General features: G+C 35.1%; 8 protein-coding genes, 1 long non-coding RNA gene and 1 other non-coding gene across 42 annotated transcripts in view; 3 read left to right on the top strand and 7 right to left on the bottom strand.

Annotated features, from left to right (window-relative positions):
• The window catches only part of LOC18429199 (uncharacterized), a 6263-nt gene extending 1721 nt beyond the window's left edge, over window positions 1-4542 (bottom strand). Inside the window, exons 1-3 of the mRNA XM_011623212.3 lie at window positions 4287-4542; window positions 1425-1596; window positions 3-540 (exon numbers count right to left, since the gene is read on the bottom strand). Coding sequence (XP_011621514.1) covers window positions 3-540; window positions 1425-1596; window positions 4287-4370 — 794 coding nt within the window. The 5' untranslated portion in view covers window positions 4371-4542. The remainder of the gene's footprint in view (window positions 1-2; window positions 541-1424; window positions 1597-4286) is intronic.
• A 4324-nt stretch (window positions 4543-8866) lies between these two features.
• Window positions 8867-10508, top strand: LOC18429198 (RING/U-box superfamily protein). The gene has a single exon (XM_020664462.2). The coding sequence runs from the start codon at window positions 9231-9233 to the stop codon at window positions 10122-10124; it is 894 nt and encodes a 297-aa protein (XP_020520121.1). The 5' UTR covers window positions 8867-9230; the 3' UTR covers window positions 10125-10508.
• A 2137-nt stretch (window positions 10509-12645) lies between these two features.
• LOC18429197 (replication factor C subunit 3) lies at window positions 12646-30787 on the bottom strand. Of its 4 annotated transcripts, none has more exons than XR_016051536.1 (12): window positions 30400-30630; window positions 21462-22202; window positions 15895-16005; window positions 15764-15809; window positions 15447-15618; window positions 15119-15297; window positions 14891-15027; window positions 14630-14731; window positions 14231-14300; window positions 14049-14126; window positions 13038-13164; window positions 12646-12922 (listed from the first exon to the last, which is right to left on the bottom strand). XR_016051536.1 is itself a non-coding variant. In XM_020664503.2 (12 exons), exons 1-12 carry the CDS (start codon window positions 30529-30531, stop codon window positions 12831-12833), a joined length of 1974 nt encoding a protein of 657 aa, XP_020520162.2. In that variant the 5' UTR covers window positions 30532-30617; the 3' UTR covers window positions 12646-12830. The 4 variants fall into 4 exon arrangements, 3 of the variants coding, with proteins under 3 accessions (XP_020520162.2, XP_088717318.1, XP_088717319.1); XM_020664503.2 differs by having other exon boundaries at window positions 15777-15809; window positions 30400-30617; XM_088861192.1 differs by lacking the exon at window positions 21462-22202 and having other exon boundaries at window positions 15777-15809; window positions 30400-30787.
• A 1153-nt stretch (window positions 30788-31940) lies between these two features.
• Window positions 31941-33862, bottom strand: LOC18429195 (stellacyanin). Its single transcript, XM_006838486.3, has 2 exons — window positions 33615-33862; window positions 31941-32459 (listed from the first exon to the last, which is right to left on the bottom strand). Exons 1-2 carry the CDS (start codon window positions 33772-33774, stop codon window positions 32059-32061), a joined length of 561 nt encoding a protein of 186 aa, XP_006838549.1. The 5' UTR covers window positions 33775-33862; the 3' UTR covers window positions 31941-32058.
• A 16481-nt stretch (window positions 33863-50343) lies between these two features.
• Window positions 50344-59529, bottom strand: LOC18429193 (WD repeat and SOF domain-containing protein 1). 12 transcript variants are annotated; one of them, XM_088861185.1, is made up of 4 exons: window positions 59083-59211; window positions 57798-57891; window positions 51366-52746; window positions 50344-50730 (listed from the first exon to the last, which is right to left on the bottom strand). In XM_088861185.1, the coding sequence occupies exons 2-3, from the start codon at window positions 57836-57838 to the stop codon at window positions 51387-51389; spliced, it is 1401 nt and encodes a 466-aa protein (XP_088717311.1). In that variant the 5' UTR covers window positions 57839-57891; window positions 59083-59211; the 3' UTR covers window positions 50344-50730; window positions 51366-51386. The 12 variants fall into 12 exon arrangements, with proteins under 12 accessions (XP_088717311.1, XP_020520084.1, XP_088717313.1 ...); XM_020664425.2 differs by having other exon boundaries at window positions 50344-50727; XM_088861187.1 differs by lacking the exon at window positions 57798-57891 and adding an exon at window positions 53922-53966 and having other exon boundaries at window positions 50344-50727; window positions 59083-59204.
• A 7477-nt stretch (window positions 59530-67006) lies between these two features.
• Window positions 67007-69636, bottom strand: LOC18429192 (stellacyanin). Its single transcript, XR_016050998.1, has 2 exons — window positions 69480-69636; window positions 67007-67350 (listed from the first exon to the last, which is right to left on the bottom strand). It is a non-coding gene; the product is annotated as a stellacyanin (transcript).
• A 4020-nt stretch (window positions 69637-73656) lies between these two features.
• LOC18429191 (dynamin) lies at window positions 73657-82489 on the bottom strand. 4 transcript variants are annotated; one of them, XR_016051533.1, is made up of 8 exons: window positions 81968-82488; window positions 81031-81119; window positions 80816-80891; window positions 78930-78979; window positions 78507-78833; window positions 78299-78421; window positions 74591-74629; window positions 73657-74250 (listed from the first exon to the last, which is right to left on the bottom strand). XR_016051533.1 is itself a non-coding variant. In XM_006838482.4 (7 exons), the coding sequence occupies exons 1-7, from the start codon at window positions 82062-82064 to the stop codon at window positions 74042-74044; spliced, it is 864 nt and encodes a 287-aa protein (XP_006838545.1). In that variant the 5' UTR covers window positions 82065-82489; the 3' UTR covers window positions 73657-74041. The 4 variants fall into 4 exon arrangements, 2 of the variants coding, with proteins under 2 accessions (XP_006838545.1, XP_088717309.1); XR_002280171.2 differs by having other exon boundaries at window positions 73657-74227; XM_006838482.4 differs by lacking the exon at window positions 78299-78421 and having other exon boundaries at window positions 73657-74227; window positions 81968-82489.
• Window positions 82490-95934: 13445 nt separating this feature from the next.
• LOC148782948 (uncharacterized) lies at window positions 95935-97981 on the top strand. The gene is made up of 2 exons (XR_016051531.1): window positions 95935-96014; window positions 97462-97981. It is a non-coding gene; the product is annotated as an uncharacterized LOC148782948 (long non-coding RNA).
• Window positions 97982-126713: 28732 nt separating this feature from the next.
• LOC18429189 (transcription initiation factor TFIID subunit 4b) lies at window positions 126714-137011 on the top strand. Of its 16 annotated transcripts, none has more exons than XR_016051523.1 (17): window positions 126714-126980; window positions 127156-127282; window positions 127627-128059; window positions 128178-128271; window positions 128996-129558; window positions 129675-129770; window positions 130947-131930; window positions 132504-132536; window positions 132621-132745; window positions 132883-132970; window positions 133139-133274; window positions 133399-133454; window positions 133533-133589; window positions 133673-133816; window positions 135087-135162; window positions 135278-135545; window positions 136540-137011. XR_016051523.1 is itself a non-coding variant. In XM_020664147.2 (17 exons), exons 3-17 carry the CDS (start codon window positions 128021-128023, stop codon window positions 136728-136730), a joined length of 2934 nt encoding a protein of 977 aa, XP_020519806.1. In that variant the 5' UTR covers window positions 126714-126980; window positions 127156-127282; window positions 127643-128020; the 3' UTR covers window positions 136731-137011. The 16 variants fall into 16 exon arrangements, 9 of the variants coding, with proteins under 9 accessions (XP_020519806.1, XP_006838543.1, XP_088717305.1 ...); XR_016051527.1 differs by having other exon boundaries at window positions 132482-132536; window positions 135103-135162; XR_016051528.1 differs by having other exon boundaries at window positions 132482-132536.
• Window positions 137012-141184: 4173 nt separating this feature from the next.
• G3PP4 (Major facilitator superfamily protein) overlaps window positions 141185-144179 on the bottom strand; it is a 6548-nt gene continuing 3553 nt past the window's right edge. Inside the window, exons 2-3 of the mRNA XM_020664400.2 lie at window positions 142495-143049; window positions 141185-141639 (exon numbers count right to left, since the gene is read on the bottom strand). Of these exons, the coding sequence (XP_020520059.2) occupies window positions 141608-141639; window positions 142495-143049 (587 nt within the window). The 3' untranslated portion in view covers window positions 141185-141607. The remainder of the gene's footprint in view (window positions 141640-142494; window positions 143050-144179) is intronic.

Genomic DNA, 144179 nt, shown 5'->3' with positions numbered 1-144179 from the left:
ACCTTATGAAGTGTGGAACCAAAGCAACTTGCTTGCTCCAATAGGTCGAGTTCTTAGTGAGATATAATTCGGAAATAATTGAGCATAACTCTTTCAGCTCAGCTTCTCTTGGAGTTAGCAGAGCCTGTCCTACTGGATTGTGGTGAAAATCGTGGTAAAAACCACTGTGCACCTTCTCCTGGCTTTCCAATGCTCTTCTTGGGTCTGTGAGTCCTACTGGATTGTTGTGAAAATCTTGGTAAAAACCAGAGTGCAACTTCTCCTGGTTTTCCGATGCTCTTCTTGGGTCTATCACAGAAGGTGATATATTGCCGTCTCCAATATAGTAGTGACTAAAGCCATAATCTGAGGTAAAGGGTGGGTTTTGGTTCATGTTCAAAGCCAAATTGTAAAGGCCACTCAAATCAGTTAGCAAGGAAGAATCAAGGTCTTCTCTTAGCCCATTATCGCCAAGGAACTGCATGCTCCTTTCGTATCTCATGCATTGCTGAACGATCCTGGAGCTGAGGAGCAATGACTCTGGGTGGCAGATTTCTGCACCTGACAATGTGGGACAATAAAATATAAGCCCTCTCACAACCACAAATATGTGAATAAATAACTTGAAAACAAGTATGAGTTTCATGGAAGTAAAGTTTCATGGAAGAAAACTGTAACATACAGAAAGATACACAGTATATCAAGAGATGCTAAGCAGTTCATGAACATCAAACAAAAAGTACCCTCTTAAGTTCCTTGATTCTCGAAGTCAATGAGAAATATCACTACATTTCTTTTGAGTAGATAATTTAGGTTGGAACCCACAACCTCAACGGTGCAAATCCAGGCTGCCTTGCTGTTGAGTCATGGGCTGAACCCCTGAGATCTCTCTACTTAGTTATAAAGTGGACAAAACAATTTGGATTCTCCAACAAATACTCGAACATGTTTACAGAAACACTGTAAATCCCCCTAAGAATTCCAAGGTTTCTGAAATCAGTTAGTGTTTTGATAAAAATGAGGCCAATATTATTGAGAGGATGCCGGCCACCATGTGACCAATGAGGAAGATTTCGAATAAATAGAAACTTAAAACAGCTCACTCCCTTGCTCCATCAGCTGATGTTTCCCACATTTCAAGTCGACAAAAGGTCAATTTTTTCATTGAGGGTCCCATAGAATCTTATTACGTACAGAACTCTTTTTTAATCTAACATAAGAACACAGGCACATAGTTCATGATAGCACTGATTCAGAGCAAAATCATATTCAACAAACCTACTGAGTGAATGCAATTCCCAATTTTAAACATGAAGGATCACATGCATCATAGAATCTGTAGCCATCACGAAGGGCTTCTTATAAAAGATATGTTCTTTATTGATTTCTATTTTACTTAAGAACGAGATATGAAGGAAATATACATCGAGGAAATACGAACAAACCTTGGGAATCCACAAGTACAGGGCTGCTTCTCATTGAGGAAAGATCCAACTGGACATTTGGGAACAATTGTGAAGACTTCCATGGTACCTCAAACTCAAGCGATTTGAGCAGCAAATGCGATGCCAGAAAATCTGGTTTTGAGACAGGAAAAGGCAACAGTGGTTGAAATCCCTGGCAAAGACAAGGTGCAGACAAGGTCAAGTGCTGGAGAATAAAGATATGAAATAAATGCATGCAAGGCAAAGTAATTTCCTACTCTTTTCCATGCTTGCAAAACCATTTATCCATTATATATTTCATAAAAATCAAAAGAGCAGAATGGAAATAAAAACAGTGGTTAAAAACACGGAACCAAGCAGGAGGCAGGTCCGAGCTGGCTCGCCAATCCCCAATTTTAATCAGCCAAGACTCAGACAGGAATCACTAGTTCTTGTAAAGACCCTTACAGGATTTGGACCTCAAGACTGGGTTGAGACTTGCATCACCCGAAACCAAGAGGGTGCTGGTTCCGAGTGATTTGGACAAGTCGAGTCAGATTTGCTTAGTTTTTAAACACTGATAAAAAACGTAAGAATAAATATTCCAGCATTAACAGAAATTATATCAATGTCCAGTTCTGGAAATTCACAAAGAAACAACCAAGACGATATGGTCGTCACAACAACCAAAAGTACTTGTTACATCTCACCGAAAAATACATCTGAATTGAAAAATTTAGAAAACCCAATAATGGTAGGAGGTACACTTGAATGCCTAAAGAAACAAAGGGAATAAGACCACATTCTCAAGCACCGTCTCATTTTTTAACTTCTCGAGCATCGTCAGATGATTTTTTATTTTTTATTTTGGTGGGGGGGAGGGGATTTCCAGAGTAAGAACATGTTTGTTCATATAATAGATGGAAAAAGGTAATATGTTATCCACATATAAGTATATATTTTTCCATAATATCCATATAAATGTCCCCATAAAAATGTCAAGACATTATAAACCAAAGCATTCAATTTACAACACTGAAACATAAAGGACTCTCAAAAGCAAAGCAAGCCAAGTTTCCAAAGTCCAAAAATATATAATCTTTACCCAATTTTGACAACATACCCAGTATTGAGTTGGAGCTCTAAGAACATCTAATACAAAAGTTTTGAGTAAATCTTCCATTCCATAAAGAATCACGTCTAAGAATATCTAATACAAAAGTTTTGAGTAAATCTTCCATTTAAAAAAGAATCTCTCACAGGACGTGAGACTCCCTTGAACTTATATGATAACATTTAATGAATCATCCTCTTAAACTCTCAATCCGAGGAAATAACTTGTTGAAACACCTGTTCTAATAAAGAACATATTCCTCTTGGACCCAATACGTGCATTCACATTGACCAGTAGACCAATACTGGAAATCATAATGTTAGGAAATAGATAAACCACATCCAATTATAAACTATTGACTAATGAGAAGATGAACATAAATAGTTGCGTAACCATCAGTAATTTAAAAAGGCCACTACAATATCTTGGATAGCATTGACTCGCATCATCATCATTTGAGCCTCATCCCAACTATTAGGGTTAGCTACTGCTCCACCATTTTTTATTTAGGATTCATGAAATAGATGTGGCAAAGTTTTACGCTGGCTGCCCACCTAACACAAGCCTCTCCTATCTCAGGGCTTGCGACCGTCATGACCAGCTTGGGCTTAAAAACCAAACATGAAAAGTTGAAATAATATAGAGCTAGAGTTCCATTGTGTAGCAATGAAAATATTTATAATTAGAAGATGGGAAAGGAATGTGAATGATTTAGGCGATTGTCCCAACTAAAGGACCAGAAGAACATATATATACAGAAAAGAAATTTTTTTAATAAACGAGAAGCTGGCAACTATTTCAAAAACATTACAGTTTCCGGATAACAAACCATGATATTGTCATGATAATAAAATGACTTTCCATAAATATACATTATGTTTCACCGTCAAATAACCATCTAAGTTTGGAAATATTTTCAGGATATCTTAGTGGTTTTCCTCATTTAATTGAAACAGAGATTACATGATACTTTACATATGTTCCCAAAAAACTTGTTTTTCAAAGACAAAATAAAAATAAAATTATTAAAAAATTTGCAGACGAAAATATGTCATATATATCCTCAATAAAATTCCACAAACTACCAATAGCTGTTGTTATGATGCAAAAAATATATAATTAAGTCCACGAATACCAAAAAATAATAATCAAATAATTGGGAATTCATGTCGTTAAAGAGATGAAGAATTCAAACGAACAATTCAATCCCGAAAATCCTACACAACCACCGAAACATAAAAATCAAGAAAAACATTGGCATGACAGAAAAACATAACACAACCCAGCCACAAATGCCCATAAGAAAAGAGTGTAAGGGACGACATTAAGTTCAAACCAGAACCTTTGAAATTGAATGAAACGTTACAACAGAGATAGTTAACTGAGAGAAACGTCAGAGAAAACTCAATTGTCAGAATTCATACTAAACATGAAGGAACAGGCCATATCAACAATTCAACCCAGCAAAATTCTATCAAAATTCAAACAGAACTTAATGTAATATAAAAAAAAAACAATCAATTTACAATTAAATATATATATATATATAGAGAGAGAGAGACATAGAGAGCAAAATGCATCAAAATTTAAATAAACCTTAATCCGATATAAAAACGAAGAAATACCCAATTGAGAGAGAGAGAGAGAGAGAGAGAGAGAGAGAGAGAGCAAAATGCATCAAAATTTAAATAAACCTTAATCCGATATAAAAAAGAAGAAATACCCAATTGAGAGTGAGAGAGAGAGAGAGAGAGAGAGAGAGATTGAACCTTGGGAGACCTGGAGAGGCCCTGTTCTCGAAGGGGACACCCACAAGGGAAACTGGGAGCAGAAGTCAAGCAAAGCTCTGCCATCGCCTCCACTAATTAGAGAGAGAACGACACGATTTCTAGGGTTTCGAGTACCTAACCCAAGGCAAGAACAAAGTCATGTGTCTCTTCATCACCAACCCAGCCAGACGAATCGCAAGGATTGGGATCTGTGGCCCTTGCTTCTTCCTTAGTCATGTTTACGAATTAGAACCATATGTAAATTGGAAAAACTTTATATATAAATTTACGGTTGAGAGAGAAAAGGAAGGGGACTACATTTTTGGGGGGCCCATACCATATCGCGACATCTGGGAGGAAAGATTCCCTCCACCTTAGCAGTTCAATAAATGACCCAAATAAACGGTACAAAAAATTAAAAATATACCACTCAAATTCTAAATTTTTATTATTTCTCGAGTTTAATATCCACAATTGGATTCAAAGCCCATCTCTAATATCGACGTTGAAGGCGATGCATGTAAATAGGACCGGGGGGCAATGCGATACAGGGAAAAAATAATAGACTAGAAATATAAAAAATAAAATAAACTCTCTGCTTCTCTGAAAAGACTCCGGAAAGATCAATAATATCCGGAAATATCTTCACTTTCAATACAAACTAAAAATAATAATAAATTAAAATAAATTAAAAATAAAAAAAATTATCTCTCACTTATCTCTTAAAAACAATTCTAACCTATTCTAACTAGCTCAACCATGTCATAAAAATTAAACTTTCAAATCTACCCCCATAAATATCTATAAACCCTAAAAAAACTAAAAAAAATTAAATAACATATTTTTTAAGTACTAGAAAAATATAAAATTAAAAAATTAGTCCGTTAACCACAAATTGTGGTGAGGGCCGGGCCTCGGCAAATTAAGATAGGCCCAGCTTGGCCCTTTTTCTCTTTTTTTGCATTGTTTTCCTTTAATTTTACCCAGCACCATGCAACCCAGCCCAGGTCTCAAGAGAATAGAGCCAGGTTGTTGCCAGCCCTGAGATGAGAGACTTGAGTGAATTCATGTTTTTTATTTATGCTTTTCTCCCATAATCGCTTGGGTACAACAATTCCCACTCGAGCAAGTACTAAGATGGAAAGATGATTTATTTATTTTTTATACGAGTTTACTGGGTTGAAACCTCTTACAAAATCATTAAAATGATTCTAATTAACATTTAATATATCACTGTTTTATTTCAATCTCACTTAATACTTCCTCAAAAAGTTTTTGAAAAAACCCAAATAGTCGTTGTTCACAAAAATTGTCCAGATGAAAATACCCATGCTTATTTAGAATTACAAATTAACAACAATAGGGTTCTTGATGGAATAATTAGGGGGATTTATGTTATAAGAGATTTGTGCAAGTAATAGAGTGACATCTTTATTACTTAGGTTGAGGCCAATTGGGGATCAAATTGTTAAAACAATCATAATTTCCAATCTTGAACCATGGCAATTTGAAAAAATTTAAATATTTTTGAGGAGTTACTAAGGTGAAATGAAATAATAAATATCTTCTTAATTTTTAATTGAGATTTCAATGATTTTGTAGGGTTTCAACCCCTTCGATCTAACTTATTAAATACTGGCTACTTCTTCTCCGGTCCAATGTACGTGTATGCTGTACTAGCGTTTAAAAAGTTGGACTTGGATTGACCAAAGTTTTAGGGTGCACCAGAATTCGGGTCGAAAAAACTGGGACTCAACCAAGACAAGATCAGCGGTCCGTTCAACGTAGAAAACCTCGAAAACCTCGTAATTCCGTGTCTCACATTCATTATTATTTGGGGATTGTATTCTTTTAGCGTGTGGTTTCTACGAGGTTGCCACCTTAAAAATTCCAATTTAAGCGCACCTCCAAATTTTATCGTAAATTTGGTGTAAAAAAATTCTTAGGATTGTTTGAAAATTTATTTTAATATCTATTTATAAAATTTAAACTTCAAAAATGGTTAAAATCAGACAGATCTATAAATATATGAAAATCTTGAAAGTGAACGGTTTAGATAATGTGTTGCACTATTTTTAGGATTCAAAAATAGAAAAAGCTCGGATTAGTCCACTAGCTCATATGAACATATGAGCCTAACGGCCCAGATTGAATCTGGGCCGATCTGACGGTCATGACCTCATTTCATGTTTGAATTTTAATTTTTTTTTTGTACAAATCCAAATCACTTGAAATTTTAGGTGTGTATTCTTCTCATAAATACGCACCTAATAAAAATATATAAAAAGATTATTCATGAAAATAAATGACCAAAATACCCCCAAAACTTTTCAGAGGTATTTTAGCCAATTTGTTTCATGTAAAATATTTTTTTGATATTTTTTGAAGATTCAACTATTTTTTATGAACACACTTTTAAAATTTCAAATAATTTGGATTTATAGAAAATAAAATTAAAATTCAAACACTATCAGACATTTCTGATCGTCAGATCAGCCCAGCTTCAATCTGAGCCGTTGGGCTCATATGTTCATATGATCTAGTGGGCTAATCCCAACTTTTTCCATATATATATATATACGAGCCTCTACCTATTTTTTGACATCATATGTGGTTTTTGAATTAGAGAAATGGAAGCCTAGACTTTAGTAGGGGCACAAGTGGTGCTACCACCAAGACCAAACCCCATTTTCCACATGATTTAACACAGGATAGCTATTAGTCAATAGTCACTAGATGATTGTTTGCAAAAAAAAAAAAAATAATAATTGGATTTTGTATTCTTGAAGATCAAGATCTTTCCCTGAAAAAATTGGATGGTTCTTGTTCACTCTTGGGATGTCATTTTTTAGTAATGCGACTTGATTTTTTTTATTCTTTGAGATTGTTCGTTGGGTTCTAGGGATTACATCTCTAAAATTTAGATCCGAAAAGTATTCCATTGAATTTTGCTTGAGGGAGCAAACGAATTATAGGAGCATAAAATCTTCTCACTTCTTTTAAGAACTACAAATAGGTGATATCCGGGTGATCATTTTTCCAGAGCTTTGAGCCACAGCCCGTGGCCGAATAGAAACTTTTAGCCTTGGAAAAAGTTTCATGAGAAGTGTACAAAAGCGATCACTTGCTCTTTAGGTTGTCCCGGATGCTGTTGTCCTTTAAATATCCAATCGGGCAGTTGTGAACTTGTCATTGACTAGACGAGGACCATAATCCGGTGCTGGTTCTGCTTGACTAGGACCATAATTCGGTGTTGGTTTTGTTTTGGAAGAGGTGGGTTAGAAACGGTCATAACTTTTAACTTATGCACAAAGTGGCCGCTCTCAATACTCGAACCAGCACTCTTGCGCTGGCTACCTGAGCCTTTTACTATCACACCAAGCGACAACTCCTATGTCATTGACTACACTCAAAGTTAAAAAAAAAAAAAATCTAATTATTAAGAGTAATTGTGACCTTCTTGTAAAAAAGATAACTAGTTGCTTAGTATACAATCACAAAAGTTTATATAAAGTCTCAACCTTACATTGTTGAAGTAAGGTACACAAAAACAAAATCCATAAAAAAAGGTTGTTTGAATGATAAAAAGACCTTCAAATTGATTATATGAACCTCAAGATGTATTGATACAAATGAAAAATAAATAAAATCCTAAAAGTTTATACAAGGTATCAAGCTTACACTATTGAAGTAGGGCACAAAAAAAAAAAACATTAAAAAAGGTTATTCGATTGCTAGAAAATCTTCAATTTGATTATCTGAACCTCAAGATGTATTGCTACAAACAAAAAATAAAATAAAATAAAAGATTTTAAGCTATTGCTATAAACGAAAAAAATAAATTAAAAGATTTAAAGCGAAAAAATAAATTAAAAGATTTAAAGCCATGTAATAGTGTATCTTTTAAGGCATTAACTAGGCCATTCTTTTTCAAAATTTTAAGTGTTTATAGATGTGTTCGATATGCAATTTTTTTTAAACTTTGTACCTGGGAGTAACAATAATATAAGGTTGACACCTCATGCACAACTCATCCTTTCCCTTTCATTACGGGAAGTTTTATGTGACTCTATATCCCATTTTTTAGCTACTTCCTCTTTCAATTCTGGGCGAGGATTGCGACAAAGGACCATTAATAGATGGAAAAAGTTTATATAAGTGTGAGGCTCTAAACCATCAAATTAAGATGCACCTCAGAAATTTCATTAAAAGAGGTCGTTTCGATGCCCAAAAAACATTTATAGACATGAGAAAAAATGGATTTCAAGTTTTGAAAATAGTGCTTCTTGTAATGCATTTACGAACAGTCAATTTTCAAAATTTTCAAATGGTAATAGATATGCTAGATCTACACTAGTTTTGAAACTTTAAATTTTATGCTTAGAGATGAAAATAAAATTCCACGCCATCGTAAAAATTTTCAGTAATGAAACAAAACATCTTCCGACACTATTCAAAGGTACGCCTTAATTTGATTGGTTAGAGCCTGGCATTATACAAACCACACCCTTGATAGATTTGGCATTGGGAAAAAGGAACCTAACTAAACCCAAATTTAAGCAGAGAAATCATGCAAACAAACAAAAAGAACCCTAAATTATCCATCCCAAACTGAACAATGAGATGATGAGAGACGGAAAAAGGTTAGCACAAGAAAACAAAGGCGATGCCTAAATTTAAGGAAGAGGGAGAGAGACAGAGAATCACTTTGACGTTGTCTTCCAACCTAAAATCACGCAACTTCCACTCCCCACGAATGCCATGCCCCTCATTTTCTCACGGCCCCCATTCCTCCTCCTTTTCTCTCCCCCGTTTCCCACTCCTTTGTTTGTTTTGCCTCAACTCTCAAACTCACAGGGCGGTGGAGCTGCTGGTGGTGGTGGTGGTGAAGTGGTGGCTCCTCTTAGCCCCTAAGCGAACGAACGAACAAACAAACGCACAACAATGCTTTCTCTCTCAGCCCCTTTCTCTCTCCTCATTTTTTCTCTCCTCTTCGCCGCCCTCGTTTTGGTGGAGGAAGTGGATTCGAACCAGTCTCGCCGCCCCTTCCTCTCTCTTACCCATTCCCCTCCTCCTCCCCCCCCTCGCCAATACTATTTCCAACAGCCGCCGAAATTCGAACGGTCTCTCCCGTTCGTTTTGACGCTGGTTTTGGCTGCTTTTTTCTTCATTGGCTTCTTCACCATCTACGTCTGTCGCTGCATCTTGGATTGCCTCGGAGACCGCTCTTTGCGCCGACGCCGTGCGGAGGGCAACACTGCCCTGCAGCGCCCCCCTGGCGGGCCCCGCGGCCTGGACCCTGACACCATCGCCAGCTTCCAGACCTTCCCTTACTCTGAAGTCGAGTCCCTGAAACGCGGGCTGGAGTGCGCCGTTTGCCTCAGCGAGTTCGCTGGAGAGGAGTTGTTGCGATTGCTCCCCATCTGTAACCATGCATTTCATCCGGTTTGTATTGATCAGTGGCTGAGTTCTCACACGACGTGTCCTGTTTGCCGGGGTAATCTTGTGCCGGAGGCAATTGACATTGATACCGAAGATGCCTTGGAGCCGGAGTCGGTTTCATCACAGGGGTCACCTACACCCGTGGCGGCAGAGAATATGATGTTGGTGAAGGATTCTGATGACAACGTTCATAGGCGGTCGCATTCAACGGGGCATTCGATGAGGAGGCCTGCGGTGGAAGAAGGGGTATCCAGTGGGTTTTCCGGGGAGAGAGGGGACGACAGGTTCACCCTAAGGTTGCCACAGGGGGTAAGGGAGAGGATAGCAAGGGTGCATGAGAGGGGCGGGAGCTGTGTCACATTTCGGGAGCTCCGCGTCTGCGAAATCCGGCATTGAGCCCAGTTTTTAGGCAAAATGTGTGGCATGTTTTACGTGAATTCCGGTTTTCCGGCTCGATTCATCATAAACTCCAGTTTCCGGCCAGTTTTTTTGGCTGGTTTCTGGCGAAGAGTTAAGGTAAAGAAGAGGGTGAGACGAGTGTAAGTTGCTTGTCCCCCATGCATGGTACGCTGTTGATGCATTTGGTTGGGCTCATAGCTTCTCTAATATTGACATTGCAAAAACAGTGTTCGTGTAGGAGATGTTTAAATTTGTACATGAATGGGCCAATCTAATAGTGAAAAGTCCCTATAATTGATTGATGCTATATACCTTTCACATTTTTGGCCCAAAATTTGTTATGTCATAAACATTTATCTATAGTTATTCAAGAATTCAAAACCACAATGTAACACCTTTGGTATAAGCCACAATTCAAAAGCATGATGTATGATCTTTGGTATAGGCAACGACCATCCCTTATATGTAGGGGTGGCAATGGTCGATTTTTGGCTCTGCCTTGTCAGACTGGCCCTAAAACATTAGGGCCCTTAGGGCCACGAAATGTGGCCCCAGGGCATGGAAACCATGGCAGCCTAGCCAGCCCTCCCCTCTTTTTTACTTTACTTGGGCCGGCCTTGCCCGACCTGGTTTTGATAGGGCCTGCCCGGCCTGGCTCTGATGGGGCTTGGGCCAAGGCCTTCTTGGCCCGGTCTCTATGGGAACTAAGGCAAGGCTAGGGCCAAGGGTTAGGGGTGACAATAGACTCGAACCCAAGGAATAGACCCGATCCGTGTCTAGGTATGGGTCTAAAAAATGGACTTGGCGGGTCAGGTCCCGGTCCAAATTTTGGACACGAACACCATTCGGGTCCATGTACAAGTTCGATCGGATCAAGATGGGTATGAGTTTGGGCCCCATAATATTTTTTGGGTCCCAATATATGAAATATATTTTACTATAATTAAATACATAAATATTTTATAATTTGGGTCGGGTTCGATCGGGTCTGGTCAGGTCCGGGTCTAAGTCCCATATCATTTTTTTGAGTCTGGGTCCAATCGGACCAGGACCCAACCCGTTACTACCCCTCAAAGGGAGGTCCAGTCTAGGCGAGGCGCCCAGCAGCCCAAGCCCCGGCCCGATGCCACCCCACTTATATGGGTCGCCCTGAGTGTGCTACTGACTACACTCAAAAGTTCATGAAAAGTCATGTAGAATTTTTTTTGAAAAAAAAATGACTGCGGGAGATGTTCGTGACCTTATATCAAAACATAAATAGGTTGCACAACATTCTTTCTCTTCGTAGTTGTACTGTGAAGATAATGTCATCTCTTATTCTCTATGTACAAAATATTCATGCAACATAATTTGGGTTTTAAGCGTCATTTTAGGTGTCATAGTTCAATGTTGTCTTGTTATAGCCAGAGCGAGCAATTTTATAAGAAATTGCATATCGATCTATATGATCGTAGGAATAGAAGAGTCATAAGGGTCATCACTTTCACAAATCATCGGTTGGACAGTGATGTAGAGTTAGGGCTGTTAAGGTCGAGGGGTGGCCGGCTAGCTTTGCGCTAGGCCCAGTTTTGGGCTGGTTTGGGGCCAAATCTTAATACTCAGTGACTGTGCCGGGGTTGAGCCTGTTAGGCCCATCCCGTCCCAGCCCATTTCCTCGGGTTCGGGGCCTCGTCATTACAAATTCGGGCCTGGAACGTGGCAGGCCAGGTCTAGGCCTACCTTACATAGTTTTGGGCAGGGTTTGGGCCTAGACGGGCCCCACCCCAATCTGCAACCTAGTACCTACAATTTATATAATTATATGTTTTGGTGCGGCCTACTCCCTCTCGAATTATACTCAACCTACTGATGCAAGGATGATGACCAATATGACCGTACAGCAATGAGTTCACAGTATACCTTCCCATATTTACTGGACCTAGGCACTTTTAAATTCTATAATTTATTTTAGAAGATTGGGGAAGTGCTTCTAGCTCACCACAGAGAATCACTACAGTAGATGATCAGGTTGGACAAGGAAGAAAAACATAGAGATATTTCTAGAGTAAAAATAGAAATTTTCTGAAGAACTATTAAACTCAACAAAGACACCCTAATTCATCAAATAATTGATTTTAGAGAAGGAGAAAGTATAAAATGAGGCCATTTTAGCACAAACTTAAAGGATCTAGAGTTGTTTGAGTGATTTGTGAAGATGATGCTTATGGTAGGTAGCTCAAACTTAAAGGAGGCTTCTCTCTTTACAGATAAAAAGAACATTTAGCTAATGAATTTTATCTTTCACCTACCCCAAAAAAAAAATTCATCCTTTCACTATTCTTGTGAAACCGATTTTTGGGTCTTTCTCGAGCACCAAACCTCGAGTGAAACCATGAGCTCTTCTGATAACAATGGAGAAACAGGTGAGTTACAAGGCGTACAATTTCAAAAGTTCCCCTGAAACCAGACGTTTCTCGGATAAAATCGGAATGCTAAGTATTTGAAGGATCAATTCAGTCCAACGATATCCTCTAGCTTGTAAATGAAAGCATGGAGCAACTCTTTCATGTGTCAAAATCACATAACACAGGAAATACATTACAATCCTTCATTATTCACTCAAGACCTTCATGGCCTCAGTATATATATAAATATGTAGGGAATATATATGGAGTCATAATCCATATTAACTACCTCTCTGCACTGAAGGAGTCATAATCCATATTAAGTACCTCTCTGCACTGAAGTTTGAATGCCTTCTAGATTTTGTGTGGTGTATGCCTTATTCAACAAGCTCATAAGCCTTGCCACGAATTCTGTCGGGGGCGGGGGGAGGAATACAATATGTAATTGCTCTTCAGCTTGCTACTCATGAATAACCAATAAAAACAAATATCAGAATTACCAAATATTATTTCTATGATAACTCACCTTCGATTTTGACGAAATTCCTTGTAGTTTTTCTTGTGGGGTCATCATTCCTTTTGCTTAGTTCTTCAACAAGGTTGCACTGTTGGACTAGGCTTCTTCCTCCCTCCAGTTGATAGATGTTATCCCGCTATGTAACAACAAAAGCTTTCCAAGAGTCACTCCTTAGTTTGCAATTAATTGGTAATTAATTGGTTTTCATGATAAGCAATTAGTGCTCAACCGTTAATCTTGCTCCTAGTCCCAGTTGGCACATATATGTTTTAGTAACAAAAAGACAACGAAATTTATAGGCATTTTAAAATACTTGCTTCAAATTGCGAGTAATGGCCATCTATTCTTAGAGCTGAGGTTCTAAACAATCAAATTAAAGCCTACCTCAAAAATTTCACTAGAAGAGGTTGTTTTGATGCCCATATATACTCAAATTGATCATCAACATCAAAATGCATGGACATAAGAAGAAAAATGCGTTTCAAATTTTGAAAATAGTGTATTTTGTAACGCATTTTTGGATCGTCAATTTTCAAGATTTTCAAGTTTTCATAGATCTCTCGATCTACACTATTTTTGAAGCTTTAAGCTTTATAAATAAAGATGAAAATATATTTTAAAGCTGTTAAAAAGATTTCCAGGACTGAGACCACATTTCTTGACACTATTTGAAAGTAGGCTCTAATTTGATTGTTTAGAGCCTAGGCTCTATACAAACCGCACCCTTCTTAAAATAGTGATTATCAGATCGACTGTTCTTGCAATGGATCCAATTCTCAAAAAAAGAGGAAAAACTAAAGTTTATATGGAATTTCGATGCGACTTAGAAACATGACCACCATTTCAACTTTGGTTGGCCCTGCGACCTAATAAGGCTTGCGCATTAGTCATAATACTGTAATATCTAACCTGATTTAAAACTCTTTAAGCAATAGATCTTGCAGTTAATTGAAAGTATTTCTTAAGATTTCCTTCCCACACTCCAATGAGGTAGTGAGCAAAACACAATTACAAGCTTACATTGTATTCGTGGTATAAGCTATCCACCTTGGGGTGGAACTTCTTGCCCAAATTTTGCTTCAGCTCCCCCACTAAGATCTGGTCAATATAAAAGCCAATGTAACTTGTAGCAGAAGTTGTATTTGAGCAACAATGAAAGGAAACAAACGACAAAGATGAAGCACATGGAGAGAAAAGCTTACACTGAATATATACTCCAATGAGACATTATGGTGTATGAGGGTTTGGAGCTTTCCGCGTATTAAATATAGTCTGGTCAGAAATTAGGGAAAAAAAGAAGAAGGCCAGATTAGTGTTAATTACCAACAAAAGATGAATCTCGACTACAATGATTGGTTTTATCCATCCTAACTGGGGCATCTAGAAGAGAAAGAAAGCATTTAGAAGAAAGGCAATTCATTGCAATGCACATTTCCATGTCCATATTGAATATTGAAGGGGACAATGGAAGGCTATTATGGATGTTTACCGTTAATGATGTGAGTAAAACCGAGAGGAGGCAATGCAGTGACTGGAAAACTTAAACATTAATTAACATAATGAAATGCAAAAAAGGTCCCTAGCAGAAACTATATGCTTACTGTTTTGGACTTTGCTCCTCAATTATATGTCTTGCTATGCTCATTATATCATCTTCCCACCCAGTAAGAATAACATGGTCTTCTTTGAAAGGAGTTGGGGATCTGCATTGTATACCACTAATTGAGAAAGTTTCTTGAATCACAAAATCGCCAGCACACGAGACGAGATTATTATAACAAGAAAGTTCTAACATGAACATGGAATCCTTTTTCTTGGGCACTTAACAGAGATACCAAAGAATGCAAAGGTGTAATGCTTACTGAGCTCTCCAACTGGCTTCAAAGGACCTTATTGCTTGGCGTAGATTCTGCTTTGAACACTCAGCAATCCTTTTTGCCAATTGGTGAGGTAACTCTATTCCCTCTTGCTTGGCAATATACTCCAAAACTTGGACTATCTGAGAGAAATGAATTGGCCACATTAAAAAAGAAAATTGAGAAATAGATAGAACTAGCAAACGTAGTACTAGAAAAAGCATATAAGAGCACCTCATCATTTGTTGGTGGTTCAAGCTTAATAGTTGTGCCGACAGAACTTATAGGATGAAGGTTCGTGGAATCATTGCAACAAAAGAAAATTTTATTGCCTCCTTTATAGTGGTCCATAAGCCAACGAATATAATGTTGTGCATCAGTAGAGAGCATGTCTGCCTCATGAAGGACAATTACTGCAAACATGAGTTCACAAAGACCATTAATCTAGTTTTTCTTCTTTAAAATGATCCAAACCTTATGACTAGGATACAAATCAAAAGATAATGGTAAATCACGAACAAAGCATAGGATTTCCGAATGGGTATTGCAGATGGTAAAGTACCTTTACATTGTGTTTGGTCCCAATTCATGGATTGATTCTGTGTCATGTTACGTGTTTCCTTTATAAGAGCAACGATAACATGCTTTTCATAACCGTGCATGTCTGAGAGCTTCAACTCAACATGTTGAGGCGATGCAAGTACCTTTACCTTGATGTTGTTTAAGGACGCTCCCTGAAAGTTATCTCAGTTATGAGGCTTCAAATTTCAGTTAAATTCCATTAAATTGCAATAAAAAACAATGCTGGGCAAAAGGAATAGAAAATAAAATGTAAATTTTTGTAGGTAAAATCAATGAAAAACCAGTTGGTGATCAAACCTCTAACGAGTACCTTCAATTCGAATTCTCTTTGCTCGACCCTTGTCTGTAACAATATGGAATATGTAATAGTTCATATAAAGATACTAAAAAAAATAAAGAAAAGAAAAGAAAAGAGAAATCAAGTGTACCTTTATCTTTTCAGGTCCCAAGGCATCGCGTAGTAAAGCCCTGATCATGGTTTTCTTGCCGACCCCTGGAGGACCCTCAAATATAAAGTGGGAGCAGAGTTGTTGATTTGTCTGAAAATGCAAAAAGAAATGTAAACCAATTTATAAACTTTAGTCATGAATCAGTTTCTTAGTTTGCTAACACTAAAGAGTTCCAAATAAGTGGAGGCAAGAAGTACAAATATCAGTTTGTGGAAGAAGATAAACAAACTTAACAGCCGCCCTAACATGCACACACATATCTCTCTCGTTCGAAATGTATAAAATCTGTACTATACAGAAGTTCACCATCCGAAGCTCATATCTGACATCCATCATTGACGATGGATAGCAGGTAAACCTTTTTATATGGAACTCTGGAAATAGCATAGTCCATTGGATCCTCACTGTTGGATGGTGTAGTGCATGTTGATAAGTGTGAGTGGGACCCAACCTTTGGAGCTGGGTCTTCTTGTATTATGGACCCAGTGAATTCAATCTTTTGTATGTTATTGTATACAATGAGGCCATTTACCCATTGTACAAGGAGCTCACAATAACTGATAACCATCTGATGTGAATTTGATAGCTTGGGGGGTGTCACAAAGTTCGAGAAAAATTCTTTTGAACATTGAATTTGATCAATGAAATAAATTCAGCCACCCAATTTCATATCCAATGGTCAAGATTAATTGTGACCACTTTGTACAAAAAGTAAATGGTCTCATTGTATACTTTTTCAAATTGAATACATTTGTGTTATGGTGTATAAAAGGTTTAGACCATCCATTCTAGAAACCATTTCGACATCTAAAAATCCTCGAGCGACCCATATTATTTTAAGAAATGCCTTTTTAGCCTTCTCATTCAACAGAGTCAATTTTGGAGCCCTTCCTCTCTTCTGTTTGTTGTGATCATTTCCCTGGAACTCGCTCTGCCATGGTCATCTCTGTATGCCCACCTAGGTTCTGAGTCTTTCCCCAATACCATCTTTGCAAGGAAGACCACTCTCCTTGTAGCTTCCACTTGTTTGAAGAGAACACATAGAAGTCATTAGCAATGGCTTCTTTGAATGCTCTGAAACTACTCTCTCAATTAAAGTACTTAAAGAACAAACCTGCTATAAATCACTCCCCTATAAACCTCAAAGCTTAATTACTGGCCATGTTTATGGTGACTTAATCCCAATCCCTCTGTAATTTTGTTTCTTCTGAATATCACATGCATCATCTTTTCCAACTATTCCCTCATGTTCCACTGTAACTACAATATATTGACTGTAAATTTGATCACTACAAAGAACTCATTTTCGAATTTCAAAACTTGATGAAAATTTTCTCATTGAGGTGAAATGCTGCTCCCAAGAGTATTCACTTCACTTAATTCAGAAACTATCAATGTTCTTTCAATCATTTCTGGTATGGCTAGTTTCCTTGTAATTCTCACTCAACCATAAACTAGTTCTAGCATCAGTGTAGAGCTTTGTAGTCCCCACAAGGCTCTCTAGAGAGTGCGACTTGGCAAGTACTTTAATGAGTGTTTCATTGGGCCGAGTTCTATGGTATGGAAATATTCAGTTCAGACTCGATTGCATCACAGAGAGATTCTATGTCAAGGGAATCTAGTACTTCACATGCAATGGGAGCATCTTATGGGTTTGGGTCTGATATTACACGACAAAACCGATATCAAAGCCAAGCTTACTCTCACATGAGTTTTCTGTTTTGTAGAGTGACTCCAACTCAGTGTTTCAAGGAGTAAAGAAAGAAGTAGTGTTCCCCTCTTGAGTGTCTTTAACTTGATTGTAACATCATCTCTGCAGTTCTGGGTAGAGTGTTAAAGAGGAATAGAAGCTTTGTTTTGAGCTTGATTAAGACTCGATCTTCAAAGTTCTTATTCTGCTGGAGCCTAGAAGTTCACTGAGTATTATTCCCTAGGTTGAGTTCTTTGTTTGCAGCAATTAAGAGAGATCTTTTGCCGTGGTTAACTAAGTTCACTAAACCCTGGTACGGCAACGTTCACACCTTTTCGAGCACTTGTATAACAGAGATCACACTCCTCTCAAAGGTAAAATCATGATGAATGAAGTCTCTCCCAGTGTTCAATTGACGGACTCGGGCCGAGTACTCAGCCGAGGTCAATGTCTGAGTAACTCCACCCGAGTTGCCCGAGCATTGTTCATGCTAAATAGTGTTGAAATTTAAAAAATATAAAAAAAATCCACAAAAATAAAAAATATATATTTAAAGTAAAATTAAACAAAATACATTTAAAAGAGGCTAAAAAAATAATAAAAAAATAAATTTTGAAAAATCAATGTGCGATTGGGGCTATTTTCAAAATAATCCAAAAATATAGAAAATATATATATATAAAAATAAGCCAAAGTACTTCCCAATCTTCGATCCAAAATGTTGCGGGCAGAATATAAGGTGGTTTAGGTTGAAGATATATCTACAGTGATAATTGTGGCCTGGCACATGAGCGCCATACCGGCTTTTGTTTTACAATTTAAGTTACTGCCTTTTGTCTCAGGACCTGGGTTCTATGCGGCCAAGCCCGCACATGTAGAAATACGCGCATCTTAATAAATCTATTTTTGAGATGAGTTTTAAGAGTTACTTTTTAAGGACTTGTGATCTCTAACATGGACATCATAAATACGAGAAAACAAACAAATTTTAAAAATTAAAAATAATAATTCTAGTAAGAAAATATTTGGACTGTTAGTTTCCATTGTTTTCAGATGGAACACCTACTTCTATCCATCTTTAAGATGGATACTTCACACTTTATGGACTGCATATGTAGAAATACGGTCCAGCCTGTATCAAAAAAATTTCCTTAATCTTATGGGCACGGTTTCTATGAGTCCATGTAGAAATGAGTCACCGCTTAAAAATCTATTTTTGAGAATTTTTAGACTTAATTTTTAAGGACATGTAATCTCTAACATGGAAATCGTGAATATGAATAAATAAATAAATTTTTAAAATTAAAAATAACAATTCTATTGAGAAAACATTTAGACCGTTAGTTTCAATTACTTTTAGATGAACAACCTATTTGTATCCGTTTAATATAGATGCTTTATACCTCGGGGACCACAAATGTAGAAATGCGATGCCTGCCATATGATACAATTTTCCTGATCTTATTATTGAAACCGGAATGGCCTTTCGAAAACTCTTGTTTAAAAATAAGGCCACAAGACATTCTTGACTTTAAGGGTAATTTCATCAATAAATAAAAAAAAACTAATGTGATTAAAAAGATATAAGGGAGGGCATACGCGCAGAGTGCAATCCAGGGGGTTTACATAACTTTCCCCTGTAATAAGGGGACATCATTCTTAAAGCCTAGGTTTAAAAAAAAAAACAAAATAAAGCATCACCTCAAATCTTCCCCCAGAAAGTATTTTTGGCAACATAAATATTTATGAAGGCTGTAAAATAAATTTCCAACACCGACAATAAATTTGAAACTCAAAAAATGGTATATATCCTATGCATACGTGAACACTTATTCTTAAAGTAAAATGGACGGTCTAAGATAATTTATTATAATATATGTTATTTTTAGAGCTTGAAATCCTAATTTTTTTCACTAGTTCAAATCGCGATGATCAATGTAAAAATTTTCCAATAATTTTGGATGAGTTATGAAGAGGATTTACTTAAACCATTTCCCTTCTTCTTAATGTATACGACTCATTCTTAATTTTATCATTCTATGTCCCAATCCTATCTCTTGATGCCTATGGTGCATCCCATATATGCAGTCATATGCAGCATTGTATAATTATATTTTTTTTAAGGTGTGGTTTGTATGAACCAGAAGCTCTAACCAATCAAATTAAGGCATACATTCAAATAGTACTAAGACATGTTGTTTTAGTGTCATAAATCTTTGAGAGAGCGTGAAAATTTAATTTTATCTCTATTATAAAATTTGAAAAGTAAAATGTAGTGTAGATCAAGCAGATTCTTGAACGCTTAAAAATCTTGAAATTGACTGTCTAGATAATACATTAGAATGCAGAGCAGTGATTTTATGCAACGGTTATATCATAATATAATGCAACAACTTTCAAAAACCATGTTATGGCCATTTGTTTGATCCAAAATTTAAAATATACACTCTTTTCATTGTAATGAACAATCAAAAGAAAGAAAAATTCGAAAACGCAACCTAGAAAGTATTTTTTTAGCACAGTTAACGTAGGCCGTTCATTTCGATAAGATATTTAGATCTAGGCCTTAAAAGGAATTTTTTCTTTTTATTTTATAATTTTTTTAGATGGCTTTATTATCATTAGATGAACAATGGTAAAAAGAAAAAAAAATGATTTTGAGCTTGTAAAGGCTAAGATCTTGAAATTCACCAAATGAGCGGTCTAGATTCGTTGTTGGAGGGGACTCATTTTGACCATATCTAGGGATTCAAATTGAATATTTTTCTTTTTGGGATTAATTATTGAGATGAAGAGAGTGTGTGTGCAGAATTTTTGGTCATACAAATACCACAAACATGACTTGTTAGAAGTGTTATTGTATTATGCTATAATATAACCGTTGTATTAGATCACTGCCCCACAATGTATACTCTTTCCAAAACTTGAAATTTATTTTTTCTCATGTTTATACAACTTGAGTTCGTGATAATCGACTTGAAGGTTTTTAGCATTGAAATAACCTCTTCTAGTGAATTTTTAAGGTGCACCTTAATTTGATTGTTTAGGATCTCACCTTTATTAAACTTTTTCCTTATATTTATATTTCGCTCCGTCTCTTAGTATTCTCACGGTCAGTTAATGGAATCATCAAGATAATGTGTAGAAAGGGAGATTTATCAAAATAACAGAATTTACTCTCTTAAAAAAGAAGTAGGTATATGATGTTGAACTCTTAATCAAAATAATTTGGTAAATTTCACTGGTGGAAATCCAAAAGATTAAAACACCCCTACATTTACCATATAATATCGAATTTGGCACTATGTATAGCTTATGAGAAACAGTGTTATCAAATGGGCCGGTTCATCTCGGAACTGGCCTGGGAATTGACGGGTTCTAATTTTGGTGATTTGGCTGGGTATATTAAAAAAAGTTCAAAAATATTTATAAAAAACCCAAAAAATAAGGGATTGGTTTGTAATATATTTTTTAATGTTATTTTTTTTATCATTTTGATAAAAAATTAAAAGTGTTTGGGCCATAAATATTTATTTGTACAATTTTTTTTATCATTTTAAAATTTTCAAAAATATCCATAGACACCAATGATTTTTTTTCAATCTATTTTTTAATTTATTTAGAATATTTTTTTGAATTTGTTTTAACATTATTTGACCGATCAGGACATGATCAGTTAGGCCTACTGGCTGATATACCGATTATGTAATAAGGCCTGGGCCGGTTTCGTCTAAGGGGCGGCTCGCTTTTTGGAACAATACGAGAAAGAGGTCGAATCGGAGACCATTGCCGATCCCAAAGTTTAGAGAGGGAAAGAGAGAGAGAGAGAGAGGGAGAGAGAGAGAGAGAGACTGACCACTTGTTGCAGAAACTGAGCCTGCATCTTGTTGCATATGAAGTCCTTCAAGGCCTTTGGGCGATAGATATCAGCCCAAACAAACCTCTTCTCCTTTTGCCTCTCCTCTGCCTCCTCTCCCAAAACCTTACCTTTCTCCACTATTTTCTCTATTATCTGCGCCTTCTCCACCATAACACTTTCTCTCTCCTTCACATCATGAACCTCCGTCAAATCACTCTCCCTCAATGGCTCCTCCTCTCCCAAAACCCCACCTTTCACCACTATTTTCCCTATCATCTGCACCTTCTCCACTGTAACACTTTCTCTCTCCTTCACATTATGAACCGCCTTAAAATCTTTCTCCCTCAATGGCTTCTCTTCGTTAGCCCCCAACTTTCTCCCCTTTCTCCCCTTAGCCTTTGCCGTAAAGCAAGAAGAACCCAGTTCCTGTAACTTAAGGAAAACAGTCGAGAACGAGCTAGATGTGGAGGAACTTCCATGGCTGGCTCGACTCGGGCTCGAGCCCGCCTGTCTGAGGCGACTGATATCGAGACCTGAGTCAGTTAGACCATGGTAGTAAGGGCTTGGGTCGTTCTTTCGGTTGAGCTCTTTCAGGCCTGCTTCGGTGAGTTTTGGTGGTCGGTTCGAAACCCTGACCCTCCTGAGCCTGGTGGGGGTGTTTTTTGAGATGGTGGGTTCGGAGTGTGCTCGAGGAATAGGTGGCTGGGTTCGAACAGCCTTGGTTCCATTAGGGTTCATCTGGTGTGAGAACGCAGAGAGAGATGAAAGGGATGAGATGATGTTTGTGAAACTGGTTTTGAGAAGGTTTGAGCGATGAAATCTAGAGTTTTAGCGGAGAGAACAAGAGAGAGACAGAGATGGGTGTGCCTGAGAAGGTGAAGCAAAGGGAACTTTGTTCTCCGCGTCTGTATGCATCCATGAGTTGTCGGAGATTTCAAGGCGTGGAGATAGAGATTAAGTCGATGCTTCCTTGCATGAACAGGTTTTGCATATAAAGAGATGAGGTGTCCCAACTCTAAGCATTGCTCGAAGATATTTTCCAAAACCTTAAAATAACTTAGAAATCCTATGTCCAAAACCTAATTAAAATAGCTTGAAATCCTATGTCCAAAATCGAATTATGAAAGTTAAAATTTTAAAAACAAGGTAGAACGAGCAAATATGTAAACATTTGAAAATCTTCAAAATAATTAGTTTAGATAACTTGTTATAAGATGAACTATTTTTAAGACTTGTGATTCTTTTTTTTTTTCTTTATATCCATATATCTCGAAGTTGAGATGATCAATTAGAAAGCTTTCCAACTTTTGAGATCATTTATAGTATAAGGTTGCAACCTTGAATACAATTTTTCGTAAAATTTAATGGATTGAAAATTTTAATTAATTGGATCATGGATTTTGAAATAATTTTTAGTTTTTTAATATTTTATATCAATTTATTTCTAACGTTTCATCATCATCACCATAAGAGTCTTTTATCAAATAATTGGGGTTAGCTACAAGAATCTTCATCCGCCATTCTACTCTCTCAAGGGCCATACTCTTAGAGAGGTCATAAAGTTCCTATATTTTTTTTCACTATTTCCAAACATGTCATTTTGGACTTAGCCCTTGTTCTTTTTTAGCCTTCCACTACATCTTAAAAATGTTGGTCTTGCGCTGCACATAACAGTCCACCTAAATCTACTTTCTCTCATCTTATCGCCTATTAGTACCACACCTAAATTCAAAGTTTTTTAAAGTCTACAAGAAATATTAAAAATATATTGTATAAAATAAAATGACCAAAATAGTCATGCATTTTACATTACTATTTGGTCAATTTATTTTATGTAAGATATTTTTATTAGGTATGAGGCGCACTTATCCACCAAATTTCAAATCAAACAGATTTCTCAATAAAAGAAAATTCATAGAATTTTTCGTATGCTCCCAACCATCTGATAAAGCTCGGACGTTGGGGTATATATATATATATGGTGTGGTTTGTATAGAGCCTAGGATCTAAACAATCAAATTAGAGCCTACCTTCAAATAGTATCCAAAAATGTGGTTTCAATATTTGAAATCTTTGTGATAGCCTTAAAATATAATTTATTATTTATTTATAAAGTTTAAAGCTTTAAAAATAGTGTAGATCCATAGATCTATGAAAACTTGAAAATCTTGAAAGTTGGCGGTCCAAAAAGGCATTACAAAATACACTATTTTCAAAACTTGAATCCATTTTTTTTCTTGTGTCTATGCTTCTTGATGTCGAGATGATCAATTTGAAGATATTTGAACATCAAAACAACCTATTCTAGCGAAAATTTTGAGATAGGCTCAAATTTGATTGTTTAAAGCCTTGGCTGTATATAAACATTTCCCCATATATATATATATATATATATATATATATATATATGGGTTTTGTTAGGCTACACCACTTGGTGGTGTAGACCCTTAAGGTGCTCAACATTTTTGGATACTAAAATACTTTTGAATTGTAATACAAGATTTTTCAAGTAGGGGTATTTTTGATCATTTAGAAGGGTAGAATGTATATTTTTATAAAAAATAGTGGCATTCTATTAGTTGTTAAAAAAAATTAATGCATCTTGTGGGTAATGTCACACACCATATCGGTGATGTCATTGTCCACTATTATTAATAAATACTTTCGTTTCTATTGGGAATTTTTAGTTTATCCTTGACTAATTACTTAAAATACCCCTAAACAAAAAATTACTATACTATAGGATAAGGGTATCTAGATGTGTAAAAATATTGCGCACTTTACATGGCCAAACAACAGCTTGGTTAATCTGTCTATGTCTAAATTAGACAGATTTCTTATTTATATGAATTGGTTGGAATCCTTTCCCTTTTCTACAGTTAGGGCCTTGACCATGTTGTCATATGACCATTGTCCTATTATGCTTAATACAGGATTGGCTAAAGGGGGACCTTTTAGGTTTGAAGTAGGATTGTTGGAGGAGAAGGATGTTTTGGAAATTATTAGAACCACTTAGGTTAATACTGCTGTGGAAGGTTCCCTAGATTTCCAATTGCATAGAAAGCTGGTTAATATTAAGCATAAAATGATTGCATGGAAGCGGGAGAATCAATTTGACATTAAGGCCAAAATTGATAGGGTGTTGTTAGACATTGAAGTGATAAATCTTAGTATTCACGAACATGGAGCTATCTCTGAACATGTGATTTCTAAGCGTACACTGAAATTTAATGAACTAGAGGAGTTACGAAGATTAGAAGAGATTTATTGGAGGCAAAGGTCTAATTCTAAATGGCTGAAAGAAGGTGACTTGAACACCAAATTTTTTCATGCAATGGCCAGTGCTTGTACAATACAGAATGACCTTTCTGCTCATTCTATACCTGGGGTGGATTCTGAGAATGCAATTGCATTGGAAGATGAATTGATAAGTCACTTTAGAAAGGCCTTTACTAAAGAGGTTACAGTTTTGCCTTCCTTGAGTAGAGTACCCTTCAAAGTTTCGAAGTTGGAGATGAAAGTGCAATTGGAAAGGGAGATTACTATGGAGGAACTGCACACGACAGTTTTTGTATTACCTGGAGATAAGGCTCCGGGACCTCATGGCTTTCCTCTTGTTTTCTTCCATCGTTTCTAGAATGTGCTTAAAGGGGAGTGATTGGAGTTCGTGAAAAGCTTCATGCTCAGGGGCCAAATTTTTAAAGGAATTAACTCCACTTTTTTTGCCTTAATTCCAAAAAAGGACATCATTTCTGCCCTATTTGATATCAGACCAATAAGCTTGTTAACTATTCTTTATAAAATCATTGCCAAAGTATTGGCGGAAAGACTAAAAGTTGTACTCCCATTCCTTACTTCTAGTACTCTGTCCGCATTTATTCTGGATTGCCAAATCATGGATAGTGTGCTGGTTGTGCAAGAATGTATTCATTCCAAAGTTTTGAGTAAGAAGCCAGGGATTTTGCTAAAATTGGATATGGAGAAAGCCTATGATCGTGTTGAATGGGGTATTTTACTAGAAATTTTGAGAGCTATGAGCTTTAGCGATAAATGGAAGAATTGGATTAGGGGATGTTTATCTTTGGTGCATTTCTCAGTTTTATTCAATAGTAGTCCTATTGGTTTTTTCAGTGCATCGAGAGGCTTGCGACAGGGAGACCCTTTGTCCCCTTTCCTGTTTACAATCTATGTTAAGTGCTTCAGTCTTATGCATAGCAGGGTGGAAAGTCTAGGTTTTTTTCAGGTTTCATGATTCCCGACTCTAATATCGTTATTTCCCATATTCAGTATGCTGATGATACTTTGATTTTTTTCGATGCGGAGTCTGCTCAGGTGTCTAATATTGCTAGATTTTTAGAGATTTGTGATGTTACTTTGGGTCTTAAGGTTAATTTCCACAAATCGTCTTTAGTTGGAATAAATGTTGAAGCGGATATGATATCAGAGCTGGCTATTCTGTTGGGTTGTAAGGTTGGATCTTTTCCTATTACGTATTTGGGTCTTCTTATTTCTTATTCGAGGCTCACCATTACTATTTGGGATATTGTGCTTAAAAGAGTACAACGTAAACTTGCACTATGGAAACACAAATACTTGTCTATAAAAGGAAGGGTTACTTTACTGAGAACTTCCTTAGCTAACCTCCTAGTTTACCAAATGTCTCTGATTCATATACCTGCCTCAGTTGCTAAGAGATTGGAGAAAATGATGCGTGATTTGCTTTGGGGCGCTACTATTGAGAGAAGGAAGTTTCATTTATTAAGATGGGATAAAGTTTGTTCTCCGAAGAAAGAAGGTGGTTTGGATATTAGAAAGATTTTTTTGGTAAATCAGACCTTAATGTGTAAGTGGTGGTAGCGTAGTCTTCTTCTCAAAGAACATCTGTGATATAGAGTTCTAGTGTCCAAATCGCATATGTGGAAGGTGATTTATAACTGCAAATCAATGGTGTCAGGCTACTTTAGGTGGATTTTAGGTGATGGGAGGAAAATATCTTTTTAGTACCATAAATGGCTGGGAAACTACCCTATAAAGTTGGCCTATCTAGAGTTATTTCGAAGGGTTACCCAACTTGATTGGACAATTTGTGAAGTAGTAGATCGTAGGGGTAATCTGATTTTTTGGAATGTATCACTTATGTACAATCGATTGAGAGATGTAGTCCTCTCCTAATGATGTGCGTTGATGGAGAGATTGAATGGGGTATATATTTCTTCTAATGTAGTGGATGAGATGATCTGGGAGATTGAGCATGATGGGGTCTTCTCGGTCAAATCATGCTACAATCTTTTATTTCATGATCATTGGAGAAGATCTTGCCCATAGATTGCTAAGATATGGAAGTGGCATGTTCCCCATAACGTTCAGGTTTTATTTGGTTGGCAGCTTTGAATAATATTCTCACTGTCGATAATCTGATCAAAAGAGGGAAAATTTTACCAAGTGTATGTCTTCTTTGTAAAACGGATGAAGAAACGAGTGCACATTTGTTTATTCATTATCCCTTCACGGTAAGAATTTGGTTCTGGCTTTTTGAAATGGTTGGTATTGCTTCCTTCTTCCATGGTGGGTATAGTCTCACAATTATCTCTTCCTCATTTGCCAAAGACATGGAAAATGATTTGGGATATGGCAAAAGGCATTATTCTTTGGGAAGTTTGGAAAAAAAGGAACATAGGGACATATGAGGGGAAATCGCTGCCTTTGGAGGTACTATTAAACAATATCAAACTATCAATTTGGGCTTGGATCTCTGATAATAAAGAGGGTAGGAAAATTAGTAAGGTTGATGTGATGGCTAACCTTAGTAGTCTTTTTCTGCTCGTGAGGCCTAGCACTAGATCGAGAAGTATTTGGATGGTGCCTCTAGGTGATTGTTTTAAATTAAACTTTGATAGAAGCTCTGGGGAACTCGAGTGTTGCTGGAATTGGTGGGGTGTTGCGTGACTCCTTGTCCAACATTATTTTTTTATTTGTTGGTCCGATTGGAGTTTAAACAGCCAATTTTACAGAGTTAAGTGCGTTATTGTGTGGGGTGAAAATCTTGGCTGATAGATATTCTGATAGATCCTGCCTTATTGAAGGGGATTCTTTAAATGTGGTCAAATGGTGCAGCAAGGAGCAAAAAATCCCTTGGGAGCTTCGTGGCCTATGGATTTGGTTGAAACCCTGCCAGTTTCATTTGTCCATGTGTATAGGGAAGCTAATTTCTTTGGCGGATTTCTTGGCTAATGGTGGTGCTTCATTACCTTCTCTTGTTGTTTTAAATGATGTAATCTCTTTCCATAGTTAGCAATAAAAATTTTGAATCTTTATCAAAAAAAATATGGCACATTGTCTAGATCAGCCAATTTCAAGTGTCTGCAAATCTGAAAAATGTGTACCATTATTTGAGCTACAAATTTCATAGTAGATGGTAGAAATTGATTTTAAAGCCATCATAAATATTGTTATGTCCAAAGTATTTTGCTAACAAAGTTTGAAGGTGGGGCTTTAGTTTGTTTTCATAAGGCTTAGGCCTAATAGAAATTACATCCCAAAGTAAATAGATCAGTCTAAAAAAGGTGACGACCTTACACTTTTTTTTAACCCCTCCTATGTGTAGGTATAGGGGCAGCATTGTGTTAGGTAGGCAGCCAACGTAAAATTTTGCCAAAACTTATCGTGAATCCTGAACAAATAAAATGGTGTATCAGAATTCGTGTAGTTAACTCCAATTAATTGAAAAAAAGCTATAATGACTAATGAAAATTAAATGTGTGCTACAATTAGTACGAAGAGAACGAGCATGATTTTGGAAAATTTTGGTCAAAAGAGAGGATAAATAAAACCTAAACCAGGTCAGGTCCGAGTCCAAGTTTTGAAGCTGATAGGTCAGGTTCTGGTCCAAAACCTTGGACCGTAGTTGGGTCTAATTCAGGTCCAAGTCCAGATCGACCCGGCCCTGATATGAACCATTGCCACCCCATTATCATAGAGTGGATTTCTTAACCACACTTTATGTTCATAAATCCTCCTAATTTTTGCCGCGGCTACGTTGAAATTCCACGTTAGAATGCCTTACAATAACGAGATCAGAAATGGAATTAATAAAGCTAAATAAGGGCATCTTGGAAACAAATTTCGCACATACTGCTCCAAACGCGCTCTTGATAATATAATAGTATAATAGTGATATATCATTTTTTAAAAAATTTATAAGTATAGGTGAAGTTTGTATAAGGTTTAACTTTGAACGATTAAATTAAGGTGCATCTCCAAAAATTCGTAATAACTCATAAGATGCAATTTGATGTCGAAAAATTTTAGGATAGCCTGAGAATCTATTTCATACCCCTAATTGTAAAATTTTAAAGTAAAACAATAGCTCAAATTAAACAGATCTACAAATGTATGAAAATATTGAAAATGGACGATTAGGTAATGTATTATTTTTAGGACTTGAATTTATTTATTTATTTTGCTTATATCTATACTTGATGCAGAGATGAACAATTAGATGGTCTTTAACATCAAAATATCTTTCTTTCTTCTTCTTCTTTCTTTCTTTATATATTATTATTATTATTATTATTATTATTATTATTATTTTTGAGGTGCACTTTGATTCTAAATTTAAGGTGGAAACCTTATATAACCCTTTTCCTTTAATTATTCAATAAAAATTGGTCTAGCTTTCGCATCATGTGAAAGCTGAAGTGGTGCACAATCACCATCTTATAAAAAAAAAAGACGATAATTATAGATTTCGAATGAAAAAAAAGACGTCCATGATTATGTGTAATATTTTAATAGGTTTGGTTTGTATAAGGCTGAGGACCAAATAATCAAAATAAGGCACATATTCAAATAGTACTGAAAGATATAGTTTCAATACCGAAAATCTTAATAATTGCCTAAATTTTTTTTTCATCTCCTGTTATGAAATTGAAAGTTTAAAAAATAGTGTAAATCAAGTAGATCTATGAATACTTGAAAACCTTAAAAATCAACGGTCTAGATAATACATTACAAGATGCACTATTTCCAAGACTTGAAGTCTATTTTTTCTTACATCTATATATCTCAAGGTCAAAATGACCGGGTTTGTAGGTTTTTTTTGGCATCAAAACAACTTCTTCTAATGAATTTATAAGTTGCGCCTTAGTTTGATTGTTTGGGGCCTCAACTTTACATAAACTTTTTTCTATCTTAATTTTGAAAAATTTTGTCTAGGGGTGAGTCCCCAAACGATGAATTCAAGGCGTACCTCAAAATTTTATAAAATAAGTTATTTTGATGCCATAAATTTCTCAAATCCGTCATCTAGACCTCAAGATGTATGAATATGAGAAAAAAATACTTCAAGTCTTGAAAATAGTGCATCTTGTAGTGTATTTTCTAGACCATCAATTTTCAAGATTTTCAAGTATTCATAGATCCATTCGATCTACACTACTTTCACCTTTAAATTTTATGGTTGTATATAAAAATAAAATTTCAAGCCATCAAAAGGATTTTCAATATTTAAACGTCTTTTGATACTATTTAAAAGTGTGTCTTACTTTGATTGTTTAGGGCCTCAAGCTTATACGATTTTAATTTTAATTGTCGTTTATATATTTGAAACATTAAAATTTGAAGGTGTGCGCCCATTACTCAAATGCACACAAAAGAAGATAAAAGAGAGACCAACATACGCATAAATGTGTCAAGGATATTCTAGTTAATTTATTTTCTAAATTTTTATTTTTATTTTTATTTTTAAGTGTGCTTGTGCTACATATAAACTTTGAAGTTAATTAAAATTTAAAAAATAATATTAAAATACTGTATACTCCTTCTCTTGTATTCAAAATTAGTGGCGCTTGTGAGTCACCACTGATCCACTTTTCTTTTCATGAATTTACCATATTTTTTATAAATTTAAGAGAAGTTTAGAATTATGACAAATTACCCTTCCCGAGTCATACGTCGGAGTGAGAGTTGTCAGACGCTGTGCCCGCACATTGTCGAGTCCTTGATGGAAACGATTTGACGAGTGAAGTCGCTCGAGCAATAAATCCTTTATTTTCATTTGCATTTGCATTTGCAGGGGACCTGTCGACCCTCATTTCCTTGAAAGATGGATTCCGGTTTTGCAAGCTTATTCATCTCTCGTCACCTCCTGGCTTTAGAGAGGAGAGAGAGAGAGAGCTGACTGATTCAGTTGATAGAGAGAGAGAGAGAGAGAGAGCTGACTGATTCAGTTGATAGAGAGAGAGAGAGAGAGAGAGAGAGCTGATTGATTCAGTTGATCGAATCAGTGTTACTTCTGTACCGTGCCCAGCGCAGCGCAGCGACTCGACTCTGGTTAGAGAGAGAAACAAGCTTTCAACACGGCATTGGGCTGAAACACGTGTCGGAATCCCCTGTTTGGCGATTGTTACAAAGTGATGAATGGCGTTAAATAAATAAAAAAAAGCGTCGTTTTAACGCGACAAGGCCAAAGCAGCAAGGCTGGAATGTCGCCACACAGAGCTTAATGCCACTACTTTGCCAGATGTGGAAGTGGGACAAACATTGGGCCTGTCCACCTTTTGGCAGGCAAAATATTAGGGCTTAAAAAATCTTTTTTGAGTTGTTAGTTTTTTTAAAATAACTTTTTATTTGTAAATTAACTTTTTAATGTTGTGTGGAGACACTTTTATTTACAAAAGTTTGAAACCAATTGTTCTAATTTTTGCATTATTCATTGGTTATAAAATATCTTTTATTGGGAAAATAAAATATTGTACAATTTGCAAGGGTAAACTTCCTGTGTGATGCCACCGGGGTCTTTCCCACCCACTCATGTTTGATTGGATGGTAGAGAGTGTGTGATGGTAGAGAGTGTGTGATGCTATTTAAATTTCATTATTTTAGAAATGAGATCAATTTTTAGGGTGTGTATGACTAATTTGAGGCACCACTGTAAAAAATACAAAAAATAATGTTATAAACCCCAAATAACCAAAACCCCCATGAATGTTTCTTAGGCATTTTTGGCATTTTCTATATTTTAATGATAGTAAGAGGTATATACGACCAGGACTTCAACTCAATTCAATGAATAAAAAACAAATAAAGTTGAAATACTTAGATGCCCTTTTACCGTTGGATCTTGATCGGACGGTTGATAGTTAAACACTTCTTCTCTCTCTTTTTTTAACATTTATTGATGCTGACTTCAGGATGGCTCGGCGTGCCACATAAAAAGTTTACCCAATAAACAAAGAGACACAAAGAGCACATACAAGAAACCATATAAAATAAGAGCATTTATTTTTGGTACAATTAATCTCAACTATTGGATGTAAAATTCGAAATTAATCTCAACTATTGGATGTAAAATTCGATGGTTGCATTTATTCCATGACTAAGATCAAATTTTTTTAAAAAAAAGTTTTAAATTTTGTGACACTCCCAAACAAATAGATTTCAAATCAGATGGTTGTAAATAATTGCGACCCCTTTGTATGAAAGGTAAATGATCTCATTGTATACAAGCCCTAAAATTATAATAGGAGGACATACGAAGTAAATGACTATGTGGTACATCAAACTACCTTACATCTGTCCCATTGCTCCTACATATTCATGAAGCAAGCCCTAAAAAAATCCTCAACACAATCGTACATGCTAGTAAGACTAGACCACTCCTAGAATTGTAAGAGGGATTTGGATTATAACTTGAAGTGGGGGAAACATCTCTTCTTGGTGGTGAAGAAGTTGGTGATGGATGGAACAGCTGTGATCCTTGCGGTGCCGAACTCCCAGGTGCCATTGCAGTGTTTTGGTCCTCGACTGCAATTGTGAGTCTCATTCCACCCAAGCAGTGACTGATTTCTCCACATACAAAGTACTTCTCCCCGGCAGACGACAACACGAAGGACGTGTTCCCGTTCGTTGCGCTGAACAGAGGGTTAGTCGTGTTGCATGATTGATATCCATCTTTACTCACCTCATACAGGCTATGGTAGGATGAGTATTGGAATACTGCATAGTGGAGACACCATTAGAGGGTTTCAAGATGATACTCAAGGGGAACTAGTGTTACTGGAATTCAAAGAGAAATTTGATAGTAATCCAATTTAGTTTTGATTAATTAGTCTTATCATTGTATTGATCATGCTAATTCAAGCACTAATAAGCTAATTAGGTCAGGTTCAATGGTCCAAGATATCTCAAAAAATAATGCACATTTGGGTCTAGATTATGCCTTTTTTATACGATTGTTCCTTTTGGGAAGATATGCATTAACTTTTTAATTGGGGTGGGTAGGCTGTTGGTCTTAGTGCTGCTGATCCTAACTACTAGGGCCCAAATCACGTTAGGTTTGACACATAAAACTTCCTCCATTTAGTTCATAAGGGGAAATACAGTAGGTGACTCTAAAGAAACTAGTAAATTCCCAATTTGTCCTATTGCCCATTCTCTCCTATATGGTCTCAAATTGCTCCTTATTCCAAAGGATTTTGGAAATGAATAATCAAAACACAGAAAAGGAGAAAAGGGTTTAAGCATGGAGAGGCAAACGCCCATGTAAACATACACAGAAAAAAGGTTCACGTTAAAATTATGGGTAAAGTTTATTTATGGCATCAATCTTAAAACATTAAATTGAACTGCACCTCACCGAACCCCAACGGAGGATGAAGTTTTAGTGCCGAAAACCTTATGATTGCCTGAAGATCTACTTCCACCTTTAATTATGAAATTTAATTATAAAAAAGTAGTGTAGGATTGAGCAAATTTATAAACATCTGAATATTTTGAAAGTGGATGGTCTAGATAAAGCTCTAAAAGATCTATTATTTTTAAGACTTGAAATCCTTTTTCCTAATGCACATACATCTAACAAGATGATCAATTTGAAGACTTTTCACCTCTAGAACAACTTTTTCCAATGGATTTTTCAAGTGCACCTTACCTTTACAGGTTGCTGATTTGTATAAACTTTTGCAAAATCAAACAACTTCATCCGCATACACATTCATAGAAGCCGTTATTCTGTAAGGAGTAACAGACTACATGTATATATATAGAGGCGGAGCTATACTTCTACATATGTTTGTATTCACTTCTTTCCAAGGGATTTAGCTTGAAACCACAAGGAGAAAAGGTCGCAAGGAAAATTGAAAATTTACTCACATAAAATATCGCCAACAATAAACGTTTTTCCGACCGCCCATGAATCGAGATTGGTGCTTACATCCCACCCGGAGCTGTCTCCGACCGTGTAGGTCGTCGCCGCACACGATCCGAGTAGGCTCAGGCCAAAGAGTGACAATAGAACATTGGGACAAGCCATTCTCTCTCTCTCTCTCTAGATTTTGGGTTAGAATAAAGGAATATGTGAGGGCAAGGAGGCTGAGATGCTCTAAGAGTTAAGGTTTGGGTTTAAGTGTTTATGCGTACAAGCAATATGGCAAACATTAATACATATCACCTCCAGTTAGTTGATAACCTAACTCCTTAAGAAACTTCAAAGTATAGAGAGAGAAAGGGATGCTTGGACTTTATAAATTACAAAATGGCACGACTATTTAACTTTGTTGGATTTTGATATTTCAGGCTTTGATTTTTTCCGCTTTGTCTTGTGAGTGGTTAGAACTACTGTAATCACTTTGGTTACACCTAAAAAAAAACTTCATGAATAATGGTGTCCTAAAGTTACATCAGTAATTTGATTATTCTTAAGTGAGATTTTGGTAACCACTTAAAAGGAAAGGATTCAAATGGTTATAACGGAACGGATTAGAATTTGTCCGTTCTCGTTTCATAGTGATAATTGCCGTTATATCTAGAAAATTAGTCTTCTGTGAGTAAAGAAGCGATGGGATTCGATCCTTGAAATTGTATTCTGGCCCTTGGTGCAATTTTGCCCGAATCTCAATGTGAACTTTTGTCGAGCAACAATATTTAGGCATTTAAATAAGGGAAAAAGTTTATATAAGGTTGCAACCTTATATTGGTGAAGTAAGGTGCACCTCAGAAATCCTATAGTAGAGAGTGTTCTGGCATAGGGGAACACTCCACCTAATTATCTCGACTTTGAGATGAATGGACACGAAGAAAAAAATGAATTTCAAGTCTAAAAAAATAGTACATCCTGTAACAAGTCATCTAGACCTTTTATTTTCAAGATTTTCAAGTGTTTCTTGATATGTTCGATTTGTATCATTTTTTAAATTTTATAACTCAGGATAAAAAAGAGTTTTTGAAGCCATCACAAGGTTTTTGACACCGAAACGACATCTCTAAGTAAATTTTATAGGTGTGTCTTACTTTTGTAGTATAAGGAGGCAACTTTATACAAACGTCACCCTTAAACTAGAGCCGAAAAATAATTTGAAAGATAGATCCTTGGTCCGTTGCACTTATTTTTATTTCATCTTAGAATTCTTTGCTTGACCTTTGATAGAATGGATGGCAGACTAGGATTCGTATAGCCAAACTCCAAATAATTTGGGAAAAGGCTCTAGGATGATGAGGATGAATTGTTTGGTTGACCAAAACTTTTACGGGTCAATAAGCTTGACCACCATAATCATGAATTTAAAAAAAGCATTTTGTACCTGAAAAATAGGTTATTTTAAATTTTAATTTTGCATTGTTCATTTTAATTCTTTATAAATTGTAAATCATCATATCTGTCCCATTAGAAAAGCATCAAATCCCATCTCTAAGTCCATTAGGATGTGTTAAATCCTACACCCATCTCTAAGATAGTTTTTCTTGGAAAGATACCACACTAGAATGAGGCATCATTTACACTTTACGCTTTTTGGAAGTTTTTATAACTTCGGGAAAAGGGAGATGATTGGTAGAAACATAAATGAGAACAAATCCGTAGAGATTTTTTTATATCAAATAAAGATGGTAATTTTCATTAATACGTCTTGTTAATAATTTTTTTAAAAAAATTACTACATTCTCCCCTTCCTAATTTTTCTCAAGATTCTAATTGGTTGAGAAGTATTTAAATTTCTCTTGACATCTCTAGGTTCTAAAAGGAAGTGGGACATTTTGGCTACTAATGAGTGTAGCTTTCACTTGAGGTTGGTTTGCAGGTCACAACTCCCATAATATGCACACTTGTACAAGAATGCCCAAGTTAAGCATGTCCAAATGCATCTAGAAAGAAAGAAACACATCGGGAGTATCACTAGGTTTGGGAATGGGCGGAGTGGCCAAGCCCATTGGGCCTGGCCCTGAAAGACATAGACCCCAAGCCACAACAGTTGGCGCGAGCACCAGCCAGGATCGGACCACGTCAGCACAAAGGCCATGCCTAGGTCATGGGCCATCGCTGGCTTGCCTCAGACGGTTTTTTCTTTTTAGGGTTCTTTTTCATTCAATTCTAACCTGAACCAGACCAGGGCTCGGCTGATCCACCAAGTCAAGGCCTAGGGCTGGGCCTTGGCTAGGTCCCCTCAACCTATCTAGGGTTGGGCCGGGCCTCTGATAAGCCATATGGGGCTTTAGGCTGGCACTTGCTTGGCCCAGGCTACACCCATTGCCAGCCCGTCATGCATGGCGCTTTAAGTAGAATGTCGATAATATCTAATCTCATAAAAAGGAGTGGGAAGCTCCATGACATTTCAGGATGTTACTTGAAGTATTAGATTTCTGTGACATTGAAAGAATTCTAGTTTTGTGCATGCATACAGGGAGAAGAATACGTTGGCATATCAGGAGTGGATGCAACTGAGTTAATTGTTTGTTGAGGGAAGATAAATGTGGTTCTGTTAAATCTACAGAAGATGAATTTTTTTTTGTATTTGAATGTAGTAGGGGTTTTGAATTGTGTTGTAATTTTGCATTGTTTAATTGATTTTTTATTTTTTTTCATGGTGATATGTTGTGTTACCAGTGTACTGTAATTGATTTCATCTATAAAAGTTTTCATTCTTGTCCAACAAAAAAAAAAAGAGGTAATATTTGATCTCCAAATATTTTAGTGCTCTAAGAACAATCTTTAACAACATGGGTTTCAACCAGTGGTTTAAAAGTCGTTGAGTGAGCAGGGAATTGGTCGATTTGATTTGGAAATCGGTCATCCCGTGCCAAATCTCACTTATAACCGTAAATTGGGTGTGTCTAGAGGCGAACCAGTGATTCGTAGCGATAAATCAACTATTCGTTATAGTGATTCGATGAGTTGCAACAGTGACACGAGCGGTTTCAACCAGTAGGGGTAAGCTCTGAATTTTTTTTTTTAAATTGGGGAACATATTTGTGCATGCGTTGTCAACCATCGTCATAACAAGACACGTCTACGAAACGTAGGTTCGCAACAGTGACATGGGCGATTTGAATTGGTAGGGGTAAGCTCTTAAATTATTTCAACCGGTAAGGGTACGCTCTAAAATTTTTTAAAAATATTGGGGGGGGGGGGGGGGGGGGGGGCATATTTGTTGTATGCGTTGTCAACCATCGTCATAACAGGACACATCACTCGTAGGGCGATAATATAAATCGCTAGTTCACAACAGTGACACAGGTGATTTCAACTGTCGTCATAACAGGACACGTCATTCGTAAGGCGATAACATAAATCATCGGTTTACAGTGACACGGGCGATTTCAACCGATAGGGATAAGCTCTGAATTTTTTATTTTTTAAAAAAATTGGGAGGCATATTTGTTGCGTGCATTGTAAACCGTTGTCATAACAGGATATGTCACTCGTAAGGCATATCATAACAGTGGATATGCAACTTGGCAAATTGTAGGGTAATAACATCGCGGATATGCCACTTCGAGGGCGATAATATATCGACAACACTCGCATCACGATATCATGAGGGACACATCACAAACCTGTACAGGTGCTCATCGTGACATGCACCTGTCGCAAACACTTTATACCGGGCAGTTTTTCCTTAATGCTTCGATGTGGGATAATTCCCATCGGCGTGCATGCAAAATCATTACAGTACAAACCACGCCCTCTTACAAATTTGTTGTTATCTTACATGCAATGAGTCGCCATAGTTAATAAGGTTGTTCTACGTGATTGTGACCTCAATCTAATAAAGTTCATGGTATGTGAGGGTGGTCTTTAGTCAACTAAAGTGATCCTTCGTCAATTATGTTTACTTTTACGCATAGTCAATGTCCACAAGAATAATAATTTACAAAAATTAACATAGTTATATGAAATTGTTGTTTGTTTATGTTAATAACTTAAATATAATTATGTTAAATTTATGTCAATATAATTATTTTTATATACATTAAAAAAATTTAAATTATATGGAAGTCTTTTCTAATATTTTTAAACTATTTTGATGTAATATTATAATATTATATTATAATTAATAGTTATAAGACAATATTATAATGCTATATTATAATTAAAAAAAGGATCGGTGCCTCGGATCGGGAATCCCAAAAACCCATCATTTTCTTATTTTTCTTGTCAAAAAAATAAACGGTAATACAACAAGCAAAAAAAAAGGTAAGACAATATCTTCTTATTTTTCTTGTCAAAAAATAACTAAAATGTAATACAACAAGTATTTCTTGTCAAAAAAAATAAAAGGTATTTCTTAATACAATAAATATTTCTTGTTATTTTCTTATTTTCTCGTTTAAAAATAAAATAAAAAGTACTACAACAAGTGTTTCTTGTCAAATAAATAAATAAAAGGTATTTCTTAATACAACAAGTATTTTTTGTTATTTTCTTATTTTTTTCGTCAAAAAATTAATAAGTAATACAACAAGTATATCTTGTCAAAAAAATAAAATAAAAGGGTAATACAACAAGTACCATATTTTTCTTGCCTATGTATAATTATATACTTCATCCATGATAATTCTATGATTTTTCTTTTGTGTGATATAAATTTAATGGTTAAAATAAGTTCATACAGGAAAACAACATCTCAATATTTGTAAATTGATGAAAAAAATGAAAGTTAATAATATAGTACCCCTATTTCTTATTGGATTTCTAAAAAACAACATTTATAATAAGTTTTAATAATTTTTTTGGATTTTTTTTAAGGATTAATCCTACTGATTCAGCCGATTCCCGATCTGAATCGCCGATTTACCGATCCAAATAGGATTTTGAGATGTCTAATCCAAGGCACCGATCCGTTTTTTAAACCACTGATTTCAACAATGCAACACGGTTTAACATGTGTATTGACCTAGTACTCCCTACTAGCAACAAACAAATTCATACACATGGTTTAACATTGCCATTGAAATGTTAGAAACTTTATCATCTTACCCACGTATTCACCACCAGTAAATAATAATAATTGACATGTTGGGGAACATGATGCCTTGAAAATCCTTCTTGGTGGATTCATGAGCAACATGCTTGAATGGGAGACGTAATGTTAAATCGTTCTCTATCTTTTTGATTAATTAATGGAAAGAAGTTTGTTAGTCGAGTTCACTAAATTGTTCATCTAGACCTGCGGTTGAAAGACCAAATATGTAATTAAGTAGGAATACAAGCCCTATACGTTTTTAAATAGTTAGGTTTCCAAAGCAGTAAGTGGGATTGGAGAGCATGATGTGGACTAAAGTATAGAAGTACTACCAACTCCATCCCCTTTCCCATATCCAAAAAGGCATGTTAAGCTGAGAGACCAGGGTGACTTGTTTGATCTGGAACCTTTAGAACATCGTTATTCAATCCAAAGATCAATTTAAAAGAAAAATGATTTGGAGCTCAAAAGAAAAGCACAATTATTGACTTTTGACTGTCCATTCAATGGACGATAAGATCTAAAAGTTTTTAATCTAAAGGCATTTTATTTTATTTTTATAATTGATTAAGTTGAAAAGTTTCGAGCTGTAAAAATCCCTCGCCCATTTGCTTTGCCCATGGGACTGGATGTACAATTTGGTCCCTTTGTGACCAGCATAGATGCCCCAATCTAATTTGAGTGGTTGGCATTGGGTATCGTAAATAGTCTCGAAATGGGAAGTTCTAGAATCCTGGAATCTGGGTTTTTGTTCAATGGAATTAGCAAATGCTGCATCTGATAACTTGCTTGGAAGTTCTAAGAAATCAAGGAATTTATTATATTTGAATCAATGGTTTAAAAAGCGGATCGGTGATCCGGATCGGGCATCTCAAAAACAAATCCGGATAGGTGAATCGGTGATCCGGATCGGAAATCGGCTGAATCGATCGGATTAAAGCTTCAAAAAAATCCGAAAAAATGATTAAAATTCATTATAAATGTTGTTTTTTAGGAATCCAATAAGAAATGAGGATACTATATAATTAACTTTCATTTTTCTCATCAATTTGTATATATTGAGATGCTCTTTCCCTGTATAAACTTAATTAAATATTAAATTTGCATCACATAAAAAAAAATCATAGAATTATCATGGATAAAATATATAATTATACATGGACTACTATAAAGTGTAGACTAATCAATGAAAGAATGGCTATTAAAATCTTGTTTTGGCGAAAAACCCTAATCCGCTAAAAAAACCTAAATTATTACAACCTAACTAACTATAATCCAAAATTATTACAACTTAACTAATTATAATATTATATACTGAAATTATAATTGTTAGTTTACATTTTATAATTATTTTATTAGACAAATAATAACAAATTAAAAATATTTTAGAATATTATCTAATTGAAAAGTGATTAAAAAATTATTAGAAGGCTTCCATATCATATGACTAAAATTAAAAATAAAACCACCAATAAATTCTTATGTAATTATATTAAAAGATTCAAAATAACTTTACCCAAAAAAATGAAAAATAAAGATGCCAAAATTCAAAAAAAAATCCTATCGGCAATATGCACAATAGCTACAAAAAAATAAAAATAAAAATAAAATATTGTAATAAAACCCATCGAAAAAACTATTTTACTAATAAACATGAAAAAAATTTATATGGCTATTTTTTAATTTGGCACACTAAATTAATGAGTGCTATTAATTTATTTTTTAATTTTATATAGCCGTTTATTAGTGCTATTAATTTGACACGCTAAATTAAAACGCTACACATATGGATAATGGCTTGCAATAATTAATAGCTTGTGTGACGATGGCTTGCACGCTGTTGAAGGCAAACGGGAATTGTCCCACATCGGAAATATCAAGCGACTTCCAAGTTTATAAAAGATGTGAGGTTGAGCTCTTCAACAGCGTGCGAGCGAACGGTACATGGGGTAACACGTGGTTATATATGATTGTGGTACTGCCGTCCAACAATATCGAAAATTACCTGTCTTTTTAAGACAAATATCCCAATTACCCTTGAAAACATCATACATGCCGAGACATGATGTCACCATCCGATTCTTTACAGTGAATCGGCAACCTTGCACGTGTGAGCGCACACGGACGAACGAGAGCACGTGCGTGAACCGGCTGAACCGGATGGGAACCGGGCGGTTCTCTCTAGAACCGAGCGGTTCCCGATTTTATGATGGAACGGGCACGGGCTGGTCGGATCTCGAGTCGAACCGGGCGAGTCCGGTTCGACTCGCCGATTTTTAAAACACTGATTTGAATGAACTTGGAATTCTAGACATAGAAATTAGCCAGTTTTAATCGTTCATTAAAATCATAGCTCATCCCTATAGGTCCAATAAATTGGATAGTCAGAATCAAATAAAAAGGAAAGGACAAGAAAATGTGGTGATATATTAACACAAATAGATGATTGAGAGCATCTATCAGTATTTTAATTTTGTTTTTTTTTTATTCTTTTATTTTTCTACATCAGATTGAGCAAAAAATTTGGTCATCTATACACCTCACTCTGATACACCTGTGTAACATGTACAAAAAAATTTGTTAAAATTTTAAACTCGTAAAATTACTCGGAGGAGTATTTTGATATTTTATTGTAAGTGTGGTTTGTATATTTTGATATTTTATTGTAAGTGTGATTTGTATAAGTTGCTCACTTTAAACAATCAAAGTAATCACACCTTCAAAACTTATTGGAAAATTCAATTTAGGTGCTGAAAACTTTTACAATGGCTTCGGAATTCGTTTCCACCCCCTAATTATGACATTTAAACTTTCAAAATGCTGTTGATCGAGTCTCAAATGCACTAATTTTAAAACTTGAAAATATTTTATCTTTCTTCATGTCCATCATGTCCAGCATCTGTAGGTTTGATGATCACTTGGAGGAATTTTCAGCATCGAAACAACCTTCTCCGATAAGTTTGTGAGGTGCACATTTATAGTATAAGGTAGACAACCTATACAAACTTTTTCTTGTTATTTTATTTGAATTACGTCTTATAATCAACTCAAATGCGCCAAAATGACGTGCCCAACACATCAAATTTTATCTGAGTTGGGAAAAAAAAAGGGAACGGATGAAAATAAGGGTAGTATTTTTTAAAGATACTAAATATTCCATGTAATTGTCTCGTTAAAAGGGCTATTTATGATACTCGGACAATTGAGAGCATATCAAAGTAATTAAATTTTCCTTTTTTTATATATATTCATGGGAATGAGCTTAAATTTGAGACATCTATTATTCTTGCCATCACACACCTCAAAAAATATAAAATAATACCTCCATAAATAAAATGGAAAAAAGTACACTTAAAAAATTAAGGGATATTTTATTATTTTTTGCTCACATTATTTTTATATTTTTTTCACCGATGTGACACAAACCCTCCAAATTTCTTTTGGACATGTGTTAAAAAATAAAAAAAAATACATAAATCAAACTTCAAAATGACATGCCAGTTCTAAAATGTGGGGGACAAGCTCCCCCTCCTCTCCTCTCCATGGAGGATGAAAGCTTGCCCTTCTCGTTTTTTTAAGTGTTCGAGGTTCCGTTTCACTGCTATTCGTATTCCTAAGAATTGATGTTTGTTTTTAAGCATGCTAGAAGCAGTGAGTTCCGAATGGCGGCTTCCAGTGGGGCATAACAATTTCAGAATTAAATTTGGTGGAACTTGAGTCTCCCGCTCTCGAAAAGTTCCACCAAACAAACACATCCTAAAGAAAATAAATATGTGCGAAAGTACCATTTTGAATTGGAAGAAAAACAAGCTCATGTCTAAGAAGGGTGGTGTCCCTTAACCCATCCCATGCCCGATCCCGATCTAAGGAAGGGGATGATCTTAAATTTTCCCTTCACGCAAAAAGATATAGGGTAGACATCGCAAAATTTTGTTAAAATCCATCATGATAAAAAAATAAAAAAAAAAAGCCCAAAGTCACCCCCTTCATCTCGCTTGAGAAAGCTAGACCAACCAAACAAACTCAAGACAATGAAACGAAACAGCCTCTGGATAAATTGAGGCAGGCCTCATCCCCCTAAATGGTTCCATATTGCAAGAATGACTATAAGATTGAGCCATAGCGAGGGAGGAAAAACTTCAGAGAGAGATCATGGCTGCTGATGCAACTAGAAGCACTGCTCCGACTCCAAGACGAAGGTTTTTGAAACGATGCGAGTGAGTAGTGGTGCCACTGCTAGGGGACAGTGCTGAATACTGCTCCGACTCCAAGACGACGGTTTTTCAAACGATGCGAGTGGGTAGTGGTGCCACTGCTAGGGGGCGGTACTGAATACTCTTTGGGTCGACCAGACGGTGCCGGGGTCAGTACCAAATACTCGTCGTTGGGTGTGCTAGTGGGTGGAGTAGATGGAGCCATTGCTGGAGAACTAACATTGACCTCGAGCTTCAACCCAGTTTGGCAATGGCAATAAGCTGAGCAAATGAAGTAGCGTGGCCCTGTTTCGTTGAGCATAATGAGGGTGTTACCATCAGTGAAGGTCTTGATAGCATTTCTAGCCGTGCACTCGTCATAATCTTCTCTATCGACCACAGCTACAGTATGGAACACGGTATCATAAAGGAAACATGGATTCCATGCAGGATACAGGATTAGCGTTTGGAGAAATATCAAGATAGAGATACCATTATTAAATGAAAAATTACAAATACATCCATTGTTTTAACCATTATTACCATTTTACCTAAAATTGTTAGGTATTACATTCAAAATTACACATACATTCAAAAAAAATATTCCAAAATAGCCCTAATTTTTAATCTTCAGGATCCAAAATAAAAAAGAAAAAACAATTTGGAACTTCAAGGTCAGAAATTTTCCTACTTTTAGATCTTTAGAATCTGAAATAAAAAGTTTGAACCTTCAAAGTCCAAAATTTCCCTATTTTTGGATCTTAATTTGCCTTATTTTTTACTTTGTAATTTTTGGATTTTACAAATCCGAAAATTAAAATTTTTTGGATTTTGAAAATCTGAAAAATTCAATCATACTCATTTCATGCAAAAATAATTTTCTGATCTTATAAATCTGAGAAGGCAATTTGGTCATTTTTTTTAAATATTAACGAAATGTTGTAATAACGGATATAAAATGGGTAGAGTATTACTAACAAAAAGAAATTAAGTGAGATTGTAATAACGCTTAAAAAAATAGCTATATTTGTAATTTTTCCAAAAGGTCATTATAGAACATGTGAAAAGATCAGAAACAAAAGCTAAATAATTACAAAACAAGTGAAAAATAATGTTGTAATAACTTGGTTTCCACTGATTGTTTTCAAATAAACGGTATATGACAATAACGGTTGTTATGTTATATAACGATGGGTTACAACAAATTATGTACCTTTTCTTTTGGACGTGGTTTGTGTAGAGCCTAGGCTCGAAACAATCAAATTAGAACCTACCTTCAAATAGTGTCCGAAAATGTGGTTTTGATATTGAAAATATTTGTAATAGCCTTAAAATATATTTATATTTATTTATAAAGTTTAAAGCTTCAAAAATAGTGTAGATGGGCATATCTAGGAAAGCTTGAAAATTTTGAAAATTGACGGTCCACAAATACATTACAAAATACACTATTTCCCAAACTTGACAATCCATTTTTTTCTCATGTCCATACATCTTGACTTCGAGATAATCAATTTGAAGATATAGGAGCATCAAAACAACCTCTTCTAGTGAAATTTTTGAAGCCCCAGCTCTCTATAAACTCTTCCCTGTTCTTTTTAACCTTTTCAAAACCATTCTAGTGGCCATGACCCATTCCATGGTTGTTATAAATCGTTTAAACTCGGAATTTAACATGGAAATAATGTAATATGCAAATCTATGTATTTTATAACCATTGTTATAACACTTCATACATTCAAATTTGGTGGTTGAGGCCAAATCTGAGTCGAATAATCAACTTGGAAATCTCAATAAAGTTTTTCGAACTGTGGTTTTAAATATTAAAAATGGGAACGGCTAAGTTAGACCTCAACTTGGAAAAAGTCAATCACTCTTAATTTTTATACTAAGAATTTTAAAAAGGAAAAAGTTTATATAAGGTTGCAACCTTAAAATGTAGAATTAAAGATGTACCTCAAAAAATATCGGAAAAGATTGTTTTAATGTTGAAAAAGCCTTTAATTGATATTCTTGATGTAGAGAAGTATGAATATGGAAAAAAAAAAAAGATTTGGAGTCCCAGAAATAGTGTATCTTGCAACACATTTTCTAAATAGTCTATTCTCAAGATTTTCATATGTTTATAGATCTACTTGATTTTAACCATTTTATAAAATTTAAAATTTTATAATTAGATTAAAAAATATCGATTTTCAAATAATCCTGAGAATTTTTTGCACCAAACCCTTAAAACTTTGAATCCAAAATCTATCTATTAGAAAACATAAGGGATTCAAACTCAACTTGTCAGAAAGTTATAACATGATATCAATATATAAGAGATCACTTTCTGGTTGTAATTATAATTTTCATTATTATTGAGTACGACTTCAACTGAAATTCAGAAAATAAAGGCAATATTCCAACTGTCATGGTATTGTTGCTTATCTAATTTTTTTTCTATTAATGTAGTTGAAATTAAGAAATTTATGTTTAAACCAAGACATAAGTTACCAAGGAAAAATAAGTTTTAATTGAAGTACAAAAGTAATTATAAACAAAGAAGTTTGCAAGAAGTCAAAATTTGAAAATAAGAAGAACCCACTAATCTTCTTTTCTTTCTAATTTGATTTATGCAATATTTTCTACTTTTCTGATCTTTCCTATAAATGAGGTTTCTGTTTTCTAAAATTCTTATTCATAGTTTCTAAATAGAGAAAAGGAGTGAAAAAGGTTTCTATGAAGAAGTTATAAAGAACTTACGGAGCTCATCACCCACGAAAAATATCTAATCAGAAGCCCATGCTGTGTAGTTGACATTAAGTTCCCAACGACAAGAACCACCAACCGCATACTCGGTGGTAAAACCAGTCACAAGCAACGACGACATTAACAAAAGAAACATAGCTTTGCCCATGTTATGATCTCCTTTCTTTTGCGCCTGTTCAAAGAACAAAAGCAGCAAATTTGTTAAGATTTAAGAACCCTCTTAGATTTTGAGACATAGAGTTACCTCATAGATTTTTCGAAAACCTAAAATTTTTATCAACAAAATATTCCTTCTTTTTTTTTCGCTTACGAGAGTAAGTGCATAGTATGTTCTAGTGGTTGGACGTTAATATGTGCTGTAAATAATAAAGAAACTCTAAAAAGTTAATTAAAAAAAAAATTTAAGTTTAAAAAAAGTTAATTTAAAAAGAAAATAAGAAAAATTATGGGTTAGCCCGTATCTATGTTTGGCATGCTATTTTCATAAGGGAAAAGTTTCTATGCTTCCCCTACGGCATAGAAGTTTTATCCTCCCCCTACCATCCAACCGTCCAATTTTGATCAAGAGAGTCACTCACCGTTTGATCTTAGATCCGACTTCTCAAAGTATTTTATTTTTAGTTTTTTTTATACAAATTGTATGAATATGAAATTTGGTACGTGTCATCTTCTCATTGGCGAGCACCTATAAAAATATTAAAAATAATTTTTCGATAAAATATAATAACCAAAATACCCCTTCAAATTTTCAAGGGTATTTTGGTCTTTTTATTTTATTGAAAATATTTTTTTTCATATTTGGTGTCAAAATAATTTATAAAAAAAAAACTAAAAAATAAAATAGTGTAAAGACGTGACATTGTGATTGGGACAATCTTAACCCTCCATTCAAACTGAGCGGTTGGATAAGGGGAATATAACTTCTATTGTGTAGGGGAAGCACATAAAGCTCGCCCTAATGTAAAAAGGCACAAAATCAGCGCAATGATTATTTTAATTTAAATTCCTAATAAAAAATTCACTAAGTTTTTGTAATAGTAATATATATCTGAGTTAAAATATATCCTCAAATAAATCATGGCAATTTTTATGTAAGGGAAAAGTTTATATAGAGCCGAGGTTCAAAACAATCAAACTAGAGTCCACTTCAAAAATTTCACTAAAATAGGTTGTTTTGATGCCCAAATATCCTCAAATTGATCATCTCGACATCAAGATGTATGGACATGATTAAAAATTGGATTTCAAGTTTTGAAAATAGTGTATTTTGTAACTCATTTTTGGACTGTCAATTTTCAAGATTTTCAAGTTTTAAGTTTTCATAGATCTCTCAATCTACACTATTTTTAAAGCTTTAAAATTTGTAAATAAAGATGAAAATATATTTTAAGGCTATAAAAAATATTTTCATATTTCTCGAGGCTATTTGAAGACAGGTTCTAATTTGATTGTTTAGAGCCTTCGTTCTATACAAACTATACTTTTTTTCTCTTTTTTTTTTATAAATATTTAAAAAACATAGTTAACCCACAAATTATTTTCATAAATAAATTTATTGAAAGAGAAAATCCATCCCTGTCTCTAACCACATGACCCTCTCTCTTCATGATGGGGAAGTCTATATCTCTGTCTCTTGAGATAGGATGTGAATGCTTTATCCTTTCTCTTCGTAAAGATACATATTTCAATATTATATTTCTCTTTTTAAGAGACATCTCCTTAATATTCTCTCCCAATATTTTAGGAGATTCTAAGAAAATGAATTCCCCCCATCTCTCTCTCCCCGCGTGACTCTCTCTTTATCTCTCTCACTATGTTTAGGAGACACGCTGGCATCTCTCTCTTCTCTATAGTCTAAACATTAAAATTTAGGAACATTGTTTTTTTAGGGATTTATTATGTCTATTTGAATAAGCATGTGCCCCCCATAATCTTTATATATAAAGGTTTAGCTTTATTTTATTAACACATGTCCATCACTTAATTTTGTCTTAATAATCTAATTTATAGATAGAAAAAGTTTATATAGAGCGAGGCTCTAAACAAATCTAATTGGAGCTTACCAAAAAACTTTCACTAGAACATATTATTTTGATGCCCAAATATCTTCAAATAGGTCATCTCGACATCAAGATGTATAGACATGAGAAACAAAATGAATTTCAAGTTTTGAAAATAGTGCATTTTGTAACGTATTTTTGGACCATCAATTTTAAAGATTTTCAAGTTTTCATAGATCTGTCGATATACACTATTTTTTAAGCTTCAAAATTTATAAATAAAGATAAAAATATATTTTAAGGCTATAATAAAGATTTCTAGCATTGAAACCACATTTGTCTACATTATTTGAATGTAGGCTCTAATTTGATTCTTTAAAACCTAGGCTCTATACAAACCGCACGATATACATATAGATATAAATACTATCTATATAGAAAGGGTACGGTTTCTATAAAGTTGCAACTTTAAATAATCCAATTAAGACACACCTCCAAATTTTATCACAACAGGTAATTTTGTTGTAAAAAATTCTTAAGATTATCTTAAAATCTATTTTCATATCTAATTAGAATATTTTAAACACCAAAAATAGATAAAATCAAGGAGATCTATAAACATATGAAAATCTTGAAAATGGACTGCCTAGATAATGTGTTGCAAGGTGCACTATTTCTAAGACTCGAAAACTTTTTTTATATATATATTCATACATCTCGATGTCGAGATGATCAAATTTAAAACAACTTTTTCGATGGAACATTAAAACAACCTTTCCAACGAATTTTTGAGGTGCATCTGGAATTATGCATTTTAAGGTTGCAACCATATATAAACTTTTCCCAAAGAAAAGAGAATACCTAAAATTCTTAGAGATAGAAACTATATCAAATTTTAAGATTTATAGAAAGGAAGTACCTGAAAATTTTTAGAGAGAGAAGCTATCTCAAAATTTTAGAGAGAGAAACTATATCCAATTATAAGTTTTAGAGAGATCAAATACTTCAAATTTTTTAGAGAGAAACTATCTCAAAATGTTTAGGTAACAACTATATCATAGTTAAAGTTCTAGAGAGAAAAAGTATCTCAAGATTTTTAAAGGATAAATTATCTCAAATTTTAAGTTTTAAAGATAAAAGTAACTGTACATTTTTAGAGAAAGAAACTATCTCAAAAATTTAGAGAGGGAAATTATCTCATAATTTTTAAAGATAAACTCAAAAATTTTATAGATACAAACTCTCAAAATAACTCAAAAATTTTATAGATACAAACTCTCAAAATTTTAAGGGAGAGAAATAGTCTCAAATTTTAAGTTTTGGAGAGAGAAAGTACCCGAAAAATTTTAGAAACTATCTCAAAGTTTTTAGACAGAACTATCTCAAATTTTAAGTTACGGGGAGATAAAGTATCTTAAAATTTTAAAGAGAGAAACTATATCAAATTTTAGAGAGAGAACTATCTTATATCTTAAATATTCGGGAGATCAGGTACATAAACTTTTTTTAGGGAGAAAAACAATCTCAAAACTTTTAGAGAGAAAAATAATCCCTAAATTCTCAAACAATCCCTTTAAATAGTGTTGAGGAATGTGGTTTCAATACTGAAAATCTTTTTGATAGCCTTAAAATATATTTTCATATTTATTTCTAAAGTTTAAAACTTCAAAAATAGTGTAGATCGAGATGTATGAAAACTTGAAAATCTTTTAAATTGACATTCCAAAAATGCGTTACAAAATACAATATTTCCAAAACTTCAAATCCATCTTTTTGTCATGTCCATGCATCTTGATGTCGAATAATCAATTTAAGGATATTTAGGCATCAAAACAATGAAAGTTTAGAGGTAGGTTTGAATTTGATTGTTTAGAACCTCCGCTCTATATAAACTTTTACCTTGGAATATTGCTAGAGCTTAAACATTGAGTTCATTTCTAGCTCTTAGCAATACAGTGGTTTGGGTTGGAGTGATGGTGAATCTGAATATCTAATCGTAGTTTCCGTTTCAGAATGCAACCGATCGATGTCAAGCTCAAGAGTAGCTAGAGGCTCTACGATGACCAATTGAGGAAGCTTGAATTAAGTAATGCACTCAAAGGGAGTTGAAAACCACAGATCATTATCATTCCCCAAGAACAAGGAAACGATTTGCTCTGCTGCTAGTCCAGTGGCTGATTTGTTCATGGATGGAATGTACCTTCTAACCTGAGGTAGGCTATTGAGATATCTGTTGGAAATAATTTTCATGCTTCTCCAATGAAGTCCTCGCAATCAGGTTTTTGCAGTTGTGTTTTTGTCTTCGTGATTTCTCTTTTCCATTTGAATATTGGAAGAGGGAAGACGGGGGAGAGTTTTTGAAGGCTCCCAGACCTGTTTCTGTCTTGTATTTGTCGTATACATCTGACTTGAATGCAAATCAAGAGCATTTATGTAAACTTACTAGAGAAGAACCCAAAAACAAATGTTCTTTGCAGCTATTAAACAAATGTAATAATCTCTCTCTTTCTCTCTCTCTCATGCCTAGCCAAATGCATGCTATATTTGCAGCTATTGAGAACTTCCGCATTTCTTAAGTTTGATACTTATCTCTGTTAATCTTAAATTTCCATAATTTTAAAAATCTGGACAAGGGCTTCGCTCACTTTCCATACTTTTGGAATACATATAACGCCAAATCATTCAAACAATTTGTACAAAATTTTAGTTTCTAAAACTCAGCCCATTCATACAATCATCCATCACGTTACATTGGGCTCAATCATAGAACCAGTGTTCTTTAACTTAAGAACCCATCAAGCTGAACACGAGTAACATTAAAGTATCACTAGGCCAACAACAAAGATGATCTTCACAACTAATTCATATAAACAAGCAAGGGAGTTACCAAAAAAGAAACATCTTTAACAGTTCCGCAACCGCCAACCGCCACACAGGTCATGAAAATGCTTGCCTCCTCTTCATCATTCCCAAAATTTTGTTGTTGTCTTCGATGAAGTAAGTTGAATCTAAGAGCTTCTTGTATCAATCCAAACATTGTCACGGATTCGTACCAACCACTGGGGCAGTTGTCCTCCATTGTGAGCTTCTTACATCAATTAGAAAGTTAGTGATGAAGACCAAGAATACCATAAATGAAGACATTAGCAACTATAAAGAACTTTTCATCACAAAATCAGAAATGAAAACAAATTATACCATCAATGGAGACAAAGTAACTAATAAGCTTTCATCATTTGAGATGGAACAAATAACACCATTATGAAACTTAGAACAGCTTTAGCAGTTTGTTTCGGGCCTTTGCAAAAGTAGGGCCAATACTGGTACACTCATAGGCGATTAGATAAATTCTACCGTCTTATACAGATTTATTAATACATAAACTCTACTGTCTAATACAGACCACATTATCTCAGTTCCTTAACTGGATCTCAATTAAACCCAAATCCTCATCTAAGGAGATGCTTTTACAAAAACTTTTTGGAAGTGGGTCACCTAGGCTAAAGCCACTCGTTTAAAAGCAGAGAAGCAAGAATTCACGGAAAAAAGAAATTTAAAAACACGAAATCAGCGCCCATATGCACTGGTATTAAAGAAACAATGTGAGAATATAATGGTGAAATTCAAGTGTTAACTGTTAACAGTGTACATATGTATTGTCAACAATGTATATATATGTCTACTGTTGAAATGGGGCCACCAATGGAAAGAAAAGATGATTACCAGGCATCAACTACTCTTGTTTTATTCGATTTCAGAGACAATTCTCCTTTTGCGAAGGGGAACAGTGACCACAGTCCCAGGGGCACTATGAGCCCTCTTTCTCTCCTCCTTCTTCTTCTCTGCGTCTGCCATGGTACGCCGCAGGGATGCCGCCTTGTATATCGGTTTCGGAAGGTGCCGATGCCTGACGATGCGCTTAACCTCAGGCAAGTGCTTGAACCGCTCCTTGACAGCATCTAGATATTCCTGCTTCTTACGTTCCCTTGGAAGAAGAACTCCTAATTGTTCCGATGCCTTAGCCTTCCACAACCGCAGATTGGTGTCATCACTCCCAGAAATCACATATGAAGCATCACAGCTAAATTTCACGCAGAAGACCCTCTGCATTCTCTTGGTGTGGTATATTTCTCTGCTATGGCCAGCATTATATTGGAAAATCCTTACAGTCCTGTCATAAGATCCAGTGACGAACTCCCGACCAGTGGGAGAGTAGTCAATATCCATGACAGCAGACACATGGTCCCTGTGAACACACTTTGCTTGTTCCATATTTCTCATATCATAGCTATAGCAGTTGCAATCTTCATTTGCCAAGGAAAAGTTCATTGGCTCCCTCGGATTCCAAGCAATAGCATTCGTTCTTGTCTGCATGACAATTTTCTTGGACGGCAATGCCATACGCAGATCGTACAAAGTTATGCTGCGGTCACTAGCTGAAGTTGCTAATATATCTTTATGTGCCGGATTAAATCGAACTGAGACAACAGTATCACTTCCCCAGGCAAAGCTAGTCACAGGCTCAGACCTGCTATGATCCCATATATCAACTTGTGCACCAACTGTGGCGAACAGATTACCATCCCACTGGTGATCAACTGCACGAAAAGCATTCTTCGAAACATAAACTGCAAGAGGATTTGAGGCATTTTCAGACGCATCGTCCAAATCAGCAATCTTCGGCCCCGGAATACTCCAGAGCCTGACCGTGCAATCATTTCCACATGATACAAGAATGCTTCCATCTGTAGATGCTGCTAAGCCTCTCACAGCACCTTTGTGACCCACAAACTGTTGAACTGTACTCCTCGAAGATATATCCCAAAGACGAATATCTCCATCCATTGAACCTGAAAATATGCCCTTTAGGTAATTCGGATTCTTTGCCATACAAGAAATTGCATCAACATGCCCATCCATGGCTCCCAGAAATGGTTTGGCAAATATCTTCTCCAACTTCGCTGCATTAAGAGCACGGGCATATTCGACTGCTTTTTCTTGAGCGTGTAGTTTTGGATCAAAGTTCCGAAAGACCCTCTGGAGATCTTGGCTTCGTTCGCGAGTGAACTCCTCAGCCGACCGTGATATGACCTTAACCTTCATTCTGGAAATATAAAATCCCAACTCAAGTAAAGAGAACCAGCAAACTGATCGCCAAACCTTAACCAGATGAAATTTGAATACCTACCAAACACCATGCTCTAGAACTAAGGGAAAAGATATAAACTCTGTTTCTAGAGAGGGAAAGAGAAGATAGAGAGAGAAAGAGAGGACAACCACCCTAAATTCCCTAATTTCTTTCAAATTCTATCAGTAAAAGACAGATTTTTGGTTCTTCACTTTCAAAACTTTGCTTTAATTCACTTACTCCCATTCTAAATGTTCAATAACTGACTCCCATCAATGGAAACGAAGAGCTTTTAGAGATAGAAACAGAGGGTTAAAGAGAAAGTAAAGGAAACTTAAGAGCTGTTCCCTATTTCCCCTTTGGACTCTATGGCTTGAAGAGAGATAAACAGCGGATAGAAAGAGCTAAAGAAGCAGAAAATATCCTGGATATACTGTAGAATAAAGAAAAACTGAGAAAGTAGAAACACAACATACATATTCATTTGCCAAGACGAAAGCAGCCATGTCAGAGAACAGAAAAAAAAAGATTGGAAAACAAAATTCATAGGATCTCACACCCAAATCACCATCAAATTCACATTTAAAGACGAGACACTTTATTAACCCAATCACATTGACGAGATCTTATTAACCCAATCACAAGAGGGTACAAAAACGAAACATATGTGCAAACCCAAGGAAACGTTTCTATGCAGAGTAATTATCCACCATAGATAATAAAACGAGTCTATAAAAGCATAGAAACATGACAGTATTGAAGCTAGTAGAAAGAGAAAAAGTTGCAGAGAAAAAAGGGCAACAACAGCAGTTTACAACTCACTTCTTGTACTATTTTTACTCTAAAAACAGCAGCTAAGAAAAAATATACATATTGTGACCTTCATCAAAAAAAAAAAAAGAACAATGAAGATTAATAATACACAACGAAGATAAATAAACAATGGGAAGAATGACAATAACAATGAAGAAATAAACAAAGATAATTGAAAATTAAGCAAACAATAATGAAGATTAACAACAAAGGAAAGAAAAAATAACGAAGACCATATTAATAACAATGAGAAGAATGAATATTAATAACAATGAAGAATTAAAAAAAAGAAAGATGAATATTAAAAACAATGAAAAGAAAACTAATGAAGAACATACCTGAGTCTTCAATGGCTTGAAGGGATAGGGAAAAACGTGGAGAAGCTGAGGAAGATATAGATAGAACAAGTATAAAACAGAGAAAGAGATAAAAAGGGTTACAGTGAGAGAAAACAGGTAAGAGCTTGAGAGAGAAAGAGCGCACAGGCTTGGGTTTTGAGAGGAAGAGAGAAAAGAGCTAGACCTAGGTTTGATCAGGGATAGAGAGAAAAGAGAGGATCGGCTGGAATAGAAAGAGAGGGAAGGGGGTTAGCCAAAGAGAGCTAGACCTAGGTTTGATCAGGGCAAATAAAATGATAATGAATTGTTCCAATATACGCAACGGGAGATGTGTGAGAATTTATTAGAACAGGAGCGCCATTGTTTTTACTAATAAAAATCAATAAAAAATTGATGCGTTTACAACATGTAAACAGGAAACCTTTTTGAAAATTTTGAAAAAGAAAAGGAAAATGGCCCTATCAAGAAAAGCCTCACCACAAAACTCACTTAAAATTGTAGTTTTGGCACGATCATCTCAGCCTTTACCATTACAGTCGTAGAACATGTGTATATCATAAAACAGTAACTAGACCGTTCATTTTGAACTAAAATTAAGTGCTTATCGATCCACAAGATCTTTAGTGTTTTTTAATCTTTAAATTTTGTAGTCGGTGTTAAAATTATTTAATTTTAGAGCCATCATGGAGATTTTCATAGGCCCAAAGTGCTTTTCGAGGCAAAGCTTTACTTTGTCTTCATAGGACTTATAGAAACTGCATCCAAACGAAAATGATACAACAAAGTTATATAGCCCTTTTTATCAAATTGGGAAGAAGCCATATATGAAAGAAAGACCTATGTGATCTTTCCCAGTGGAATATAATTTTTTTTTTTTTTTAACTATAATAATCATCCCTTTTTATTTTGGCAAAAAGATCACTTACCGATGGTCTTTTGTAATAAATAAATATTTCAAAATAAAACAAGACAACAATAAAAATAAAACTCAACCACTTGATGCCATTTTTATAACTTAATATTATGCTTGACAATATAAAATAAAAGAACAAATTAAGTAAAAGAGAAGATGCCGGAGATTACCTCAACTGGGCTTATTACACCCCACACCGAGTCACACATCCAATAGTGTGAGATCAACGGTCTAGCTTTAATCTCGAACCGGGAAAGCTAATTCGGCCAAACTAGATAACCACTCTTAAATCTCTATAAAACCCTTGACTCCAAAATAATTAGAGAGGAGAGAGAGAGGTGTGGCCCCTAGGGAGGAGAGAGATAATTTATGGGGGAGAGAGAGGTATGTACAGATGTGGGGAGAGCTCCTATATTTATACTGAAATTTATGTCTAGGGTATTTTTAGGGTTTCATATAGTTTGCCTCTTTTTTGAGATTGAATATAGACCGTTGATCAAAGTGACTTGTAGGGTAAGAGATCCTAGCCATCCATTCCATAGATGGGACATCAACATTATAAAAAGTGCATGAACCATTATCCCCCTTTCCTTAAACCATTTTCCCATTAATATATTTAAATAAATTAAATCTATTAAAGATATTATACATTCTATAAAATTGCATTATCCATGTCATATATTCCATAAGAATATATCAAGAAATATCAAGTCAAGATCTTCTATCAATAATCAATATAAGACATGGTCAATATTTCCCAAACAATATTTGACCATATGCTTATAAGATAGACTTTCCAAAAATTACAAAACTTGATATCAAAGTAATAACAAATGAAGCAATGGATGGGGCATGCCACCCATATGTGACATATGTGGCCCCCCACCCATTTGCCACATGGTGGGCCCATGCACACTATGGGCCTCCCATGAAAATTTTATAAATATTTTAAAATAGTCTTTAAACATTATTCGAATTTTATATAATTTATAAAATCAATAACTTCATTCTTATAATTCCAAAAATCATAAATAAAATAACAAATGAATTATAAAAATTCCAATAATAAATCTAAAATAAGTTAATAATAAAAATAACACAATTAAATTAATATGATGGGAAGTGGATCCATATGGTTCAGGAATTCTATCAATAATCATGAAGTACTCCACCTTCAATTGTGGACTACAGACCACACTTGCTTTATCAAACCGACCCAGTGTTTCCCATGACCTACAGTCCAAGCAGGAGCTCATTAACGGGTCACCAAAATCTGGCCGATAAGCTAAGGGGTCGCAATCCCAATTTGTGGATTACAGGTCCTCCCCTAGAGACGAGTCAATCACGACCTAATGCGCCCACAGCTCTATGGTGCATAGGGTTATCTCTCTCGCACAAACATACGCTTCATCCAAAGGTGGATAACTGGCTTTCCCGAACGATCTATCGATGTGCATACCGTGTGATGGAACATGGATGAGGATTTGGCCCCTATCTCTTTGGGCCTACCATCACACACAAGGGTCACACAGTCCATCGGCTCACTCATCCGGGCATAAACTCTGACCTCATCAAGGGCCAACCCAAAACCCTTCTCTATTTATTCTTTATGCCTAGGTACCTTGGGTTTTCCAACCGACTGGCCTAGATCGTCAAGCACAGTCCGGTATCAGCAAACATCATTTGCTTAGTATGATCCTCGAAGGTCTACACTCCCACTGAGTTTATGTTCCACTATAATAAATGTTTTTCATTATACACTCATAAAGCCTTTAAAGGCTACATAAACCCAACAATATATAGGTCATCATGGGTACATGTAGGGTTCGTTTGGTTCATGCGTAACAGTTAGCAAAAATGATACAACAAAGTTATATAGCCCTTTTTATCAAATTGGGAAGAAGCCATATATAGGTCATCATGCGTACATGTAGGGCTCGTTTGGTTCATGCGTAACAGTTTGCATACGTAAAACAATTTTCATATGTAAGCAGTTCCCTGTGCAATAGTTTTCCAGTTCTGTTTTTTCTTTCTCATATTTGGTTCACATGTCAGCAATTCATGTATACCCAATTTCTTATGTTTGATAACCCATGGGTAAACTATCTCCTAGAATCTGGATTAATATCTATTTTTAACCGTTCAATTGTAATATAGTTGATTTGATATCAACATGCATCCTATTAAGATGATTGTTTTAAAACATTCAACTAAAATACACTTTTCCTTTCATTGAAAAAATCCATTTTGACTCTCACAAGAAATCATATATAATGCTAACAGCTAGCAAGGCATGCAGTCAAGATTCTCTTATCTTGTATGGGTGTTGTTGAGGCATCAAGACTAAACACATGTAATTTATGAACATCTCATAAGCTAAAAATTGGCATAAAATGAAATAAAGACTGTAGACTCTCCCTTTCAATAACATAAAAAGCAGCATTAACATTTTTAGTTTCAAACATCTGGTACAACATTTGGTATTAAAAAATTATTTCAAGAATTCAGATACATTTCTAAAAATTAAAAACTGCTTACTATGAGATCAATATCGAACAAAGACAAATAACTAGGTCACTATCGAACTGCTTACTATGAGATCATAATCAAAAAACATATCAGCAGAAAATAAAATGAAAATAATCCATATTCTAATAAAGAGAAAAACATTCAAAACGTAACTTCAAAATTCATAGGAAGTTTACTCATGAAGCATTTGAGTAGAATCTTTTCTAGTTTTAGGATATAATCGTGGATTCATTTCTCAATACCCTTGTAATGAAAGCGCTCAAGCATGGCTCACTAATAATAACAAGGCTTCCAATCAATGATATTTTACAATTTTATAGAGTTCCAAACTGTAAACAAGCCAGATTGGAACCCCCACTATGATCTAATATTTACTAAATACCAAATACTTACTAAAACCTAAACTGATGAAAGAGATTTATGCACGATAGTACCCATCCACTATCTTAATTTTGGAATGACTTGGAGGCTTCATTTGATAGTTTTCAGAGTCAATCAGACCCAGATCTTTCTAGTGTCAGGATAAAACTGAAAAAAAAAAAAAATTAACAAACTGTAAAAATCACAAAATGGCTTCTATACAACATCAAAAAACTAGAAAGAAATAATAAATAAATAAAAAAAGCCAGAAAAGTATACATACCCATATTTTTCTGTAGTAAAAATTGTGCTTCTATACACAATAAAAAAAGTCAAATAATAAAAAACCAACAAATTTCGATGGGGAAATCACAGAAAAAAAAATGTTTTCATTGGTAAATAAAATAATCAGGAAAAAACCAGGAAAATCACAAGAATAAATCCATACCCTTGTTGAAGAAGGTGAAGTATTTTGTATTGGGGTTCGTATAAGAGAAACACTACTTGCGAAGAATCTTTACACTATGATGAAGAAAAATAAGACAAAAAAAAAAAAAAGAACACCAGCCGAAAAACAAAAAAAAAAGAAAGAAAAGACAACTTTACCTTGTTGAAGAAGATGAAAGCTTGATCGTGGCTTGTGGGTCTCAGAGAAAGGACAGAGGGTTCAGAGAGAGTGGCGAGAGAGGGTTTGCAAGAGACATGGCAGGGTTTTGAGAGATAGGGGCGAGGGCTTTTGGGGCGATTTGTTTGATCTGACAATTCATTGATCATATATAACTGAGACCAGATGTACAATTTGGTCCTATGTGGCCACCATCAGTGGTTTGTATTAGACACCGCGCTTAATAACTAGAAGTTGGATGCTCCATGAACGCTAGAAGTTCTAGAATTCTGGTTGCTGGATTTTTTTTCTCAAGGGAATTGAAAAGGATTGTGTTTGATAATGTCTCGAAGTTTTAGGAAATCTATTTATTTGTATTTATTGAACTTGGAAATTTAGAAAGAGAGAAATTTATCCAGGTGTATTTAATTAGGAAAATATTTTTGGTAGTATGAAACTCAAATTCCACATAACAGACTAACACGCTTGTCACACTCGTGGAAACAGCAAGATGGAACCCACAGCCTCGACGAGCATGCATGGGAAGTACATGGGAAACCAAAGAAAAAAAATGTTTTCATTCGTAAATAAAAACGTCAGGGGAAAAACCAAGAAAATCACAAGAATAAATTCCATACCCTTGTTGAAGAAGATGAAGTATTTTGTATTGAGGTTCGTATGAGGGAAACCCTACTCTTGAAGAATCTTTACACTATGATGAAGAAAAACAAGAAAAAAAAAAAAGATAACTTTACCTTGTTGAAGAAGATTAAAGCTTGATCGTGGCTTGTGGGATAGGACAGAGGGTTGAGAAAGAGTGGCGATCAAGGGTTTGCTATAGACAAGGCAGGGTTTTGAGAGATAGGGGCGAGGGTTTTTGAGGCGATTTGTTTGATCTGACAATTCATTGATCATATATAGCTAAGACCATACAATTTGGTTCTATGTGGCCACCATAAGTGGTCTGTATAAGATACCACACTTAATAACTGGAAGTTGGATGCTCCATGGAAGCTAGAAGTTCTAGAATTCTTGTTGCTGGATTTTTTCTCGAGGGAATTGAAAAAAATTGTGTTTGATAATGTCTCGAAGTTTTAGAAAATCTGTTAATTTGTGTTTGTTGAACTTGAAAATTTAAAAAGAGAGAAATTAATCCAGGTGTATTTGTTTTGGAAGAATTTTTTGGTAGTAGAAAACTCAAAATGGAACCCTCGTGGCATTTTTCATTATTAGTTTTTCTTGCACACAAGATTCGCACACTTTTGATTTCTCCCTTATAATTTTGAAGAATCTCGTCCCTTTTTAATCTTTCCATTCGTTTGGTATTAATGTGTCCTAACCACATATGTCATAAGGTAGCATCTAATTCATTAGAGGATGAGACATAAGTAACATTGTCTTTTATTTCAATAGTAAATAGCTTGTCTACAAGTCGTCCAGTCATGATCACATCTTTCCCCTTCTTGACCACCACACTCTCCCCAATGAAAGTGGTTATGAATCCAGCCATAGACATCTTAGGAACTAAAACCAAGCACTTCCTCATATCAAAAGCATAAAGTGTTTGTTTAGGATCAAAGTGCTCCCACTCTTCAATTTCAGCTCAAAATCTCCAACTCCAAGTATATCAGTCTTCTGATTTCCTCCCATATAAACATGCTGATGTCCTGGCCCCATGGCAGTGAAAAAACGATAACCTTCATTGTTGTTTGTAACATGAGACGTAGCCCCCGAGTCAAGACACCGAAAAGCTCCCTTGGGGTCAGCTAGCATGGACTCGAAAACCACACATGCCAATTCCTTGTTAGTTCCACAAGATTTGTTGACCCGACAACTATTGGCTATGTGGCCCACCTTCTTGCAAATAAAACAAGTTCAAGTATCTATCTTTGCTCACTTATTTCCAAAATCTCTTCTTTTGAGATATATTTTCTTCTCAAAAGTATTTCTTCCTTTCCTTTCTTAAATTTAAAAGATGGTTGAGATTTTACCATATGCACAACATCCCTTGGGGTTTCCCTTGAACTCCTGTTTTCTTCTTCAGATTTGTTGGTCGTGATGAGTTCCTCCAATTTTGGTGCCTTTCTTCTAGCAGAGATAGAAGATATGAAAGTTTCCCATGAATTAGGAAGACATTAAATGAATCACTTGCATATTTCATGCTTGTATCTGCCAAATCTATGAATAACGCACGAAACATGTGCACATAATCTGCAAACTTGATACCTTCTACCATTTTTACCTTCTCATAGCTATAGTTTGCTTAATAAGAGAGGGTTCAGTATACTATCTTTTAAGTTTATCAAAAATCCCACTTGCAATATAGATTGACTCGTACTCAGAAGCATACGAGTCAGTCATGACACATAAAAGAATGTGCTTGCTTTTCAAGTTCCTCCTCTTCCAATTAGCGTACTCATCTTTGATTATTTTAGATGAGTCATCAATTGGACGATGAGGTCAGTCATCAAATAGTACCTCATGCAAGTTTTCTTCATAAAGCACAAATTTGATTTTTCGTTTTCATGAAGCAAAGTTGATCCCATCAAACCTTTCGGTTTGAAGGATCTCAGTGATGAAGGTGCGAGCAATCATTATATTTCTATTCTCAAGAAAAAAATAAGAAAAGACCCATAATAGCAATCAAGTAAAACTAGCTTTAATACTAATGAAAGAAAGACCTATGTGATCTTTTGCCGGGGAAATACAATTATTTTTTTAATCCCTTATAATTTTGGCAACAAGATCACTCATAGATGGTCTTATTACAAACAATAGAAATTCCAAAAATAAATAACACATCAATAAAATAAATCTCAACTACTTGATGTCATTCATACAACCTAATATTGTGCTTGAGGATACAAAATAAAAAAACTAACAAATAAAATAAAAGATGACGGAGATTACCTCAACCAGGTTTTTTACACTCCACACCAAGTCACCACATTCATGGCGCAGGATCAGCGGTCTAACTTCAATCTCGAACTGGGAATGCTAATTTCGACCAAACTTGGTAACCACCCTTAAATCTCTACAAAACCTTGACCCCAAAAAAAATAACTCTAGGCTTTGATTTATTACCCTAATTTCTTCTTAGGTCTAGAGAGGAGAAAGAAGGTTAGAGAGATAAAGTCCGAGAGGAAAGAGAGGGGCATTGCCCCTAGGAAGGAGAGAGATAGAGTTTAAGGGAGAGAGAGAGGTGTGTAGAGATGGAGGAGAGAACCCCTGTTTATAGTGAAATTTAAGTCTGGGTTTTTTAGGGTTTCCCATAGTTTGCATCTTTTTTGAGATTGAATATGGATCGTTGATCAAGGTGACTTGTAGGGTGAGAGTTTTAAGCCATCCATTCCATATATGGGCCATCAACATTGTGGAAGGTGCATGAACCATTATCCCCCTTTCCTTAAACCATTTTCCCATCAATATATTTAAATAAATTAAATCCATTAAAGATATAGTGTATACCATAAATTGCATATTCCATCTCATATTTCCATAAGAATATTTCAATAATATCAAGTCAAGATATTCCTTCAATAATCAAGATAAGATATGGTTAATATTTCCTAATCAATATTTAACCATATGCTACAAGATATAGTTACCATATTTAATAAACTTGAAGACAAAGCAACAAGAGAAGGTATCCAAGGGTGGGGCGCGCCACCGATGTATGGTATGTGGGGCCCACCTAATACTCACATGGTGGGCCTATGTGCACTATAGGGCCCCGTGTATTTTTTTAATAAATATTTTAATATTAAACAAAATGAATTTTAGAACATTATAACTTTGTAAATCAATAACTTCATTTTTATAAGTCCAAAAATAAAAAATAAAATATCAAGTGACTTATAAAAATTCAAATAATAAATCTAAAATAATTTAATACTAAAATGAACACAATTAAATTAATATGATAGGAAGTGGATCCATATGGTTCAGGAATTCTATCAACGAACACGGGGTACTCCACCTTCAACTGTGGACTACAGACCACACTTGCTTTTTCATGACCCACAATCCAAGCAGGGGCTCATTAGCGGGTCACCAAAGTCTAGTTGATAAGCCAAGGGGTCGCAATCCCAGTTTGTGGATTACAGGTCTTCCCCTAGAGATGATTCAATGTCACCACGACCTGATGCGACCACAACTCTATGGTGCATAGGGGTATCTCTCGCACATGCATACGCTTCACCCAAAGATGGATATCTGCCTTTCCCCGAACGATCTATCAATATGCATGCCGTGTGATGGAACATGGATGAGGTTTTGGCCCTCTTCTCAGTAAGTTTACCATCACACACAAGGGTCACATAATCCTTTGGCTCTCTCATCTAGGCATAAGCTCCGACCTCATCAAGGGCTAATCCAAAACCCTCATCCTTCAACTGTGGACTACAGACCACACTTGCTTTATAAAACTGACCCAATATTTTTCATGACCCACAGTCCAAGCAGGGGCTCATTAGCAGGTCACCAAAGTCTAGTTGATAATCCAAGGGGTCGCAATCCCAGTTTGTGGATTACAGGTCCTCCCCTACAGATGATTCAAGGTCACCACAACCTGATGCTTCCACAGCTCTATAGTGCATAGGGGTATCTCTCGCACATGCATACGCTTCACGCAAAGGTGGATATCTGTCTTTCCTGAATGATCTATCAATATGCATGCCGTGTGATGAAACATGGATGAGGTTTTGGCCCCTGTCTCAGTAGGCCTACCATCACACACAAGAGTCACACAGTCGCTCGACTCTCTCATCTAAGCATAAGCTTTGACCTCATCAAGGGCTAACCCAAAACCCTCTTCGGTTAATTCTTTATGTCTAGGTACCTTGGGTTTTCCATCCGTCTAGTCTAGATCGATAAGCACAATCCAATATAAGCAAACATCATTTGCTTAGTATGGTCCTCGAGGAACCACTCCCACTGAGTTTTTGTTTCACTATAATGAAAGTATTGAAATACACACTCATTAGGCTTTTAAAGGCCACATAAACGCAACAGTTACAAGATGCATTATTCTTAGGACTTGAAATTCTTTTTTTTTTTTTTTAAGGTGTGCTGCTCTGCCATTGGACGAGCCTGTCTTGGATCTTATCGTTCTGAGCTTCAAATCTAAGATCCAATTGTGCTAGTTGATTAAGCAATACAGAGCTTTACATCTGAAAGTCCACTACTCAATTTTGATAATTGTTGTCCAAATTCTAGTTGCTCTCTCGCAAAGATCTTAAGTTTAAGGGGGAGTGTTAAGGAAAATATATATATTCTAGGGAAAATGTCTTCATAAACCTTTTTTATATTTTATTTCTCAATAGACTCAAGGTTCCAAAACTTATCTTGAGGTATAGAGATTCTATCTATTATATTTTATCTCTAAACCAGCTTTACCCATTTTTACCCCTTAGCCCAATTTTTTTTAAAAAAAACATCATTTCTAAACCCCCTTTCTCTTCATGTGTTTCTCTTTTTCTTTCTCCCTGTGAATCTCCCAAACCTAAAATTTGGGATAGACATGGGGGAGAGAGAAAGAGTTGGGGGAAATACGGGGAGAAATAGAGGGGTTTGGGAGATTCACAAGGAGAAACAAACATGTGAAGAGAAGGGTTTAGAAAATGATGTCTTTTTTAAATTTATTTGGGCAAAAAAGATGGGGTAAAAAAGGTAAAGTTGGCATAGAGATTAGAAGATATAATAAATAGAATCTGTATTAAAATATATAGATTTTGAAACCTTTGGTCTATAGAGAAATGAACTTTAGAAATAAGTTTTACCAAGACATTTTCTCTATAATCTACTGGTTGAATATAGAAGGTGTATAGCATAATTAATTCTACTGGTTTAATATGGAAGGTGTATATCGTAATCAATGTGTTTGTACATTACATTGTATGCTATGGTATGTTTCTAGGGAAAGGTTTCTATACTTCCCCTATAGCATATAAGATCTATGCTTCCTCTACCATCCAGCCGTCCAATTTTGATCAAGAGAGCCACTCACTGTTTGATCTTGGATCCGACGTCTAAAAGTATTTTATTTTTAGTCTTTTTGTACAGATTATATGAATATGGAATTTGGTACGTTCCATCTTCTCATTTGGGCGCACCTTTAAAAAATATTAAAACTATTTTTTCGATAAAATATAAGGACTAAAATACCCTTAAAACTTTCATGGGTATTTTGGTCATTTTATTTTATGAGAAATATTTTTTATATATATATTTCGCTAGTGCAAGTTTAATAGAGGATTGGACGTACAAAATTTAATGTCAAAATAGTTTATAGAAAAAAATTTAAAATTAAAATAGTGTAAAGACGTGATATTATGATTGGGGCAAACTTAACCCTCCATTCAGAATGGACGGTTGCATAAGGAGAAGTATATAAGTTTTATATTGTAGGCGAAACATAGAAAGCTTGCCCTTATTTCTATTATAGTCGTGTGTATTTGTTTATGTAAGATAACCATGTATATTTTTATTTATTAATGGACATAGAGAGTCTCTTCCGATAAACTTGATATTCTAATAATTTGCAGCGCTCCCTTAGGCGCCAACTAATTTAAGAGTAACTCTTTGGACTCCCAATTTGTGGTAACGTAATTTGCTCATCCAAGCGACCAACCTAAAAGAAATAGGGGTTGAAATCCCACTTGCAAACTGCTTAAGAAAATTCTCATCCCTACGATGAACACAAATGATTTGTCTTGGATCGTGAGATCCCAGTGCTTAGGAACTCAATTTCTTTCTTTTTGTTTTCTCTTTTCGACAATTATTCATCTTGTGATTCCAAGATATTTCATAGAACTTTATTTTCAACAAATTCTCTTAGGTGGGAATTTGTGTTGAACACTGCACGTATGTTAAAAGTAAATAATTCGTAATATCTTATGATTGGTGTAGTCTATTTACAATAATGGTGGGTTAGAATAGGTAAAGAAAATAGTCCTAATTTCTTTCCAAATACGATGTAAAATGCTATAACCATATATATATATATATATATATATATATATGAGATTGTCGACTACCAGATTATATATGTTTGTTATCAGGAGATCACAATCACTTTTAGCTACAACATATGAAATTCAAGAATTTAAAATGTACAATAAATTTCAAAAAAAAATCTATTAAACTTAAAACCTGGTCAATAGGACACCACTAGCAACTCCATTTCCAATAACCATGGATAACTATGACCTTGAACAAAATAAATAGTCTTATTGTATGATATTTCCTTTGCATACTTTATATCAACTGGGTTTAGGTCTAAGAAGGATGAGGACCTTAAATTTTTCTTAAAACCATCCCAAGCCCGGGTAAAGGAGGTGGGTTTTATTAGATAGGCAGCCACCATAAAATTTTATCAAAACTTTTCATGAATCTTGAATCTAGGTTAGATGCCTATTGCCTCACTAAATATATGGATCTTGATAGAGCAGAATGGCAAATCACGAATTCGTGTAGCCGACCCCAAATAGTTGGGAAAAGACTCCGATAATGATTATATAGACTTGGCTTCCCAAATTACTAAGTTCTGACCCCTATACCATCGCATGCATTATTTCCCATGATCAATTTTAAAAGTTCCCTTGATGATGTGGCTATTGGGTTGGCTGAATTCCAAAACAAAATTAATTTTTCTATGTGGAATTGGTTTAGTATGACAAAGAAAGCTTGGGGGATTTCAAGGAACGATGTTGAACTACACGTGACCAATTTGGTCATGTAAAAAACTCTTAAGAAGAGACAACGGTGTAATTAGAACCCACCAGCAATGGGATGCATGAAATTAAAGTTTAATGGCTCTTCTTTTAGAAATCCGGGGCTTTCAAGAGTTGGGGGTATATGTCGCAATCATGAAGTTCAAATAACTTTTTTGTTATGCTGGGCCTTGTGAGGTGGCTACTGCTAATCATGCGGAATTTGAATCTTTGCTACAAGGATTGCGGATCTATAGGGAGAGAGGTATGGAACAAAATCTGATCATTGAGGGAGACTCTCACAATGTCATTAATTGGTATAAAAATTTGTCAATACCTCCTTGACGGCTTTTAACCTTTCATCACGTTTATAGGGAAGCGAACTCTATCGCCGATGATTTACCCAAGAAAGGAGTTCTGATGGCCTCTTTATCTTTATCTTCTTTGTTATTGTAATTTTTGTTGTAATCTCTTTTACTTCTAATAATATTTGTTACTCTTGTTAAAAAAAAAAAAAAAAATTAAAAGTTCCAAAGCAAGCATTGGTTCTGTCGATTGATAGTTGATAAACATAAACGTCAATAAGACATAGAAGTCGTGAAGTATGTACCAACTCCTGTCTATTTTTCTTTCTTTTAACTAATCTGGATGGCTCGTCCTTTTTTTCAATATAACTTATTAGATACAAGAAATAGTTATTCAATAGAACAAATGGTATATAAATAACAATATACAAAAGCACCCAACGGACACATTATTCCTATAGTCTCAGTTGTAACAAATGACACATTACTTCAATAGACTCCGTAACTAACAAATGACACCGAATCAACAGACAGGAATTAGAATTCCATACAATGAAAACAAGCAACACAGACAGACGAGCCTAAAGAGAGAGAGAAAGAAATCGCACTGCCTCTTCCCTGCGCATGTAGAAAGCGTGCATGTGTGTGTGAGAGAGACTGATTCATGTTGCAAGTGATGCGAAAAGACCGAGTGCCATGGCCCCAAGCACACGGGCATTGAAGCGAGGAAACAAAGCAGTAGTACTACTATGAGAAGGCGGAACTGGTGTCGATGTCGGCGCACCAAAGGGTGCTATGGTTTGGGAAGAGACCTTGACCTCCAGCTTCAACCCATTTGCACAATGGCGCTCAATCGAGCACAAGAAGTAGTGTAAGCCCGTAGTGTTAAGAGTAACGAGTGTGTCACCATTCTTAAAGCTGCTAATTACGCTCTTATTTGTGCATGCATCATAATCTTCTCGATTGACAACCTCTACATTATGTTTCGATGCGTTGTACTTAAAACCTGAATTTCATGTAAAGAGGATATTAATTTTAAGAAGAAAGACAATCAAATTAGAGTGCCCAGAGTTGGATTGTCCGAGTAGGCAGAGTTTTTATAGAAAGAAAAAGCTAACAACAGCTGGGCAGCTATAATGAATAATAATATAGGTGGAATCTCAACTGTCAGATCTTCATCTAGTGGTTTAAAATACATATCACTATTTAATTTTAATTATTTTTCTATAAATCTGATTAAGATGAAATTTTGGTTGTATATACCTAACACTATTTCACATCATATAAAAATATAAAAAAATTTATTTTAATAATTTAAAATAGCCAAATTACCCCCATCATTTTCAGGGGTATTTTGGTTATTTTATGTTTTTGAAAATATTTTTATATTTTTTTAATTGTGCACACTCTAAAATTTCATTATGATCGGATTTTTAAAAAAAATATTAAAATTCATATAGTGATATGTATTTTGAACTACATAATGAAGATTTGACGGCTCTCATTCTACCTACATTACTATTCATTATAGCTGCTCAGTTATTGTAAAGTTTACTTCAATTGATATTAAGAGATTACTTTTTTCATTCTCATATCCTCAAAAAACATATTCTCAAAAACACCTAAGTTGCCCTTATTCAAGACTGGGAACCTCACAAGCGAAAGTATTTCAATAATTTGACCCTAAGAGACCTCCCAACCAAATGATAGGAGTATGCCAACTTGTTTATGATGGGTCAAATTTCTAAAATGTTCTTGCATGTTCAAGGTTTGCAACCTTGAACAAGCACAAATCAAATACTCTTTAAGATATTTTCAGAAGAAGTACCTGAGTCAAATGACAATTAAACCTTAAGCATTATAATATTCATTGGGATCTTTTGGCCTCTTAATGATTTTACAAGAGATTGACCCCTTGAATGATATGATTCTAAAAAAAATTCTTCAATCGGGTCTGACTCGCTTAGTTTTCCAAGCTGGTCATCTGGACCCAATACTCTACTAGGTCCGAGTGATTCGGCCGAGTCTACATCCCCCTTAATTATGGCATGTAATTTTTTTTATTTATAAGTATCTTTTAGTTCTCACTTGTAATAGCATGTGCATATGCATAAACATTGACTTGGGAGAGAGAGAGATTCCTACATGGTTAGAATAAGATGGGATCTTTGACAAATTTCGACGTTCTGCCCTTTCTCTACCTTAAGTTTTGGACAAGCGTACTATTCTACTTGGTGGGCATAGTATAACACAGTAGTCCACCAGATTAATAATGCAACGGTTAATCTCCACCATCGTCATTTCTTTAAAAAACGGACGGTGGATGGCCTCTGGGTATGGTATTTCCCATTTTGCTTCAAAGGGCCGGAATGGGTAGCCAGAAAGTCCAATGAAAATTTCACCTCAATTCCCGTAAGTATTTATATTTCTTCGAGTTCACCGAATAAATAAATTTAAACTGCAAAAGTGGAAGCGTTCTTCTATCGAGTCAAGCTATATCCATATAGACCCGAAAAAGATGTTTTGTTTGTATCATGATTTTCTTTCTTCCTCTCATTTTTTTTTATTTTTAGGAAAATTTTTCGGAATACAAATAAATGTGAAATTATTTAATATTATACCCTAGGTGTAATTTGATAAAATTTCAAAACTTATTTTGGAGTTTCATTTGATGGGCTGTTTGAGATTTGATGGAAAGTATGATGTGGATCAGAAAAACACGCTAGGATTTTCAAAGGTTAAAACCTTAGGTCCAGTTTGATAAATTCCCAGTTATTTCTATAAATACATAGAGATAACCATATGATGAAATGAAAATACAGGAATACATAAGTGGCAAAAGGATTAATTTAAAGAAGATAAAATTTGTGAGAATAATTTCAATCAAAATTACGAGCTTCCTGAACTTAACAAATTTTCTGAGCCCAAGGAAATCAATATTCTTTATCTTTCTACTAACCTTTGGATCCTTTCAAAAAATTTGGGATTTTATTCATCATCTTGAAATCTTCTTCGAAAAGCGGTAATCTCGAAAAATCTGCCATCTACAAATTCTATAGAACAATAAATGTTTCTTTACTTAGTGCTAACTGGAAAAAACAAATATAAATGTAGATGATCTGATGAAGAACTTACGGAGCTCGTCACCAACAAATAAACTCTCTGTAGAAGCCCAAGTGGTGTAATTGACATCAAGGTCCCAACCTCCAGACCCCCCAACGTCATAAACCGTAGCAAGGCTAGGAACAAAAGCAAACGCCATGAAAACAAGAAAGGTTGCTCTGCCCACCATCTTTGTATCATGCATCTTAAAGCTTCCCCTTGCTTCTTCCAAAGTACAAGGAACTGGTTATAGCAACAAAGGCAGAGAACAGTGGTCAGATAGGTGGTCCTAACCTGCACAAACACAAACATAAATAGCTATAGTAGTCTTCTTGAGTATACTTATATAGTAGTTTTTTTTTTTTTTTTTCCCTTGGGTGGGTGTTTTGGTTGTATTGCAAATTATTGGAAAAGTAGAAAGAAGACTATTGGCTTCTTTGATTTTGGTTAATTCATTGGGGATGATAGGTCCTAACTGTTTCTTTAAAATAGATTAGGAGTTAGGCTTTTTGAAGATTTTGGTACGTGGTGCCAGTGGGATTGTAACTAGGTATGGGGTGCTACCACCATGATGCAGCCTTTTTACCTAAGACTATTTACTTTTTGTATAAGAAAGTCACAATCACGTCTAGTTGTTGGATTTGAAATTAGATAGTCAAATTACAATCACCTCTGGCTACTAAGTTTGAAATCAGCCGGCCGGGGTATCTTATTGTCTGCCGTCAAAGTCCAAATAGAACAATATCGAAATTTGTGAAACATCAGTAGATCAAAAAGAAGGTCACAATCACATCTATTCGTAGGATTTGAAATCAAGCAGTCGAGTTACAATCACCTCGAGCTACTAGATTTCAAATCTGACAATCGGGTAATCTTATCGATTGCGCTCAAAGTCCAAAATAAATACTCTCAAAGTCTAAAATAAACATTATCAAACTTGTGAAATACTTGTAGCCGCTTGATATCACACCTGATGGCCTACGAGCGATTGTGGTTATACGGTCTAATAGGACATAACCTCTCAATATTATTATCTACAGGAATATAAATGTGCCGATTCCATCAGATGAATGGTCTATTTAGGGTCGGTACTAAAAAAGAGATGTATAGAACTAATCCAATAATAATAATAATAATAATGATAATAATAATAAAAATAATAATAATAATAACAACAACAACGATGATGATGATGATAGGCATTTAATTTAGAAAAACCTTTAAGAATGGTGTTTGAACCGAAGTTATGAAGATTGGATTGGACCAGTGCTCCAACCGCTAGAATTGGTGACCAAACGCAGTCCAGTCCGACATGGAAGTAAAACCAGTATTAATAGGCATTTAGTTTAGAAAAACGTTTAGGTGGTGTTCGAACAAAATTTATTAAGATCGGACCGGACCTGTGCTCCAACCGCTAGAATTGATGACCAGACAAGGTTCAATCCGACATGGAAGCAAAACAAGTATTTGTTGAGAGCCAGAAAAACCTGGTGGCCGACAAGTTGAACATATTTGACCATATGTTTTGCCAGTTCTCTTGGATGAACCTACTTAATATTTCCCCCACCTCTCATGCTTCTTCTTTGTTTGCCTTATTTTTTCCTTTTTTTTTTTTTTATCTTTTCCATTTTGATACCAATATTTTATTTCTAAATCTTTAATCCAAAAATTCTCAAGATTTTGGCAAAGAATGTCACCCTAAATATTTAAAAATAAATGTTTGCTTGCTTACTTTCTTGATTTTTTTTACTGCATTTTTCTTTTTATTTATAATTCTTTCCCTCACTGTGGAACCACTCATTTTTATCTCTTTGATGGGAGAAGTTGCACCTGGTTCCTGTTTCATTGACGCAATTCAATTTGATAGAGGTACTGAAAAAAGGAACTGGTTAATACCTTATCAAGTTGAAGTGCAGAGATATTTAGAAGTGGAGGAATCCACCGAGTTAATGAGCACCTTACTTATGAACTTAGTGATGTTGCTCAATGTAAGAGTGAACCTGCCGATGTACAATACCAAATCCAATGTTCCTTAGAAGAACATGAAATTGAAAAGTCTAGAATGGATTGAAGAGTGATAGTATTAAATAATATAAATTATCTTATCTATTGGTTCAAAAGGTCAAATATTGCTTTTATTGTTCTATATTATGAAGTGTGGACAATAATAATTTATTAGTAGTGATATCATAGGTTAGATGAACTTGGCATTAAAATCATGTAATGTACTAAATTTTAAAATCCAACATTTTTTTTTTTGTGCAAGTGGGAATTTTTACAATAATTTTTGAAAAAAACCTCCTATTTTTAACCAAGTTTTGAATGGTTTTACCCTTTTATTCTTTTTTTCCTTTTTTAATAGAATTTTTTTAAATTTTGTCCATTTTTAATTATTTATATGTCGTGATAACACCGGTTTAAACTTTTAAGAATGGTAGTTAAGGTTTTTACTAACGGCAATTTTCGATTTCTGCAACGCCTCAAAAACCGTCCATTTGTGGACTGGATCTATGGTTTTAGTACCTCAAAATTGTTTATCTCCTTTTGTTTTGGAATTGATCAAAAGGTAAATAAAGTGATGTTCGTGAAATTTTTGGAACATTGACCGCATCCAAATTTTCATATTTTATGTGTAAATTGTGACCTCCTCGTACTAAGGGTAACCAGCGATATCCAATCTTTTATAAGAAGAGAATATATAATATGGAAAAGTATATAATGAGACCACTTATCTTTTAAACAAAGCAGTCACAATTAATCTTGAACTTTGGATGCTAAATTAAATGGTTATATTTATTCTATTGACTAAGCTCAAAGTTCAAAAGAAATTTTATCAAACTTTGTGAAACACTCAAGCTATCAAATTTTGCATCATAAGGTCATAAGCATTTGTTAATTCCTTGTATAATAAGTAAATGGTCTCATTATATACAATCCCGTAAAAGAGATTATTTCCTTTTTGGTACAAGGAGGTAATAATTAATTTTAATCAAAATATATAAAATGATGCAACTAGGGGTGTCCTATTGATAAATGTTAAAGTCAACATGAAATTTGTTGAACTTTGTGACACGTCTCAAACTATTAGATTCACGGGTTTGTCAAAGTCCATTATGACAAGGAAAAATATGCAAAAAGACCATCTCTTCCTTTAAGTACGAGGAGGTTGCAATCGCTCTTATCTGTCGGATTTCAAATTGTAAAGTTGAGTGCCTTGAATAGATTTAAAATCTAAAAAAAATATTCTTAAACTTCGTTGAGCACTTCAAACTATCTAATTAGACATCTAATGGTTAGGAGTAGTTATGATCTTCTTGTACTAAAGATAAATGGTTTCATAGTATACAATCGCAGTATCCCTTCACCAAAAACAATAATGTTTTAAGAGAACCTGTCGCATAAATGAGGGTGATTGGAAGACCCTAGAAAAATTTCTCGGTGGCATGTCAAGGAAGGAGTTGGTAGCCATTTATTTTATGTCAAAATGAACGAGTCTTGGTGACGCAAATCTAAGCCGGCCAACCAATGTGACCTAAACATGATTATTGAAGTCTCGATGACTCACTCAAATTTGTGGGGGTGACGACTTGAGAAAACTTACCTAAAGTTAATTGTCATCAAATTATTTAACTTATTTTAGAGTTCTATCTAGTATTTGACCTAAATTTTTTAATCAATCTTAATACTAAACTTCAGATCTTGGGAAAAGGTGTAAAATGTGAACATAGGTGCAAGCAGGGAGTGGAATTTCAGCGGGACGGGCACTTGGGTGAATGTTGGGCAGTGAGGTTGTAGGGGAGGGACCTGCAGTCACTTTTCGTAGCAATTAGATCCACAGGGAAAACCCCACATCATGCTTGATTTTTGCCTTTATAATTTCGAAACCTTTTCTAAAATGTCTCTTTTTCTTAATTTGGTACGTTATGAGAAGAAAACTCTAGAAATCATGTTGTGGTACCTTGTATTTTGCAAAGAGCCTATTTTCAATGTGTTATGGCTCTTCTAGTTAAATGTATCACGGAATCACTGCATGTTTACTCCATGTTATTTTGAAAAATCTCAAGAGGGGATTGCTATCTCAAGAATGTTTAACATCTATTAGTCATTTCTACAATAAATTAGAATCTCTCTCTCTCTCTCTCTCTCTCTCTCTCTCTCTCTCTCTCTCTATACTGTCATAAGCTCAATCCCAAAGTGATCGCTAAGTCCATTGGAAAGCTAAAAGTTCAACCATGTTGCACAGGATAAGACAGCAAACAGTTCGTATACAGGTCTTCCTTTCCTTCACAGAGAAAAATGCAGCACAAAACAACCAATGAATCCCTTCAACTTGTGAGTGTACTACTCAATGATCTCCTATTACAAAAACGAATGAAGGCCAAAAAAAAGATAACAAAAGGAAAGAAACAAATCATCTTAGGCCTTCTCTTGAGTAGAATGCCTAAGGCATCAAATTTTCATTGCAGAGTATGGAGAGAACATGTACTCGTGTTCATCTATCCATACATTAATATACATACCAACATCTTGAATGTATTTGGAGAGGGAATGGAGCAGTTGACGATGGTGCTCAGCTATCCTCTACATGGATATGTTTACCTGGGGGATTTCCTTTGTCTCCTTCGGCAATCGAAACAATCACTGCAAACACTGGAAACTTTAGTGGCCCTCTCACTAAAGTGGAACTTAGACGCAGACACCTTCAACTCTTCTACAAGTATCTGCCGAAGATTCTGATTCTCCTTAGCCAACTCTTCGATAATTTCTTGGTGCCTCAGTAGCTGAATGTAGAGGAAAAATAAAACTAAAAATAATAAAATAAAAAGAAATGCACTTGCATGTAATAGATCAATATGCATGTGCATAGATAGACGTGAGCTCTTGATAATACACACCTCATGCAAAGAGATGATCACATGGAGTGCATGCATTTGTGTGCATCCATGGAAGGCCCATGGAGCTTAAACCCAGAAAATGTGCATATGGGACATACATACATCCATATGCTGGCAGAAATCTCATGGATATGCAACTTTTGAATGACAGTAAATATTAAACTGGATACAAACGGATATTGAACCCAAACTCCCTATAACTTAAACGGGACTTCAAAGAATAGTAAATGAAGCAGCGTAATGGATTACCACTTGAAGGAAATTTCTTTCAGACTGCAACCTTCCAGCCTACACATAAGATTCATATACGATATCAATAAAAAGAACTTACTGACTTAAAGATCATAGTTTATAAAGACCATTAAAAAAAATTTCCAAGAAAAAAATTGTTATGTTAAAGATCACATGCACCAGTAAAAACTGCTGGATTAAAACTTTTTGGACTACAGTAAATCAGATCTAGAGAAACTCGGACTGGCAGCACATCCAGTATTCCATGAAAAGACAGACCACAAGGGTAGTTAAAAAAGAAAGAAAGAAAAAGAACAGATGTCACTTTGTTAGACAGAGAAACTTGAGCATCAACTAGCAGACATTTTACTTAATCCCTAGAAGGTAAATTACAACAATCCTCAAGATAAAAGAGTTGCATAACAAGCAGTATCATATACTCAATTTTGAGGCCATCAGAATGTCAACAAAAAATGTATTAGACTTGAAATGTGATTTAATAGATTTGTAATCCAATTAAAAGTATCTCGCTGTCATTTCAACAGAGTATTTAACACTGACTCTTAATCTTGGAAGACAACAGGTTCCTATGGTCGTCTTTGGTGAATTTCATAGTTCCTTGATAGTACACGTGTGTGTGTGTGTGTGTGTAGAAAAAGTACGGGTGTGAATTTTGAATTCTATCCATAACTCTTTTTATCCGCTAAATTTCCTAAATTCTATCTCCTTTACAAGAATCCTGCAGAAAACCAACATAGGGATGCCATGGCTCCATTTTAAAATAGGAATTCCTTAAATCTCTCTGCAAATAGGACGTCATACCAAAATAAGAATCCGGTAGCTCCATTCAAGTTAAAACAGGAATGCTAACTATAACAAGATATTCCATCAAAACAATCACATACAACAAGATATTTAAGTACATCACAAAGATTGAAATTAAAACAAGTGACAAATAACAATTACATAGAAAATTAAATGTATACATAGGAAAATTCTCAAATATCCACCCCTTAAAAAGTTTGGGATTTCCCAAAAAACCTCCTTTTTATTTCCATTTCAGATGGCATCTTAGTTTCCTTTAAAACTTCATCTACCCCCTTGCCTACAATTTCACCCCTTTCCCATTTTTTCCCCAAAAAATGCCCCCTGAAAATGCGAAGTCCATTGCAGTCCTAACCCTAATCCATCTAATTCTCTCTCTCTCTCTCTCTCCTGGGAATTGCACCGTAATTCTCACAACCAACCTTCCATCATCACTCTTTCATCCCCTCTTCTCTCTCTTCCCCATCGTTTCTTCTCTAAAGAGATCCCAAGATTTTGGCTTTTTTTAAAATCACAGTGGAATCACCCCATCTTCCAGCAACAAATAGTTTTTGGGCTACCAAATAATGAATTGCAGCCCACTATAAGATAGCTTTCGGATAGCCCCAAGATCACTTAACTTTTTTATTAATCAACTTTCAAAGCTCTCAAATTTCCCTGTGAATTAGATAGTCATAGTAGATACAACGAATTTTCTGGTGAAATTATTCCTGTGAATTCTCGAGGATAATTGCGATGTAATTTAGTAATTGGTTGCCACAATAAACGCATTTGCAAATGCAGTAAAAGTTATGGAATCTTCGTACTTGTTTCCACAAATTTAAGGTGAAGAAGATCAAGAGATGTTATAGGTGTTCAATGACTCGAAATGAGAATAGATGGAGGAGATCATGAGAGTCTGAATTGATCCCTTTTGGGTTTATTATAGCTTCTGTATTTATGTGAAGAAGAAAAAGAGCCCAACAGTGCAAAGAGAGCTCCTCGCTATTCTCTCTCATTCTCTCACCACTGAAAATGACCTTCAGAAACAATAAAACTACTGAAAATGAGGAGATCATGAGAGTCTGAATTGATCCCTTTTGGGTTTATTATAGCTTCTGTATTTATGTGAAGAAGAAAAAGAGCCCAACAGTGCAAAGAGAGCTCCTCGCTATTCTCTCTCATTCTCTCACCACTGAAAATGACCTTCAGAAACAATAAAACTGCTGAAAATGCAAGTTAAAAGGATTTTCTCGTACAGCAAATCTTTTCCTTCCCATTGACCCACAAGAGCCGAAAGATGATAAATCCTAACAACTTCGGTTTTGTCAGATCTAGATTTCATTGGAAACCGTAGAAACTAGAGGGTTGACTCATTTCTTACAAAAAAAACTTGGAGATTTGAAGTTGGTGAACTGCTAGTCAAGATTTCAATTCCTGACATTTCAGTTATTTTGGTGGTACTGTTTTTAATCTAGATTTTGGGGATTTCAGATATTTTAAAGAGACTAGCTTTGTTGTTATTTGATTTTTGAGAGTGGGGATTGATATTTCCAATTTGGCATTCAGAGTGATCAGGAAATTTGGAGAAATTCAATAGAGGAAGAAAGGCCTCCAATTTAATATTTCACAGGAAAATATAAGAAAGAGAAAGAGATCAGAGGGGGGGGTGGATATAATAATTTTCCTAAATTATATTAGCATAATACTTTTAATTTAAAATAAAAATTCTGAAATTCCTTATACTTCAATTTCATGTATGTGTATATGCGTGTGTATAAGGTGGCAACCTTACTTGTAAAAGTAGGGTTGCAATATCCTATACCTTCCATATTAGTTGGATGGTATAGATTTGACACGTCTTTTAAGACAACGGCAAAAAGTGACACATCTTCTAAGATAATGTCAAATCCACACCATCTAAATAAAATGAATGGTGTGAATTACTGCAACCTTACTTCTATAAGTAAAGTGGCAACCTTATATATATATATATATATATATATATATATATATATATATATATATATTATGTATAGCTTTTTCTTAGCTAATATACAAGGACCCGGTTTCTATGAGTCCATGTAGAAATGAGTCACCTCTTAAAAATCTATTTTTGAGATGGATTTTTGGACCTAATTTTTAAGGACATGTAATCTCTAATAATGGAAACCATGGATATGAAAAATAAATAAATTTTGAAAATTAAAAATACTAATTCTATTAAAAAAACATTTGGACCGTTAGTTTCAATTGTTTTTAGATAGACCGCCAATTTTCGTCCATCTTTAAGATGGATGCTCTATACCTTGGGGACCACAAATGTAGAAATGTAGTCCCCCCAGCATGAAACAATTTTCCAATATATAATGATTTACAAATCCATCAAACATTAATATTTAACTGTATACAGCCCATAGGTTACATCTTGAGTGCTAATCTTGTGAGTACGTTTCATATCATTATCAGACTCAAATCAATAACAAATTAATAAAGCATCAAATGTCTCCAGAATAACCCAAAATAAAATTCCATGTCTTTAATGAATGATTCATCGTGGGGACCAAATTCCTTTCCATTCACAAAAACAGACTTGAGTTGCAACCAGAATGGTTTTGTGTATTTAGATGTCATTTTCATAATGAATTTTAAAAGAGCCACAATGGCTGGGCCATGGGGATAATCTAGTCAACAGGTATAATGTCAATATGTAACATTCAAATAAAGAAACAGCAAAACAGAAACACAACTCACTCCAAAAGTTCTTCAGAGTCTTGACAAATCCTATACATTTTATAAAGAAGGAAATGGAAAATACATTATAAGGAACAGACTTGGCATTCCATAGTTCATATGCTCATCCTTGTCTTTGAAATTAGGGTTGGAAAAAGAGCGAGAGACACAGAGAGAAAGTGGACCCACCAGAACAGGAAATGATCCCAATGGTGGCACATTCTTCTCTCCATTACCATCCATTTCATTGCATGGTCATGATCCCAATGGCATATGCCTTTCCACAGTTAGTTGAACTATAGAATTCAATCCCTTAAGAAAATTGTGCTTGCATTTAGAACAATATATGAGACGAAAGCTAAAAGATGAAGTAATATTCCAAGAGTGCCACACTTACCAGCTCATTGAGCTCTAAGTCAGCCTGGTTTTGCAAAACTGGATTCTGTATGAAACCACTGATAATTTTCTCTGAGCGAGTGCCAATTGAAGTATCAGAGAGAGAGCTAATGGATGAATATTCACTTGGAGATTTCAAAAGCAAACTATCTTCCTTTGGATGTTGCAGCTTGCTGCCTGAAGTATTAGATTCCATCTGAGTTGCATTTCCCTCACGGTGTGCGTTAGTTTTGAGGTAGTTGGTTTGCGAAGATTGTGGAATGATATTCTGGCTATCCAATAATCCAGGCACACCTGGAAGGTTTTTCATCATCTTCTCCATAGCTTGCTAAAGGCATTATGAATCTGAGATCAGTTGTTTATTCTTGCAAGATGATTGAAATTGTCAATCTAGAAAATCAAAGTGAAATACAGAGTAACATACTCCAAGATATGATTGAATGTCATGCACCACTCCAGGCTTTAAGGCAATGCCTGAAAATCAAAACACCTCGATTTTGTTTAATATATAACCAGATTAGAGAGAAAACAATTGTCTAACAACATAGGAAGCGCATACAATTTCAAATATCTATAAATTGTCCAGCCTGTTATAGCAGGAAACATTTAAAGACAGAGCAACCAACATCACTCACTGGTCAAAATTGAGTAAACAAACAAAATATTTTGCAGCTAATAGAGGCTAAGAATAATCATACGAAAACAAGAACTTTAGTGCCAAGATTCCTCTTAAACTCATTTAAGTGGAATCAAACAACATGCATGCATACAAGGTCCAGAGACTTTTGCAGTTCTATATCACAAGGTTACATGATATGAAGGGTACAACTGGATAAAGAACAAGCACCTTTTCTTCTTTGGCAAATGATGAATATGGTTGACAAGGAAAATATCATCAAAGAAACTGGATAAATAACAAGTAAGGAAAGAAAAGGAAAATTAAAAATTGTGCTGGGTGGTACCAGGTCACAATAGGACCCGCATATGTGTTGATAAGAAGCCCTGAAAACCTAACATTTTGCTTAGTTTGTACAAGCATACAAAGCCTTTGATGTCTGGAAAGGTCAAAGAAAGTCAACAGGGTTCAGGTTCAGGAAAAACTACCAGTCCTAACCTACGGAAAATAACCAGAAACAATGAATTCACTAACATGTAGCCGTACTACTTGGAGCACTCAGAAAACATCCTCCATTAGCAGAATACATGCAAATGACAACCATATCAGCACCTCCAAACCATAGATAAACACCATTCTGCTGAACAGATATAGCTCCAATTCAGGTAACCAAGTTTTTTATAAATTTTCATTGACATTCAAGATTATGCATGCAGAATGTGTTACACATAATGTACAAACAGACCTAACCTAACATATAGCTGTTCACTGAGAGGGGCTGGAGGGGAAATGCCAATTGTAAACTTCCTATGATAACACTCTTCTTAGCCAGGTGTTGACAATCTCATTGGTATTTATTAGGACAAGAATAAAGGATAAAGTCAACCTACCACAAATAACAACCCAGCTAGACCAAAGAAATGGGCCTAAATGCCACTACCCTTCACCGTGCATATTTGTCCATAACAATCATATGCCAAAAATGTTCATATTTTGAATCCCCCAAAACACCTACTTCTTAGGTTACCAATCTCTTCCCTTGACGGATACATCAACCTATGATCAAGTGGAATGCTCAAAGAATCTCAATATGAAAAGATCCTATATCAGATAAGATAAGGTGTACAACATGACAAGAAATGTGAAAAGGATAACAAATTGAGTAACATATGCCACAAAGTATTACTTCGACATGCATAGACAAACTTCTCGTAGTGATTCATAGATAGTTAAAGGACAAAAGAACTACTGGTATTATTATTACAATCACAGGAAAAAAGCCCAATGAGTGTAGGCAATATATCTACATTTCACCGGTACAAACAAAAATGAACCATGCTCGACTTTGATACAGGATACTCAACCTATTATTCTGGAAACATTATGGAAGTTGCTGGCTAATGAAAAATGTGTTAAACCCAAACAAACTAATAAGTTCAACTATTCAATTGCCTTTCAGCAGGAACAACCAATCACTTGCAAAATGGGAAAAAGAAAAAAAAATTATAGCATTGATAATGAAGTGCAGGCAACATCCAATGCCTTAACTGTTCCAAGCAGAGAGAAAATATAAATTCCTTATTCATAAGGAAAGCTCAAATAATTATCTACCTAACATACACAATAATTAAAAGAAAAAACAGCACACAAAACTAAAGTCCATTTTTACTTTTAACTTTCATCATAATGCTTACCAACACCAAAACCATGACCAATACCAACACCACAGCCAATGCCTGCTTCAAAACTCTTCAAGCCCAACCTTGTTAACTGAATTCACACACCAATAAGCAGAAGATATATAGGATTTCACAATTGCTCAGAGAAATGATCAGACTGAATAAAATATGGTACAGGATAGCAATGTTATATTGTTGATTAGAACTGTTTAAGAGAATGGAAAGCTTACAGAGCCATTCATGTGTCTCCCGACACCAGAGAAAGCATCTGTTGCGCCCCTTGTGGCACTAAGTACTTGTTGAAATACTGGTATTGCACCTGATTAAGACATAAATCAATCTTTGGATTAATGCACATCCAAAAGTCCATTCTCTCTCATGCATTAAGCCGAAACTGCTCAAATGCAAGGGCTCCAAATTGCCACAAGATAACACAAAAGCCTAGCTCAACTCAAGTGCAAACTATTGAATTCCCACCACTTTCATTTCAGAAAACTTTTAACTATAAGTTTAAAGCTCAGAGAAAGACAACCACAAGTTTGAAAGGGCAAACTGTTATGATGTAATTTGGCTTCATCAAATTCATTTAAAGATTACAAATAAAGGAACACCACAATCACAACAAAAATAAACTATGTAAGATTCCGATTAAAATGAAAGGGAACTCTGTCAACATCACAACCATAACAATAGAAACAAAAAAAATTAAATTCAAACAAATGGATCATAACGATAGAGGGGCGGACATTCGCAAGTACACTGTTATTCAAACTTTAAAAGATTGTAATATAAGACGAGGTAATGTTGACAAAAATTATAGTTACAGCTTAAATAAGCCTTGTAAGTTGAAATTATATAACCCTGTTGTTCATTTGTCTTGATATCTTGTGTTCGTTTAAGTTTCATACAGAATTCATGAACAACATTATTGAAGAACTACATGCAAAATACTTAATCAGGAAAAGGGCAGTTGATTCAATAATATTGGGTATGAACTATGAAATGAAGTCCCTCAATCGCTTGAAAGAATTTGACATTCGTGGATAAAATCCATGATATGGAGAAATGGAATCAGAAGAGCTTCAAAATAAGTGTTCAGTGAATGAATTAGTGAGAGAAACAGAATCCAAATTCATAGAGACTAGCTCATGCTCAGAGAGAGAGTACCAAAGTTGAGAGGGCGACCAACGCCTATACCAACCCCGCATCCAATGCCAAAACCGGTCATAACTTGGCCCACTTTGAAAGAAAAGGGATTCTCCATTGGTGAATCCCTTCGGGGATTCTTCACGAAACACAGCAGATACTTTCAGGACCGAAGCAGCCTATGTATCTTCTCTCTCAAGACCACCATTGCTGCAACCAAGGAGAGGAATCCACTCTCTCTCTAAAAGGGTAAAGACCACACGAAAAAAAGGAAGGAGTGGAAATAATCAAGCAACGTCCTCCTGCACACGAGCCTCGGATTTCTGAGAAGGGATAATTTTATTTTCACACTTTGTCCAAATCGAAAATTTTCCCCTGAAAGTTCCTTTTTGGGTGAGTACCTCTGAACGCCTAAGTCACCAAATTCAAGAAAAGTTACGACAAGGTCTTTTAGTTTTGGAATAGGACACCGCACCTTGGGCCACTGGATTTGTATTTTGGACTGTGCTCAATTTTTTCAAAAAAGAAAATCTTTGAAACACAACGAAAGCTATAAATTTCTCAAAAATTTATTATGGCTCCCTTCTACCAAAGATAAATGGTCATGTAGCATGCAACTTAAAAATGTATTAATCTTTCATACAATGGATTTTCCCTTACTCTTACATTAAACTCAAAATATATTTCATGCCATTAAATTATTATTTTTTAAAATATTTTACTCCCTCAGGAAAAAAAAAAAAAAAAAACTGCATGTCAAGAATTTGTTATCCGAAAGTTTAGAATTTATCTAAGACTTATTCGAATGAATATTTTAAAAAAATGAATTTTGAGTTCTCCAACATTTTGTTCTTTTCCTCTAAAAACTCGTTGTTCAATCTTGGAAAATTATATTTTTAGGCACATATGTTTTTCTTTTTTCTTTTTTGAAGTCAGTCTCTAGTTTTAAGAGGTTAAATTCCCAAAAATTAGGATCCTAAAAATACTACGTTGGGTTTTGTCCAAGGAAGTAAACATACACTTGAGAAAATGCCATTTGATTTTTATTGTTCAGAATTCAAAACATCTCTTTCCAGGTTAAATTATTTTCAGAAAATATAATTAATATCATCATGGGAGAAGCATGAAAAATTAAGATAAAATGCATCTTCTGATCGGATCACTTTAAGAAACTAATGGTATTATTTTCTTTGAACAATAATACCCAGATCATTTACATAATTTAGACTCGAGTTTTCATTCGTTTTGAAAGCTGATTAAGGCTTTTTAATCATCGTTCTACATAAAGATGCATAATTAATGTTAGAATTTCAGGAGGAGATCACTTTCAGCTGTGCGTCGGAAAGGTAGGAGCCAAGGTGTAGAAATTGCTTAGAGATGGTCCGTCATAAGAGGAAGTGTGCTAGTATAGATAGGCTTATTGTTAGGTTTGATGACCGTCAAAATCACCGCTGCAATATTTTGTTGAAATGATTGAGGATATTATTTGTCTGAGAAAAATAAAAAATGAGGTTTCCTCGTGGTGCATCAAAGAAACCCTAATAATCATGAGTTAGACACCTCTCATGGACTACGGGTGCTACAAAGTGACTTTTAGAGTTTCATTCTCACTCGGTCACGAGTAAACATTCAATCGAAAAAATAGTTCTTAGAGTTTCATTCTCACTTGGTCCCAAGTTATTCAAAGAGGTTGAACCTATAATTTGTCACTAGAAAGGTGGATTGGACGGTTTAAGATTAATGTCGAGGGTATTTAGGTCAGTTGTTATGCGTTTAAAAAGATAATTTGTTTGCTCATAGTGCAAATCTGAGAAATTTTTAAGTGAAAATCTCTCAATCTGACACTACAAACTTGATAATTAAAAATGATAGAGAAATCGTGGGATCGGTCAAATTATGATCTAGGGGGTGATCTATCCAGATGAATGGATCCTCCCTTAGATCATCAATAAAGCCGACATGATCCTTGCACTAAAATACTAAAAGAATGCTATTAAATTAAGATATAATTAAGAGTTAAAGCAATTGAAAATGTGAAAAGAGAAACTTACCTGACCGAACCAGCTGGCCCGGGACTTACCAAGCATAATGCTTCACCCTATCAGGATCATGGCTTCACTTTACGTTGTCTGTCCTCTTTTTTCTCTTCAAAATTGACCAAGCCATATGTTTCCTGATCTAAAGATTGAAGGCTAGAATTTGAGTCTCTCTAATTGGTGTTTACTATCCTAAGATTTTAGGTGTTTTGTCTGCACTCATACAGTCTAAGTAGAACTTGTTGACCTACCCTTAGGAGGTTGGACTCAGGTCCTTTTATAAACCTCTGAGTGGTTGGGAGAAGGTTAGGGTTGCTTATCTAGTTGGTTAGACTTCAAAATTCGAAATTCTTGTGGTCTAAGTCTGGACGACACAAAATGTGTCGTTTTGGTCAAACGTGACAAACTATGTCGTAGGACCTAACATTGACCAAATACAATGAACAGACACTAAATGGTCTGGACAGCACAAAATGTGTCGTTTGGACCATCAAGGTCGGCGCGACACATTGTGTGTCGCTTCGACGATACACTTTGTGTTGCTCTGGTCAAAGTCCACCAAAATCACGAGATTTTGATTCTTGTTATCTCTCACTTATTTTTGGATAATTATTATCTAATTTTTGAAATTAAACCCGATCTTTTTCCTATTTTTGGATTATTTTCAAATTTAAACGAGGGTTTAAAAGATAAAGGATCATGAAATGAGGACCATGGACCATGGTGCTTTGTGGTCCAAAGTGCTCTTGGATAGTGTGGTCCTAAAGATTTTCTAAGGTTAGAAAAATAATAGAGAAGCCCCCTTGTAGAGAGAAAGTTGGTTTATTATTGCTCTCACATCTATATCTAGTGTGTTTGGCAATAGTTGCCAGCAATGAAGAGGATGAAGAACGATAGGTGATGTCAATTGGGAGAGTGGTTTCAAGGGTTGTTCGACTGGGTATCGTTGATGGTTGGTATGTAGCTTTTATATCCCAAAATTTATAATGTACTATCATCAATATAGTGGATTTTAGTTTTTTATGCCGGTGAATGTAGCCTTTTGGGAAATCTTGGTGTTCTTTTTGCATAATTTCTTTCTTGTTTTATTTTTTTATTATTATTTGCTTGTCGCTCTTTATTTATTAAAAATCAACCCATCCGATTTTCGAGCACAGCAAAAGAGTGGGTTCAACAAGTGATTAGAGAATTCTCCTTTACCTATGACTTCCCATATTATTTCATTTGCCCTGTATGGCGTTGGTACCCACTTCCAATCGTCTGTACAAATTGGTCAATCACAACGTCCGACTTCTTTTATACCTATTAAGGAATTGACCAACTTGTGTTATATCTGCATCACGTTACCAGCTCCACAATTTTGGTAAATGTGTTTGATAACTTTTGTTTGCCATGGAAAATTATGTTTTCAAAGGCCATCTCTAATCTACTTTTGATGTCAAATATAATCTTATCTACATTTCCTACCATGACTCTTCACTGAAACAGCCACCATGGCAGAATCTCATGCTTCCGCTGCAATCTCATACCCCTTTTTACTACGACCCAAACAAATTATAAAATGATATTTTTTTTTCTCCCACTCCATCCATAGCAAAGAATTCTGGTACAATTTTCAGGGTATATTCAAAAGAAAGGATGCCAGACGAAAATCCGGTGAGTTTGGCATAGGTGAGCTCTGTTTGTGCCTCTTCTCTGGTTTGCCTCTGTTCATCCATCCTCCCCCTTCTTCATCGTCTCTCAAGTCTTCTTTTCCATCTTTTCTCTCTACCGTGAATTGGTCTCTGCGTTAAGTACTAAATACCACTTGAGGTTTAACCAAATTGGTAATTGGTAATGGATGATTAAATTCAACGGAGTAGGAGGGTGAGGAGAGATAAAGGATTATTGCACTCGTTTTCTTTTGTTTTTGTTTTTGGACATCTCTCCATTACATCTAGTTTTGAGCCCATGGTTTTGGTCTAAAGCTTGTAGGACAAGTTAGCCTTATCAAAGGAGCACAACCGTACACCAACCATGCCTACACACTAGTACGCACCACCTCCAGTTTTACCCACAAGTGAGATAGTCACGAACCCACGGGTATACACCATGCATACAAGTATAAGTCAAGTACACCATTAAGGAGAGACACGAGTTGGCTCAAAGAGCCTTATAAATCCACTATAATTCAATAGTGCTTTACAATGGTCTAAGTTCCTTAACTCTTATGAGGCTTTTTGTAAATGAGGGGTCTTTCTCTTTTTATAAACTCAAGGCCATACGAGCAACAGTCAAGATATATCCACATTGCATACATCCGGCGGCTTAGAACCCTCTAGCCTTATAGACCATTCTATTACAGTCTATCTCACTTAAAGCCCACTAAAACCCTTATGAATGCCTTAGAGTTCTCTAAAACCTTCCGGGCCTATGCAGCAAAAATAATGGGTCTAAATGCATAGTTTAGAGGCCTTTGCTAACCCATTGCATAGCAAGATCTTTGGGGCGTGAAACTAGGCTTAAGTCCGCCCTACCTCAAGCCCCAACTCCACCAAGGAATCCAAGTCATGGCCATAAACTCCTACCCCATTTTCCCTCAACCCAACCTCGCCATAGGCCTTTCGCCCCACTCCGACTAATCCTGCCTCATGAAAGAAGGGCACGTGTGATCTAGCAAAAGTATATAATAAATTTTTTTCCTTCTTTCTTTTTTCAATTATTTTCTTTTCTTCATGGTCTAGATCACTCACAAGAAGTCTTTTTACAATATAACAATTTCAAATAAAATAAAAGAATACAATAGGATCTCAAAAACTTGAAGACATTCAGAACCACACTTTTCATTGATATGCTTGGAAATAAAATATATAATAAATAAATATGGAAGAAACAAAACATGGTGCCGAAGATTACCTCAACCGAGCTTAGTACACCCCACGTCGAGTTTCCTCCTTTCGATGGTGCTCGGGATCTTTGATCGGTCTCTTGATTTCTCCTTCTTATGGCAAAACGTAAACATTACACATGATTCCCAATTTAGAACTACCCACCTGAAGCCTTAATTCTTACACCTAATTCAAGCCCCTTGGCTTGATCCATATGAGATATAGAAATCAAGAAATGAGGGAGAAAATTACTAGTTATGGCTGATCCATTTGGCCCCTACAAAATCGCATAACCAAAACCTAGCCTGATTTAAAACCCATGAGACCTTTGGATAGTTTGAGAGAGAGAGAGAGAGAAAGAGAGTAACCTATGTGAGGCGTGCCCCTTTGAGAGGCTAGAGCGAGAGAAATTCTATTTTAGAGAGAGAAGAGAGAGTAAGTAATTGGTGTCAAGACAAAGAAGAAGAATGATCTTTTTTATAGATTTTTAGGCATTAGGGTTTGCTATGAAATCGCAGGAGCAAATCTTGATCGTCGATTTAAGAAGACTTTTGAGATGAGATATGTGCGTCATCCATTCCGTAAATCCACTATCAAGATTCTAAGGAATGTGCTAGAACTTTATCCTCTCATTTCTAAACTTATTCCCATCAAATAAGTTAAATAAGGAAAATTTTTTTTTACTTTCTCTAATAGTAAATATTCATTCTTTATTTCTCAATCAAACCTTCTTGATTAACAAAATTTTCTAAAACCACATATTTCATTCATTTATTACAAGTAGACTTCTCTCCACAAAAGGAAAACTAACTAGCATGAGATGCCTCTCACAATATTTAGCAAGAAAATGCAATCCTCTATGGGTGGGGAGTGCCACCTTTTAGTGGCCACTAATGGGGCCCACCCAATTGTCCCATGTGATTTAAATGTGACTCCAATAATTTTGGAGGGTCTCACATATTTTAGAAATAATAAAAATTAACTTTTATATTTTTCAAACATCTTAGTTTATTTAAAATTTTATAAATGAATTTATCTTGATTTATAAATCCAAATGACAAAATTAAAATATCAAAAGATCCATAAAAATTCAAATAAATATTCTGAAAATCAAATAACATAAAGTTAATTAAATTAAATGCATTTTGATGGGCATCGGATCCGAATAGGTCTAGGATTTAATCAAGAGCACTCCACCTTCAACTGTGGTCCACGATCCACACTAGGTTTCTAAAACTGATCCAGTAGTTCTTATGACCCACAGTCCACTGCAGAGGCTCATGACTGAACTATCAAAGTCAATCAATGGCAAGGGAATATAATCTCAGTCTTATAGATTTCAGGTTCTCCTTTAGAGACAAACCATGATGAAACCATGACTCTATGGCATATAGAGGTAATCTCTCGCACATGTACACGCTTCACCCTCAATGGTGGATTACTATCTCAGTACGACTATCTATATACATGTTATGTAATAATACAATGATAAGGTTTTAGTCATATCTCTATAGACTATTCATCACTTATAAGGGTCACACAGTCTATCGACTCTCATTCGGGCATACTACAACCTCGTCAAAACCTAACACACTAAACCCTCTTCGGTTTCATCTCTACGCCCAAGTACCTTGAGTTTTTCAACTTGGCTAGCCTAAGTCAAACCTAGTCTGAGTATCGGCAAATTGCATTTGCCTAATAAGATCCACAAGAGGACCACACTCTCACTGAGTTCATGATTCATTTTTATGCAATCTCTCTTAAGGCCTTTTAAAGGCCAAATAAACCCAACACCTTACCCCTCTCCTTCAAAGTTGCCAAGGCCTAGAAGGCAAAGAGCAATGATAGGAGCAACACTTGGAGACAGGTGCTGTTGGTGCTCGGCACATTGTTCGTGCATATCGATGACCATCTCCAAGTGTTGAGCAACAGTCGATATCACAGCATGGTGCACCGGACCATGGTCAACTCGGAGAGATGCAGGCTCTCCATCGCGAGTCTTCACTATTTGGGCATGGAAATGAAGGTGGGCCCGGCTCCTGAGCTTGTAGATGAGCAACGGCCGGTGTGTTATAGAGAGAGCAGCTTTGGCGACTTTTTGAGAATCTTGGATACGCATGATGTGGGGCAAGGGTGTAGGTTCTTGGACTCTCTCAAGACCAGCACCACCACCGCTGCCCCACGAAAACACAGACTTAGAGAAAGAGGACACTCCCTCCCCTCTTTCCCTCTCTTAAAAGTTCCAATCTTATATAGCATGAGTCTTGCCTAAATAACCTAGTGTTGGAGAACTAGGAAACCTTTCTTTTTCCATTTTCTGTTTTTTTTTGTGGTGTTTTGAGTGAGAGCAAAGAAATAAATAAAGTAATAGTCTGTTCAGCTGTCCGTGGTTATTTAGGTCTTTTCTTTTGGTTGGCAGTAATTGAGACACGTTGACACCACTTAGATTAAGGGCAAAAAACCACTATGGTGATTTTATCTCATGTATGGGGAAATTTAACTTTTCCGTGGGTTGGATTTTTTTTATATGGAAAATATATAATGAGACTGTTTATTTTTGGTACAAGGTGGTCACGATTAATATTGACCATTAGATGTAAAATTAAATGGTTACATGTATTCAAATTGACTAAGCTCAAATTTCAAAAAAAAAAATTTCTAATTTTGTGACATACCCAAGCTATCAGATCACATTGAACGTAATTGTGACCTCTTTGTATTAAAAGTAAATGGTCTCATTGTATCCAATCCCATCAACGTATATCAAACATGGTAAATTCTATATAAAAGCAAAGAAGTGGGGGGTGAGAAATCGTCTTTTTATTTGTTTGCTTTTTAAATAGGGAATACATTTCATTGGTTTCCATTCCTATTACTAACATCACCTTTTCTAATAACTTCAAAAAAGTTAACTCTTAATCTATTTAAAAAAACAGGTAGGGGCTTGTCGTCTCCCACTGAATTACCCAAAAAAAAAAAAAAATAGAGAATACATCGCTGAAAAAATAGAAAATGAAATTAATGATTTATTTTTGTGCATTGATGTCATGAGAAATTGAGAATGGGCTGGTATGATATATCGATTAGTTCATGTTTTGCAAAAAAAAAAAATGTTGTTCTTATAAATCGGAGAGGAAAAGTGCCAATACAATTGATAATCAAGACCAACGTTTAATAAACACGTAATCTGGATCAGAACTAGTAGATGAGTCTGGTTCCCACAAAATATCGAGAACCGACAAGAACACATACCACCTTTTATTTTTAAATTTTGTGAATTCTTTTTTTTGTTTCTCACTTTCTTTTTACGCTTTGTTGACTGTATCGTCAATCTGGACATACGATCCACGTATCCACACCGATTTTCCAAATAGGCGATCTGAGTTACCGATCCATTTTTTTAAACCTTTATCCTCACCAAAGTTAGCCCAAGGAGAAAAATCACAACTATTTATCATAACTGCCAAAGTGAAAGCAGCACTTTTGGAGTTTCATAATGTGCGTTTTTGGGGGAAAAAGTTCTTGCATTCGGGACTGAAAAAAAAACCCAATGTACTGGAGAAATCATATATAATAACTTCACCAAAAGGACTCAAATCAGTAAAAGGAATGAGCATCGAAATTTATGTATGGCAGTCATGGAAAATCGGTTTTCCAAAGATAGATTTATTTAACATGTGGTGTTGGAGGAGACGTGAAAGGGGGTGAAAAATCGGTTTTCCAAAGATAGATTTATTTAACGTGTGGTGTTGGAGGAGACGTAAAAGGGGGTGGAACGTACCCTTTTATGCCAGACCAGTTACCCACCAATCACGTCGTCCGACATCTTTTGATGTGAGGAGATCTCAACCGTTCATGAGATTCGACACCATGTGGGCCATGACAACTATTAAATGGGTGGAATTTTTCCGATTAACATTAAAGGGCTAATATTTTCTTTTATGAGGGTAGGTCAGCGTTATGAATTGAGTTTTTTGTTTTTTGCGTAAGTAATATGGTTTTTTTAAGTAATTGAACTTGAGATTTAGCATTGATAAAATCAATTGCTAATCAATTAAATCCAAATAAAAAGAAATAAAAATGTATTCAATGAGATCATTTATTTTTTATACAAGTAGGTTACAATCATAAATGACCATTATGTTATATTTGAAATCGGGTGGTTGCATATGTGTTGGGCACAAAGTTCAAAATGAAAATTTTCGAATATGACATTTTTATCTATTGGATTTCACATCCAATAAATCAAAAAATGATTGTAACATTTTTGTACCAAAAATAAATGTTCTCATTGTATATAATTCCAAAAGAAATCATGAATTGCCAACATTCAATATTAAAAAATATGAAATAAAAAATGGATTTCTTTTTTTTTCTTGTTGATTTCATTTGGCCCAACCCAACCCAGCCCAGATAAGGCCTGTGCCAGAGCCTCTTTGGTTGAGTCAAGGCTGGGCCATGATTAGGACTGCGTATGACCAGGGGTGACTCAACCCAAGCCCCACCTGTTGCCAACCCTTCGTATACCATAAAAATGCTTTTCTTCTTTAGTTTAATTATACTGCTTTTATGCTTTTCCTTTAAGAAAAGAAAATCATAATTTTCCTACAAGCTGCCCACGGTAACATTGAGCACTTCTAACTATAACTTTCACCCAACATCATAATCATGTAAATTTCAGTTAAGATGCATCAAGGGCTTGAAAATATTGTAAAGGACATAAATATTGATCTAGCAGCAAGAAGTGCAGGAACTCCAAATACAAAGGGGTTGCGACCCTTTCAAAAGATCATATAATTCAATTTTTCCTTGATCTTGGCCGTGTTTTATTTATTGCGGACATGTTGGGCAATAGCCGTATGGTGTACAAAGTGGATGTCAAAAGGTGAGCTTATGGAGTTCTTGTACGGTGTCTTTACTAGCTTAATTTTGATGGCCATCTTCTAAAAACTAAGTCAAAGCATGAGTGGAATGTTATTTATGGTACACCACTTCCTTCGTATGAATCTGAGGATCATGCATTGTTTTTATAGGTTATTAATGAAGGGCACGTACACCATACTCCTGCAAAAGCATAAGTACACTTACTCCCTCGGAAGACTTGTTTGGGTGGGTTTATTCAATTTGGAAGTTTGGGAACTACTTAAGAATCACTTATGACTATTCGCAAAAAAAGAAAAAATTAAAGTTTAAGGTTTTTAAGACTAAGATCTCACTCTCTAAAAAATAGATAATCTCTATTCAATTTTGAGACTTTATTTTTTTTTCAAATGCATAGATTGTGTAATTAGGATTTTTTTTTAAGAAAAATATCCCCTTATCCCTTATTTTTAACTTTTATATCTCACGAGACTCAAAAATTAAAAATATTACTTATAAGCAAAAGGTCTCCATTTTTTATATATTTCAACCCCTTAAATCCTTTTGACCACGTGTTATTGACCTCAACAACTTATGAAATGACTCCCTTCTTTTAAGGGCCGTTTGGATACCTGGAAATATATTGTTTGTGAAATATATTACTGGCATAATACATTAGTGTGTAATACATTACTTGCAAATGGATTGTCACTATTTGGGTAGTATTTCGATGCAACCTGGGAAATAGTATTTAGATGCAACCTGGGAAATACATTGTTACTGTTTGGCTATGTCCGGAAGAAATATGAAAAATGCATTACCAACAATTTTTTTTTTTTTTTTTTGGCTTTTTACCCAATACATGGTTAATCGTACAATCCCTATTAGTAGGTAGCTTAAACTTTATAATTGCATCAGGCATAAGAATTAGCCACACCTTTTGTATGCCTTTGCGTCTTAACTTGGAATCATATATTTTCAAGATGTTAACACTTTGGAATAACATACTTTTATTATGATAAGCCATCATATTTTTTATGTTTTTTTCTTGTGCTAAAGCCTTTCAATTATCTCTCTCCATAAAACTTTCATAGGCAAATTCAAAAGAAAAAAAAAATTTGAAAAAAATTGGATAGTAATCTAAAAGGCTTTATGATTAATTGAGATGTATTGGAGGAGAAATTATGTTGGGGCATTGGAGGAGATTGAAAAGGTAAATTAATTTTAAAAAGTTCTCAAAAAAAAAAAAACAATTCAAGCACACTGATTTGACGAATCTCTGTGAGTGAATTTAAGTATTTCGAATTTATCAGCAAATAATAGCAGCAAAAAAAAAAAAAAAAACCAAAAAAGTAAACAGACTGATCTTAGTAGGTAACCCAAATCCGTTTATTTTTTGGAACAATAGCTACTGTTGTAGTTGCATAACCCAAAAAATAACTCCTAAATATCTAGAAACAAACAATAAACAATAGCTACAACTGTGGCTGCAAAAAATGGGACTGTCGGGTTTTAGCTGCTAGTTGAAGAAGATGGACGGCCGGGTTTTAGGTGCTAGTTGAAGAAGATGGGCTGTGTTATTTTTTAGGTTTAAATATATGTCCCATTCGATTTGCAAAGGGAGTTATTGGTTCCAAAAGATGGGGCTACAGCGTTTGAGCGGCTAGTTGAGGATGTTTTTTTGTTGTAGTTTATTAAGAGGTGAATCACGGTATTTTTGGTAAAGAGAGGTGCCCCAAAGATTTCTCCCGATTACCATCAAGCCCGTAATATATTTTTCACCCTTCACCATGCGTAATAGATTTACTGATTTTTAGGAAAATCTCGGATAATATTTTTCCATTTCCTTATAATTAATTAAAGTGTACCCAAACTATGAAATGTCATATTTTCGTGTAATTTATTTTCATGTAATAGATTTCCAAGTTTCCAAACGGCCCCTTAATCTCTTCCTTTCTCTCTAAAATCAAATTTCTCCCTGTCTCTCTCTAAACTTAGAGGTGCTTTCTCACTCTAAACTATCTGTCTCACCCATCTTTCTCAAATGCCATGCGTCAGAGAGCAAACGCACTGAAAAAAGAGAAAACACACTGAGAAAAAGAGAAACAGTTCTAGAAAATTGGAGATATTGGACAGAAAAATGAGAAAGCACACTGAAAAAAAGAGAACTTGCATCGAAAGTCTGAGAAAAAAAACGGGAAATGGAGAATGAGGTCGGAAAGAGAAAAATCTTGGTCAAAAAATGAAAAATGCATGCGGCTCACTAGAAAAAAATGCCGAAAAATACAAACCAAATCGAAAATGGAAATCAGATCGCAGAGAAAGAAAATGCGACTGACTAGATATTCCGACTGATGAAAGAGGAAGAGAGAACAATATTTATAGAGGGAAAAAGGCCTCTCCGAAAAGTTCGAGGCCAAACAAAACAAAGCGGACCAAAGGGAAAAAATATGGAAATATCGTCTGAAAATCAAGATAAACGACTAGATAGTCCAAGATTGCTTCTAAAACTGATCTCTGCAAGTCGTTTGAGCCGAGATTTTTTAGGATAGGGGGCTCTGTTCTCAAATTGCATCTATTTAAGTGTTTTTGCTTTGGTAGGAAAAACCCAAAGTATGCGGTTTCCGTCATTCAATAGAGTTTTCAGGTCGAATTCCAGTGATATCTAAGATTTTTCGATGGCACACAACCACTCTCCCCACGACTACTGTTCAGAAGAAAAGACAGAGAAGCCAGTCCTCGCAGACCTCTACAACTCATTCAAGGTCGAATAGTCCATCTCCTAAGTAGAGTGGTGAGCTTAGAGGGAGTTCAATGCGAGAATCTGGGAAAAAGATAGCAAAAACTTGATCTTTTGGCCATGTGATGATAGAAAGACGGTGATGTGAGGGTTTATGGTTCTCTGGTTTTGTCCCTTTGTAATGCAAGGAAATCGGATCTAGCTACTTAATTTTACAAGGAAATGGCATTGGATGGCATGAAATTAGATAGTCATGGGTATAAGCTTCTGATGACTTGTTTAGGAGAGGTAGGAGATATTTTAGGAGTTGGATGGCATGAAATTAGATAGTCATGGGTATAAGCTTCTGATGACTTGTTTAGGAGAGGTAGGAGATATTTTAGGAGAGGCAAAACATATATTTGGCGTGCGATCGGTTGGAAATGACATGTTGAAAATTGCAGGAATACCGAAATGTGCAGTTCATTTTTCTATGAAGCGGAGCCTTTCTATATCGGGTAGATTTGGAGATGCCATAAAGTTGGTAAATGAGTTAAGAGGGGAGAATTCAAGCCTTGAAGAGTTGTTAAGAGTCTTTCTATACATAAAGTTGGTAAAGGAGTTAAGAGGGGAGAATTCAAGCCTTGAAGAGTTGATAAGAGTCTTCATATATTTGGTAGATTTGGAGATGACATAAAGTTGGTAAATTAGTTAAGAGGGGAGAATTCAAGCCTTGAAGAGTTGTTAAGAGTGGAAGAGAAGTTAAAAATATCCCCTTATCCCTATTTCGTTGATCTTTTTGTAAATTTTTGAAAGAAAAGAGACGGTGATGTTGCTGAGGGGAAGAAATAGGGTTTTCAGAGAGAGAGAGAGGAGATTTAATGTGAGAGAGAGATGAGTTTGGATAGTGTGTCATTTTAATATTTGTTTAGGTAAAAAATTTATAGTCGAAGGAATCCAAAGGTTTGTATGATAGAAAAGATGGATACATTTTACGTATTAGTAATATTTTCAATTTTTGGATCTCATGAGATATATCATTTTACGTACTAGTAATATTTTCAATTTTTGGATCTCATGAGATATATCAGTTAGAAATAGAGAATAAGAGTATATTTTTCCTTTTTTCTAATGAGATTAATCGATAGGTCGAAGATATCCCAAAATTTGAATCCTAAAATTTATTTGCAGTGGGGTCGTACCCATAGTTAGCAAATCCGCTATTAATCGCTGATTTTTCCAAAAAATCGGAATTTTTTTTAAAAAAAAGTTAAAAACGGTGTTTTTTGAAAAGTTCGTTAAAAAAACACGTTTTTTTCCTAATAACGTTAAAAACGCGTTTTTTTGGAGAATGAATTAAAAGGGCCTAAAAAAAGCATATTTTTTCTTGTGTTTTTTTTTAAAAGAGAAACAAATTTTTTTCTTGATGTGTGTAATTTAAAAAAAAAACATATTATTTCCAAAAAAAAAATCCTAAAATGGAAATTTTTATCCCCAATTGATTTATGTATTGTTAGGGTTTATTGTCTTAGGGTTTATGCTAAAATCACGTTCTTCCTCTTCAAAACCTCATTTACAGATTGAAGGTATGATTTTTTTTTTTTTTCTTTTTAACTTAAACATGTCAATGCTTCGTAGTTATGTTGCAAATGACATATTGTTTGCTTGTAAATTTATGGAGGAAATTATTGTGTATAGAAATAATATAGATGCAAAGTAAAGAAAACCATATCAATCCAAAAACCATATTTCTGTGATGAATAATATATGCATACATTAAACTTTTTTACTCCTGCAAATTACAAAAATATACATTAAAAAAAAACATAGAATCAGATTAAACCTTCAATATTTAGGCATCCCTAAATACATACAAAAACTAAAAAAAAAAAAAAAAATCTTAAAATCAGCTAACCTAATTTTATGCTCCTGCAAATTTCATAATCTTCATGCTCCTGCAAATTTCAAAAAAAAACTTCATCTTCTTGCTCTTGCAATTACAGAGAAAAACCCCAAGAACCCCATTCATTTTCTCTCTCTAACAGAAAACCCCCTTTCAATTTCTATTTCATTTTCTCTCTCTAACAGAAAACCCCCTTTCAATCTCTCTCACAGATAGAAGCCCCTTTCAATTTCCCTCTCTAACATAGAAACCCCTTCTCTCTAACATAGAATTCCCCTTTCATTTTCTAATCCTTTCAGCTCCAGCCGATCCTCCCCTTTCAGCTCCAGGCATCTCCCTGCTTTCAATGGAGCAGCTATTCAGCTCCAAGACTCTCTTTGTTCTCAATGAAGCAGCGATTACCCATACTCTCCCTTTCAGCTCCAGCCCATCCTCCCCTTTCAGCTCCAGGCCTCTCCCTGTTTTGAAGGAAACCAGAGATTACCCATAGTCTTCAGGCATCTCGCTATTTTAAACGATATTTGTTTTCAATGAAAACAAGAATATAAAGTATAAAACCTTATTTTTAACCATAGTTATAAAATAACTAAACCATGGTTAAACCATTTAATGAAAAAAAAGAAAATGTGCCTTTTTTTGGGCATGTTGATATTTGCTAAAGCATTTAAGTAGATTTGGGTATGTTGATATTTAAGTAGATTTTGGGTATGTTTATATTTAAGTAGATTTGATATTTAATGGTACTTTTTTTTTTTGGGGGTATGTTGATATTTAAGTATATTTGTTGAAGTATTCAAACTGAAAATTTATATGGTGTATATTGGGAATGTTGATATTTAAGTAGATTTGATATTTGTTGAAGTATTTAATGTAAAAATTTATATAGTATATTTTTCTTTGGGTTTTTTTTAAGTAGGTGTGATCTTTGCTAAATTATTTAATGTGAAAACTTAGATCATGTATTTTTTTTTTGGTATGTACTAAATAGGTGTGATGTTTGTTAAAACATTTAATGAAGATATTCATATGGTGTATTTATTATGAACTTATTGTTTTATTTTTTATAAAGAGCATGAACGCCTAACGTTTGTATACTTATATATTATTATTTTTTATTTATTAAAAAACAGGAAAGAAGATACAATGGTCAGGTCAAAAGATCCATTTTGGGATTATTGCGAAGAAAAAGGACATAAATTGTATAGCAATTTTTGCGGTAAAGGATCTTCTGCCGAGATAACAAGATTCAAATATCATTTGTCAAGAGAACAAGAGAATGATATAAAACTTGTCCTCAAGTACCAAATGATGTACAAGCTATAGCCGTTTCTGTGACATACGAGGTATCTTTTAAGCCTTTAAAGAAGAAGAACAAAATTACATCATATGTTCAAAATATTGATCAATGTTCGATAAACTTAGGTACATCTACTATCAGTTCCCGTTTGCAACAAAGTTCTTTATCGTTATTGTTGAATAAGAAAAATAAAGATTTTGTTGACAAAGAAGTTGCTCGTACATTTATTATGAATAAAGATTTTGTTGACAAAGAAGTTGCTCGTACATTTATTATGAATAATGTTGCATTTAATGTTATCAATGCACAATCATTTGTCAATATGATAAATGTATATATCAATTTTGATCCTAGCTACACATTACCAAGTTATTTATCTGTTCGCACTAAATTAATACAAGAACTTAAGACGGATGTCGATGCATATGTAACTTCAATAAAAGAGTCATGGGTTCAATCAAGATGCACTTTGATGTCAGATCTTTGGTCGGATATGAAAAACCGGTCATTCCTTAATGTTGTTGCATATTGTCCAAAGGGATCAGTTTTTATAAATGCATTTGAGGTATCTAAGAATAGCATAACTGGATTATTTCTTAAAAAGATTCTTGTTCAAGTCATTGAGGAGTTAGGACCATAAAATATTGTTCATCTTGTGACTGACAATGGATCAAATTATGTACTTGCTGGTGATCTAATAGAATCGAGATTATCTCATATTCATAAAACACGGTGTGCTACCCATGGGTTGAATTTGCTTCTAGAAGACATTAATAAAAAGGTTATTTGGATAAAAAATGTCACTAAGGATGCTAAGCTAATAGTGGATTTTATGTATCGGCATACCATTGTTTTAGATTTAATGAGAAAGCATACTACTGGAAGGGAATTGAAAAAATATGGTAAAACTAGATTTGGCACTAACTTTTTTATGGTTCAATCTATATTGCAAATAGAAGAGGGTTTGAGAGTGATGGTTGCATCATCTGAGTGGAGAGCTATGAATTATAACAAGAGTAAAACTGGTACAAAAATCACAGAAATAATTTAAAGCTCCAAATTTTGGAATGATGCGATAGATGCAATCACTACATTAGCGTCTCTTATCAAGGTGCTTCGTTTGGGTGATAGTGAGAGGTCAACCATAGGATATTTATATGAAGCAATGAAAAGGGCAAGGGGAGTACTAAAGATAAATTGTACTGGCCATGAATCTAGGTATCTTGAATTGGTGAAGATATCCGTAATTCGGCCCATTCATGCTGTTCCCTCATTTCTTAATCCAACTTTAATGTATAGTGGGTTTGTTAAACTTGATAATCCTGAAGTGAAGGTTGGTTTTACCTTGATTTCAAATTCAATGATCCAGGCAGAACAAAAAACTGTATTCTTTTCAGAGTTGTTGAAGTATCATACGCGGGATTCTAAAATATTTGGTTTACATACGAGTAAACTCAAAGATGATGGTTGCATCACGTGAAAATGAAATTCGAGATTGTAATGCAATTGATCTAGAACAACTTGGTTCATTGCTGAAAGAGGTTTCCAAAGAAGTGGAACATGAGGATACATCTCCAGATGATGATGATGATGCATGGCTACATGACTTGCGGATTACACCTTCCCAAACTCCTAACTTTACTTTTGACTCTACCCTGCCTAATGCTTAATTTTGAATATTTCTAGTTAATTATGTTTTGAATATTGGATGACTGGATGAGAGTCATTAGTCATCTAAAGTAATTGACTTAATTATATCAGTCTAGTAAAGTTTTTATGAATGGATTAATTATTGATGGCTTTGACATGATTTTTATTTTTCAGAATTTCAAAATTTCTAACATTTTAACTTATCCGATTTTTTGAGCCTAGTCCGATATATTGGCGATATCTTTACATGAAGTATTTTTTCCGATCCGTTATTTTTTATCCAATTTTTTCATCCGACTATTTAAAATAAAAACGATTTTTTTTTTATTTTAAGGTAAGCCGATTTATTGAAAGTCCCCGACTTGCTAACTATGGTCTTACCTGAGGAAGAGGACATCATACTCCCGAGGGAGTATAATTAATGAAATAATACCGCGTTAACCTTCAAAAAGAAAATACTAAAGGTTAATGGGTTGTTTTTAGACACCAATTTGATATCATCCCGTGGTTCCGACGCACCACAAAATGTATCAAGTTTTGCTTGTTCTCAACAGTCAAGATTATTAGGTAGCCAAAACACGATTGGTGAGGTTGGGTTGCATGCCGAATTTGTAAAGATGTATGTGTTCAACTCTTGCTAAAGTTGATCTCAGTGACCGATTGGAGTTAGGTCGGATAAAGGGGAAAAATTAGGAACGGGCTAAGTCGATAGCAGCCCTGTATCCAATTATTATGTTGTGGTTTTTAATCAAAAAAAAATTGTGCAATTTAAAAAAAAAAAAAAAAAAATTATAATAACCCTCTCATTTTTCCTACTGCACAATATTAATTTTTAGAAGTATATGTCATCCTATCCCTTCCTCACTTCCCTCCCCTTCTTTTGTACTTTTACCCAAATAACTTTTCCAAATAAAATTCATAATGTTTTCTCGATCCCGTTCCTCAAAAAAAGCAAGAGACAACGAACGTGAGTTTGAACTAAAATTATTTTTTAGGCGGCTAGTGACGTAAAAATAAAGAAAAAGGATGCCAAAGAACAGTAATTGTTTTTTCTTTGACAAATAAGTAAGATGATATATTCTTATAAAAACTAATTTTGCGCGATTGCAAAGTAGAGTGGGGTCATGATAAAATTAAATAACTTTCAAAAAAAATATAAAATTAAATAATTTAAAAAACTTGAATGTGATAATTTTTAAAAGATCCATATGACAATTTTTTTTTTTTTTTTTTTTTTTTTTGAAAAAAACTGGACATCATTTTGACCAGAGAAAGAATGTGCCAAATAACGCCACCAAATATGTGGATTATACTTTCTACTTTATTGGTCCCCATTGAGGCTGGGACATACATACAAAAACAAAATTCTTTTGTTTTAAACATTTGAATGGGGCTTATCTAACCCACTAAATTTATTTCTTATAAGTTCACGTGGGACTATGTATCTTCATCATCTGCGGAGGTGCGGATCTCGAGGGTGGGTATAAGTGGCTTTTGGCTTCTTCCCATGTTAGAGAGAGAGACAAGAGAAAGATAGAGAGAGAGAGAGAGATGAACAAATAGAAGTTTAGTAAAAGGTTCAAAAATGAAACGAATGGAAAACATGAAAATATAATCCTATTTGGCTTTAGAACTCGTGACCTCTTTTGGCTTTCACCGACCAAACTTCCAAAACAATGAAGGAGCCCACTTTCTACCTCATGGGTTACTACTCCCTTAGCTTTTACTTCACATTAACCGATTCTAAGGTTAAAAAAAAGGCTTCCTTTCTACCGTGAAAGTGATGCAACGTTGGGTTGAGATCACTATTTGGAAACCCGGATCAGTGGGCCAGATTGTTTACTCGATACATACTGTCTAGATCGGTCTGAATTGGTGACATAGAAAATATTAAAAAATAAATACAATAAAAAAAATTAAAATGGTGCCTTATAGGTAAGAAGACTAGAAAAATAGTAGATACACTTGAAAAGACAAAAATATAAAAGGGGGTGTTAGAGGGGAAATAGGTTGGGACTTATTCTATTTTAGAACTGATTTTGGATACCCATCTGAATCTACGATCTGGATTGGACATCCACAGGTTTTAAAATATTGGTTTAGATTCTTCCATTTCTACCGTCCACTAGGTGGAGCGATCAAGAGATGGAGAAATGAGAACATAGTGAAAAACTTATATCGTTACATTGAAATGATGTGATAATACTATTTATTTTTAGCACAAGGAGGTCACAACTCACAACTTCATCCAGTCGTTATGCATATAAAAATAAGTGGTTGAAGGTGTGTCATTGACTAAGCTCCTTTAATCTTTGTGATATAATCAAAACCGTTGGATTTCACCTTTAATGGTTATGAGTGATTGTGACGTTCTTGTATCATAAATAAATGATATTATAGTATACAATCTTTTTTTCTTTTTGACCAAGGCTAGAAAAGTTAGTCCATTATCATCAGGGTCTGGAAAATCGGGTATCTAGATGGGATCACTCGGAGGTTACCAAGCTGATTTTGTCCCAGAAAAGGGCATGAGCCCTAATCCCTCTAAGTAACCATGTTCCCCATCTTTCCAATGTTTGTTTGATAATGTAAAGTACAAATAATAAAAAAAACATGGGAAAAAAATGGCTCATAAAATTTTTCTTTTTCATTCTTTCCGTTGCTCTTCGTTTTTTAATTTTTGTTGGATCAAATAATTCAGCCGATCTATCTCGTTTCAGTGGATGGCCAATCCAACCAAATGATCCGTTATACCGTTCTCTTTTCTTTTGACCTTTTTTAACATAAATCCCTTACACCGTTCTTTAAAACCCAAATTATGATAGTTAATGACTACACTATTCTAATACCTCGTTTCTTGATAATTGAAACGGTAAAATGTCAAAGGCAAAATGTAAGGACATAGGTTAACTTTTCTTAGAAAACATTTGGTCCGCCTTGGGTGGACCTACCGGTATTTATCTTGCCCTAAATTTGCGACACATTATCTTAATCCGGCGAATAAGCTTATGGGAAACTTTTCTTTAGGAAAAACCCCAAAAATGATTTCCTTTTCTAACCAACTGAAGGCAGTTAAAAATTATTTATTTGGCGATGAGAAGTGGCGTACAAGTTGAGGGTCAAACAAATGCCCCTTTGCCCTAACCCTCTTTATCCTCTATCCCAAAATAAATGACTCCTACTTAGGCCATTTTTTTCTTTTTTCAAAAAAAAAAGTAAATAAATAAAGAAAAAATATATAATAAAATCATTTATCTTTGATACAAGGTGGTCACAGTTAATCTTGACCATTGGATGTGAAATTGGGTGGTTAAATTTATTTCATTGACTAAGCTCAAAGTTCAAAAGAAATTTTCTCGAACTTTGTAACATACCCAATTAATTAGATTTCACATTGAATGGTTGTAAGTAATTGTGAACTCCTTATATCAAAAGTAAATAGTCTCATTGTATACAATCTCATAAATAAAAAATAATATTTTTAAAGTTTTTAAACTTATTTTTAAAACTTATTCATCGGGTTGGCAAAGAATTTGTGCACCAAGTTTGCCCTGAAATAAAGTGTTCCTTTACCCCCAAAAAATGGGGGAGGGCAGGGCAGACATTGTGGTATGATGCCCATTGGCGGACCAAATGTTTGGCCTTTTTTTAAGAGATTAAAGAGTAAAAAAAAAAAAAGCCAAATAAGTCTTAGCTAGACAAAAATGTAACCTGGACACGGCATCAGGTCTTCGTCAGCATACCCAATACCCAACGCACTGGATCGGGTTTGGGTCTAGTGAGGTCACAATCCAAGTCTAGATAAAAAATAAAAATCTATTATAAAATTGTATGCTATATATATATATATATATAGAAAAAGTTTATATAGAGCCGATGATCTAAACAATCAAATTAAAACCCACCTCAAAAATTTCACTAAAAGAAGTTTTTTTGATGCCCAAATACCCTCAAATTGATAATCTCGACATCAAGATACATGAACATGAGAAAAGAATGGATTTCAAGTTTTGAAAGTAATGCATCTCGTAACGCATTTTTTTCCATCAATTTTCAAGTTTTCATAGATCTACTCGATCTACACTATTTTTTGAAGCTTTAAATTTTATGATTATAGATGAAAACATATTTTGAGGCTATCACAAATTTCTAGTATTGAAACCATATTTCTCGATACTATTTAAAAGTGGGCTTTACTTTGATTGTTTATTGCTTAGAGCCTCAGCATAGAAGATCTATGCTTCCCCTACCATCCAGCCGTCCAATTTTGATCAAGAAAGCCACTCGCCGTTTGATCTGAGATCCGACGTCTCAAAGTATTTTATTTTTATTTTTTTTATACAAATTGTATGAATATGAAATCTGGCACGTGTCATATTCTCATTGGGGCACACTCATAAAAAAAATATTAAAAATATTTTTTCAATCAAATGCAATGACCAAAATACCTTTTGAAGCTTTCAAGGGTATTTTGATCATTTTATGTTATTCAATTTTTTATATATATATTTTTCTCTAATACAAGTTTAATAAAGGATTGGATATCCAAAATCTTGGGTCAAAATAATTTATAAAAAAAATATTAAAAATAAAATAATATAAAGACATGACATTGTAATTGAAACAACCTTAACCTTCCATTCAAAATGAACAGTTGCGTAAAGAGAAATGTATAAGTTTTATGCCGTAGAGGAAGCATAAAAAGCTTACCTCTATATATACATTTATATCGGGCCAAATCAAGCTGATACGGTAAATGATGGCCCCATACCCAATCTACTAGGTCCAAAATTTGGTACAGGTGGACTTGACAAGTATTATTAAAAGTCATTATTGTATACTTGTGAATAATTCCAAAATGGGATGACATGGTGTTCAGATGATATGGACGCTTGAAAGGTGCACAATTACTTTTTTAATGGTTTAGAATGAGCTTAGTCTCATCCAACGGTCACAAATTAATTTTATTTTTAATTTTTTCATTTAAAAATATATTAATCTAAAACCTTTAAAGTAAATAAATATATTCTTACGCACTCACATGATGCGTGGACAGGAAACTTTCCCTTCCAATGTATCATTGTACACTTTTCCTCTTTACAGCAGGGATCGCTCAAAACCATTCTATCGAGAAATGTGGAAAGCGTTGTTTTTGTTATTTCACCTTTATAAGATTACTGAAATATTTTTAGAGAATAGGCACACTTATATTACTCATGAGTGAATTTTTGTAGCAGTTTAGTCATAATTCATCATCATCTAAAATCTATTAAACCGTTATGATAATTTAATAGTATTTTAATTTTAATAATTTTTGTTTTATAAATCTATCTATTTGAAATGTAAGACATGTGTACGTCTAATAATTTCTTATAAAAATAAAATATTAAAATATAATTACCAACAAGTAAAATGATGAAAACCCCCTAAAATGATTATAGGGGTAATTTGGTTATTTTGAATATTTGAATCATATTTTTATATTTTATTTTAGTGTGCCTCATTAAGACGCACATATCCACAAAATTTGGGATTAATTTAATCAGTGAAAAAATTATTAAAATTCAAATATTGCCCCAATGCATTTTGAGCGGTGATGTTAGGAGTGAAATATTATAAAAATTCACTCATGAGTGGCTTTAAGTCTTCTCCTATGTGATAAGGATAAGGTTTTGGTGCATAAACCAACGCCCTTGTCCAAATATTCAAATACGGACTCTTTACAAAAACATTTTAGAGATATATTTTGGGATTGAAAATTCAAAGGATCGATAATCTTGTCATCACAATCAGAATGCGGAGGAAAAAATAGATTTTAAGCCAGTGTAGAAACACATGCTTACTATGTGTATCAAAATTGATCTCTTAGATGGATTTTTGAATGGGGGCACTAGGAATTATTTTAAATTAATGTTTCAAAATTCGCCGGTTTGGATAGGAATTGCCAACCCGGACTGCGAATTGCTGGGGACCGACATTCTTCCTAGTTCAAATCGGGAATCAGTTTGATTTTTATAGACTCTCCCAATTGTGTCAAAGAACCCAGAGGGTTGTCAAGAAACCAAGAGATCTGCATCACCAAAATTTATTGGTTTTTAGCCATTTTATTTTTATTAATCTCTCAATTTTTATTTTTCAAAAATAAATTATTTTAATTTTTTTAAGACCAATTCCCCATCCGATCCACCAATCCATGCTGGATTTCTGAAAGACAAGCTCACCCGACAGATTTGAGATCCGAGTTTTCAAACAAAGTTGTGAACTTTTGCCTACGGTGGAATTTTAGTATCCACAAGGAACACTAGGACTTATTTTAAATCAGTGTTTCAAAATTTGCCGATCTGGACAAAAAATTGCCAACCCAAACTAGGAATTAATGGGGACTGACCTGGTCCCTAATTGGAATAGGGAATCGGTATAATTCCTCTAGACTCACTCAGTTTTGACAAAGAACCCAAGAACCCAAGCGATATAGATCACCAAAATATCTCGGTTACTACCCATTTTTATTTTTTAGTTCCATTTTAATATTTTTCAAAATTATTTAAAGTTTTGGGAACTAATTCTCCATCCGATGAACTAATCCATCAATTGATCCGAGTTTTGAAACAAAGGTGCGTACTTTTTGCCTTCGGTGAATTTACCAAGTGATTCGAGATCCGAGTCTGAAACAAAGTGGGGGGGAAAATGGGACTACTTGGGTATCCAAAGACGCAACTTTCGAGCTTTCTAGAAAGAAAGAAAGAAAAAATGAGAAAGCCCTGAGTTAGATAACATAAAGGTGTCTCAAAGTGAAAATGCGTAGGGCTTTTCCATGTCAATATTCAATTTTATTTGAAGGGCATTATTAGATGGTCGGTCCCTATAAAATATATTAGGTTTAGAGGTAGGTGCTGAGGTGTGGGGCTTACCACGTGCCTCTCACTTTCCTCCTGTCCCTTCTCTGCCCCGCCATATGCACAGGCTGCACCCTCCACCACTCAAAAAGCATTCCATTTCCACCCCCATCACTTTCTCTCTCTAAGCTCCCAAATCCACCTACCCAAACCCAAACCCAAATGTTTCCCTCTCTACAATTCCAACCTTTATCTACCCCGACTGTCTCATTTGCAATATCAGATCGAACGATACATGGTCTGGACAGACAAAAATAATAATTTACGAATGTTACGAAATGAAGATGTTGAGATGGATGAATGACAAGATAAGAAAGAATAGATTTCAAAATAAATTCATTCACAAAAAATTCAAATGTGACATCAATAAGCAATAAAATGAGAGAGCATACACTTAAGTGGGCTAACAATATGCAACGGATAAGCTTAATAAGACATGATTGGAAGTACTTCATAAAAATATAAAAATTCATAGCCTCACTAAAGTATGTCTTTTTAATGGAGCTAATCCTAGTTAATTGAAAAAAAAAAAACTTGGATGTCTTTTTGATAGAGGTAATCCTAATTAATTGAAAAAAAAAACTTGGATGACAATGATAAATAGTGAAAAGAGGCATATGATAACTCACATGAACACGGGCATTACTATAGGCATTATCGCGAGTCAACTTGAATACGACCCGGAAGAAAGGATGAAACCTCTAAGATTTGCACCTAAAGGAGTCCCAGATTGAGAGAGAGAGAAAAGGGGGTTTTCAATCCGCAGCTACATGTGCTAATCTCATATGACATATCCGAAAACCTGGATAACCTTAATAGCGAGAATGGAATCCAACTTACTCTTAGATAGTGGAATACAGGTTGGCAAACGGGGCCTAAAGTGAGTATAGGGGAAGAAGGGGGGGCGGGCGAAGGATTGGGATACGAAAGAGAGGAGGGTAAAAGCGGTAAGGAGGGTTGCATCGACTTTAATGAATGCACTCCACCCTATGCGGGACCGCGTCTCGAGAACATAAAAAAAGGCCAAATGAAAGCTGGAAAACACTTGGAAATCGGTACCAAGTACGTTCCCCTCTCTCTCTCTCTCTCTCGAAAGGGCAGTTGTCGGTTTCGATTCATAACTTCATAGCAGTAAACTTACAGATAAATCCAGAAAACCCTAGTAATAATATATTCACGTCTTATTGTCCTTAAACCCTAGTAACATCTTCACTTCTTATTGTCCTAAACCGTAGTAATATAGTAGTAATACATTTACACTCCCTGCGGTCCTGCACTGAAGGCACATAATAATTATCGTTTTCGCCTATATATCATTTAATGAGATCCGTTACCAGTCCTCTACTCAGAAAAATGTATAATCTTCATTAAAATCTTAATGAATCGGCGAGAAATGTGAAAAATGTAAGGTCATTTATTCATGTTACACCAAATGATACAGAAGAAAAATAAGCAATAATAATGTGAGAGAGATAAAGCTCATAAAAATAAAACCACCACCACCACCACCACCACCTCCTCCTCCTCCTCCGCCCTACTACAAAAGAAGGGGCCCTCGTCGAAACAAAAGAATTACACGAATCATCCTCTCATCAGCAACAATGAACAAAAGTAGATCCAAAGAGAAAAATAAGACCCACAAACCCAAATAGTAACAAGGAAAAGAGAGTAAGGGAAAAAATAAAAGAAAATGCAGGTAAAAAATGGGGGGCACTACGCCTTCTTAGAATAGAAGGGCAACAGCACCAATGGCCCCCAAAACCAAGCCCTTGGAAGCCACATTGGAGAAAGCACTGTTGTCGGGGCTTCCAGTGTCCGAAGCGGGAGCTGGCACTGGAGCAACGGGGCTCGGTACCCCACCTGTTGGTGTAGCAGCAGTGGGTTCACCAACAGGGGCCCCAGGTGAGGGTGCAGGTGGTGACTTCATCACCGGTGAAGGAGCAGGTGCAGATACGGAGGGTGGTGTAGCAGCAGCGGGTGGAGTAGCAGGTGGGGTCGCAGCAGTGGGTGATGCTGCAGGAGGTGGTGTAGCTACTGTGGGGGGAGGAGTAGCAGTGGGTGGTGCAGCGACTGGGGGTGGTGTGGCGACAGGGGGTGGTGTGGCGACAGGGGGTGGCGTCGCGACAGTGGGCGGTGTAGCAGTGACGGTGGGTGGCGTCGCGACAGTGGGCGGTGTAGCAGTGACAGTGGGTGGTGCAGCAACTGTGGGCGGCGCAGCGACTGTGGGCGGTGCAGCTGCGACTGTGGGCGGTGGAGTAGCGACAGGGGTGGTGGTGGGAGGGGAGGTGGGGGCTTGAGCGTTAGAGAGAGAGACGAGGGCCATGGTGAGGAAGAGAGAGAAAATGCTCGTCCCAGCCATGGCGACTAAGGGCTTCAGGAGAGGGATGTACTTCTCTTTTGTTTTAGGGTTAGGGTTTGAGAAGAGAGAGTGTGCGTGCTGTGCTGTGCTGTGCTGTGCGGCTGAGGGTGAGATGGAGGAGTGGAGGGGTTTATATAGCGAGAGTTTTAGAGAGAGAAAATGGGGTAGGAATAATTGACAGCCTAGCAGCAACGGTGCTTGATGGCTTGGGGCCTCACCGGACACCGCGTTACCATGTGCCCCTGTTTTTTTCTCCCTACAATTTTGTTTTCTTTTATTTCTCTCTCTCTCTCTCTCTCTCTCTCTCTCTCTCTTCAACTCCAAACTTTTTTCTCTTTCTCTCCAAGTTTTTCCTTTTTGTTAGCTTCAACGAAATAAGGTTTCGCTTGTATGGTATCCTATTATTTAGATTTCCAACAAAGGGCAAAAAAAAGATTTTGACGAACTTGTATAGATGTAAATGGACTTCTAAGCGTCGCTTGTCAACATCTAGCGGTTGGAGATTTTGATATTTTGCCTGTAATTTTCCTCTTTTTTTTTTCTTTTTATTTATATTTTTTTGAATTTCTATCTACGTCTAAATTCTTCTTTTGAATTTTTTTTTTTTTCCTATGGGCAGTGCTCTTTGCATAGAGATTATCACCTAGGTGTACATTTGGCAATGCCAAACAAACAAGATGCAAATCCCTTTTATTTATGGAAAATTTTCATTAAATTCATATTTAGGTCACATTCTATGGGAAAATCGATAATGTTTAGATGTTATTCTTTGGCAAATCGTTAATTTTGATTACCAACCCATGAATCAGACAAAAAAAAAAAAGTAGAACTCAAATTTAAATGTATATTACCTCAATGAATTTGAAATAAATAGTCAAAACTTATCCAAAAACAAAGTTTAACGCAATGTGTTCTCCTTTTCCAAAAACAGATTAAGATTACCAACCTCGAGTTTTAGACTCAAAAACTTGAATTTTACCAAATTACTCACAAGACATGAACAATTTAATGCATTTAATTACTCTCTTCATCTCTCCTTTTCTCCTTTGATTCCTATTTAATTACCTTCCATCTACCTTCTTCCATCTCTCTCTCTTCTTTCTTTTTCCTCAAATCGTTTTTTCTTTAAAACAAGGATGATTATTCGTCCCTATTATTCCACATTTTTGTTTTCTTTCTCTCTCCTCGATGTCGTGAAATGTTGGCACCGCGTGGTTTCTGATTGGTCGGCGAGGGTTGGATTCCTCGGTGTTTCACTAGCCGTTGAGTGGGGCGGTAAGCAATCGAGAAGCTTCCAAAGTTTAGAGTGCATGATTTGACGATTCAGATTTAGAGAGTTATATAGAGAGAGAGAGAGAGAGAGAGAGAAATAGTATGCAATCATATGAGAGAGAGAGAGGGGAACAAGGAGAGGTGTCGTTTAAGCATCCCTAACATAATTTATGGACAGCGATGTAATTTATTCGCTATAATTATTTATTCACTATTCTCAACGGTATTTTTGATGTTTGGACAAGTTGTTACAACGGTCAAAGGAAGAAAATTGTAGGCTCTGCACTTCACAAATCTCAACTACAATATATTTCGAAGAAAACAAAATAAAAATCGAAGAAAATTTTGGGTTTTTAAGCCATTAATTGCGGAAGGTGATTGGCTGATTTTTATATATTAAAGGTTTATATAAGGCGTCAAATATATATACTAATAAATATAAAGGAAAAAAAATTAAGGTATAAGAGAAAATGTTGTTTGAAAAATCTTCCAATTGATGTTCTCGATCTCGAGATGCAATGAGTGGATATAGAGAAAATGATTCCAAATCTTAAAACTATAGCATCTGGGGATACATTATTTGAGCCCTCCACGTTCAAAATTTTGAAATGTTTACGGATTGACTTAATCTACAAAAATTTTTAGAGCCTTAAATTTTATAATTAGGGATAAAAATAGATTATCAAGCTATTCTAGGAGTTTTTGACACCAAAACTCTAATAACTTCCGACAGGGTTTGGAAGTACGTTTTACTTTATTTGTTTTAAGGTTGAACATATTATAGCTCAATTTCACATCTAATGGTCAAGGTTAATGTAACCACTTTGTATCAAAGGTAAATAGTCTCATCCTATCATTTTGTTGACATTATAGAAAATCAATATTTGGTAGAACCAACAAGATATACATGGTTCAACAACGGTGCCTACATCCATAAAAAGTAAACCAGATTCTCATTCATAGAAATTACTATGGTTTACTAGAGATTTATAGAGTTACAGCTCTTTCCTTTTAGGAAACAAAATCTAGTAATCCCACAAAATAGGAAACTCAATGTAAGAAACTTTAATATCTTGTAATATAACATATAAGAAACTCAATATCTAGTTTCTATAATTATCAACACATTTAGCATTTGTAATTAAAGAAATATTGAGTTTCCCATTCTGCCAACACATTTTGCCTTGTATAAATCGAAAATTGTTTCATGCGAGTTGGACCGCATTTATACATATACCGTCCAGAGGTATAAAGCATCCATCTTAAAGATGGATTCCCTCTAAAACAATTGAAACTAAAGGCCCAAATGTTTTCTTAACAGATTTATTATTTTTAATTTTCAATAATTATTTATGATTTCATATTCATGATCTCCATGTCAGCTATTATATATCCTTCAAAATTAAGTAAAAAAATCCATCACAAAAATAGATTTTTAAGAGGCACCTCATTTCTCCATGGACTTGTAGAAACCAAGTCCTATATAAATTGCACATTGTTTGTTTTGTACTAACCTCTTGTGGGAAACTTGTGTGTATGCCTCCCCTCGTAGTTTGAAATCTGTTCTAAAATCATACGTACTTTGATCTTAACATTTGATTTCAAGATCAAAACTAGACCTAAAAGCCTATAAAGCTTGGACGATGATGATGAAAAACTCGAGCTAAAGCCCCAAGGCTAATTCTGATTTGTGACATATAGATGTTTATAAAGATTACAAATAATTAAAAATGGGGAAATTGGGCAATTCCAGGTCGCTAGAACAGGAATTTCACACTTCTCGATCTCAATTTTTCTCGAGCGATTCTGCGACAAATCAGCAATTTTTTAATTTCTAATCTCAACCACACGCCTAAATCCGCAAAAGGAAATAATTTTTTTTGCAGCTCGAAAATTCGATTTCCTCTGTAAGTCAATTTCTCTCATATGCCAGCTAAGTCAATAAACGATTACGCAATAGACAGAAGGAAAAGCATTTTCTTGCATCAAATTACGTGCATGTTGTTTGAGGAATACGCAATTATATGATCTGCCCCATCTAACCACTGTGGAACACCAATGTGGAACCGAATGGAGAATGTGCAATTATTATTGACCAATTTTTATTGACATATTAATGTCTGGCAACATGGAACGCACAAACACATTATTATTAAACCACCAAAGGATGTCAATGACTACCTCAACCATGGAGAAGACAGGACATGTATCCCTCTCATTGCGACGAAATGCATTTGATATTTCTTCTTTTGGCTTAAGTATTATTTTGGGTTTAGAAATTGGGGTTAAATCAGTTTCATTATAATGCAAATAATTTGATTTGAAAGCCTGATTGTGAATAAACTCGCATGTAACTCTCCGGATAGGTTAGGTCAATCGTCTCTCAAAAATAATTAAAAATATATATATTTTTTAACAAAAAGTATTAAGAAAAAGAATTAGGGGTGTGCCATTATTGCCACTTCCAAAAGCAGTAGCCTGAGTTCACATGCCCATCGAGTGTCTTAAAACCCTATGCTCCGAATCATTAATAGCCAATAAGGAGCAGGAATCAGTTCAGACCGACCAGGTTTTTTCTCATAACCAAAATTTGATAGTTTCTTATGGATTCCCCTAGTTTCATGAGGGAATCGGAGTTTCATGAGGGAATTGGAAGATCCATACTGATCCGATTGCCCGACAAGACGTCTAGCCCCAAAAAAACATAGCCTCGCCTCGAGATTGGATTTTATAGAAGAATACTAGCAAAATCCTTTTGGGTTCAACTTGTGAACAATTATTCCAAGTTCTAAAACAATTTTTTTTTTACAAAATTTATTTTAACTAGGATTGGTAACAGACTGGGTTGTAGGCCTAGCCCTGAAAAACTAGCACTTGGGCTAAAAGATATGGGCTGATGTCTGTACCCAATCGAGCCACTATGACCCAAGGATCGGGCCTGTGTCTAGGCCGCAACCTAGCTAGCTGAACCCTGTGGTTTCCCTTGCTTTTCCTTTTTTTTTTTTTCCAATCTATAAGGACCAACCCAGCGCAGATCAAGGCAGGTCTAACTTGGGGTTAAGCTCTTACAGCCCAAGCTGAGTTGAGACAGGTCTGGGTCCGCTTTATTAGAATTCGTGAGAGCATACATATACAGACATTGAAGGGAGACTGGCGAGAAGAAGTTAAAACACAATATTTACGTGGTTCAGGCCGAAGCCTTACGTCTACGGATCCAAAGCCCCAAACGGCCAGATATTCTCTATTTTGGATGATGATTGCATCAATAAATGCCTTTATATATAGATAATAATAACAATGATTCTTGGAGATAGAGATAAATCGTAGGAGGTCTTATCACCAATAACCACGTGATGACCAATCTCTTCTTATCTTCAAGACTCCCCCTCAAGTTGGTGAGGGGAGATGAAAGTCCTTTATGAAAAAGCACGGTGTAGATATAAAAAAAATCCTTAACCCCTACACCGGCAAGATCACCTACAATATCCAATTATAATCGAACCACTCTTGAAATAAATAAAATAAAAATAAAAATCGGTTCTCAATTGCTACATCTTCAAATACAATTCTTTACTCAATAAATAAAACTAGACTTTATTGCATTGCTTTATGGGAAGACAAGTAAATATTTAAAAAGATAAAATTGTCGGATATTACCTCAATCGGGCTTAGTACACCCACGGCGAGTTTTCTCTTTCCGATGGTGCTCGGGATCTATGATCGGTATGTTGATTTTCCTACTATGGTAAAATCCACCCAAAGATTTAATCTTAATCAAGCCTCTTAGCTTGATTTCAGAGAGATGAGAGTTGAATATGAAGAGAGAGGGAGAGATCTATTAAGGGCTCCACCCCTTTGCCACCAATAAAAAACTTTTTGGCACTCATAAATAATAAAGGTATTGCGTGCCACCAAACTATGGTGCAATTTAGAGAGAGATAAAATTGGGGCACGCCTCCTTTTGGTAATCCAAAGCCCTTTCTAGAGAGAGCTAGATTTTGGTTAGGGATAGAGAATTCTTCAAGAGAGAGAAAATAATACGTATATCATTTGATGATGAGAAACCTTTTTTTATAGATTTTATATGCCATAGATTTTGCCTCAATTCGTAAGGTCAAATCTCAGCCGTCAATCTAATGAGATTTGTGTAGTGAGAGATTTGAGTCATCGATATATTTGATCCACCAACAAGATTCAAAGAGATGAGGTAGAGCCTTATCATCCATTTCTTACATCGATTCCCATCAAATAAGAAAAACATATATTTTAATATATTCCATCCGTAATTATTAAATCAACCAATATTGATTCAAAGATTTAGTAAATATCTCAAATATTCAAACTTATTCAAAGAATAAAGGTAATGCGTGCCACCAAAATATGGTGCAATTTGGAGAGAGATAAAATTGGGGCATGCCTCTTTTTGGTAATCCAAAGCTCTTTCTAGAGAGAGCTAAATTTTGGGGTAGGGATATAGAATTCTTAAAGAGAGAGAAGATAATACGTATATCATTTTATGAGGAGAAACTTTTTTTATAGATTTTCTATGTCATAGATTTTGCCTCAATTCGTAGGCTCTCATCTAGGCATACTCCGATCTCATTAAGGGATAACTTACTAAACTTTTCTCGATAGATTCCTATGCCTATGTATCTGGGGTTTTTCCAAACCTCGGTTAGCCTAGCTCATCGAGCTTAATTCGAGTATCAGCAAATAGCATTTGCCTCGTATGGTCCACAAAAAGATCACACTCATATTGAGTTTATGTTCCACCATATAAAATGCTCATATAAGCTCTCATAAGAGCTTTAAAGGCCACATAAACTCAACAGATACTTGGTCTCTTCTTATCTTCAATACTCCCTTTCAAGTTGGTGCTCTTCTTATCTTCAATACTCCCCCTCAAGTTGATGCAAGGAGATACTTGGTCTCTTTTTATCTTCAAGACTCCCACTTGAAGAGTGTCAACTTGCAAACTGAAGGGAAGTCCTCAACTTGCTTGGAGTCTTGAGACCAAAAGTTGCCAAAAAAAACTTGCACTGCCCTCTCTGGCATGCTTGAATAGTCTGCAAGAGCGAAGAGAGTGATCCGAGACACATGATCACCAAACTTACTCTAAAAGACCACCAATAGTGCTACAGAGGCACAATACTAAATGTGCTACAGAGGCACAATACTAAATGCGCTACAGAGGCACAATACTAAATGTGCTACAAAGGCACAATAAAGACGGCTCTGCGACAAAAATTGGTAACAAACACTAAAGATTGGTTAAAGCTTCTCCTTGAAAAATCCACTAATCATGAATGTGCTCCCCCTAACGATGTCACTACACCAATGGGACGAAGTCCTCAGCTACATGGCAAGGCGTTAGGAGCAAATAACACGCGAGACACTTGAAAACTACGCGAATACCGACAAGAACTAATGTTCTTGTCTACATAGCGATTACATTAGATAATGGACTTCATCTCTACTCATCTCATCTCCCTATCTCATATATTCTCCCCCAAGTTGGGTATAGATGATAAGAAACACCCAACTTGCAATATATATATATATATTTTAGTACAATGATATCAAAAAAAATGCGAATGAAATTGGGCTTCTAGCCAATAACCCACACTTTAAAAAAAAACCACTCTGTTTTTTTTTTTTGCGCTGCTCTAGGCCGAAATTTTTTTTTTTTTTTTTTTGAGACTCCTCCCTATCATCGCCATTATTGTCCTCCATGTGATTGCACTTGAATACCCTGTTCTTGTAAATCTTCCACCAGTCAGGTATGTTTACAGGCAGCGATTGTTGTTGCACCACGATTCTTTGTTCAAAGGATCTTCGTATCGTTCTCAAAGCAGAGGAAATGCACCTTGAAGGAGGAATGTACGACTTTTTTCTTTGTAAACTGGGGACTGCCATTACTTTTCTCCTTGAAAACAACCCACATCCACTTCCTCAAAATCCTCAATTGTAATTGATTTCATACATCTCATATCAGCAGCATACGACCATCAAACCCTAATTCACTCGTTAAGGATCACCATGAAACTAATACCCCTAATATATATGCAGAGAACACCGTAACCTTGCTATGATACCAGGTTAGAATTCGTGAGAGCATACATGTACATACATTGAATGAAGAATGGAGAGAAGAAAAAAAAACACAATATTTATGAGATTCAGGCCAAAACCTTACGTCCACAAATCCAAAGCCCTAACCGGCCAAATCTTCACTATTTTGAATGATGATTATATCAATAAATGCCTTCATATATAGAGGACCATAATAATGAATATTGGAGATAGAGATAAATTGTAGGAGGCCTTATCACCAATAACCAACGTGATGACCAAGTAATTTGACTTATCTTGTCTTATCTTCAAGACTTCTCCTCAAGTTGGTACAAGGAAATACTTGGTCTCTTCTTATCTTCAAGAACCTTAACCCCAGGACAACCTAGCCCATTGTCGGCCCCAATTTCGAGGGCAGCTCAAATCATTTTTGAGTTATCAGGTAACAAAGTCCCTATGGTGTTAGGGGCTGGACCATCTGCTATTAATTTGTAGATCGGACCACCTAAAACCCTAATCTATCATCCTTAAATGGACGATTCAGGGCCTACAGACCAAACATGAGGCCACCTAATTGCTTCTAAGGTCTCATACAATTAATCTCCACATGACCAATATTACCCTTACAATTTACAAGTATTTCTCAAGGTATAGTAAGGGTAGCTCTGAAATACCGGATGAGGTGAAGTGCAAATTTTTGTGGCTTGATCTGATATGATCCATGCTAAGACGAGAGGAATTATAAAATGTATACGGTTTCTATGCGAAATGCGGGCATGGAAACAAATATATTTGTAATATGTAATTTGATCATAATTTGTAGATAATATTTAATCTTTAACATGAAGATCATGAATAAATAAAAATAAAAATAAAAACTAGAAATAATAATTATATTTAAAAAACATTTGGCCCGTTAATTATACTTGTTTTTAGAAAAAAAAAATTGAAAACTAGAAATAATAATTATATTAAAAAAACATTTAGACAGTTAGTTATACTTGTTTTTAGATGGACCGCTTATTTGCATCTATTTTCAAGATGGATGCTTTATACCTCTAGACCACATATTGTAGAAATGCGATCCAGCCCACATAAAATAATTTTCCTTATAAAAATAAAAAACTAATAAATCTTGTTTAGACTATCAATTAGTTCACTACTTTATTATTACGGAAAATGATTTAATAGGGTTGTAGCCCTATCAAAATAAGTAAAGCCTCACCTCGTAACTCATTGAAAATTACAGTTCAAGTGTTGGAAAACCTTGAAATTGATCATCTCATCTTGAACTTTATGTTTGTGAAAAAAAATAAGGTTTTCAAATTCTAATAGGAAATGTATGCAATGAAACTATTTATGTTTTATATAAGTAGGTCACAATATTGATTATTAGATTTGATATTGGGTGTTTGAGGGTGTATAGTTTCATTTATTGAAAGTACTTTTTAGATGAGGATTTGAGGTAAGGCTTTATTTTGTTTTCAAAAAGCTTAGGCCCTAAAAAAAAAATTCATTCTATTATTAATGATAAGATAGATTATTGCTTTTGTCCTTTCAAACAATAAAAAAACATAGTTAATTATTGGTTATTAAATTGAGAAATTATCCTATAGGATCCTCCCCCATCTATATGCGTAGGACCTCAAAGGATCACCACTAAATTTGGCGCGGATCTGTAAAAAAGTCAAGTCCCCCACCCATGTGATAACTTTTCTAAATATCCATGCCAAATTTAATGACGATCCTTTGAGGTTCTACACACATGGATGGGGGAGGGTCCTATAGGATCATTACTCTATTAAATTTATCATTGACACTGTCCTAGTTGTAAGAATTTTAATTTGTAAGGGACATCGATTATCGAAATTAGTCTCAAAAATGATTTAAGAAGTCGTTCTTTTTCAAGGAAAAGTATATATATATATATATATATATATATGGAAAAAAATACGTTGCGCAGCCTAGCTTAGATAAGCTAAATACGCCAACAATTCAAATTGAATATGGGTCGATCAGACGATCATAAATATCTGGTAGGGTTTGAATTTAAATTTTTTTACAAATCTAAATCACTTGAAATTTTAGGCGTATGGTCATAAAAAATAGGTGAATATTCGAAAAATATTAAAAAAATATTTTGCATGAAAAAATTGACCAAAATATCCCTATAAAATTTCAGGGGTATTTTGGTCAATTATTTTTTACAGATAATTTTTTTTATATTTTTATTAGGTGCGCCTTGATGGGGAAAAATATACATCTAAAATTTCAAGGGATTTGGATTTGTATAAAAAAAAAAAAAAAAATTCAAACACTACCAGGCATCCGTGATCGTCAGATCAGCCGAGATTCAATCTGGGCCGCTGATGCATTTAACTTATCTAAGCTAGGCTGCACACTTCAGCTTATCTGAGCTAGACTGCACACTTTAGCCTTTTCTTATATATATATGTTTGTCTTAAGTTAACAACCCCTCAAAATATAAAAGTTCAAGTGATAAGGAGTTGTGATAGGTGTTTTTATTAAAACAATCAGTACTATTTTATTAAAAATTTATTTAAATAAATAACTTTATCATTAAGCAATGACAAATTTGAAATTTTCACAAAAGTACGATGACATTTTGGAAGTTGGTGTATTGAAATTTTATTGTTAGTTTTCCCTTGTCCTTTACTTAAAATTTCAATTTTACCTCTTATAAAAATGACAAAAATACCATTTATCTTGTAATAATATTTACAAAATTGCCTCACAAAAGTAACTTTTTTTTAAAAATAGAACTTGAAGGGACGTGAAGTTTAGAATATATATATATATATATATATAAAAGATGATATTAGCCTTCATAGCAACGTTCCAGATTGAATCTGAGCCGATTTGACGATCATAGATATCTGATAGTGTTTGAATTTTATTTATTTTTCTACAAATCCAAATCACTTGATATATATATATATATATATATATAGAGTAATGATCCTACATGACTCTGCCACGCCCAATGGCATTAGACCCCAAAGGATCACCATTAAATCGTGATTCTAATCTCAAGAAAAAGATGGAGCTTTACCGGTTAACCTACATGCAAGCATTTTAACGGTGATCCTCAAGAACTCTGTCCTAGTCTATTAAAAAACTCTCTCTCTACACGAGTAGTTCTCTTTCATTAAAAAAATTAGGAGCTAGAGTTCTCTCTCTACCAAGGGAAGAAAAAACCAAGATAAATCTCCCCCGTCGTCCCTGCACGATCATCTCTCCCTCTCCGCTATCAGGGAGGAGTTCTCTCTCTAAAAACTAGGGTAAAAGAGAAAGAAAATATCTTTTCGCTCTCTAAAAATCAGGGCAGAGGTGTATTTGAGAGAGAGAGAGTTGCAAAATGCCATTTGTATGGTCCTTCAAGGGCCATTGTGCATTAAGTGCTCATGCCTTTTGCATTGATACTCATTAATTTGCATGTTTGTCATATTGGTAACTGCATCGAACATTAAATCCAATGCCCTCCTTGGTGCAACCAAGCTTGGCGGCATCTCATTTGCCATTCCAATCCCCTGATTGTTCTGTTCGGTGCCCAAAATCTACAAAGAAACACGCGGATGAAGAAACCAATGAATTTTGTGCTTTGCTGACATTCCCTAATGCCTTTTTTATACAACATAAATCCCAAATCTTGTATACAACTTCTAAATCGATGTATAATAATTTGAACAAATGAAATCTAGCTTTGTTATTCATAACACAAGTAGTTCATCAACATTGCACAAACTAATTACCACTAGTGCACGTATTACATGAGATGAAATACATACATGTCTAGAAAAAGAGAGAGACGTAAAGTGATCTTGAGATATAATGAAATATATGACCATTCTTTTTATAAGGAGAAGAAGGGCGGGTGTGAATGCCACATGACCATACTTCTCACATTAAGTTTTACAAATACAAAAAAAAATGACGCCATGAAACAATAATAGCTTGCAAATATATGCTACGGAGAAACCAATTAGTAGCTCCGACAATAAAAAGAAAATCCATTCCCACATAGGCTAGTGCTCCCCACATGACTATACTTATCACTGCAAGTTTTTATATATATATATATATTTGTTGTGTTCATTGTTGTATTAATATAAAGACTGAACCAAATGAAAGCGTTAAGCAGCCCACTAATAGGTTGTTGTATACAAAAACCCGCAAAGGGGCTCAACAAATATTTTACATCCAAAATATAACCAAGATATTAGTATACAAAAAATGGGGGATCATGTGCTTAAAATATTGCCCAAAAAAACCCCTTGGTTGATGTTTTATGTTGCTCCCTATTTGGGGAGAGCGGCAGATGCTGATGCTGAGTTAGGCTCTACCAACGAGTAGCTCCATAACAAAAAGTGGGATCCATCCACAAAGGTGGGAACAAAATATTGTGGTTGTATCAAATTACATGTAAAGAGTAAAAATAATCATCACAATAAGCAAAATAATAAAAAATTATCATTAAGGGGCTTCAAATTTCATAGCCAAAATAAATCATAGATATATACAAAAAAATGATCACGTGAGACAAAAGACATTTATCTACCTTACATGTATGTCATTGGGAAGAGTACCATAATATTTAAAGCTATTCTATTATGACATTTAGTATGGCATTTAACTCGCTTGCAAATATCTCCATCTATTCTCTTTTCTTCTCCATAGATAAATTTAGAATTTGAACTCCAATTAGAGTCGCACATATTTAGTAACAAAAACAAGCTAGAGTATGTATCTCTTCTTCAAGAAGAGAGAAACAAATATGATCTTGGTAATCCAAAAAAACGTAGTCTTTTTCTCGATGAATTGGAACCTAAAAAAGGAACATCACAATAGAAAATCTAGGTGACCAAATTTAAATATCATCAGATAGAAAAAATTTAAGCAAAAAGATAGTAAATCTTGCATTATCAAGAATAAAAACTGAACTGCTAGAAAAACCTCCCAACTTCAACCCAAGAAATATTTCTCAACATTGTGTCATTCATTTTACATTAAGCCCACTTCACTTGTTGTAGAAGTTATTATACTTGACAATGACTAGAAGACTACAACTATTGTTGTGCCATTAGCTCAATAGTTTGTTGATTGGGAACTAGAATAATTTTAGAGCTGACTAATAATTTGGCAACAAACATAATCAGATTCTGTGAACTACCAAAACAGACATAAAACACTTGAAAAATCAGTCATATGAGCTGTAAGAAGCTCTATAACCACTCTTCAAATAAAATACAATAATCAAAGGAATAGAATCAAATACAATGTTGTTCATCCGCTGCCATTATTCCAATAAATAGAATCAAATGCACAATATTCAAATATGGTTATTAGCTGCCACTAATCCAAACACCCCTTTGATTTCAACAATATCTAATCTTAATCATTTTCCCATAAATTTCACACCAAAAAAACAAAATGTATAGGAAATATCAACAATATATCAAAAAAAAAAAAACCTTAATTGCAAATTGCAATTACTGTGGTGCAAGGGTGAAAAATTCCTTAAATTTTGAAATAAAATTTGTTCGTATGAGTTTTTTGGCACATTCATCACACCACATCTTGCTGGCTAATTCACAAGCGCATGTAGGTTTTTCTTTAGAGAGAGAGAGAGGGGGGGTTTTCTTGAGAGGGAGAAAGGGTTTTTTTTGCTGAACCAATAGCAACAGCCATGAGAGAGAAGAGATGCCCCATCTGATTTGTACCCAATATTCCTTCGCTGAGAGAGGTTGCTCCGCTGCTAAGAGCTTTAGCGACGAGATAGAGGAAGGGACACTGAGCTGGGGGTTTTGTCCCCACCTCAGGGAAGGCGGGAGAGAGAGAGTAAATTTTAATAACAACTCCTGGTTGGTCTTGTAAAGAGAGTTGGTCTTAGAGAGAGAATTTAATGCATTTATCTTCACAATTGAATATTTTATTAATCAACAATAAATGTGATACTAAATATTTGTTTAATATATTATTGATTAACATGAATTCATTTGCCGCACAATTAAAATAATAAAGATCATTTTAAAAAATAATGTAAAATTATATAAATAAAACTAATAAATAAATTATTGCAGTGTCGTACTAATGCAAATATCCCATAAATTGGTTGAAGACATTAGATCCTATTAATGTCTATATTTAATATATTAGTTCATTAAGGCATATTCAAAAAGCATTAACCTTATTATAAACAAAAGAGCGATAAGAATTTATATATATTGATCAATACCTAATTTCAAGAATAGGGGAAATAGATTTAAAGAAAAGGGAGATAAAAAAAGAGTGAGTGAGGGAGAGATTTAGGGGTGAGATGTGAGATTAACATATATTTATTTTCTTAACCCACATATTACTCATTAACAATAGACATGGGAAATAGTAACTTTAGTGAGATGGATAAATTATCATAAAAAAAAATATGTACATTTTTTATTGGGTTGAGGGCCTTTTTTGTTGCGCATGGGAAATAATGACTTGAGTATGAGATAGATAAATTATGCTTAATAAAAAATACATGCTTATTAATGGGGGATGTGCATTTTCAATAGGTTTTGTTTTTTATGTTGCATTAACTTAAGAAGTATAAATTTTCTTTTAAAAGCATGAACGAAAAAATAATTCAGATATGTGATTTGTCATAAAAAAAAGACTAAATGCGACCAAAAGATTTTTAATATTATTTGAAATAGAATAATCAAGACGGACATAGTGCAAATGAAAAATAGTAAAAAAAAAAAAAGTTAGAGGAGATGGGATCACAACATATTAATTATGAATCATTTTTAAGAATTCAAAATTCATAATTAAAAAAAAAAGATATTTAAGTATCTCAAAAAATAAAGAATCAAATTTTATCTATGTTGAATCACATTTAAAAAAATATAGTGTTGTCAGTAAAAAACTAATGTAACATTAATATAGTCATAAAAACATTTAAAATATAAAAATTAAAATTAAAATACGTAAAGGCCAAAATTGAGATAGAAATAAAACTATTATTTTATTTCTATTAGTAATATTAATAATAATGTTATTAGTATTTTATTTTAAAAATATAATAAGAGTAATAATTCTATAGGACCCTTCCCCACCCATGTGTGTAGAACCCCAAGGGATCACCATTAAAGTTGGCCCGCATCTCTATAAAAGTTATCACATGGGTGTAGGACTTGACTTTTATATAGATCCGTGCCAAATTTAATAGTGATCCTTTGGGGCCTACACACATAGGTGGAGGACGGTCCTATAGGATATTTTATCATATAATAATAATAATAATAATAAACTGAATTATTACTATTATTTTATTTTTATCTTCCAATGTAAGGCCCATTGATCTTGAATACTAAAGAAAAAAAAAAAAAATTGGATGCTTATGTTAAACGATAAATCGACTTTGTTTCTATGTCAATTTTTCCCTTTAATTTTGTTTCATAATAAAGAGTTCAAAAGAGGCAATAATATACCTAGAAAATAGCTAGAGAAAGCTATTACTGCTATTAAAAAAGTAATTCAATGTTAAAATATTCATAAAAAAGTAAAATATAATAAAATATAATTAAAATCATAAAGGGTGAAATTGAGATAGAAACAAAATTGATATAATCTAGTATAAGAATCAAGAAGGAAAAAAATCATTTTTTCCATTAGCATTTAAGATCCATGGGCTTTGCCTTATACGATAAAAATAATTCATAAAATAAAATTAAATTATGATTTCATAATAAAGGCATAATACAGCTAGAAAATAAAGCTAGAAGAGACAATATAAATATCTTATAGGCAATCGGAATAAAAAATAGTAAAATAAAATATTAATATTAATAATAAGTAATAATAAGCAATAATTAATATTATTTTATTAATATGTTCAAGTTTATAATAAAAAATTAAAACTATTCAAGAATCTAAATCCTTAGTTTTTCCGATTTAATTGAGTTTCACTGACCTGTGAGAGAGATCAAACCAGTTATTTTCTACATGTAAAAAAGTCATATTACAATTTGAAAAATATACTATTATTTTATTACTATGTTCAAGTTTATAATAAAATATATATAACTATTAAAGAATCTAAATCATTTGTTTATTCAATCTACTTGAGTTCCACGGCTTGAGAGAGAGATCAAACCACTTATTTTCTATATGTAAAAGAATTGTATTATAATTTAAAAAATATACTACTATTTTATTACAATGTTAAAGTTTATATAAAAAAAAAATTTAAAACTATTCAAGAATCTAAAACGTTAGTTTCTTCAATCTAATTGTGTTTTATGACTTGAGAGAGAGATCAAACCATTTATTTTCTATATGTAAAAAATCATAATACAATTTGAAAAATATATTATTATTTTATTACTATGTTCAAGTTTATAATAAAATAATTAGAACTATACAATAATCTAAATACTTAGTTTTTCAATCTAATTGAGTTTTATTGACATGTGTGAGAGAGATCAAACCACTTCTTTTCTATATGTAAAAAAATCACCTTACAATTTGAAAAATATACTACTATTTTATTACTATGTTCAAGTTTATAATAAAAAATTAGAACTATTCAAGAATCTAAATCGTAATATTTTTCAATCTAATTAAGCTTTTTTGACATGTGAAAAAGAGATCAAACCACTTATTTTCTATATGTAAAAAAATCATATTACAAATTGAAAAATATAGTACTGTTTTATTACTATGTTCAAGTTTATAATAAAAAAAATGAGACTATTCAAGGATCTAAATCCTTAGTTTTTAAGTCTAGTTGAGTTTTATGACCTATAAGAGAAAGATCAAACCACTTATTTTTTATATATAAAAAAATCTTATTACAATTTGAAAAATATACTATATAGAGATAGAGTTAGATCCTTTCACTTTTTCTCTTAAGAAAATATTTTCGAGCTAAAAAATCCTTGTGAGAGATCATTAAAGAAAAAAACTTGAGAGAGAGAGATAAATAAACTTGAGAGAGAGATAAATACATTGTTTTCTCATAGGATAAGGTGTGGGGTGATATGCTTTTGGGCTCAGGCATGAGGGTTTACGGTGAGAAAGACTGAAAGAGGTTTTTCTTAAAAAGATATATTGGGAGGGAGAAATTAAGAGAGGGATTAAAGGAGAAAGAGATGAGTAGTATATGATAAATATTATAGAAGAGATTTAAGATGAGAGTTATCACATAGAGGGAAAGAAAAATAATGAATTTATTTATTATACGTTTTTGGGAATTATGACAAGATAGAGAAAATAAAGAAAGAGAGAAACTGTTGAGAGAGAGACATTTGAGAGGGAGAGATTTTAAGAAAATAAATGAGAGAAAGATTTTATGAAAGTGAGAGAGATATACAAACAATTGAGAAAAATCATGAGAGAGATAAAAACAATAGTGAGGGAAACCGTAGATGATATAAATAAGAGAGATAAAAAAGAGAATTTAAGAAAGATATAAAACATTTAAGAAAATGCATAAGAGGGAGGGAGAGAGAGATAATCGTGTGGGATGTAGGGGACAAAGATTTATTAAGAAAGAGATTTATTAAGAAAAAAAATGTTAGGATGAGGGGTGATTTATTAGGAATGATGAAATATGAGACACATGACACAAAACAGGGGAAGAGATTTAAAGAGAGGTGTATGAGGGAGAGAGAAGAAAGAAAATCGTGTAGGTGGGAGGCATAATTTATTAAAGAAGAGAGAAAATGAGACATTTCGCACAAAAATAGAGAGGGTATCCCTCTCGTTTAATATATAATAAAAATAGACCGTACATGGTATAAATAAGAGAGAGATAAGAGAGTTTTTAAAAGATATCAAACATTTAAGAAAAAATGTAAGAGAGAGATAATTATAGGGAGTGTGAAGGAGGGAGAGATTTATTAAAAAAATATGTTGGGGAAGGTTGATTTAGTAGGAATGACGAAAGATATAACATGCGACACAAAACATGAGAAGAAATATAAGAAAAGGTGTAAGAGGGAAAAAGAGAAGAGAGAAAATTGTGTGGGTGGGGGGAGTAATTTGTTATGGAAAAGAAAAAATGAGATACTTAGCACAAAAACATATGGGTATCCTTTCGCTTAATATAATATATATATTATATGAGTAACGATCTTATAAAACCCTCTCACAAGGATTCTAAAAGATCATTATTCAATTTGGCACAGATCTCTATAAAATTTATCATATGAATATGAGATTTGACTTTTTTAAAGATATGTACCAAATTTAATGATGATCATTTGGAATCTTTTATACATGAGTGTGGGAGGGTTTCATCGGATCATTACTCTCTCTATATATATATATATATTGAAATTTTGATAAAAAACATATTAGTCTCTCATTTCGCATTTAAACTCTCAATAGAAGTAGACGAGGGAAAAAGGTTTATATTAAATTATGGACCACATGAGAAAAACAACCTCAATGTCTCTGCTTTAGTGGTCCACAGGCCGCATCGGTTCCTAAAGGTCGAAAAGAAGATTTAATAAAAATTCAGGAAAATATTTATAAAATCATTGGGAAGTTTTTTTAATAAAAAACAATCTATCCTGAAGTATCCTACCCGCGGGAGTAAGTGTGCAGTATGCTCGCACAGGGCTCTGAATTTTGCCCCTTTTTGACGACGCTATCTCATCTATCTCTCGAGTCTCGATCGGCTCGAGATCGCTATCCAAACAGCCGGATCTCTCTCTCCACGCTAGCCGAGCTCCCATAAAATATTTTAGCCGAGGGAGCAAGTGTGCAGTATGCTCTCATAGGGCTCTGAAATTTCCCTTTTTGAGGACGCGCTCTCTGGATCGGTCCGAGGTCGCTATTTAAGTCCCCCCGGTTCTCTCTCTACCTTAACTCTCTCTCTCTCTCTTCCTCTGCAACCCCAAGCTCTCTCTACCCAATCCCCTTCTCTCTCTCTGTATGCCCTTTATATCCCCCTCTGTTCCGGTTGTTGTCTCTCTCTGCAACCAACTTCTCTCTCTTGTTGTTGCTCTCTTTTTTCAAGCCCTGGCCTTCATTTGGCGCCATCAGCTCTCATATCATTCTGTTTCTCTCTTCAAGTCCTTATCGATATTTCAGGTTGTTCTTCATCGTTCTGAATTTTTATTGTTATTAATATTCATTGTTCTTACTTGCTTTCAAATTTCATTTCAGAGCTCTGATAAATTTTCATAGTATCAGAAAATATGCTCTGATTGTTTTCATAATATCAGAAAATAGTTCTTCATTGATTCAGATTTATGAGTATATGCAGAATATTCATTTTAAAAGACCTGGCACTTGGGACGTCTAATTTCTTTCTGGTCTTAGCTTACTGTTCCTGCATCATCTCGTCCTGTTCATTACTGATAATCTCAAGATGTCTAAACTCTAGATTTTTGGTAAGTGATACATTGCTCTTTTGACTTTCTATTTTTAATTTTTGGATTGGTAACAATTTTGCGATTGATTAGCCATGTGATGCCATCTTGCTTGAATTATACCTAAAGGAGTCAGTTCATTAGAAACCCAAGTTTCATATTGATATAATCTCTAAATCAAGTGGTGTTGCTGTAAGGGGCTAGGAGTTGCTTTGCTGGTAATTGTTTCGGACCTAGCCATTGAAATTTTGTGTTTTTTTTATTTCTGATTAGTTCCGTTGACATGAATCATGATATTGCCTCCATATGCTAATTCTTTATGCATGTCATCTGTTTTGCTCCATTGATGCTAGTCTATTTTCCAGGTTAGCAATTTTCCAGGTTAGCGTACAGGGACATTTCCACTTAGCAGATTTCCCTGGTTTGCACGGACAGGTTACTGGGTTTCCAGCTTCCAGCCACCAGTTATATGCATTCACCTTTTTCTTAGGCTCGCAGTTTCTCAGAGATTCTCTAGGAAAATAACTGTCTCAGTTACCAAACACGGCCTTAGGGGTTGTGAGACTTCAAAAGCAATATCACGGTTCACTCTCTTTTGAATTGGTTGTATCCATCTCTCACCTGCCCTAGTTTTCTAAGATTGAGTATGAAATGGATTTGATCACCATGGAATTACCTGTCAGTTTGTCGAGAAAACACATGTAACTTAACGTTGTTGAGGATAGAAGAACTAGAAAGAAGAGCTTCAACTTGTTGGAAATGGATCCCTCCATTATGAAGCTTTTGGAGGATGATGAGGTACTCAGTTATGTTTGCCTCTGTGTTTTTTTGAATTTATTTTGATTTGGGTAATTTTGGGTGGGATTAGGTTTTGGGTTCATTTGATACGATGCTTTTTTTTTGTGTGTGTTTTTAGGATGAGCACTTGCATTCTGGAGCAGATGTGGAGGCTTTAACAGCTGCCTTGAATAGAGACATTGGGGGTCCTCAGCCTGGTTCTCAGACTTCTGGTTAAATTCTTCTAACAAATCAATGTTTTTCTTGTTTGTTAAGATACTCTTTGGTTTCTATATCTCATCAGGATTGTAAATTTTCATTTCTTATATCTCATTAGGATTTCAATGTTCCATTTCTTTGTTGAAATCTGTGCTTTATGCCATGAAAGTTTTCCTTTTGAGATTGATTCTTAAGGTGCTTTACATTGGTTGTTCATTTGGTTTCCTTCATCCATTTTTTAGTGGCTTACCTGTAACTAGAACTGTATTTGCACTTCAATTGGGGGATTTTGTTTGTGACTATATTCAGTTATTGCTAAAACAAGATAAACTTATTGCCATTTTTCATGAATTGAAAATGAACAGTCTATTCTCCCATTAAAAAAAACACTACTGTTCTTTCATTATATGAATGACCACAAAAACCCATATGGTGGGATCTTGGATCACTTGTAAGCAGGAAGAGCCATCAATTACCAAAATTTAACTACGTACTGGTTCAAGGGTTTAGTTTTTCACAAGAATGTATGTGATCTGGTGGGACATGGGAGATGGTGCCTGACAATTTTGTATGCTGTACCAAATTTATCTGCTGATTTAATGAAGAGTTTTGACAGACATTGGAATATATTGTAATCGAACTCTTTCAGTGCAGTATATCATTCATGGATAAGATTTTTTCTTTGTCTTTATATTCCGTTCTGTTTTCCCATATAATTATTGTGCATTATTATCTCAGTTTCTAGAGGATCATTATCCCACGGAAACTCTCAATCTTCATTTCCACTATCTGGAGAATGGCCACAACTTGCCCAAGAAGAGCCTCAGGTTCAACAACACCAACAACCCCATGAACAACAAAACAGTCAGCTACTACAACAGCAACAATCATCTGATATGGAGTGTGTGATGGAGCATCAACCACTTCAATCCCATCCTCCCGGTGAGCATGAACAGATGTTAGTGGACCATAAACCACCCCAACCACTCCAGTTGAACCAAAACATGGAGAAAAAACCAAACCCTTCTGAAGAAATTAGCTATGATCATAATTCCAATGCACAAGTGGTTCGAAACCCAGAACTGGATACGTATGGACCTCCTGAAAACCAGCAACAACACCCACATTTAGTAAATGTTAACGTTCAACAAGAACAGGCTGGCACAGGTCAAGTGAATGCTTCTATGAGGCAGTTTAAATCACCTTCTTCTATACCATTTGGTCTATTGATGCCTATATTGTGTTCTCAGCTTGATAAAGATAGGGCTATGCAGCTCATGACAGCCTTTAATAGGTTAAAGGTGGGTACTGTTCTCAAGCTGCATGTGGCTTTTATGCTTTGAAACAGTGCCCTTTTTTATATTGTAAGTTTGTGAATTTTTGAATCCCCGTTGGACTGAGTCTTTCTTGTTCTCAGAAAGCTGAGATTAACAAAGGAGATTTTATGAGACTTATAAAGGGAATTGTGGGGGAGCAGACTCTTAAACAGGCAGCCCAACAATTGCAGCAGAAGGCAAGTTCTGATCATCGAATCTTCCTTATGTTTGTAAACTTGCAAAATGTGGTTGGAAGAAGTATGCATCACAAAGAAGGAAAAAATATTGGTTGCCCATCTCTGCCTGATTTTACGGGTTGTACGTTTACTTAATACATATTGGTTTCCTATTTAAAGATTAGAATTTACTAGTTTCCCATTGGAATTTGCAAAAGAAATCATACCAAAAGGGAATCCTTCTTCTAGAGAATTCTTGAAAAAGAAAGTTTGACCTATGTCTGATATGTGTTCTCTTTTACTCTTTTACTCTTCTACATCTCTCTTTATATTTCTCCTTAGGTGGCAGTGATTCTCTCTCAAGTTAATTCTCCCTTTCCCATCTGTCTCACTCTCACTCCCCCCCCCCCCCACCCCAAAAAATAAAAAAAACCCTCTCTCTCTTTCTTCTCTTTTTCAAATGCACACGCATTGCTACACTGCACTAAATTTCTTAGGATGTAACTGTGTGTCATCATCATACTACAAAGGCTCTTGATTTTCATTGATTTAATAATGAAGATCTTTTGATCTCTCCTCAAAAAGAAGGAAGATTCCCTTACAAATTGGAGTCCTAATGAATACGATTTCCTTTCATATATTTCTCTCTAACAAAGTAGGAAGCTCTCCTTATACACAAATCTCACTCATAACAATATTTCCTCACAATGTATGGGATTGAGATAAAATTTTACGTTTTCAAATTCCATGGATTTTGATTTCTAAGAAAAATAAGAAATATGCTTTCTTAACTTTTTGGGTTTTGATTAAAATTACCATGATTTAGAGTTTTTTTTTTACTTGTTTAAAAGAATAAAATTAAAAATACTTCGTCATACTATAGTGGAGGTTTAACTAGTAAGTTCCTTTGAATTTATGGGATGAAGAATTCCTTTTTTCCCTTAGTTTTTAGTGAGAAGGAGGAGTCTTTGACTTTCTTATTTTTAAATGTGATTAATTGGTATCGTTTCAAACATAAATTGTCTCAATTTGAAATAAGAGGTTTTGAATATAATACATGATTTGTTTGGGTGATTCTGCATTGCGCAGGATGCAGACTAGTTTCTGTGTGTGTGCGTCCGTGCATGCATGCATGCATGTACATTTCCGTGTTCTTATAGATAGATAATTACTGATTCGTCTATTTTCTTACAACAGCATACACAAGCTATAAGGAACTCAGCAAATCAACAACAATTTCACTTGCAACAGTCACAAACCCCTTCACAACAGTCTGTTCCTCTTTCCCAGGGCAACACTCAACTCTTGGCTGAACCCCAATCCATACCGAAGTTAACATCAAACCAACATCAGAAGAGCTATACACCTTCCGAACCCCAATCTCACATTCCAAATCCAACTTTGCAAATGCAAACTGATTCAATGCTCACCAATCCAGAGCTCAGTGCTCAGAAATCTAGACAAACAGGAGAACGACAGCATGATGCACAAGGAACACAATCAAATCAAGTTTCTTCAGTGAATATGGATCGTCCCGATCAAGAAAAAGATCTTTCTGTTGTTTCAATTCAGCAACAACAACATATGCATATTCCTCACTCTCCATTTTCAATGTATGGGCACACAATGGGTAATTATCATTCCCAACCATTTCCTATGCCATCTGCTAATGTTCAAGCCTCTTCTGGTAAGACCCAACCTCAGGATTCACAGATTGGGCAAGTTGCTCATGCCCAAGGTATGAGTTCATCTCAGCCGGTGAGCCTGAAAAATATGCCTAGGTATGAGTTACATGGTGCTAGAAATGAAACTAATAGACTGCAAAGTGGGTCAGTTCCTCAAATTGCAAGCCAGTCAGCACCACAACAGAATCAGAGTCCATGGCAATCTTCACTAGAGAAAGAGCAAATGAGTAGTGGAATGTCATCAATTGCTTACGTGAAGCCGGAACCTAATGAACAGGCTTCTGAGCATGAACAGAAGCCTCAATTGCCAATAACCCAGAACCCATCTTCATTTGGTGCAGTCCATCATGAGCAAGGGAGGTCATTTCATGGTCCTTCAAAGGATGAGCCACATGAGAAGCAGTCAGCTAGGATGAATTTTGCTTCTTCCTCCAATATCTCATCATCAAGTCAGCTTCAAACTTCTTCAGCAACACACCCTGACCATAAGATGCAGGTATATCTTTGTATTCCATGACAGTTGTAATCAAGTTATACAAAGTTGTGCTTGTGTGGAGATGCTTTTTCTAAACATGTAAACCCCATAAACCCCATATATGAAAACCTTCATGCATGGTTTATCTTTTGAAGGTGGACATGAAAGTACACCTATCAAAAAAAATAAAAATAATAATAACAAAAAAATGATGTGTGAGTACACATGTTGGTGGAGACTGTTATGGTGTGCCATCTTTAGTTCCTAAAAACCGAGTTCTTTGGCGTACTGTTAAAAAAAAAACAAAAAAAAAAAAAAGAAAGAAAAGAAGTTCTTCAGCATGAGCCAGGCAGCGATTTTTGTGGTAAGCAGTTGAGCGCTCATCTGTCTTTTATAATATGTTCTTAATCTTGCTTGACTAAATCAACAAGAAAAGTATGAAAGAAATCCAATTCCATTGAACAAGATTATTTGCTGCAAATATTCTTGCAGCTCCTGTTTGTGACAAGCCATAGAATTGTAGTTCTTAACTATCTTTTCATGGAAGGGAAAACATTAAGCTTTTGGTTTAGTTTTTTTTGTTTTTATTTTCAGGTTACACAAACCCCTCCAGTTTCTTCTGCCACGGTATGTATAGTATAATGCAATCCATGGTATTATAGTAGCATGTACTATCCTGTGGTGCTTATCCAATATATGCTGAAAATTCAGATTCGTATGCCCTCTACAATCACACCAGCTGCGGCTGTCACTAATACAAAGAATACTCCAAAGAAACCTTCGGTTGGTCAGAAAAAGCCATTTGAGGCTCTTGGAAATCCAACACAACAATCAAGGTAAAGTTTCTTATTTAATCCTTGTCTCTGATTATTATGTGCTCTTTTTTCGATCTTTGCTATTTATATAATTCTTGAGCAATGTTGCATTAAGTATTAACTTTATGTGCGATCTCTTATTATTGTTGATATCTCAGTAAAAAGCAGAAGGTAGCTGGTGAATTTGCGGATCAGAGCATTGAGCAACTCAATGATGTAACTGCTGTTAGTGGAGTAAACCTTAGGGTAATGATTTTATCTGAATATTATCCATAAAATTTAAGTAAATTTTATTTCAAATATATGCATCTGTTGCTGTATAATAAAATTGTAATTGCTGGACAATTGTTAGCCTCCTGGAAGTCAATTTTTCTGAATGCTTACACCATGAGGCGATGATGTTGTCTGGCACAGGAAGAGGAGGAACAGCTATTTTCCACCCCTAAGGAGGAAAGTAGAGCTTCAGAAGCAACAAGAAGAGTAGTACAAGAGGAAGAAGAAAGAATGATTTTGCAAAAGGGCCCACTTCAGAAGAAAATAGTGGAAATCAGTTATAACTTATTTATAATCTGTTATCTCAAGCAATTTTTTTGTTCTCATTGCTATGCTTATTCCAAATTTTCTCAATTAAAGCCATTTTATGCATGAAAATTGATCTCTGGTCCATGTTACAGTGGCCAAGTGTAAACTGAAGAGTACAGGCAATGATGTCGAACGTTGCTTGTCAATGGTATGCTCCTTGATATTTATATTTTGATGGTAATAGTTTCTGCCTTATTTGATTATATATGCACCCTGAAACTTTCAGTGTGTTGAGGAACGAATGCGTGGATTGATAAGCAATCTGATAAGAATTTCGAAACAGGTTAGCAGTTTATGTGGATTTAAGTCTTTAAGTTTCCTTCCATAATCATTATTTTTTTTTTTCAATTTGTCTGTACTCTGTAGAGGGTAGACATTGAGAAGCCAAGGCACAGAAGTTTCACTACTTCAGACGTTCGGCGTCAAATTCTATCTATGAATCGGAGGGCTAAGGAAGATTGGGAGAAGAAGCAAGCTGAAGAAGCAGAAAAACTACGGAAACTTAATGAAGTGGGTAAATCATGTAGTTCTTCTACATGTAATGCATTTTATCTAAATATTATTCTCTATTTCTCTTACCACTTCTTGGCGTTCAATCGGACGATAAGATTATACACTTTGATTTTTTAGGACATATTGTCAATATTATATCTGGAGTAATAACTGTGCTATCTATCACGGTTTTTTTCAGTTTATGTCTCGGAATCTCCTTGTTGAGGCAATAATCTTCATAAATGGATTCCATCTCCTACATATACTGATTTTCTGCTAGCGTATTTGATGTAGTAAAACAAAATTTTGTATGGAGTGTTTCTCTTCCAATTGACCCTCTTAACGGCACTCATTAACTCCAATTAAGAAATTTAAATTTTGTGTGGTTTAGTCTGTTCAATGTCTAACTTCTCTGAATTTGGGGTAATAATTTTGTTTCCGAATTGGATCTGTGAGATTCTTGAGCTGGGATTTCCCTCATGGCCAAGGAGATTAAAATAATAAAAAAGAAAATGCATCTCCTGTCAGGGTTGTAAATTGAGAAAAATATGTTGGATTGGTTAAGTCCCCATGGTTTGGACCTTCAATGTTCAAATCCTTCAGAAACATGTCTCGAACTCCTCTATTCGCTAACTATGCATATACCTGAATCCTTGGACTGGTCATATTCAATAATTGCCATCTTATCATTGACATTTTTAGATCATTGCTTGTCAAAATCTCAAGTCATTACCATCAACATTTTCAACCATAACGAAGAGGACTTATTTGGAAACATGAAATATCATATGAAATCTTTGATTGCTTAATTGCGTCATTTATTTTAGAAGACAGCACACCTGGGCAATAGACCAACAAAAATTTGTGAATAACTGTTTCAAAATTTGTTTCATTCGGTTTTGTTTTTTCACCTCTGCGATCCATCTTGAGGCTACAATATGTTTATGTAGTTAAGGACTCAAGAACATGAAAAAGTGTCTAGCGTAACATGCTAAACTTCAGCCTATGGCTATTGAATTTTTGCCCTAACCAGTATGTTTGGATACTCGAGTTGATTTTGAGTAGACTGGTCTTATGCTTTCATTCAGTCCCTTTTCTTGGAAATGCTAGTACCCTCACAACTTTTATGCATGTGTTCTTTAATCATGACTACATTTCCAACCACGTAGTGATGAGAATTTATAGACTTTAATTTAAAATTATATTAAAATGCAAGAATCTGCATTGTTGTAATGCTTTTCAATTCTACTCTTTCCTTGCTAAAATGTATTATTTCTCTCATGTCTAGTCGCTATGAACTGCAGACAGAGGGAAGTGTTGGAGTGGATGGAGAGAAGGATGAAGCTCGTGCAAAGGCATCAAAGGTATTATTATTTGTGTACTGATTGTCCATGCTACTTTTCAAATTAAATTTAGAAGCAAAAATATGGAATTGAGCAAAATGTAAACAAATATTTTCTTATGGTTCTGCACATTCAGGCAAACAAGGAAGAAGATGACAAGATGAGGACTAATGCTGCAAATGTTGCTGCTCGAGCTGCTGTTGGGGGAGATGACATGTTATCAAAGTGGCAACTCATGGCTGAGCAAGCTCGTCAGAAACGTGAAGGTGGGCTTGATGGGTCTGCCAGTGGATCATCAAACAAAGACACACCCCGCAAGCCTTTCACAGCTATCAAGAGGACTGTAAGTGGTGGTGGTGACAGGCAGGAAGCTGAACACAAAGGCCCATCGTCTTCTATGCCTGGTCTGTGTACAAATTTGAGAGTAGTCTTTAAAACCCAGCGAGTCTGACTCGGACTTGGCCGAGTTACTCTGAACTGGCACCTGCTGGGTCTGAGAAACCCTGGGAACTGGCCAACTGTCACCAGATCCTGAGGTTTCTTTGTTATTTTCCTAAATACTCGGCCAAGTCTGATTAGGATGCTGCAGAGTCTGACACACTAATTTGGACTAAGGCACTGCCTGGTTCCAGGCCCGAGTCTTGGGTTAAAATGCTATTGCGTGTTCATGGTAACAGTATGGTCATAGAGGTCATCACCGTTCAATTGTATTAGTATTACACAGAGAGAGAGAGAGAGAGAGAGAGAGAGAGAGAGATTCAAATTGGACGGGGATGGAGAGAGAGTAGGGACATGCATTTGAATTAGTGACAGTTGGGAGGTCCCACTAACCATACCATCCGACCTATTGATTGGCATGTGATAGTCGTCCTTATGATCATATTGTACCATGGCATATGTATTATATGGAATTTACTGAGCCGAATTTTGTAATCGTTTGCTTGCTGGCATGTCTTTGAGAGGGAGGTTCTTTTGACTTGATGGGAGAGTATAACTAGATCGTATTATCATGGTAACCGTGTGGTCATAAAGGTCATCACCATCGAACTTAGACGCATAACTGATGGAGGGAGAGAGGGGTCTACAATTGAAGTAGTGGCATGTTTACGGGCCCGATTCTATATCCGTCGGACCATAACCATCCAAATTGATTGGATGATGATGACCTTTACGATCGTATGGGCTATGGTATACATTTCCTTGGCTATGGTATACATTTCCTTACCTGATTTGAGAGAGAGAGAGAGAGAGAGGATCATGTAGGTTATAATATACTTTTCTTAACTGTTTTGCTTTGTATTTGCTAGCCCAATGGCTGTGAGAGAGAGAGATTTGCGTGGTATACGCTTTATTTTGCTTGACTTTTTGTTTGTTTTGATATTTTGATGTTTGGGACAGTGGCTAGGAGGCCATTCGGGAGGGCACCGGCTCCAATTCATCCTCTGAAGATCATGCGTAGAATCTCTGTGAAGGATGTGATTGCATTACTTGAGAGAGAGCCTCAAATGTCAAAATCCACCTTGATGTACCGCTTATATGAGAGGATGAGCATGGATGGTAGTAACACACCAGAGAAAGCAGGTGACTGAGTCTGTTCGTTATTTATAGATACCCAACCTTACTGAAGAAAAGGATGGAGGTGTTGCATGTGCAATTGCAATGCTTCTCCCGTATTTTTACGTATCAAGTATAGCTCAAAAATTGATTTGCAAGAAGCTCACCTCTTGAGTGATGCGCAAGATTTTTGCCAAGCGCAAATATTATTGTTGTATATTTATAATGTATCTCCAGTTTTTCAGTTCCGGAGAACAGTTTTCTTATCCATAGCAAGTGAAATTTCTGATTATATTAGAGAGGTTGCTAGCTCCAATACCTCGGTGTTTCTTTGTTTCATTTTGGGCAATCTTCATGCAGCTCGTTGGTTTGGGAAATGTTACAGTTAGCAGAAACGTATGACCAGAAAACCTTGGATAAAACATAAATTTCGGAGAGAGAGAGATGCCTCCACCTTATGTGAAACGCGCTTTTAGATGAGGTATTTGCATCTTTTCAGATCAAATTTTCACTCTGTAGCAATATTAATTGTATACAAATTTTCATGGCGATGCAATATTTATTGTATTGGCATCAAAAGCTGGGGTTATAAATAGGCTTGGGCCGGGGCTGGGTCCGATATATTGTAGGCTAGTTCTGGGGCTCAACATTAAGTTTGGGTCAGGCCAGACCCTGAATTTAGGATAATGAGCCCGGCTAGTGTTATGACAAGAGTTTCGGGCTCTAAATGTTCATGGAAAAAAGAAATCTAATATGTGGTAATATATCGTTAAAAAAATTACCGGGTCAGGCTAGTGCTATCCTGTGCAGAGCGTAGCCTTAGCATATAACCCGAACCTAGCCTAAAATCGGGCCTGGCCCGGAAGCCAGCTGGATGACCCTGGCACCCTCTAGAAAGGCCCAGGAGCATTGACAGCCGTATGTGGGGCACTAATAGGTTAGTTCTTGATGAGAACACAAAACATCCCCATCTAAAACTCATTTTTATCCCTTTCCTTTGAAGTTTGTATTTAATATGTAACCTGGGATTGAATATTCACATGAACATGGAGTAAGGGAACTTAAGCATTGTGGTATTCTCGAGCCGTAGTCTAAAGGCCTCAAGGAATGTAAAAGAGTTTCACATTTGTTTCCTATTAAAATTTGAGAAACACCACCAACTCTGCAATCAACGAATAGTTATATGTCAAAGGTCCCTGAAAAAATATTACTTTCCTTTCATCAAATAGGGAAAGAAGTACTTGTTAAGGATGATAAAATTTTTCTATACAACGCGGATGTTGCACTCTATGCATCAAGATATTTATAGAAGGTAGATTGTTTCATGCGAGTAGGCCCACATGCCCGCATCAAACCTACGCCATCAGTGGTTGGACAGTGTAGGTTGCACCGTAGTCCAGCAATCTCCACCATTCAATTAAGTTAGATTGTGTAAGTTTCATATAGGTGCGCGGGCCTGCCCACACAAAAGCCTTGTCTTCTATAGAAAATAAAGTGCTTTTCAATTAAGCAAATAAAAAAAAGAGAGCTGACCAAGAAATTTTAATGTCCAAAGGATGCTTGGAAGGATAAAGGATCTAGTTTCCAGGCGTGCCAATGTGGTAGTAGCATCATTTGAGCCTCAACTACAAATCTAAGTTTTTATTCCCACTTTCGCATTCGAAAACCGCTAATTATTTTTAAAAACGACTAGGAGCTTGTATTCTCCACTAATCTACCAAAAAAAACAAAAAAAACTCAATCCATCTGTGACTTCTCTCCTAAGATGTAGCATATGATGGAACTGGAATACATAACCGGGGGTCCTATTTGAAGAGGCTGTCAATTTCAGTGGATTGATCCATGATGTTTTATCCACCATGCTGCCCTCAATAGCCTGATTTTTCTTCCAACGTGCTAAAAGATCCACCACATTAATGCATGTCTCAAGATTGTTAATTGGTATTTAATTGTATAAAGGCAAACACAGATTTATGATCTATGAATAGGAATATGTTATGCGGGTATCTATGAGACAATTATTGATTGGTTCTCCGAGAACATTGAAAATGCGAGAGTAGCTTCGCCAACCGGAACACTTAGGGCGTGTTTGATTTCTCGAAGACGAGGATTTGCAAACCGTGTCTTCCAGTGGTATAGAACTTCTCTGTTTAATAATGGAGAAATTTTACAGTAAAGTGGATACCAAGGTATCCATTTACCAAGGTATCCATTTGCCTTGCATTTAAGGTTAAAAAATAGATATCGCTAGTTCCATGGAGGACCATGGAACTTGGGGTATCCACTTTCTTGAAAAACACGGTTCCGAAACCATGTCTTCCAAAAATCAAACACACCCTTAGAGTAGTTCACATGTCAATCATTTTCATTCCTCTCATCGGACCATCTATAGTACTTATAACTACAATTTTGACTAGATTATTTTCCAAAAATTGTTTGTCAATTTCAATGGCCAATTTATAGATTGACAAGCAGTGAACCCTGATTTCAATCCAATCTTCAGGTGATTTTTTAATTTAAATTTCAATTTATTATCATCATCATTGAATCTTTATCTCAACTAATTGGGATCGGCTACACAAATCATGTTATGCTAATCCACTCTATCAAGGGCCATAACTCAGTTATCTAGGTCATTCTTCAACCGACCATATCTCTTCTCTCTACTTCAATCTATGTCCTTTTAGACCTTCCCATTGTCTTTTTAGAGGCTTCCACATGAACCAAATCATCCCTATTAACAAGTGTTGTTCTAGGTCGACGCTGTACTTCAATAAAATATGGATAAGAATGGGATCAAGGTGGTGCATCTGGGGTAGGAAGGATACAAGAGGGATCTCTCTTTTCACCAGTTGGGCAATTGTCATGCTGATCAGCGCTACAAAAGGGCCGGAAAGAGATAGGGAAGGAAGAAGCAAGGTGTTTAGTCAACACAAATAGAAGCAAGCTTTCTCAGACGTGGAATGAATAAAAAGATGTTAACAACATTTTATTCAGAACGTAATGATAGCAGTAGAAAGTGTGGAAATGGAAGGGAACAAGGTTTTGGATAGAGGCATGGCATGGACATGAACAAATCAAGGACAGGTACTGAGCCTATCTGCAGTCGACTCATATTAAACATCAGCGCCACAGAAGCAATAGAAAGAGAGGGGCTCCGAGCCATCCGGGAACCCATCCCAACCACCCCCACCCACCAAAAAACAAAAAACAAAAAACAGGAGAGCATTGGAAGATCATCTTCTAGCAGAAGTAGAGCAGCTGTTTCATAAAGCTAGGAAAGAAGATAAGCTGATACCCCTAACCTGATATGAAAGGTAATTTTTCAGTTCAGCCTGTTCACCAGATTGTGAATCAGTGCCAAACATCAGCTTCAGCTGCTTTTAAGGTTCGGCTCATTGTAGCTCCACCCAAGACTTAAAAGTTTTTGCATGGCTCCCCACTGCAGTTAAGATTCTAATACTTCATCTAGTAAGGTGAGGAATGATCATCCCAAACATTTGGTTGCTGTGCAAACAAGAGTCAGACAGAGGGAACACCTATTCTTGCACTGCCCAACAGCCATCAATAAATAGACCTTTGCATTGAACCCAATTATGTCATCCAGGTCGTACCATGCTCAAATTGAAGCAACCTTTTAGCAGCGATATACCTCCCATTGCCTAAGAGGAGGCGCATAATGTGGAGACTAACCATGCTGGCCATCTTTATGGCTAATGAGGCTTGAGCTAAACGAAAAATGCTTCAATGACCAGAAACAAGGCGAAGCGAGAAGGAGAGAAGAAATGAGCTATTGTGGCCTCATGGCCCAAAGCAAGGATGGGATTCTAGGAATATGCCATGTTTTAAATTAGAGAATATTTACAAAAAGACCATTTATCTTTTGGACATAGAGGTCACAACCATTCCCAATCATTAGATGTTGAATTGAATGGCTCGGGGTGAGTTACGAAGTCAGAGAATTTATTTACTTTTGAACTTTGTGTCTATTCAATGACACTCTTACAACCATCCATTTTGAAATTTAAGAGACAAAAATGATTGTGACCTCCATGTACAAAAGACAAATAGTCTATTTGTGACAATCCCTTAAAATTAATGGGCAAGGAGTGGCAAAAGAAAAACTCCCAAAGGAGGAAAGACCCAATATGTGGAAATTGCCCCATTAGGTGCCATAAAGCTGTGACTTTGATGAAAGTTGAAAGGGTAGCAGGGGAAGAGCTGAAGTTTGTGGGTGGGGAAGGGGTTTGGTGCAAAATGACAATGGAAAGATCTTGCCTTAAACCAAATTTCAGTTAAATCATTTTAGAATCACTTGGGCAGTAGAGCTTTGTCTGGGATCTCCAAAATCAATAGAATTTACAAGAGCTCCAAATTTAATTCACCCCAGTGCTTTGTTTCTGACATTGAAACTTACAAAATAGTCTACTAGTATGGCAAAATTCATAAGGGTCACAGGATCTTTAAAGTAATTTCAACAAGCTCAATCTGAAAGCCAATAAATGAAAACTACAATTGAACATCAAGTACATATGATATGAAGTCCTTGTTGGACAATACACTGATGTTCAAGAACAAATTCAACATGCCATCGGAGAGGTTCTTCTGCAAAATTCCAAAACTCACACGAAGGAAACTGTTATACAACTGTAATTTGAAAAATTGAAGACAATCGGTACTAGATAATTTAAATCGGTACATGTGTACAACATTAGGAATTGATGATCACAACAAAATGGTGAAACAAAAGTGGCAGATAAAAGCCATTCTTTTATAAATTAACAAACCCCAAATCTTTATCTGATATTTACTATTATTTTCAATCCTCTCTCTGGATCTATATGCCCATGTGAGAAGATACAGAAAGTTTACAGAGCCCTGCAGCTCCAATCATGTGGACTATATTTCACTTTTATTCTCCTAGCAATGGCTCAGTAGCAGAACCTGTAACATGGAGAGAGTTGGAGTCACAAATAAAGCAATTGTGTACTTTAACGTTGTCATTATGGAGTAGCAAAGAAAGTAAATTAGTTATACCATTATCAAATTTCAATATCTACAGTAGTAGATAGAACATAAAAGAAAACAAATTAAATTTAGAGAAGTAACAGAAGTCATTTAGTGTTGCCAAAAGCCAGGAAAAAGACACTGCCATCCATGAAGAAGACAGTGGTTTCAAAATTCTAGCCCTGATGGATTCACGAAATGCAGATATCAATGTTAATGGGTTCCTTAGTAGAGAAAGCTGATTAATAAACCAAAAAAAAAAGAAATAAAAAACCACATAAAAAAATACTTTGCTATTCTTCATGATAATATTGCTCATATGTGCTGAATTTACAGATATCAGCTTCTAAATTTTGATTCGTACGCCTTAGCAGCTTGCGTAATTTGTTCTGAATAAATGAAGAGAACATCCAAGAGACCAATTATTCTATTTTTTAAGGGAAAAAAAGTCATGGACTTAGGATCACTTAAATCATGAGCATCATATCTAACAAGCATTTCAGATAATGATAGTCCATAAGCTACACTAACAACTGCAACAAATAGAAAACAATAATATGCAGGAAAAAGTCCGAGATAAAAGCCTAGTATGGTACATGGTGCACAGTTGGGGCCCATTCTCAACAATGGAGAGTGGAGAACAACTGTATAGCCAGTTGAATGTCTGTGATAAGGATCACCTATCAATCTCCACCATCCATTTGTAAATGAGGACAGTTGCATACCATATACATACAAGTATGGTGTATTCCCCCAAATGAGCAATAACCCAATATTAATCCCCCATATTACCTCCACTATGTTGTTGTGCTCGCCTTTCAGGAGATATAGATTTCCCTTCATGTAGTTTTTCACGAATTTCAGAACAAACAAGGCTTGACAAAAGAAGGCCAGCTATTAAGGCTGCAATGACAAGCATATAGAAAACTGCATTCCATCCTTTCCTCGAAATAAACCCCGTAAGAAGAGGGCCCAAAGCAGCCCCAGCTGAACCAGTTCCATCAATAATAGCAGTTACAGTTGCTAATGCTCTTGAATTTCCTTTAAGAGAACTATGGGTCCCAAGATCAGCTGAGACAGCTGTGGTTATGAGGGCATATGGTCCATTAACGAACAATCCACTTATCATCATAAGAATGACATTCAACGAAATTGAAACACTCCCATATGACCGATAGAGGATAAGTGAAGGAATGGCTATGTACATAAAACTGGCTGCTGTGATAGCTCGTGCATTAAGCCTATCAGATATATAGCCTGCAAGAATCCCACCCACTATTCCACCCACATCAAACAGTGTGGAAAGATTCCCGGCTGACTTAACTGACATGTATTCTCCACCAATCTCTGCAAAATAGGATACTCAAGAATTATATAAGGGGGTTTTAAGTGAGATCTTACCAACTTAATATGATAAATAAGAAAAGAGAAAGGGAGGAAACAAATTGGTTTGTGGTTGCAATAAGTTTTAGTGTGCCTAGAAAGGTAACAAGAGAGGTAGTAAGCATCATGGTGGGTGTTTGCAATAATGTACTTAAATCATAAGATGTGTAAAAAGAAAATAAATAAGGTACTCAAGAAACCAAGGAAAAAAAGGAAAGATGGCTGAATATCTGCAATTACTAAAATGGTGTAATATATAGGATCTCTACTAAAACAATTTACATCCTTTGTTTGTTTCATGCCTTCACATATGTGTACAGACACCCATATGCACACACCTGTGCTCAAACACACAAAAAAGTGGTGCCAAAGAACTTCTTGTTCTTTATATGATAAATAAAAAAACATCTAAACAAAACACAGTTCATAATTAAGACACCATAAAGTTAACAAATTAAAAAATAAATAAATAAATAAGACACCATCATGCATACTGGACATGGCAGAGATAAAAGTAGGAAATGGGGAAACGAAAAATTACTTGGTATTAACATTCATATAAAGTACAGATAAGCATATAACAACTATTGAAAAACATCAATAAAACAAAACTAAATAAAGTTATTATTGAGAATATTCAAGTAGGACACGGATCAATGTACAACAATTCATGTCTCTTTTCTTGTTTGTGTAAGGATAAAATGGAAAGAAAGACATTGGAATCATAATGCAATCAGTCACAGCCACAATACAGTTTTACAAACAATCTCCATTGTCTTGCCTTAAAATTCTATTCCACCTCCTCTCCTACCACCTGCCGCCACCCCAACAAGAAAAGGAAAAAAAAAACATAAGCCTTGTTTCAAGTTTTTGTTTTTTCTTTTTGAACTCCAATTTTTTTTTTTGCAATTAAATACGGTAGTGGAGCATCAAATATAGAAATACTGAACTAGCAATGTCCAAATAAAACAGAACATTCTTTGTTTTTCTTATGTCATGTCAAACATGTGTCAACTACTGAAAGCCTATTTTGAAGCGAATGGATAACATAGACAGCAAGCGGAAAGAAGAATCAAAGTGGTTCTCATACATAT

Source organism: Amborella trichopoda, chromosome 3 (assembly GCF_054954075.1).
Source record: "Amborella trichopoda isolate Santa Cruz 75 chromosome 3, AtrichopodaSantaCruz75HAP2 v2.0, whole genome shotgun sequence".
NCBI lineage: Eukaryota > Viridiplantae > Streptophyta > Magnoliopsida > Amborellales > Amborellaceae > Amborella > Amborella trichopoda.
Note: the sequence above shows the minus strand (reverse complement) of the source record. Positions and strands in the feature narration are given on the sequence as shown.

Excerpts from the sequence above, each read along its gene's own strand:
- LOC18429197 (XM_020664503.2), bottom strand. The coding sequence starts at position 30,531 with ATGCAAATGCAAATGAAAATAAAGGATTTATTGCTCGAGCGACTTCAC. Across the intron at positions 15,298-15,446 it reads GGACCAAACACAATGTAAAG|TAATTGTCCTTCATGAGGCA; the intron begins GTACTTTACCAT and ends TCATGTTTGCAG. Across the intron at positions 14,301-14,629 it reads GAGGAGCAAAGTCCAAAACA|ACTATATTTAATACGCGGAA; the intron begins GTAAGCATATAG and ends ATTTCTGACCAG.
- LOC18429191 (XM_006838482.4), bottom strand. The coding sequence starts at position 82,064 with ATGGAGAATCCCTTTTCTTTCAAAGTGGGCCAAGTTATGACCGGTTTT. Across the intron at positions 81,120-81,967 it reads TGGTCGCCCTCTCAACTTTG|GTGCAATACCAGTATTTCAA; the intron begins GTACTCTCTCTC and ends TGTCTTAATCAG. Across the intron at positions 80,892-81,030 it reads GGAGACACATGAATGGCTCT|TTAACAAGGTTGGGCTTGAA; the intron begins GTAAGCTTTCCA and ends GTGTGAATTCAG.
- LOC18429189 (XM_020664147.2), top strand. The coding sequence starts at position 128,021 with ATGGATCCCTCCATTATGAAGCTTTTGGAGGATGATGAG. Across the intron at positions 131,931-132,503 it reads ACCCTGACCATAAGATGCAG|GTTACACAAACCCCTCCAGT; the intron begins GTATATCTTTGT and ends TTTTATTTTCAG. Across the intron at positions 133,275-133,398 it reads GAAGAAAATAGTGGAAATCA|TGGCCAAGTGTAAACTGAAG; the intron begins GTTATAACTTAT and ends TCCATGTTACAG.
- LOC18429193 (XM_088861185.1), bottom strand. The coding sequence starts at position 57,838 with ATGAAGCCTCCAAGTCATTCCAAAATTAAGATAGTGGATGG. Across the intron at positions 52,747-57,797 it reads AAAATTAAGATAGTGGATGG|AATGAAGGTTAAGGTCATAT; the intron begins GTACTATCGTGC and ends TTATATTTCCAG.
- LOC18429195 (XM_006838486.3), bottom strand. The coding sequence starts at position 33,774 with ATGGCTTGTCCCAATGTTCTATTGTCACTCTTTGGCCTGAGCCTACTC. Across the intron at positions 32,460-33,614 it reads TATTGTTGGCGATATTTTAT|TATTCCAATACTCATCCTAC; the intron begins GTGAGTAAATTT and ends TCCACTATGCAG.
- LOC18429198 (XM_020664462.2), top strand. The coding sequence starts at position 9,231 with ATGCTTTCTCTCTCAGCCCCTTTCTCTCTCCTCATTTTTTCTCTCCTC.